Here is a 142985-nt window from a genome sequence, read left to right on the forward strand (position 1 = left end):
GTGCCCACAGTCGTGTCACAGCTACCTAACTTGCGTGATATCTCTGCGCCCAAGTAGCAGTGCTTCGCCTGTGCTTCCCCTCCATATAGTCCTAAGTCAATATCTGCCTAGGAAATCGCCCGCCTTTCTAAATGTAGGGGAGACAGTGAATAACCCCTATTTAAAAAAAACGGGGGCGTGTTGTTTTAAAAATACCAGGGTATGTCACATAACCAACATAGTCCATGAAAACGGGAAAAAAACAAGCAGTCAGTGATATTATGAACGATTATTTGTTTATTTTTATTAAATAATTATATATCTGTTCATATATATACACACACACACACATATATATATATATATATCCTGTTTTGTTCTGTTCTGTTCTGTTCTGTTCTGTTCAGTTCGATTCAGCTGAATAAATTGGAGGCAAATTGGACAAAATGATGAGAAGCAATCCAGATTTACTTTCTGTTTACAGAATATTATTAAACTGAACATGTGCCACCTAGTGTTCTGACAAATCCAACAGGAAAATGGAGCATACAAATGTTTGATGATTGAATGCTATTTTTATCTCCCTCAGCAGGAAAACAGTTAAAATCCGATGCCTTACTGAAAATGAAAGGCGCATTCAGAGCTTGTGCGACAAAACAAAAAATGATTTTGAAACTTTCTGACAATAATACAAAAGGGTAAAATGTATTGATCACATATTTTGTACTGCATTTCAATTACAGAAAGGAAGGGGTCTCAAATGTCACACCTCTTTCTAACTTAAACTAGGTGGCAGGGCTGAATTTTTGTCAAGCTGAAAAATTAAAATGGCTGTTGCTAGGGAACTGAACAACCGGTCCATCCCATAATAACACATGCAATTAGCCATGCCTGAAAAGTGTGTATAGCCCCTGTCAAAAGAATAGTAAGCCATTATCTTCAACCTCATTTCCAGGTTTTTCTTTGAGGAGTGGGCGTTCATTATTTTTAAGTCCTCTACACAGTTAACTGCATACTTTTCTGAAGTGCATACTTTGTTGGAGCTTGTTGGCTTGCTTTTGCTCAACTTGCTCATCTGTCCATCTTTCACAGAATTTTTTTAAGAATCCGTTCAACAGTGCTGAAAATGCTAGGGAAATGCTGGTATCGTCACATTTTTTAAATTTCAGTAACTTGGTACTGAAGGTGGTACTTTTGACAACTGTAGTGTGAATGGGGACCGTTTTTACAATGTATGCGAAAATTGAATTTTACTTATTGTTAGTAATGCTGTAGCCACAATCAACAATAGATATTTTATTAATTAGGCTGATATGACTGTTGTCATCATGTGAGTGTACATGTTTTTTCGTAAATGAGGTAAATGACACCTTTAAGACACATTGATCCTTGTTTTTATCCAAATGTACACAAGATTTATTTTTGTCCAGAAGAGCTTTTTGCAAATTTTGTTGGTGGAATATATATTTATACAAACAACATAATATTATAAGGTAATTAAACACTTTATACAGACATTAAAGTAAGTTCAGCAAGCTAAAACACATCCCAAGGTCTTCAATATACTGACAAAAAAGATCCCCACCGACTCTGACGCTGGTCCAAAATGTCACCACAAGTAATTATAGAGCACAGTGAGTTCAGATTCACATCTTTAAATCGTGGCTCATTAATGGTCGCTCGCACCCACTCATCTGCATGCCCTCAACACCTAGAAAGAGAAACTCACGGAGATTCTCTGTTACAGATATATGAGTTCTTTATATATTTATTCATAGCTAATAAGTCATAGATTCATAACTGAACATGAAACCACAGTTTCAATCAGTCATTCAGTGTTTTCTTGACTATGAGGCAAGACTTGGGGTAAGTTGTAAATTGATCAAATTCAGTAATCATATTTGTTGCCAAAAACAATAGTTATCATAGTAATATTTTGTATGTTGTTGTTTTTTTCCTGAAAATCTTATGATAGGCACTTAAATGCAGGTTTAATTGTAAGAACTCAGCCCATATATTGTGATATCATGCTATTGATGCATGTTGTTCCAATATGTGTTTAATGAACTGCATTTTTTAACAATAAAATAACTTTTTTAAATAACAATAAAAATGTCCAATGTAAAAAAAGTGTGACAACTTGCCCTAGGCTTCACTATATCACTACCTGGCAATGTTATTGAAGAGATAAAAGTGCTTTAAACTGGCAAATCTGTCTCATCTAAAATGGTTTGGTCAGAGGAACAATATCCTTGGAAGAGTTTCAGAAAATTGAAGGACTAATGATTAATGGTGTCTGACTAAAATCGTTTTACTAGAAGGTATTCTCTCTGCGTGCAAAGAACGTGCAAGCCTGTGTATTTGTGGTGCCAAATTACTAAAGTGTCAAAGCCTAAAACAGCATCTGAAAGGTATATTGAATGTGAAATGATGCAAGAATATAAATACGGGGGAAAGAATAACTGATATATATAAATAAAGATAAAAAATTATCATTATTGAGCTTAAACTCTTTAGCTCTGCCTTACTTTTTAATGTCAATTATATATAAGTAATTATCTCCGATTTATTTTTGGTTCTGTTTGATGGCTTAGGAATGGGGATTTAGAGTCCAAAATGATTTATTGTACATTCCTACAAAGATATTTTATGCCAAAGTTGTATTTGTACCAGACCCTGAGGATATAGTCAACAAAAGAAAGCTTTCAGCAAGCTCTTTCTGTTATTGTTGGCAACGCTTTAGTTTAGGGTCCAATTCTCACTATTAACTAGTTGCTTATTGGCATGCATATTACTGGGATATTGGCTGTTTATTGGTATAAAGCACATATTAATGCCTACTTCTGCATGACCATATTCTACATCCCTTAATCCTACCCAATACCTAAACTTAACAACTACCTTACTAACTATTAATAATGGGTAGTTGGGAGTTTATTGAGGCAAAGGTCAGTTAATAGTTAGTTAATAGTGAAAATTGGACCCTAATCTAAAGTTTCCTCCACCCCGTGTCTTTCAAAATTTTTGTTACTTTTTTTGTAAGTAGAACATAAAAGGAAAAGTTTATAACTGAATGTCCATGCTGTTTTACATACAATGAAAGTCAATGGGGATTATGGCTATTAGTGTGGGATATTAAATTAATACTCACTTAAATGTCAGTCTGTTTCTCACAAAAAGCTTTTATATGGTTTCAGAAGACTTTGAAAATAGTGCTTGAATCAATGAGACCTTTTTATGCTTTTTTCTCAATTCTTTTTTAACCCTGGTCTCCATTCGCTTTTATTGTGAAGAAGAGAGCCGCTCAGACATTCAATTCCTTTGGTGTTTTCTGGAAGTGAAAATTTGAAATGAATAAATCTTTGTGTGAACTAACCCTTAAAGTCTCAAATATGGTGTATTTAGAATACAATTTATACTAATTTAGATACTTTAGAAACAACCAGTTATATGTAAAATTGAAATGAAAAAGAAATTGTTAAAATCATTATTTGCACAGTTTGAGTGGTCATTCACAAAATTATGATTTTGCTAGTTAGATAGTTTATTAGTTTAGTTTTTCTTTTGTACAGGATTTAAACACTGAAAGACAAATCAAAAGGTGTGAAACTTCATTATATCTACACAACTGCAAGTAAATGTATAATTGACAATGTATTGAATGATTGATGGATTAAACACTGATCCTCCTCACATATTATTTTTTTATAACTCATAAAACGAGAGAAGGGCTGAACCCCTCCACATCTCAACAGTTTTTTCTTCTTTTTTTCAAAGGCTGAAAAATTTAGCGCTCCCTTGAAGGATGTCTCAGGGGGTAAATCCTAAAGCAAGCATTGCTGCTAATATACAGCAAAAGCAAACAGGTGAATGTGTGCAGAATTCACCAGTGGCTCCGAAGACCAGAGATGCATGTGAAAACAGTTCTGCGTCAAAAGGTATGGGGGAAGTTAGGGGAGAAATGCACAAGAGTTTCTGAACGAGAGGAAGGGAAAGTGGGGCAGCTCCCAAAGGACGTTTCTCACGCCTGCTTCATCCTGTCAATCAAAAACAAAGTTGAACATGAAGGATCCGCTTTTCTCAGAAAAGCATCAAACATCCATCTGCACGAGAACCAGTACCGGAGGCGCCTCGGACACCTTTGCCTTGCGCGGGAACATCCGAGTAAGGCTCCGGAAGGACGGCGTGGCCCTCAGCAGAAGCTCTTTGAGTCCGGCGCGGAATTCCTGGCGGATTAGACAATAGATCACTGGGTTGAGGCAGCTGTTTGTGTGGGCCAAGCACACAGTCAACGGGAAAGCGTACGCCTGAGCGTTGTAGAAGGCCTTGCTGAAGGGCACAAGGTCAAACTTAATGAGGACGCCCCACAGAGTCAGGGCCTGATTGGGCAGCCAACACAAGAAGAATGACAGGACGACGATCACAACAGACTTGGTGACCTTTGAGCGCCGTTTGTGCCGGCCCTGCTCACTTTCGGAGCCAGCAACGCCGCTAACTCTGCGGCTTAGCACGATTCTTAGAAGTAGGAGATAGCATACGGTAATCACCACCAGTGGGATCAGAAAACCAAGCAGGACCTTTTGCAACTGGTACAGTCCTAGCAACAACTGTGGGTCCCAGCTTCCCGTTTCGGGGAAGCGCACCAAGCATAGTTCCTCATCCGTTGCTACTTGGGCTACGGTGGAATAAATGGAATGCGGGAGTGTCGCTATCAGGGATACGATCCAAATGCCCAAGCTGATCCATTTGGCTGCAGTCGCCGCCGCTCTGCGACTGTGCATCTTCATCGAGGACGCGATGGAGTAGTACCTGGCCACACTCATGGCGGTCAGGAAAAATACGCTTGCGTACATGTTCATAGTGGTGACAGAGCTGACGATTTTGCACATAACTTTGCCGAAGGGCCAGCGGAAGTCCAACGCCGTGTCTACGGCCCAGAATGGAAGGGTTAGGACGAACTGAAGGTCGGTTAGAGCCAAACCCATCACAAAGCAGTTGATGGAAGACTGCTTCTGATGGTAGCGTGAGTGTAGCAGGTAGAGCGCTAGAGAGTTGCCTACAAGTCCTAGAGCGCACACCACCGAATAAACGAGAGCAATCATCACACGCACAGCCAAACTAGACCCATCACCTTGTAGTGTTGAACTAGACTCCTTTGTCAACAGTTCCAGCCAGCAGCGTAAAGACAGGTTCCCGCTGACAGAGTCCGTGCAGTTGTCCAGAGCTGCGCTGGGTTCCAGTGTGTGCTCACATTCTCCCAGATTCAGAGTTTGTGTGGTGTTATTCCTCTCCATTGCAGACTCACATTCAGTCTCTTGTCATGGTGAAACGATACAAACGGAGAAAAGAGTCCATTCATCTAATTTATCTCAAGTTCATTGTGACCACTGCACTTTGTTTCCGAGCAAGTATAATTAGTTCACTGGCAGGGAGAGCGCGGTCTCATCGGTGCCTCTCTCTAGCGCGCGCACCTCTGTGCGCTCTGCGGCGCGCACACATTCTTTTATACTCCGATGAGAATGACGCGCCTCTGCGCGCTGCTGAGGCACGCGCCGCTTTATGTCAGATACATACATAAATACGGTAAGCACTGAAACCTAGTTTTCACGTGTTAGGTTTCATCATACGAATTTGCACGTTAAAGTTTTTAAGACATACGGATATAGCTCATTGACTTCAATTTGATTGTGTAGCCTACAGAGATATTATTTTGGACGAATACATAATGCATAGCATGAAATACGTTTAATATATGTGCATACTTTTTGCGTCCAGATATATAATGTGTCTATCAAACACGTGACACATAAGCTTTTTCATTCAAATACTTTAAATTACAACCCACAGTTGAAAATAAAATAGAAATTCTCACATTGAAAGTGATAACTTATTGATTTCAGAATAGAGTCTTTCATCTTAGTTGTTGGGTTATTTTCAAAGATTACTGAGCCAAGAATTGCATATTTTTTGCCTTGAGGAGCGAAGAGAAATTTATTTGTGCATCAAACCAATGACAGATTAATCAAGTAAAATGCAGTTCTTTGACAGTCTTTCTAAAGTGTAATAAACTTAAGGCCATGGGCCCAAGGGAAATGTGAAAGCAAAGAGGCACGACACAGTCCTGTGGATTCATGATTGAAATCTTCTAGAACAATAGTTTGGACTTTATCAAAACCTGCTGAACCCTGCAGTCAATTACATTTTAACCAAAACTATATTGACCAAAATAGAAAGATTATGCATGATGGTCTATCTATCTTTTGTATTTTTTCTTATCTGAAAGTACTTGAAATACCTCCCACATAGTTTTCTCATTCCTGAGCACTGGTTCAGTTCATAAAATAAGTTTAAAAAGTATAGATTTATTTGTATGATCTACACAAACTACTGCTTTCATGTTTATTAATTTTTGCATCTCTCTTAGGGATGTCTAAAAATCCCTATTTGTCAAGGATGATCATTTTTGTTTTTAGTGCGATGGTTTGTACACCTGTTCTTCTCATCTGCACTAGCCTCATTCTGTCTCTCCTGACATCCAAATTGTGCTGAAAGGCATTTATGTGTTGACATCAATCCAGAGTTGAAAACAGAGAGTTGTTTCATAAGACGTATTTTAGACCATTTATTGGAAAAAAAAACCAATGCGAAAGACATTGAAAGAAATTGAAAGACAATTCAACACAATGTGATTTTACTGAAAAAGCACAATTGTTATCAAAAGCAATTTATGCAAACTAACTTTAGTCCATAAAAAATTGACTTCAGCCTTCAGATTAATACCCATAAAGCAAAACTGTCTTCAAAGGGAAGACAAACACATGGCACTCCGTTAGGACAAACTTGCTTAAAGATTCAAATTGTAAAATTTGTGAATTTGAAAGAACTGATTTTGTATTATTATTCACCTGTAATAAATTGGCAGAGAAGATATGGTTCAAATTTGTAGTGATAGCTAGGCTATAATATACAGTATATGCAGTCCAAACGCTTTATGTCACATCTGGGATTTTTATTATTATTAATATTTCAAAACCTTTCATTTCTAAATAATAATAAAAAGTAAAATAAATATGTTAATTTGTTTTGTACAAACGGTCAGTTTTCATTGAAAACTTCTAATTTTGAAATTCATATTTTTTTTATTTCACTTAATCAATTTAATAAATGCAGTCCATTTACCATCCATCCAGTTTGTTATTACACAATTTTTATATACTTTTTTACTGTATTCTCTGGAATACTTGACTATGCTTGGTCGATTGTGTCATCCATGTGCCTGATATCAACACTATATATCATTCCGCTCATTCGCTTTACTTTCATGTATCTCGTAGGCGGGCTCTTGTTTCATACACATGCAACAGTCGCCATCTTGCACCTCAGTTATAGATTACAGTGAGAATTAGCTACTTTATGAGCCTGATATTGCAATAGGCCTATTTCAATACTATTAAAGCAATTGTAATTCGTACGTTGTTAGTGAAACATTTGTTCATAGCGGGGCTTTAAGGTAATAGGTCTTTAGCCTACAGGTAGGCATATAGCTTAAAAATATTCGTTTCAAACTTTAATGTCATAGCCGGGTAACAAGCGTTAATGTAGCCTGCAAACCATTATCGCAAACAGATCCCTCATTTATAGTTAAAAATAGGCCTAGCATTTTCGTTCGCACTAGGCTACATTTTAACAAACAAACAAAAAATTATGCTCTTCTTAAATTAAAAACGAGAAAAAGAAGCACTTATTTTATTCCAAATGAGCTGATAAAAATTAATTTGATATAGTTTGACTCTAAGTTTGATATAAATAAGCTTTTGCATCTCTTAAAGATTACTTCAGTATAGAAAGAAGGGGGAAAATAGCTTCCAGCCATCTGTTGGCTGGCTCCCGTTTTCAAAAGCGCTGTTAAAGGAGTTTTGACAAATCCCCGGGTAAATCCCCTTCTGCCCTTCACATATCATCTGCATGAGGACTCCGCCGTGAGTCACGTCGCGGATTCAAGGTCACTGTCGCTACATGCCCAGTGATGGGGTCTCCATGGTGATGCTCGTCATGCTGTTCAAAACTGTGGTTGTGGAACTCAGAGTCGTAATTGGTGAACTCTGGTCTCCTGTGAAGTCTTCCCAGCAGCGACGCAATCTCCTCCATACCTTTATCCTCAGAGAAGCGCGGGAGAGTTTTGGGGTCCTCTGTCGCTGAGTACGGATGCTCGAGGGTGTGCACGCGGGAAGACTGGAGGTTGCGCAGGGACCGTGACTGAACTGCAAGGGGTTCAAGAAAATGTAAGAAAGATACTTAAGACTTATTTTTGCCAAAATATGTGCTATCGTTCTTTAAAACAAACACAACTTAATTTGATATGTTGAGGTTTCTTCAACTGTGGACACTTTTGGCCCTGTGGACATGTATACAATAAATGTACATCCTGTCTAGTTTATGGAATTATTCTACTAATAATCTCCATTACTGTATAGCCTGCCCTATACTGAGAGATTTCTGTATTTTTTTCCTTATCGTGAAAATTCCCACCACAGTGTCATTTCCACCACATCTCAAATCATTTCATTATTTTCTGTGATAGTATGACATTTTGTCATTAGGAATAAAATTCCAGAATCATTTGTCTGGCTAAGGCTAATTTCATAGCTTACAGTATTTCATGTATTGTTAATAAACGGGAAAATTTGTGTTTTCTCACTTTTTGCATTATTTGGAAATGATGCACCATAAAAAAAAAACATGTGTGTGTTCTTATAGAAAACGCTATTATACAATAAATATTAAAATAGTTTATTATAATTTCGCTATTTGTTTAGATTTTCATAGTTTACATGGAATTCATATTTCTATAATGGATTTTCATATTTTGGATCTTGGACAAGGGTAAAACAATAAAATAAAGGGCATTTTAAAAGAAGCAAAAAACAATTTACAAAAGCAAGATTACATTTTCCAAGTTTTGATGTTTAAATGTTTAAATTTGTTTTTAATAAACCTTTAAGACATAAAAGTGCCTGAAACGAACATATGTAAAGCCATTCATAGGCTACACTTTTGATCAAATACATACTGTATAGTCAATCCCTCAGAATCAAACTCATGACTTTAGAAATTCAGTCTACTTCCTGTAACTGGTCACTGCAAGTTATTTTAAGTCTGTGGATGAAATAAACAAGTGAGTCATGCATTGACACATTTTACCCCGTTGTTTTTCCCTGAACTTCATCCACCCACTTCAAAAGAGCGGCGGAGAGCAGGACGCTAATTGAACAAGACGGTGATCAAGTGCGCCAAACTTCAGACCATGACCTAAGCTTAGCCTGCAAAAGTAGAATTGATTCCCTTAAGAAACACTGACAGCAGGTTTGATGAGGACAAATTACAACTTTTCTTCCACACCGTTGATTCAATGTGTGTGAAACATGACTAAGCTATTTGCCATTCTTCTAGTCTTCGTCACCTCCCTCAGTCCTTCCAATAACTGGCATAAGGCTTCACCAAAAGCCTAATGGCTTGTCAACCACTTGTTCTTCAAGCATAACATTTTCCTCTCAAGGTAGCAGTCGCAGTATATAAGGTTGTAATGGGGTTTTCCCCTGAAGGACCAGATGGAGGAGATATTTGGGCCAGAAAACTCACCTCTCAATGGGCTGAAGTCTCCATGCTGGCTGACCTTGGTATCAGAGAAGGGCTTCAGACTGGGCAGCAGAATCAAGGTAAATGACAGAAGCAGCACCTGAGGGACAGGGGCAGATGGAAAGCTTAAACGTAGCGGCACAAATGGCCATTAGTGAAGCACAACTTTGATGTAACATCTATTTTTGAGGTATGTTTTCAAAAAGCTGTAGATTGGAGTTCCTTGTTCTGTGATTACTGGCTTCCTTCATGTTGGGGGACACTGATGATTGCTTTAAGAGCATTTGTTAGTCTATGTTTTGTGCAGAAAGGCAATGAAATGTACGATATTGTGAAACATCAGTTCATCAGTTTTTTACATGTACAAAATTGAAGTCAACCAGAAATGGCATTTTCAACTAATGTTACTATAGCAAAGCTGAATTTTCTTCAATTCTCCAAAGTCTTCAATTTCACATGATCCTTCAGAAAATTGTTGCGCTGCCTGCATGCTTAATATTTTGTGGAAACATTTTTCAGTATTGTTTGATGAATAAAGTTCAAAAGAAAAGCATTTATTTGAAATAGAACTGAAGAAAATTTAGCGGCCACAAATATTTTTTTACCATCCATGAAGCTGTTTTTGCAAAAACAGGAAGATGTGACACTAAAATTTTAGATACCAATGAAAAATCACAATTTTCAGGTACAGAAATTGAATAAAGTAGGCTAATCAAATGAGAAATAACACTAAATAGTCACTGTATAAATTAAACATAGATTAATCCTTATTAAAATTACAAAAGTTATTCAGTCAAGAGCAGTGAGTGTTTTTTAACTTTAAAAATGCAGAAAGCATAAGAAAACAATGTGGGAAAAGACTTAATTTTATCTTTTTGTATTAATAAAAAAGGGTGATTATGTTATTACCTTGACAGAAATAGTTTGTAATAGTAAGAAATAAAAACATCTTATTTGTCTCCTTGCAGTGTTCAGCTTGTATTTGTATTGCATATTTCTAGGGAATTTTCCTTGTTGCTACTGCTTTTGGATTGCTTAAATAAAGATAGTCAGAATACAATTTACTGATAAATAATTCAAAATAGGACCAAGAATGTGTAGATGTAAAATATTTTGTGGTTAATACACGCTGACATGTGCTGAAAGAAAACGCTGACAAGTGCCCGAGAAAATACCATGCGTTATGTATGTGTCTAGCGTGTGTTTTTAAAAGGTCAAAGCATGATTACTGTATGCCTGTATCTTTCATGTGCTAATATTGCTTTTTTTTTAACCCTCACCAGAATGCAGGTCCCAGTCTGGGCCGGTTTGTTGGATCCGTTCATGATCATCGCCTGGAGCCGACGCAGTTGTTCCATCAGGGAGCTAGAGATGGAGAGAGCGGGGGAAAAAGTTCAATTTCAGGGGCCTGTATGGAGTTGTGAAGATTACTAAATAAATGATTCTCTCACATGTTGCATTTCTCCAGCTGGAAGACTTTCCTCTTCGCAACTCCTGGTTGTGTGCATTGCATGCCACCATCCTACGAAAACAAATTTCTTATAAGAACCATGTAAAAGATACAGGTTGTAATCAAATCCGCTCTCAAGCCAACTGTCAGACACAGCTGTAAACCTCCACCTGGTATAATGCCAGTGGGGTTGTGTTCAGTGGCTGCAAATTCCATCAACTCAGATTATGTATTTTTCCTCTGTGATTCGATGCACGTAGCATCCGCTTTTGCTTCATTTGTTTTGAGCACAACAGTCAATACCTGCTCTCCAGGCCATCTATGTATTCTTTCTTCTTCTTCCTGCTCTCTTGGGCTGACTGCTTGTTGCGGATCTTTCGCCGGATTTTCTTCAGAATCCTTTCCTCGTACTTGATCACGGGAGAGAAGCAGAAACACTGAGCTTCAAAGACAAAAAACTGTGCTCTACTATTATGGTGTATTTTCCAACTGGAGGTACCTTGGTGAGCGGGAACTGATTTGGCAGAGTCACTCCTTCCTTGGCAAGGAGTCGTTTCTCATCCTCTGTGAGAACCAGCTCCTGGTAGGACTGCTGGGACACCTTTGTGTTCTGCAATATCAATCGGACATGAAAGTAACAAATCCAATCAATGTTTATATGTGCCTGGATGGTCAGAAAACTTATGAGTTCAGATTTTATCTTCTCTAAAGATCACCGTTTTCCTATTCTGCCTTGTGTATTTTACCTAGCTTCACGCCTGAGTGCAAACTCACAGGCTCTGGTGTGCCAGATAGCAGCAGGTCCTTGACAGTTAGGGGGAATCCAGTGGTCGGTTGTACCTGTGGAGTTTCAGATGCCCGCTGTATCCCTCCAGATTTGTCTGGGAAGAAGCCAGTCTCCCAGCCATCTGCTGCAACAGATAATACTATTTATCCTTTTATGTTTGCTTATGGAAAGATTCACAAAGCTCAGGAATAGGAATAAGTTTATCAAACCAACGCACAATGCTGTGAATTAATAAGTGGGAGGCTAATCATCTATGTATACAGTGTAAATCTATCGCTAGTCACCAGGAAGGTTTGCTTCACGAATATTTGATACTCACTGAATTCAAATGGGAAGTTTGTGTCGAGATTTTGTTGCGTCTGAGATATGACGATGCAAGGCTCCACGGGGGGGCTTGCGTTTGGCGGCGGACTGTCGATGTGATCCGAATGAGGGTCTTCGCTGATTCCGCTGTCGCTTGGAGAGGGCGACCAAACTGGAGACCCCGAAACGGAATCGCACCCATCTAAAAGTACGTTGAAGAAGTCCTCGTTTCCCTGGGCAGGCATCATCATCTGGCAATCGAAAAAACAGGATGGTGAAGGTGGGATATTAAATTCTTTCTTCGGCAGAACACAAAAGATAATATTCTGAAGAACTATTTTTGTCCATACAATGAAAGTAAATGGGGTCCAATGGGGTCGTGAATTATCCCTTTAATATGCCATGTCAAAGTCCGAAAAACTGAACTCGAAGAAAGCCGGACATTGCTGACTTCGACTTACATGAGGATCTTGAACTGGCCAAAGCTGATGGTTTTGTTGTCCCGTATTCTCATGGCGTAGGATACCATCATTTTTATCGAAGAGCAAATCGAGCAGTTCCAACCCCTCACCGCCCTATGACACAATGAAGATCATAGCTGTTTAATTCATCTGTTGTCAATGGGATTCAATAGAAATGGAAAATGGAAAATGTATGAAAGCACCAAAAACAGTTAAAAGCAACCAAATGGTGAAACGAGAAGACGGAACAGATAACTTTTCCATTTTTTTGAACTTTGCTCTGTATTAGATATTGCAGGTTAGATAACGTTGACTACGTTTAATACTAATTTCTCTTTGCTAGCATGTAAAACTAATAAAACTTCAAAACATAAGGACTTACCTGGTCTGAATAGGGCTCCATTACAGTCCAGGGGTAACGCAGTCTAAATGGGACAAAACCAAAACATCTGCCAATAGGTTTTCCCGACGCTGTCTGTGTCCCTCTGCTCACCCAGGACAAAGTTCGAACTCCAACGCAACAATCAGGTCATCATCCTCAGGGCTGCGTTTGATTGGCTGTTCTTTGTAGGAATGTAAGATAAAAAAAATATGTGGGAACACCCTGGAGGAATAGTGTAGCTTACATTTCAACCAAACATTGCCACTTCTGTGGTAATTTGAATCAAGTAAAAATCTATAGCATTCAAATAATTGACTCTAGTAAAAAAGACTGGACTTAGGTGCATTAAAAGGGCAACCTCACATCTAAAAATTAGAACTTTTTATTTTTTTTATTTTTTACGTACACTGCCAGAAGAAGGTAACATTTTTGCAAACTAAAATTTCCCGACAGTGTACCATACTTAAATTTCTTATCTCTGGAAAAACATTCCTCAATGTTACTTCAATACTTCAATGTGCTTTCAAGTAAAAACTTCAGACATTTGTTATGGTACAACACCTAATCCATATTGTTCAAAGGTCATTTTTCCTTTCTGTCTGAGGTAATGTGACCTTTTACACAGTTGTGATAATCCAGAAAGACAATATACATAATAAACGTTACACACACACACACACACACACACACACACACACACACACACACACACACACACACACACACACACACATATATATATATATATATACAGGTACTTCTCAAAAAATTAGCATATTGTGATACAGTTCATTATTTTCCATAATGTAATGATAAAAATTAAACTTTCATATATTTCAGATTCATTGCACACCAACTGAAATATTTCAGGTCTTTTATTGTTTTAATACTGATGATTTTGGCATACAGCTCATGAAAACCCAAAATTCCTATCTCAAAAAATTAGCATATTTCATCCGACCAATAAAAGAAGTGTTTTTAATACAAAAAAAGTCAACCTTCAAATAATAATGTTCAGTTATGCACTCAATACTTGGTCGGGAATCCTTTTGCAGAAATGACTGCTTCAATGCGGCGTGGCATGGAGGCAATCAGCCTGTGGCACTGCTGAGGTGTTATGGAGGCCCAGGATGCTTCGATAGCGGCCTTAAGCTCATCCAGAGTGTTGGGTCTTACGTCTCTCAACTTTCTCTTCACAATATCCCACAGATTCTCTATGGGTTTCAGGTCAGGAGAGTTCGCAGGCCAATTGAGCACAGTAATACCATGGTCAGTAAACCATTTACCAGTGGTTTTGGCACTGTGAGCAGGTGCCAGGTCGTGCTGAAAAATTAAATCTTCATCTCCATAAAGCTTTTCAGCAGATGGAAGCATGAAGTGCTCCAAAATCTCCTGATAGCTAGCTGCATTGACCCTGCCCTTGATAAAACACAGTAGAAAAAAACATAAAACCAACACCAGCAGCTGACGTGGCACCCCAGACCATCACTGACTGTGGGTACTTGACACTGGACTTCAGGCATTTTGGCATTTCCCTCTCCCCAGTCTTCCTCCAGACTCTGGCACCTTGATTTACGAATGACATGCAAAATTTGCTTTCATCTCAAAAAAGTACTTTGGACCACTGAGCAACAGTCCAGTGCTGCTTCTCTGTAGCCCAGGTCAGGCGCTTCTGCCGCTGTTTCTGGTTCAAAAGTGGCTTGACCTGGGGAATGCGGCACCTGTAGCACATTTCCTGCACACGCCTGTGCACGGTGGCTCTGGATGTTTCTACTCCAGACTCAGTCCACTGCTTCCGCAGGTCCCCCAAGGTCTGGAATCGGCCCTTCTCCACAATCTTCCTCAGGGTCCGGTCACCTCTTCTCGTTGTGCAGCGTTTTTTGCCACACTTTTTCCTTCCCACAGACTTCCCACTGAGGTGCCTTGATACAGCACTCTTGGAACAGCCTATTTGTTCAGAAATTTCTTTCTGTGTCTTACCCTCTTGCTTGAGGGTGTCAATGATGGCCTTCTGGACAGCAGTCAGGTCGGCAGTCTTACCCATGATTGCGGTTTTGAGTAATGAGTAATGAGGAATCTTTTGCAGGTGTTTAGAGTTAATTAGTTGATTCAGATGATTAGGTTAATAGCTCGTTTAGAGACCCTTTTCATGATATGCTAATTTTTTGAGATAGGAATTTTGGGTTTTCATGAGCTGTATGCCAAAATCATCAGTATTAAAACAATAAAAGACCTGAAATATTTCAGTTGGTGTGCAATGAATCTAAAATTTATGAAAGTTTAATTTGTATCATTACATTATGGAAAATAATGAACTTTATCACAATATGCTAATTTTTTGTGAAGGACCTTATATATATTAAGCATATTATTATGATGATTATTAGTTTTAGAATGTAATAATTTGTATTTATTTTATTTATGTATGTATTATTTTTAAATGGTAAAGATCTGTTAATATCATTTTCTTAACATCTGAGCTGTTTAGAGTTATGATACATTATTTTATAAATACTAAAAATTAATTATTATCAATTATAATTGTATTATTAAATATACTGTAATACTTCTCTGACTTCACCAGACTGTTTTATTATTATTGAATAATTTAAAATATTACCAATTACAAATGTATTATTAAATATACTACTTCTCTGACTTCACCAGACTGTTTTATTATCATTAAATAATTTTAATTACCAATTATAATTTTATTGATAATTATACTTCTCTGATTTCACCACTGTTTCTATTGATTGATTGATTGAAATGGAAAAAATCTGTTTATATCCTGTTCTTGAGCTATTTGCATTTATTAATGGTTTTTTATTATTGTTATTATTAGCTCGATTTAACTAATTTTAAAGTTATTATTTAAATATAATTGTATTATTATACTGCTTGTACATCATTATTGAATGGTAAAGACCTGTTCGCATCCTGTTCTTGACGTCGGAGCTGTTCTGAGTCACACAGGAAAAAAAAATCTCATCTCATATGGCACACTGTGTCTTCTTATAAAGGAAGTACACCTCATTCTCCATCTACTCTAATCTGAAGGCCTTTTCATCACTTGCCACATAAAACTTTCAGGCTGAACAGGCCCATCCAACTTTGAAAGCTATCGTGATTTACGAGGAGTCATCCATTTTGTAGGCTGTAGCATCAAAAAATCATTTGTCATTCTCAGAGGAGATCTATCGTGTATCAAACGGACTTTGTTGAAATTTACCCAAACCATTTCTTTGCTTACTGTTCGTAAGCAAGCACAGATGCAGTCATCAATTAAGGCACAATGTCATTTGTATGCAGGAAACTTTAAACAGGAATCAATCGCACCATTGGATTCAAGCATGTGTGCTTACCACCAGCGTCAGGCACATGATTCAAAGCATCAGCTCCCTTTTTAAGAAGCGCTCACGTACCTCTCCACAAGAGACGTAATACGGCGGAACTCTGATATGGAGTTTCAATTTCAGGGAATGTTTGAAGGAAACTCAAGGACAGAAAGTTCTCCTGGATGTGTTCCCCCTCTCCTTCTTCATCAATGTCTTTTACTTCTAAAAGCATTGTTTACTAAGACGAAAGCCCTTTTGAGACATCAGTTAGGCAAAAATCAATGGCAAGCTAAGAGGCTTTGAATATGCTGTGCAGATTTTCCTTACCATTTCAATTAAGCCCTAATGACTCAGACAATGACATTTGCTGCTTTACAAGAATAGCGGGACAACCCGTCACTGACAAAGAGATCACACTCAGATACACGCCACAAAAGGGAAAAAATGCTATCAGGCCATGATTTTGCAGGCAGGGTTTGCGCACACAAAGGTACCGCACAAAACTGATTTATGAGACAGCGTAACGGTTTAATGAACGATAACTAAGTGAGGTTACTACAATACTATTTTCTCACTAGAAATTAAATCAAAAGTGGAAAAAGATGGCCAAAAACATACTTTTACACACAAAATGAACACCAACCCCTAATTTCATATGCCATCCTTATTTTATTTTTTTATAGCTTAAGGAAAAACCTTAGCGTTGAGCCCTGATATATTAAAGGCACAGTTAAATGTGACAAGGGGAACATTATCACAGAATGAAACACAAAGGATTGTGGGATATCAAAGGCAGCGAAGTATTAATTTAGCTGCCTTCAAAATCAATCCGATGAAGGTAGCCTATCTCAAAAGTAAGAAATTTCCGTTTCATGACAACTTTAAAAACACGACTGGCAAAAAGATAGTCACATGAATCATGATTAATCAAAGTTCATCACAAGTACAGTTGTAATCAAAATTATTCAACCCCATTGCAAATCAGGTTTATTGGCTAAATGTACAGACTCTCAGCTGTTTGCAATGAAAAAAATTAAAAAAGTATTTGAAATAGCTCAACACAAATGTTTCAAGTGGTTTCCCCAAATTCAACTGAAAAAGCAACTTTCAATGATTTCTGCAGTCTCCAAATTATTCAACCCCCCTGAATAGAATCCCTCACAACAGCACAAATCTGCAAAACAGGTGTTGTCTCAAGCACACCTGATACCACTAATCAAGGGTTTCATTAGTTGCACCAGGTGTGCGTGAGCTAGAACACATGAAATATCTGAACTGGCTAGGTTTGATATCATCGCCCTTCACAAACACAGTGGGGGTTGAATAATTTTGATTACAGCTGTTACATTTCCACAAATACTATAAATAGAAGGTGCACACTGTCTTACACACAAACACCGTCATGGTAACACACATGATGAAATAAACATTCATTTAACAACAGGATGTAATAAAAATCCCTAATGTACATAAATGTAAGATAAAATTACGTGGACGTCAAAGATCTCAAAAATTAAGTTTATTACAGCAAATCAGTGGCAAAGTACACAAAGCACCTTGGGTTCACCGGCATCAGAATGAACCCAGAACATACAAATGTTAAACCTTTTATTCTATTACAGTTTACCACTCTTAATGTAAATGAAGTTGCTCTTGTTGTAACAGCTGTGGTCTGTTTGTTAATGAAGTTGAGACACCCCTTTGTCTAAGATGGTTCTCTGTGTCCCATGCCCATTCCTATTCTATGACCATTTGCTCAGGATGTGATAAACCCAAAACAATATAACTTGACTTCCTTCATCTCTATGATAATTAAGCCATTTTGGGGATGAGCTCATTCTGGAATGGAGTGGAATCTGGGTCGAGCCAGACTACAATTTCTTTCACCTTTTAAGAAAAATCTTATTTCAATGAAAAACCACCAAATGTGGGGCTGTCACATACGGAATTCTGGGAATGTCCATTTATGGTTTTTCACAGTAAATTATAAGATGACTTGTTCTTTTTTACTTCTAAAAACTACAGTTAATAGTATTTTACTGTAAAATTACATGGCATATCCCTGTGGCAATCCAATTAGATCTATTACAGTTTTTCACTGTATAAAGGAACTTACCATGCAGTTAACAGTTTTTTTACCTGTAGCTTTTGTAGTCTTTTTTTTGTTTCAATTATGAAAAAAATTCTAAAATTTTCAGGCTCATGCACCTGACCAAGTTGCTCTTTTCTGTCACTTTGATTTCATCTCAAGACAGACTGATGGTGTCCTATATTATGTCACTGTCAAAAAAACAACAAAATTTTCTCGGTTCAGTTAAAAATGGTTGTATACAGTAACCCTGTGACCTTGACTTGTTTCAAACCTCAGATGTCTTTTTAACAAGTTTTTGTCACATAGACGGTAAGAGCTCAAATTCATTTGTGTACCAATTTACTCTCATTTAAATTCAATCGGCGTGGGCGCTGTAGCCATCTGGATGTGCCAGCCACTTGAACCTACAGAGTAGCCCGCAGACAAACAAAAATAGAGCACAAAGTCTTTAGAAATGAAACGTTCTTGCTCTGAAATGCAAAATCTGTCATGGTTATATGCATGTCAAGCTGCTTTGACGCTCTTGGCTCCAAAGGAAACGCACAACCCGAGCCAATCTGCAATCTGCTGAATCATATATTCAGTCCAGCTGTAACATTGTTTATCTAGCAGCTTAAGCGGGTTACAGGACTGACACTGAATGTGAATCTTTCAGACAGGCCCGGTTCTATTGTGGGGTTTGAGGGCGCTAAACATCCTGAGTTTAAAATGTTAAAGGGGGAAATGATGAATAAGATGTCTGAGATGACAAAACATTAAAAAGTCTCAAGTTCTTAGAATTTTTTTCTTACGATGGTTCTATGTTTACATCCTTTCCAAAAAAGTCAACTTTAAAAACGAAAACGTAATCATTTATTTGAATGTTTTCAAACATAGCCTGTTTTTAAAGGTAAAATAAATACCATGACTTTTTAATACATCATAATGTCATGAAGGGTTAATCTGTTTGACAGTACAGTAACCTTTTCATAAATAGGTCAAAATATCTTGGAGAAAAAAAATGTTATAATAGCACATATTGGCAAAGTAGATTTCACTGTTTAATCCCATTCAAAACACATAAACACAATAATGCTAATCGAATATGATCTTTCAAAATATTTGATTAACATCCCATTTAGAATCACTCACCTCTACCGAGAATTCCATGCTCTCCCAATTACAACTGCTTGTGAAATTTACAACGCTATCACAGATAGATGGAACCTGAGGCTGTATGCCCTACAAGAGCAGGAAGGAGAAGATGTTAAACAACATTGACATCTGTAAGGCATTCATTCAAGACCCCGAAGAGGATCTTCGCTCCCTAATGAACATAAACTATACGATCGGATGGAGAGAAGATGGCATGTAAATGTGCAAAGAATTCGTAATTCCTCAAAACAAAGAAGTTTGGTGAAGACTTAAAATACAAAGAGATGACAAATCAAACTGGCCACAGATCTTCGTCTGAGCCAAAGCCATCATTGAGGGTAAATAAATTAGAATGTAATGATACAGGTAGTTACATCCATAAATGAAAATTCTGTCAGTATTTACTCACCCTCATGTTGTTCCAACTCCGTAAGATCAGAGCTGGATCACTCCTCCATACTAGTCCATAGGCTTCTTCAGGGATTGAAACTTGCCGGCCTCGAAAAGTTATTAAAGACATTTTTAAAATAGTCCAAGTGACTACAGTGGCTCAATCTTAAGTTTATCAAGTGACGAGAATACTTTTTGTGCACAAAAACAAACAAAAATAACGACTTTATTTCAACTATTCATTTCCTTCTCTTATGGGCCTCTAGTCAGTTAACGTAGTGTGATTGCGTAGAGCTACGTCACACGTAGGCTCACTATTGGCTGACGCTGGTCATGTGTGTGATGCGTGTGACGTACAACAACAGATCATACGCTGTTAAACTCGTGAACTGACTCGAGGCCCACTGAGAAGGAAATGAATAGTTGAAATAAAGTCGTTATTTTAGTTTTTTTTGCGCACAAAAAGTATTCTCGTCGCTTGATAAACTTAAGATTGAGCCACTGTAGTCACTTGGACTATTTTAACGATGTCTTTAATAACTTTTCGGGGCCGGCAAGTTTCAATCCCTGAAGAAGCCTATGGAGGAGTGATCCAGCTCTCAGATTTCATCAAAAATACTGACAGAATTTTAATTTTTGGGTGAACTGTCCCTTTAAAGGGAAGTAAGTGCAGTTGTATTCTGAAATTACATCTAGTGTAATTCTAGTCCTTTCTTTTCTTTTAAAAAAATCAAGTTTATTTAACTTCATATGGAAAAACCAAGCCTCACTATTTAAATATAAGTTCCTTTAAAATCCAATCTTTTTTCCTTTTCCAAAATTTTTTCCTTTTCCAATCTTTTTTCTTTCTTCCTCTTCATTCACATGCAATAGGCCTATCTGATGTTAAAAAATGTATTAATGTTTTATGGTGCCATGGAATGCTTAGAGCATTGTAGGCCTATGTGAAACATTTGTTTTTTTCTATATGTTGCATGTGTGTTTTGTTGGAAATAAAAAGTGTAAAACAGAATGCAAGACTTTAAGGGGAAATTACAACAGTGAATGTAGTGATGAGGCGCCACCTTCTGTTCGAATGCCCATTTTATACTGAATAGGCCTAAATATGAAGGAAACAGTTTAAGCAAAACATTTAAATGATCAATTTCCATACATATAGTGAATTCTGAGTGTTTAAAATAAGCAACCATTTTTTGTAGCCATTTGATGAGTAGGCCTTGCTAGCCTATGTCATTTGAGAAATAAATTGTATTTTATCGGCATTGTAGCCTATGCCCTGCCGCTGGATTTAATTATCAACACGGGCCATTAAAACTCCATCTCGATCGACCATTAAAAAGAAAATAATTTTTCTGTCATCTTTGTCAGGGAGCGATCAACTGATTTTACAGCTTTAAATGAGAAATGCCCCGACCGGCCCGACGTCATTACGTACACTACGTTCGGCGCGCTCTTGATATATATTTATGAACATTGACGTCATCGGTCTCTTTCTGCCTGTATCCCAACGTGGCTGGCGGTGAAAAAAAACTGGGTTCGCCGTTAAACGAATCCAAAAACATCAGGCAAAATGGTAAGTTGATATATGATAATACTTAATTTATGCGTTAATAACCTTCTAAAGTTTAACATTTTGTTGCGATTTAAGTGTTTGGATTCACTGAGTTTGACTTAACAGTAAGGATGCTGTACACATGCTGATAAGTGTTTCAGGAGTGGCTCATTTCATTCAACTCCTGCTTAGTAAAGAAAAGTTTATGGACAGTTACTGATGAAAAGAATTGTTAGATGAATTGATAATTTCTAATTCATTATTAGCTTGTAGAGAAATTGTGAACCTATATCATAGATCACTTCACTTTTTACCCGCTGTGCTGCTTGGCTTTGTTACCCTGGTTTTGTCAGCTTTATTGATTCTTAGGTCTGTTTATATGTCAGCAAAACAGTGAAAACAGACATTGTAGTTTTTGAAATGCTTGCCCAAAGTGACACGGTCTGCAGTAATGCCTTGAAGATTCAGTGTTTTTTTTTTTAATTTGCAAGTAAAAGTTGATGATTAGATTTAAAAGGAATATCAATATGTAAATGTACACTTGCACAAGGTGAGCAACTCTGATATATTGGTCTATTGGAATTTCATTCTAAATATCCCCTCATTGATGCCACACTTTTGAGATCACATGGGCTATTAGCCAGTCAGGTTAAATCTTAATAAAGCTGCATTTAAACTCAAACATTTTTCCTGATACAACAGCCAGTACTTAATTAGAAATTTGTTCCGATTAAGGACAGCAGAGACCATTATATGAATGTGTGTATTTCACATGCTGTGATGCAACTAAGGAATGAAATATCACAAGGCTTTACTGTTAATACCTTCATTTATTTAGGCTGGTAGGTAGGTGTATCATCCAAAACCATTAATACTTTTGAGACTGAGTGCCCATTTAGGAGAATATCCTTATTTAAAACTAAAAATGTTCCTTATTTAGAATTTTACCCGTTTTCACATCCTTAGGTGAACTTCACAGTAGACCAGATCCGTGGCATCATGGACAAGAAGTCTAACATCCGTAACATGTCTGTGATTGCGCACGTCGATCACGGGAAGTCCACTTTGACTGACTCGCTGGTGTCAAAAGCTGGTATCATCGCCTCAGCTCGTGCTGGTGAGACCCGATTCACGGATACAAGGAAGGATGAGCAGGAGCGTTGCATCACCATTAAATCCACGTGAGTATTAAACATTTTCATTCTAGTCCATGTGAGTTTTAACATTTCCATTCTATCGTTACACATAAATGTCTAAATGCCGATGTACCAACATTGAGAATTAAATGCATGTGCGCATGAACACTATGAGAGATTTATTACATCCCTGTTTGCCCCCACAGTGCCATCTCCTTGTACTATGAGCTCAATGACAATGATTTGGCCTTCATTAAGCAATGCAAAGATGGCTTAGGCTTCCTCATTAATCTGATCGACTCTCCTGGGCATGTTGACTTCTCTTCAGAGGTTACAGCTGCACTGCGTGTCACTGATGGAGCATTGGTGGTGGTAGATTGTGTGTCTGGTAAGTGCATAAATTGTTATTGTGATGTTAAAATGGTGGTGTTTTGGAAATACTGGACAGCAGGGTAGAAGATATTAGGACTAATCACTGGCATTCTGAAATGTTGCTTGAATCTGTGTAATATTTATTGAAATGTCAAAAATCGCTGTCCTTGCAGGTGTGTGCGTGCAGACAGAGACTGTGCTTCGACAAGCCATTGGTGAGAGGATAAAGCCAGTATTGATGATGAACAAGATGGACCGTGCACTGCTGGAGCTGCAGCTGGGCCCTGAAGAGCTTTACCAGACCTTCCAGCGCATTGTTGAGAATGTCAACGTGATTATTTCCACCTATGGTGAGGATGAGCATGGACCCATGGGCAGCATTATGGTGAGTGCCTCATGGCTCGTTCATGGGGCCTTTAAAAATTTAAAAGAACTTATTGTTCTGTGATATCTCAGGGTTGAATTTACGATTGACTGTCCTAAATATTTGTAAATCCTCTAATTTTTACATCATGCTCTTAGATTGATCCAGTCATTGGTACTGTTGGCTTTGGATCTGGACTGCATGGATGGGCCTTCACGTTGAAACAGTTTGCTGAGATGTACGTGATGAAGTTTGCTGCCAAGGGTGAAGCCCAGCTGGGACCAGCTGAGCGTTGCAAGAAGGTGGAGGACATGATGAAGAAGCTTTGGGGAGACAGGTGTGAAAGGATGACCTAACAGAACACCACTGAATGTAATGTAGACTTTCTTTATGTAACACTTGTGGCCATTGCTTGTAGGTACTTTGACCCTGCTTCTGGCAAGTTCAGCAAGTCTGCCACCTCACCAGATGGCAAGAAGCTTCCCAGGACTTTTGCTCAACTAATCCTGGATCCTATCTTCAAAGTGAGTAATCTGCACTGAGTGGCAGTGTTATATTTGTTATTGAAGCCATTAATGATGATTTTAAAAATTCTTCACTTTGACCTGATTGTATTGATGAAAAATCTCAGTCTGATATGGCTGTTAACTCTACATTGATTTGTCTGCCATGTGCATATAGAAATTATATGGAGCTCTAAATTTCCCCACTGTAGGTATTTGATGCTGTCATGAACTTCAAGAAGGAGGAAATTGCTAAGCTAATTGAGAAGCTGGACATTAAGCTAGATGTTGAAGACAAGGAGAAGGAGGGCAAGCCCCTGTTAAAGGCTGTGATGCGTCGCTGGCTGCCGGCAGGAGAGGCTTTACTTCAGATGATCACAATCCACCTGCCCTCACCAGTTACTGCACAGAAGTACCGCTGTGAGCTGCTATATGAAGGACCTGGAGATGATGAGGCTGCCATGGGTATGTTGTGCTAGGAACTACTCGCATTTCTCCTAGAATAAACAATTTGCAAGGTTGGTTATAGTCTAAATCTTCGGTTCTCTCAGGCATCAAGAACTGCGACCCCAAAGCACCTCTCATGATGTACATCTCGAAGATGGTTCCGACCACTGACAAAGGTCGTTTCTATGCCTTTGGTCGTGTCTTTTCTGGCTCTGTGTCCACTGGCCTGAAGGTTCGCATAATGGGGCCAAACTTCACTCCTGGAAAAAAGGAGGATCTTTACATCAAACCCATTCAACGGTTGGTGTTTTTTTTTTTTTTTTTTTTTTTTTGCAACTGTTTTGTCACCGAAAACAACTACTAGTTCAGATTGGAAATTACTTGGCTATTTTTGTCTTTCAGGACCATTCTGATGATGGGCCGCTATGTCGAGCCTATTGAGGATGTACCCTGTGGTAACATTGTGGGTCTGGTAGGTGTGGATCAGTTTTTGGTAAAGACCGGAACAATCACAACTTTCGAGCAAGCCCACAATATGCGTGTGATGAAGTTCAGTGTCAGTCCTGTTGTGAGAGTCGCAGTAGAGGCCAAGAACCCTGCTGACCTCCCTAAACTGGTGGAAGGGTTGAAGCGTCTGGCCAAATCAGATCCCATGGTGCAGTGCATCATTGAGGAGTCTGGTGAGCATATCATTGCAGGAGCCGGTGAGCTTCATTTGGAGATTTGTCTGAAGGACCTCGAAGAGGACCATGCCTGCATTCCCCTCAAGGTACTGTTGACTTATTTCGAGTTGCGCAATTGGAGCAATATAATATTCATACAGTCTTTAATAAGCTGCTGTTTCTGCTTTGCAGAAATCAGATCCAGTTGTCTCATACAGAGAGACTGTCAGTGATGAGTCCAAACAAATGTGCCTTTCTAAGTCCCCAAACAAGCACAATCGTCTCTTCATGAAAGCCCGTCCTCTGTCCGAGGGTCTTCCTGAAGATATTGATAAGGGTGAAGTCACTGCCAGGCAGGAGATGAAGGCCCGTGCCCGTTACCTTGCCGATAAGTATGAGTGGGAAGTCACAGAAGCTCGTAAGATCTGGTGCTTTGGCCCTGATGGAACTGGGCCCAACCTCTTGGTGGATGTGACCAAGGGAGTCCAATACTTGAATGAGATCAAGGATAGTGTGGTGGCGGGATTTCAATGGGCCACTAAAGAGGTAAGAAAGCTAATTTAAAAGCCACACATTTTTATGCAAGCATATCCTATACTGTTTCTTGAAGGCCAAGGTCACCTTATTGAAGAGTTTTGCTCCTGTACACTGAGTCCTGAAGACCTTGATTAGCTGGTGTTTAATTGGGGTTCAACTCTGCATGAAGATGGCACTTCAGGAGCAAGACACCCTTGGTTTAGTATGAGTCATAATGCGCCTCATAAAAGTGTTTTTGCTTTTTAGGGGGTCTTGTGTGAGGAGAACATGCGTGGGGTTCGTTTTGATGTCCATGACGTGACCCTGCACACTGATGCAATCCACCGCGGTGGTGGCCAGATCATTCCCACAGCTCGCAGAGTGCTTTATGCCTGTCAGCTCACAGCTGAGCCCAGACTGCTTGAGCCTGTGTACCTGGTGGAGATTCAGGTATGCAAGGGGTTCACACACTAAAGCCTTGTTTTCCTTTTGGTTTTTACCATACTTGTCATAATTGTACAACCTTACTTCCATCCATCTACAGTGCCCAGAGTCAGTTGTTGGTGGTATCTATGGTGTACTGAACAGGAAGCGTGGGCTTGTATTTGAGGAGTCCCAGGTTATGGGAACACCTATGTTTGTGGTCAAAGCCTACCTGCCTGTCAACGAGTCATTTGGTGAGTGAAGCATAAAGACCTTTTTGTTGTCTTCTCTCTTAAATGCATTTTAAGTTACAAAGCCTAAACTGTCATCTTTACACAGGTTTCACAGCTGACCTTCGCTCCAACACATCCGGCCAGGCTTTCCCACAGTGTGTGTTTGACCATTGGCAGATCCTGCCTGGAGACCCCATGGAAGCTAACACTAAGCCTGCCCAGGTTGTGGCTGACACACGAAAACGCAAGGGGCTCAAAGAAGGCATTCCAGCTTTAGACAATTACTTAGACAAATTGTAGATTTGCATTCCTCTTTCTCCCTCATATAGGGACCAGACAAGAACACTAGGAGATTGTTTACATGAACTAAAACAAAATGACCATTGTTTTTAAGATGCATTTGCATGCATCTTTATGATAGACCAGCAGGCTAATGGTGGCTTTTCTCAGTTCCTAGTGGAATTTCAAGTTGACGTTTTGTGCTAAAACTCAAATGTAATGAATTGGAAAATGTATATTTAAACTATATATTTTACAATTTATGTACTGTGTACATAACCTGTATACTAACATGGACATTCTGTAGCTGTAATATTAAAGATATTAGCAATCTATCTCCAAGTTAGTGTATTTCTGGAAATTTGGAAGCCTTTGACTGCAAGACTGAAATATAAAGCATATTTGATCAGCAATTCAATGTCTCTTTCTTTAAGTCAGTGGTTCTCAAAGTGTGGGGCGCGCCCCACTGGTGAGGAATAGAGACGTGGCAGGTGGGGTGTGCCAAACGGGAGGAAATTTTCCTTTTTAATACCTTTATAGATTTATTCGTTGATGGCGAGTCCGCATCGTCAACTTCGTCTTTGCAGCGCCGCAGAAAACACCATTTTATTAATAAACAATTAAATGTATCCTTGCTATTTTTTACACATTCATAATCATTACTTTTGCCAGTTCTTTGTGGCAAGCTTTATGCGTGCGCTTGAGTGTGCCAATATAACGCTCATTATTATGTATAGCCTATTTAAGTAATTAAATCAATACAAAGGGGCGATACAAATTTTGACACAACTGCACTTTGATTTTCTTTATTTTTGAACTTGCTGTTAATTGATGTAGATAGTTAGTTTGTATTTAGATACAACTTTTTACTATACTGATACTACTTGTTACTTCAATAAATTGGAACATTTTAAGCTTGTGTATTTCATTAGCATTTTTGTTGTGGCGATGTTGGCAGGTGGGGCTTGAAAATTTCCCCTTGTCCAAAGTTGGGAATGACCGAAAAAGTTTTAGAACCACTGCTTTAAGTGGTTAGGTTTTTATAAACTAAAGTCAGAAAGTATGTGCGCATAATGTGTCATCACTTATTTGTGTGCATTTCTATATTCAGGGTTATTATAAGCTGTCTTTGGTTTACATTTTAAATTAATCCAGGTCTTCTAGGATTTCAGTCATTTGATGCATGAAATAATGTATACGGTCTCATCTTTTAAGTTGTTTTAACTTAAAGGCAGTTCTATCCCTCCCAGTTTTTTTGTGCCATGTAAAACATGTGGTCTACTTTAAGGTCTATTAGTTAAAGTTGATCGATTGCATGTCAATTTTAACTCCATGTCCTGCCAAGGCAATCACATTTAGTACATATTGCATGTTTAGTATATCATTGGAACAAGAATAGGCAAACATGACAGGTGCTCTAGTTTCAAAGCAGTCTGACTTGATGGGTAAAAAGACCTAAAGACTTTCAAGAAGAAACCCAAGATTCAACTTTTTACTTTAAATTGTTAGTATTCGCTATAGTGTATTCTGCATAAATTGATCCATTTTGACCCAAACTAGGGGTGCAGACTTTAATTAAACATACAGAAACAAGACGAGGACATTATATTTACAGCGCTTACAAGGTAAGCATTGGTACATTCAAGAAGCTGTTTCCTGTTCATCTTCCTTATATCAACATCTCAAGAAAATATGCAAATTCTGTAGCAGAAATGTGTTCAGTATTTCACTGCAGTCAATACTTTAAAGATTTTATACATAGTGGCATTGTGAATGCAAGTGCTCTTGTGTTTTTCACTATTAACAAGATGGGCAACTATGGTAAAAACATAAACATCTACTGTTCACACTGCCATCAAAGAAATCAAATTTCACCTCTATCAAGGGGTGCAGGCCACTCAAAACAGTTACATAACAGTCAATTTTACACTGATTTTAAGTCTTAATCAAGATGTAGTGTACTTTCCCCAAACTTGCTGTTGCGCCTGGAGCTGAAGTGCATCAGTGCGATTTGAAGGACTGATAATTATTGAACAATCAAGGGTCAAACATGGGACCAAAAGAAACACCTGTTGTCAACATTCAAATAAACGGACAAATGGAAGAAAGTTGCCTTCTATAGAGTTACTGAACTGTACCTGTAGTAGATCATTGCAATGACTGAGTTCAGCTATTTGTTCATTAATTAGCAATGACATTGGCTGGTCATAACATCGAAGTGGTACTATGAGGTGCTACTTGGGATGAAACAGAAACTGTACCCTAAGTACACTTTGAAGGACTGAATTCTCATGCTTCAAATCTTAAAAACAAAAAGCCTTTAGAAATGAGAGATCAGTATTTGGTCGCCGGTCTACATAGAGACCGGTGAATTGGCCACAAAATGCAATGCAAAAGTCCTCAATCATGAGATGATTCTGCTTGGTCATTATGTGTAGAAGATGACCTCTGGGATTTGTCCATCCTCTACAGAAGTGCCGTTGTTGTTGCCTGCAGCGTAGCAGAATGTAAAGCAGGTCTTGGTACCAGTAGCGGGGGCTTCGTGTGTGACTTTACGCATCCCCTTGGTCCCATAATGAGAGTCTGGTCCCTGCAAAAGCATGAACCCATCAAAAGTTCATTTAAAATTCATGAAATATGAATGATTAAATTAAGTATATTGTGAATTATTCTTTGTAATTACGCTTATTCTTAAGTAACAGAGGGGTTTAAGGGATCTAAGGGTGCAGTCAAGAACTTAAGCCATAAATAAAACACAACTCAGCAGAAATCAAACCAAACACAGCAAATTCAGCAAAAAATTGAACCAAATGCAAAATATGCTTCGGGACATCATTCATCCACATGAGAACAACCCTTCATGCAGATTCCTATTGAAATTACTGATTTTCGACACAATGAACCACGATTTGATGTCAGTGGCATGTGGCATTTACAATAGCATAATTGCACATAAATTACCTAAAAGCTAAAAGACAAGCAAACTCTAATTCCGAGACTGTTTTACCTTGAGGGTGGCGCAGGCAATGTAGTTGACGCTAGGCAGAATTTCCACAGGCTCCTTGAACATGACTCGGAAGGTACTGGCTGTTCCATCGCAGCTGAAGCCTGTGTCATTCTGACCGAGAACTGTGTTGCTGTCTGTATGTATGATCTATATTAGAGGAAAACATGCACCGTTACCACTTGCCTACCGTCACATTTTCATACTTCTGAGTAAAAAGCTTTAAGCACAAAACAAAACAAAATTCATTGCACAGCAAGACTTGCAGCATAAAATCTGCTTTTTTTATTGTAGCCTTTTCTAGCCAAAAACCAAGATTCATGGACTTGGAATCAAAATTAATGAAATTGCTTCTCACCTGGATGTTGACCTGATAGTCAGTTGGACCATGTATGGACCCATAGAGCCCAAATCCCACCACAAATATTCTGCGGTTCACCGAAAACCTGCGCACAACAGTTATTAGCATTTCCCCTATATCAGATAAATAAAATGGGTAGAATCAACTTCACATGTTCCCTTTCAACATCACTTTTTCTGCCGATGGTTTTAAAAACACACGCTTACCGGATGCGGTCACTGGTTCCACTGTAGCCCCAGCGGCTCTCCACCTGACTGAAACGTGTAATGCTGCACTCTTTCCCACGGAGGCAACAGCGAGGCCGGTCAATAAACTCCACATGTGGTTTCGGATTGACCGTAAAATGCAGGAACAAACTCACCACCTCCCGGTCTGTGAGTATACCAGACTGAGCTGGACCTATCGCACACATTGACAAGGTTTAGTGCTATGGCTGTTGCAACTCAGGAATTCTGTTAGCTTAGACCGGCAGTCGGCAACCTTTAGCAAGCAGAGGAGTAATCGCTGGCACGTGAGCAAAAGAGAGAGGTATATGCATTTAATTCATACATTTTGAGGTAACCATTCCTCAAAGTAACAGCTTGTTTTATGAAGTTAGGAGTTATAAATAATATTAAAGTGTTAGAATTAAACTGCGCAAGTCAATGAAAGCACGCAGCTCTGATAGAACTATTAGCCCGACCACTGCGCATCGCGTGCACACAAGTTACTGACTGACAGCATGTTCCGCTGTACATAGTCAATGCTATAAATTTCAGATATTCAACAAAGTATATTGAATTCTATTAAACATTCCACACAAATCAAATTGGCTGATGCATGTGGAAACTCAGTTCATGTGTACCTGGTCACTTCATATGTTTTCTTTGATCATATACCTATCTAATCACGAAAAGACAAAGAGAGGGGATTTTTTCATATTACAGATGAAACTGGACAAAATGCATTTGATTGTCCTCCTTACATGGTAAAAACTAAACAGGCGAGAGCTTGTTATGACGGAGCTAGTACCCTGATATGACAGCGCTACTGCAGCACGCATTGGTGCAAATCCGATCCGATCCCTTATACTGTTACACATGCGTTTTTTTCCCTCAACTTTACATTCACTTAAAACATAACTGACTGTTTACGTGAATACTCACCAAGACAGGCATTTTGACATTATTTTGTGTGTACTAGACTGTTTAAGTGAAATAAGGCAGCGAAAACGAACTTAACATGGCTTTATGCGGGGGACAAAATCTGCGGGAATCAGTAAGATTATGCGCAATACGCGCAATCCCACGGCAAATTCAAGCCCGGCAACATCAACAATATTCATCCAGAGGGAATGAAACGAGTAAGAGAGGGAAGGCGGGTTTGTTTCAACTCGCTGACGGAGAGATGAGAGCGAGAAAGCGCAGCTGGTATCGTGTATCTATTCTGTTGAAAATTACCCACTGGAAGCGTTTCAGATACAGAAGATTTCACTCATTTCAGTATCGATATATATCGAAAAAATCTATATTTTTGACAACGCTACACTTAGTTTATTGTTTAAGATGCCTTTTTAAAATACTACAATTGAAAAATTTATATATTATAAAGTTTAACCCGCCAAAGTGGCTAGTAAGAGTGACTGCGTTACACGGGTTGGCAGGTGTTAATGTCAACCCCTGGGGTAGTGACACTAAATTATCTTACCAGTGCTGATGATGCTCTCTCTCCAATTGGGGTCTTTGATCTTGAAATTAGCTAATGATCAATACAATGAAGCTCATATCTTGCTTTCTCTGACGTTAAATTTGCATATAGCGTGGGAATTGAAGATTAGATTTATATTCTTTTTGCGGAAACACATTTATGTTGCCAAGTGTAAATGGAACAGTTTTAACAAAACGAATAGCTATCTGATCCGTTAAAACGCATGAATGACCAGGAATAGGCCCATTGGAAATCTGTTCTTCAAAGTTTAATTTAAACCTGAAAACAAACAAAGGATTTTGACAAATGTAAAGCAAATTTTAAGAAAATTTAAGGTTCCGTGATATTCCTATGTTAGCCATTATGAATATTTAAAATATGTTTCTGTCTATTCATACATGGGAGGGGGTGGGGGTGGGGTTGATTGACTAAGAAACTTAAAAATGGCACTTCATGACTAAAAGGTTGCCGACCCCTGGCTTAGACTGTCAAGTGAAATACTGCAGATCCACTTTTTTTTTAGAAAAACATTCTGGAAATTTTGTTTCATAATTTAATAACTGGCACAATACAAATACTTTTATTAGTTGGTACACCGACATCAAGGTAAAACCAATGGAAATTACCTGCCGCAAACTCTTCAATAGTCATGAGCGGGAAGCGGATAAGGGAAAGTGATTTTCCCAACACTCTACGCTTGTTCTCCGGCGTGGGCTGTAACTGTTGCCTTTGGGCCTCTGCGTCCGCCCAGCGAACCGCAGCCACGAAGAGACGCACTTCCCGTACACCCAGCGTGTCTCTCTCCAGGACTGCCATGAGCGTGTCTGCACAGGAGGGAACATAAAACGCTCTATTTCTAACACACTTTTGATTGTATTTTGTTGTGATATTTTAGCAGATGATACTTAAGAGCAATACCAAGGTCAATATCTGTGAAGCCCTCGGCGGCTAGTGCATCAGCCGTGTTCTTGTCGATATTTTCTAAGCAGAGACTAGCCAGCTGGGGCTCGTCAAAAAGCCGTGCCTGAAAGCAAAAAGAACCATGTTTTCATGTAATCTATAATAGATTGTGCACAAAAAGCAGACAACAAGCACACCCAGTAAGCTCCAGGCTCTGTTTACTAGAATTTGAAAGGGAGCTGTCAAACATGGGAACTCAAGACTGCCGGGAGAACAAACTCGAAACAAAGGTGGCGTTCTATATGTCAGTTCCAGTGTGAACATGAAATCGGACAAAAGCCCCTGCGATTACCTGGGTAAGCAACATAAACGCATTGTCAGCACGTAGATTTTTCTTCAAGAATTCGACGCAGTGGGCCTCGAGTGCAGGTACTGCGTACTTTTTGGCTGTGTACAGTGTGGTCATAACGGTCTCTGGTCCAATTTGCACTTCATCTGAGTATAAAAATCTGTATTTGCAAAAGGGAAAAAAACAATTATAGACTGACAGATTCACAGAAAAACATATAACCAAGCTATCAGACAGATAGATAGACAGACAGTCAAAACGATAAACAGACTATACCGAACAGAACATTGGGCAGACAGATATAAATAGACTGATAGTGATAGACATATATTGATCCGTGTTTTAATAGTGGTATGAGACTACTTCAGTCCACAGTGTCTATTTTAAAATTCTGTTTCATTTTCCCTTGACAAACATTTACCATGGTAATGATTTCCACCAAATTATCATAGTTATAGCCACCACAATTGTTTAAAACTTAAAAACTAACAAAGAACCCAAAAGCTTCTTGCACTGTTGTAGGAGATAAGTAGCAACAGTAACTGTGTGATATATCGGTGGAAACCACTGGTGTATTATATAATGCCATGATAAACGTTTGTAAGTGTCTGCCGACTGCAGTTCAATGGCAGAGGGCACCTGAAGGACGTTACGACAATAGGGGTCAACACACAGAAGAGCAGGACAGAGCATTAAGCGTGCAGCGAAGCATTACGCGGCCCATTCTTACTTGAGAAGGGCTAGAAATGCAGCCGGTTCCACATCTGGCAGTTCAATTTCGGTCGACGTTGTTGCCATGCCACCGTTGAACATGGCATCAAAGACGGCACTTCCCACAGCGAGAGCAAATCTGCGAAGAGCAACGGGATCGGGCTGTAAACACGGCCAGTTGAGGATTAAATATGGATTTATCCTCGCCGTATTAAATGCTTTAATTTATTAAACGAGCGGGAGAGTTTGGCATAAGCTTTTTATAGCAATATACAAAATAAGACTCTAATAAAACATAAAACATACCGCTATTCATCCCTACCTGTGCGCTGGAATGCGCTGCACTCCCATTCCCTTCCCAACCAAAAAATGGACGTCACTTAGCACTTCGTTGTTAAACAAAAATGCAAACCTTTCTTTCACTGTACTTTTTGTCGCTTGCCAGTTGTAGACCGGCTCTCGATAAACCAAAACCGAAGCCGGGCTGCTGGGAAGCGAGGGCACGGCGGCGGACGCGTCTGCGGATGCGGTAGACGCGGATGAGGATGATGAGGAGGATGATGATGATGTCGCCGTCATGTTTGACGCAGCGCCTGAAGTCGCTCCGCTCTGAACGACCGGCTGCCGGGCAGGGTTCTGTGCGCTCGGCGTGCTTCTCACCGCAGACTCGGCGCCTCCGCCGTTTTCAGGCCCTGACTGGGGGTTCGAGTTCCCCGCGCTCCGGTTGATCACCCCGGCTGCACCCATGGATCCCCCGTTGCTCGCGGGTGAAGAATGGGCGCTGTTGCTCGGCGGTGCATTACCAAGAGGCCCCGAATTAGACAAGTTTAAACACGAGGATCGGCTATTGCTTTCACCCGCAGCCATCTTGGATGGTGAACACTGCAGGCTTTGCTGGAATAAACATACACAACAGCGCATAACCAGAAATTCTGGCCAAATGACTGCCTTCCCACGAGAGCCTTGAACATCATCGAGCCCCTTTTAATTAGCTTGGCCTTCCTGACTATAATTAATTTTAGTCTCTCTTCATGCTTAGGATGTGACAGTTTTATTCTCTAGATGACGCTTTATCGGAGAGGAGAGGAGGCAGGTGTTCGTGGAAATTTTACATTCTAGGAAGTGTATAAATGTGGAAAGAGGCATGGAAGCATTTCCCACATGTCAACAATTGAGTGTTTTAAACCTATTCTGTTAAACCATATGAGAAGAGTAACTGATTAAAAAACTATATGAATAGTTTTTGCTTAATTTTTTATTTTATTTTTATATTCAATATGATTTATTTATTTTATAGAATTTGTTATGAGAATGATAACTTATATGGTCCCCACAGTAATGGAAACCCTGGAAATATATATGAATTTTAAATAGTGATTTAGGTAAAATTAAATAAAGTTTTTTTTATAATAAAATATATTCTGACTTTGCTTTTCATTTTGTTTTTTGTTTAGTATAAAATCTTACTGCAAACCAGTGTAATAATAGCCTGTCACATAACAGGAATTGACAAGAGCACTTTTTGTAATGGCAATTACAATATAATTATATTTGTTTATAATTTGCTTTTTTCTGTTTTTGTTTTTTGTTTTTTTTGCTTTCAATTACTTTTCATATTTATTTAAATATAAAATCTTCTATAATAACAATATATTTCATGTTTCTTCCAAACAATTTTTACTAAGACATCAAGTACTACAACAAGTACTAAGACATTAAATGTCAAAGAACATTTATGAATTGTGTGTGGCACAAACTCTTCATTTTACAGAATCTCTGCTTAGAGATATTACCTGTGTAATTTTGGCCAAATTTTAAGATAAATTGTGTAAGCCTCTGTATATGTGGTGCATCCAGAATTTAAAAGGTCACACAAACATTTTAATTACATTTGTCTTAAGGTTAAAGTAGAAAAACTGTAGAATGTTTTGGATGGCTACCTTTCAGTTTAGTGCTTTGAAAATCAACAACTAACATTTAAAGGTGAATAATCCACTTCTAAGGGAAAGGAAAGCTAATTTGCATTCTAAAACTCAAAATAATTTGGATAATAATCTGCGATTGTAGCATAGCTACATAATAATTTTGACATGCCCCTTTACTTTAATGGGTTGAGATGTGATGTTTATCATCTTATAATGATATTTTTGTTTTGAGGATGGTCCCATACAGACATTGGAGCTTTTTTAAAACATGTTGCTAACTAAACATGTAGTTGTATTCTATTCTAATATAAGAATTCTGATAAATAATTTAAACTGCTGATTCTAATTTATTTTGGAAGAATTTAATTAATTCAATGACTCGTTCACTCATAAAGACTTCACTTGTTTAATGAATCAGTAGTTTTGAACGAACCTCTTGAATGAACCTGCAGATATTATGGGCAATCATGGAAGTTGATAGCACAACCAACTGTAGATTCCTCTACTGCATTTTTTATATTTTTAATTGTGTTTTTGTGCTGAATTCGGATCGCTTTCATTGATTGAATAAAATAAATCCTTTTCATTCCCTTAAAATCTAACCCATTCAATTCCAAGGATTGGACACTACCTCATAACAAAGTAGATGAAAGATGTTAGTCAAGGAAAATAACTTATGTGAGACATCTAAGTTTGGTTGGTGATAATAAAGGGTGCCTGTGCGAAAATACGACTTAATGTACCGATTCATAGCCTACTTCATTATAGCCAAACAATACAATTCTGTAATCATGGCAGAAAATGGACAAATGCTCTTGTCTGAACTGGAATGCAGCTTTGCTTTAGCAGTCCATAATAACAACTTTATTTCCAGTCATGCGCAATGCAAACGAAGCACGTTGCCGTTCACCCCGCCTACCAAAACCCACAAACCAATCAAAACCACCGAGGAACTGCCAATCAAACCAACGTTTGTGGCGGAGCTAGCGTATGAGTTTAGAAAACGGGGAATAATTTAGGTAAGTGGGAATTTTGTGTATTAACCACACGAACATTACTGGTAAACACACCCAGATAGATATAAATATATATAAATAAACTTTCGAAATGAAGACACCATTTATTTAATTAATCTGAGCTTCAGCAGAGGCTAGTTAGCCAACTATGCTACTTTAGCTAATAATAATAATAACCGGTGATGCAGAGAGAAGTAATTTTTAAACATTAATGCACCAAAAAAAGCTACAACTCACACGCATGTTAACATATTTTATGTAAACAAAACACGTATCGAATAACGTTAAGCCGACAAACGATTTATATAATGGCTGTGTTTTGTTTTCAAATATAAACGAAGGATGCCTATCTAGACAACATTTTGCGGATGTTCTGCCCTAAAGTGTTATTTGAGTATCATTGAGGTACTATAATAGTTTTTGTTAATTTATACATATATATTTTTATATATATATTAGCATTTTAGTTAAAGTTGTAATAATTTTGTCATTTTTATTAGTTTTTGTGTTTTATGTCTCTACGGTTTTTATTCATTTTTATAGATTGTATTTGTTAACAAAGTTAAACTAAATTAAAAGCTAGCTGATATAAAAGTTTAAAAACATCCATTTAATGTTTATTTTATTTCAAGTAATTAGAAATGTTTTTAAACCAGTTTTAGTTAACTATAATAACCTTGGCCGTGATCTTAAAGTACGCAAACATCACTGTTGCTTAAATGCAACCAATGTGTATAATATATTGATTAGGTAAGAAAGTATTTAATCCAATCTAAATAGATGCTCTTTAATTCTGTATCCCAGAATTCCTTGACTTTCATATCATGGGTGGTGTAAAGCAAGAGCAAACTGATGCTCCTCCATCTAAAGACTCTCACCACACTGATTCGGCACAGGAGGAGGTAAGATCATCATATATCACAGAATACAAGTACTTCAAATATGTAATTGAGTTTTCGTAAAAGGTTTTGTGGTCAAGCACGCTCGTATTTGTCTAATACATTCGTCCAAAATTTGATTCATATCTATTTGAATTGATTTATTACAGAACCAATCGACTTCACAGCCGGTAAAGAAGCGAGGTTGGCCAAAAGGGAAAAAGAGAAAGAAGGTTTTACCAAATGGCCCCAAGGCTCCAGTTACCGGTTACGTACGTTTCCTGAATGAGAGACGCGAACACATCCGAGCCATTCACCCTGATCTTCCCTTCCCGGAAATCACCAAGAGACTCGGAGCAGAATGGAGCCGTCTGGCTCCTCATGATAAGCAGGTATTGTTGTTATATATTTATGTGAATTGACTGACAAATTGTTTCCATTTACGCTGAAATATCATCCTTCTGATGAAACGGAACAATTCTGTTTACAGCGCTACCTAGATGAAGCCGAAAGGGACAAAATGCAGTATGCACGAGAACTCAGGGAGTATCAGAAAAGTGAAGCTTATCAGATCACATGTGCAAAAGTTCAGGACAAGAGAATAAAGAGAGGTAAAAATGCTTCTTCTTTTTTTTTGTTATTTGATTACTTTTTTTGTCCGTCCCCGCCCCTCCCCCATGCCTGTTTGTATATACCTTCAAATATTAGATATAGAGCGATGCATTTTCCTATTTTTATTTTTACAGAAGAGGTGGCTTCTGTCATTATCAATGCCAACAGTTCAGGATCAACTGGTTTTAAGGTAAGTGTACAAACAAAGCCTGAATTCTTAAATGTTTCCTCCACATTCCTGAAATAGATACTTGGAAGACATCGACATTGTTCTTGCAACCTGGCTAATGAAACAGTTTCCTTCAGAACTCGGACTTTACAACCAGATTTGACGTCCCTATTTTCACAGAAGAATTTCTGGACCAAAACAAAGGTAAGTCAGGGTTTTTATGTTCAAACCATAAACATCCATGTGGAAAGCTGTTTTCTTAAAATGACGCAATTCCCAGCGCGAGAAGCGGAGCTGCGACGACTGCGCAAGGCTAACGTGGAGTTCGAAGAGCAGAATGCGGTTCTCCAGAAGCACATTGCCGACATGTTCAGCGCTAAAGAGCGACTGGAAGCTGAGCTGGGCCAGGATGAGCTTCGCACACAGGCTCTACAGCGCCACCTACAGGCGATCAAACAGACACTGGTCAGCAGCCTGTCCACTGTGCCCTTGCCAGGTTAGTACAATACAGTATAGTGCCCATAATACTACTACCATGATAGATGATTGCAATGGGAAACAAGTTTGTTTTTCGCTTAGGCACGGGTGAGACACCATCGATTGGAACGCTGGACTCGTACCTGAGTCGCTTGAGTAGTGCATTAGAGAGCAGGCCTCATGAGCATCGCGGCTTAGTCCTCAAGCTACAAGAGCTCTTAGCTCACCTAGACAGGTAACTGTTGTGCAATATTATGTACTATAAGACCATTGGTGGACAAAGTACATAAATTAAGTACTTTAGTAAAAGTACAGATACCCGAATAAAATATTACTTCAGTAAAAGTACTTTTTTTTTCTCTTTTACTCCAGTAAAAGTAAAAAGTACTAATCAATGAACCATGTTTATTATTTATTCTATTCTAGCTCTAGTCAATAATTAAAATTAGTGCATACAGCTTTTGTTAAACTGTAAACAATCAGTGAAAGGTTTGCTCCATGAACTCTATAATAAGCATTTTTCTTAAAAATTGGGTACAATGAGATGATATTATTCTACTCACCCTTCAACCATTCAACATTGAAAGGAAATTAAAAAGTGTTAAAGCATTAACAAATTACAAAAAATCAGACAATGATTAACGCCAAAACCTCTATATTTCTGCAGCATCATTACTGACTTGTATAATATCACTGTAGTAATATGTCTGTATTGGTGCCAATTATTGTGGCCAACATGCATTGGAGAAAAACATTTATTTAATAATATGAGTTACCTCAACTTTCAATTGTTTTACTTCAATGGATGGTTAAAATTTTGAATTTAAGATCAAAAGGATAAACAATGCAAATTTATTTTCACAGCCGCCTTTGCTCATATTATCCACGGGTACCAATAGTAGTCGAGGACACTGTATCACATTAAAATACCAAGTGTTACATTATTCTCTTGAAATCTGAACATGAGAACATGAAGGAAAATGTAGAGCTCATTCAGTCAAACTGACGGATAAGGATTAATTTTTGTGCAACCTTATGATTTAAAATTATTTGTTCAGTCTTTTTGAGTGGAACTTCCCTAAACCGGAAGTGCCAATCATCATCTAAAACGTAGTAGACTCGTTAGGAAAAAGGTGGATACTAAAAAATAGTAAAGTTATTGATAATTCAAGTGTAAATATCAAAGTATAACACAAAGTATTTAAAAAAATCAGGAAAAACAAAATATGTGGTGACAAATGGATAATACAAAAATCAATATTAAAATTGAATATTAGGAAATTACTTTTCCTCATGTTCAAGTATATTATGTAAATTATGCTTTGGAATGTTGTGAAGTACAAGTTTCCAAAAATAAAAATATTCTGATAAAGTACAGATTCTTGAAAAATGTACTTAAGTACATGTAACAAAGTAAAATTACTTTCCTACTGTCCACCACTGCATTAGATCATACTATCTGGTAGTCATATTTTTTCTTCTTCATTTTCTTCCAGTGAGAAGCTTTGAATGGTGGGATTTAGAGGTTCCACATCAGGCTGACCAAAGCATTCGGAAGGCCTGGAACCCCCACGATCTGCCTCGAACGTCTCTGCCTCACAAGGTGTTACAAGGGCCATGCGGTTTACGGTTTAATTGGATATTTTGACAAGGCTAGCTTAACTGATAAGCTAATTTGTAACACTGGTGCCAGTGGATTTTAAACTTATTGACATCAATCACCTAATACATCATATTATTGCTGTTTTGACAATTACAGCAGCTCATGGGAAGACTAAGTCCAGAAACCATGGATTAAAGGCATGCTACTATTGTCTTTACTAAGATATTGTAATGAAATGTGAAGTGTAGCGTTTTTTTTTTTACATCGGTTGACCTCTGAAGCCTTACTGCACAGCGCTGTGGATTGCAAGAAGCTCTTGAGAATTTCTGCGCCATATTTCTTACTCTAAACATTGAGTAACATGCTTAGTCTTGATTAAAATTCCTAAGTAATGTTGATTTTTGGTTATATTCCCTTTTGAACAGAACATAGATCAGTTGGCATTGCAAAGGGTGATGAATTCTTGCATTAAAATATTTCATGTGTAAGAGTTTACACTGCTTTAGTGGTGTACTTTTTAAATTTTTTTGACTGTATGAATTATTTTAATATTGGGTGGGGAAACTTGTGGTGAAAAAAAGATAATAAAATCTGTTAAGAATGACTTTACTTTCTTTTAAATTATTCCATTATTCTTCTGTGGTTGAACCCATATCCAGTAGAGGGTGACATTGACCATGATATAAAGAAACCTATAGTCTAAAGAAAAAAGGTGTGTGTTCCCTTGAGGAAAAGAAATACATCTCATATCCTTTGGAAGTACATTTTCGGTACATCACATTCAACCATTTGTTCTCTATGCCTAATAATTGAATTTGATTCTTACTAAATGCTGCTAAAATATATGCAAGTCAAAAAAAGTATGGTTATTTTCAACAAAAAAAAGGTAAAAAGTCAAAGAATGTTTTAATTTTATAATCATTAGACGTTGTTCCGGAAGATAATTGTGGTACAATTGCGAAATGCTTTATATATTGTTGTAAATTAAATTAGAAAAACTCATAAAGGAGATAATGCTGTGGACGGACCGCCTCAGTCAACATTCACTTTCGCATTATTTTTTCAAAAATAAAGGTTAATGGAGCCTGGGACCGTCATTCACCGTTCACAGAATAAAGTCAGTCACACGAGTTTGGAACAACATGGCGGTGAGTAAACGATGACAAAAAATAAATAAATTATTTTTGGGTGCACTTTCCCTTTAAGTTAGTTTTTCGACCTACTAAAAACGGGCATTGGAGTCTCTTGGACCCCAAAGCCTTTTTTTCTGACTTATTTCCATTAAAACAGTATTTCATGAATCTGCTAATTAAAAAGGCACTTTTTGATGTGCAGTTTTAAGTACTGCTCCATCCACGCTTCGGCTGTCTAGAAAGGAGAGGCGTCCGCGTGCGCTGCCGCTGTCACTGCTCTCGTGCACAGCTCGGGCCGTGACGTCACGGTAGTAGCTATCCTCGCGGCGGCGGTGCTGAACTGAACAAGATGGCTGTGCAGCGCGTTACGAGCGGCTGAAAAAACAGCGCTAACATTCACTCACAGCCCGGTTAACAGCGGTCTACATCGAGAGGGTGGTTGAAAACGCCCTCGGATTGGATTTTCTGAAGGATTCGGAGTAGTAGCTGTTGCTATTTTAATATATTGTGGGGTAGAGTTTGATAAGAAGGGGAGGTTTCTCTACATTATTTTTTTTCTTCAAATAAATCGTTTTTAAGAACAGTTTAATTATCCAGGCTAACTCAAAAGGGCGCAGATAATAATAAATAAAGAGATGTCACTGCTTTGTGTTGGAGGTAAGTGCATTCTTTCATATATAGATGCGTTAAATGTTGGTTATGCGATATATACATTGATTGTATATCTTTAGACATATTAAGGGTTAAAAAAATGATATTGTATTTGAAAAATACTGTCTTTAACAAATCACCTAATACTGCTTTTAATTAAATGCATAGTTTTTAAGCACCTTGCGTGCTTTCAAGAATGAATATTCTGATCAAGGATCGATAATCGGTTAAATATTCTTCTTCAGTGGAGTTTAATATTATTTTTGGTTTGTATTCATGCAACAGAAGCTAAACTATAGACAGTGTGAAATGTCAGGTAGAAGGAGTGTATACTCTGTGTAATGCCTCTTTTTAGTATTTTAGCTTAATAACTTACTCCTCTACATTTCGGCTACAGGTATTTATTTATTTATTGTATAAAATGTGCAGTTTGTTTCTAGAAATGCACAGGGATATCAGTATATTGAATCCGCCCTTGTTTTAAATGCAGCCAGTATTCAGGCGGGGGTTTCTTCCCTGCTCAGTTGGGATCTACTTTGATGTATGATACATCTATTTTTAACTGTGTTTACTGTACGGGCGTAAAATGGCTTTACAGATCAAAGCGTTCATGGCAGATGACAGCCAACAGGTGTAATTTTCTTTGTTGTAATTGCTACATTTATTCTAAAGTACGCTTACTGATAAGTTATCATTATATGGTCTAAATTGATAAATGGACATATATATATATATATATATATATATATATATATATATATATATATATATATATATATATATAAATCAGAGGCTTGTTTATGCATAGAGGGACAGACCAGGGACCCCCTGTAATATATTGTGTAAAACTAAGTGATGCATTTTTGGTCTGGCCTATAATAATGTAATAAAATGTTAAAACAATATTTTATTAGCAAAAGCATTAAAATAATCACTATTGATGTACAGAATTATTTTTTAAAATATTTTTATAAATTTTTAATTTAATTAATATTGTATTTGTGCTGTCAAATCGATTAATTCTATCGATTATGTTTTTGTTTATATATTATGTGTGTGTGTATATACACTTACCTAAAGGATTATTAGGAACACCATACGAATACTGTGTTTGACACCCTTTCGCCTTCAGAACTGCTTTAACTCTACGTGGCATTGATTCAACAAGGTGCTGAAAGCATTCTTTAGAAATGTTGGCCCATATTGATAGGATAGCATCTTGCAGTTGATGGAGATTTGTGGGATGCACATCCAGGGCACGAAGCTCCCGTTCCATCACATCCCAAAGATGCTCTATTGGGTTGAGATCTGGTGACTGTGGGGGCCATTTTAGTACAGTGAACTCATTGTCATGTTCAAGAAACCAATTTGAAATGATTCGAGCTTTGTGACATGGTGCATTATCCTGCTGGAAGTAGCCATCAGAGGATGGGTATATGGTGGCCATAAAGGGATGGACATGGTCAGAAACAATGCTCAGGTTGGCCGTGGCATTTAAACGATGTCCAATTGGCACTTAGGGGGCTAAAGTTTGCCAAGAAAACATCCCCCACACCATTACACCACCACCACCTGCCTGCACAGTGGTAACAAGGCATGATGGATCCATGTTCTAATTCTGTTTACGCCAAATTCTGACTCTACCATCTGAATGTCTCAACAGAAATCGAGACTCATCAGACCAGGCAACATTTTTCCAGTCTTCAACTGTCCAATTTTGGTGAGCTCTCGCAAATTGTTCCAAATTGAATCAGTAACTGAGCAGATTGTGAAATACTCAGACCGGCCCGTCTGGCACCAACAACAATGCCATGCTCATAATTGCTTAAATTACCTTTCTTTCCCATTCTGACTTTCAGTTTGGAGTTCAGGAGATTGTCTTGACCAGGACCACACCCCTAAATGCATTGAAGCAACTGCCATGTGATTGGTTGATTTGATAATTGCATTAATGTGAAATTTAACAGGTGTTCCTAATATTCCTTTAGGTGAGTGTATATATATATATATATGTGTATGTATGTTTATATATATACACACATCAAATAAACAAAAACTTTTATTTTAGATGCGATTAATCGTGATTAATAAATTTGACATTTAAGTAATATTGTTTTCCTTTTTAAATATATTTTTAAAAAATATTAATATTTTTATTATATTAAAGTAACCAAGATTAAAAAATGCTGCAAAATTCTAGTTTATTCTTAGCTCATGTGCTGACCAGTGTTATGCATCCTAGATTTGAGATTTTTTTTATATTAGGGGTCCCTGCGTTTTTTCTGAGAGTATGAATGGAGAGTCACAAAATCTTTTGGCCGAATGTCTTTCACATGCACTTACTGTTGGCCTTTTTAGTCTGCCATGTGCAATGGGCCACTTGCCCATGTTCGCGTGCCTTACTCAGTTCTTGATTGCCATTTAACGCAAGATGACATGCAAATCAGATTGGCCTGTTGTAGAAGATCTGTTGTAGGAGACTCAGAATTCTGAACGATACTGTAAGCCATGTTTCTTTGAACACATCCCACACAGACATTCTGATCCATGGCACGTCTGCCACCACTCTGTAATTAAACAGGCAGCAGATTCACAACCAGCGTCCGAAAGTGACAGTAGGTGTGTGGGTGTGTGTCACACAGACTGGCATCATGCTTGGCGCCTGCCGCAGTAACCTGAGCAGATGTACTGTAAGGCTTGCCTAATTCCCCCTGGATGTGTTTAGAAGTTAAAAGTCTTGAATTCCTCTTGCCTAACACTCTTTTCGCCAGTTTTCAGGGAATTTAAATGTTCAATTTCTAAGCTGGGTTTAAAATGTCTGGTTTGTATAAAATAAAAATATTCTAGGCTGTTATTTAAAATCTGGAAATCATGACACAGTATGGAATGAGTAGAATGAGTAAAGGAATCACCAAAAAAAAAAAATACAATTTACTCCATTCCATGAATTTTCCATACAATCAAACCATTGACTTTCATTGTATGTAAAAGAGCAGCCTAGGTGTTCTACTAAACATCTTCATATGTGTTCCTCAAGGAAAGAAAGATTTTTGTTTAGGTTTTTGAAAGGACTCAAGAGTAGGGCGGGGGCCACAGATCGTTTCATATTAATAATTTAATAGAACTGCCTATTTAACTTCCTAGATATATGACTGAATTGTAGTTAACACTAACAACAGTTCCAATGCATAATTTAGCACTGTTTCTCTGTAGTGATAGCCTATTGGAAAATATTCATTTGCAACTGCTGAATCACAGACCTTCACCTAATTTATACAATATTTCTTTGATATTTACATTCATAAGAAAAATTACATTGAATCTAGTGGTCTGAGGGTACGTTTACACTACAACGATGTACTTAAAACGGAAACGTCTTTACTTTGTGTTTTTCGCGTACAGATGACAATGTTATCAAAATGACCCCGTTCACACAGATCCCCAAAAAACGAATAAAAACGTTGTATTATTCATGCCAGGCAAGTAGCTGGCGATGTTTTCTTTTTTTGAAATAGGGCTGCAGTAAAATTAAAATATAAATATCATTCAACTTAAAATATATAAATTAAAATCAGAAATCAGAAATGTTGTCTTGTCAATTACCTAAAATTAAATTTTTTTTTTAATTTTTTAGTGTCAGTGTTCATTTTTAGTGTCAGGATATAGCTCACTCTGCCCATGGTCGGCTACACAGAGAGATTAATGGAGCGCGAGAGGTAGAGGGGAAGAGATAAAGAGGCAGCACACGTGCATGCCAGCCACATGGCAGGAAATGGTGCGTGGGAGCATGAGAGAGGAAACCCTGGCAGAGATAGGGTGAATCGTGAGCGGGAACTTTGAACGGAGGTGCAGCGGTTGATAATTTCGAGCGGGGGTGGCCCGATTCGAGGCTTCTCGCAACCAACTTTTTGTTCAAATCTTCAATTGTTTGGTGTCATTATGATTATTTTACTGCTCCCAAATCGCGTCGGAGTCGCACGATCCCAAATCGTTTGATATTTATGACTCTTGATCTGGCTGCCTTTGACATGAATCCCACGATAGCCAATGAGAGCGAGCAAGCTTAACCAACCGAGAAACTTGGCAGGAGTTTTGAGAAAGAAGATCACCCGTATTCCTTTTTGAATTGCTATGCAGAGTTTTAGACAGATGTCAGTCACTGAGTACCGCAACCGAAACAGTAGCCGCCTTTTACAGTTCCTCCTGAACCAAAACAACAAGCTTATGCTGAGTTCACTCCATGTCATAGCCGTAATTATGAGATGACGTTCTACCTATAGCTGTTCACATCCTCAGACTTGGATTTATGTTTTTTTATGTCAACACTATCAATGCTGAAATGAATCTACGGTCCGCTTTGCTCTGATGTAATGCTGGCGTATGAAAAGAAACTCTCGCGATGGCGAGGTGAACTTGTCGGATTATGTAGTCGAGCTCAGCTGCTCTCCACCGACTGCGCTGATCAAGAGCACGATGGGAAACGACTTGCTGACGACACAGCTTAATGCTCATTGGTTTAAACAACCGTGATGTATTGCTCTCTTATAAAATGTTTGACTTTAAAACTCTGATATCATGTTTTATGTGTATAAATTATTTGTGAATATTCCCAAACTTTCTGACAGTGTGATCTCTTTCTGGGTTATGTGATGTCCTTTTTATTAAAAAAAAATGTAAAGAAAAAATTCTGTATTTAAGAAAAATTATTTATAAACACGTATTTGGAATGGATTTAAATAACAAGTACTTTGGGTGTCTTGTTCATTATAATTATTTTCATAAAAAAGCAACAGAACTTAAATTACATGCAGTTTATTAGCAACACTGTGCACGAGTGTGAATCCCGCGATATCCGCCTTTGATCTCGCAGGTGTCTGATCCACTGCGAGAACAGAGAACTGTCTGTCTTGCCTGCACCTTTTTCACTCCTCCCCTCACTGCAGCCGCCTACTCTCGCCTACATTTCAGGCGAGGCAAGGCGCATATCAAACAAGCCCAATGTTACAGTCGATATGTGTGTGGTCTCGCGCTCTTGACGAATCTTCTAGTGTGTGCAGATGGAGGATTATAATGCTAAAAATCAGTTGAAACTGCCCTTGTGTCTGTGGTCTCCCACAGTTTTAAAATCGGTTAAGGTCCTTAACTCAATTTGTTTGCAATCATATCATTATCTATTGGGCACAGCTGTGTTCCTGCTGTATCTGTAGCCAATGAGCTTGCTGCTGAACCTTCAAATACTTGGTCAGCATTTTCTGTAGCAGTTGCCGTGCGAAACCCTCCTCCTTCCCCAGCTCCACCTTTATAGATCTGCTATGGGTAATAAATGCATACTATATTGTACAGCAGCAGCAGCATGTCTTACTTGCTCACAGCAGCATGTCTATGTATGTATTGGTAGTAGCAAGTCCTGAACTTGCTCTGGAGCAGCAGCAATAACCAACAGCAGCAGCGTAGCAGATCTATTCCGCCAAGACCAAACATGTCAACATTGTCATGTCGATTACCATGCCAAACAATCCGAGAGCTGTCATGACAGAAATACCATTAAGCCCATACTTCCGTTTTGACTCGAATGCTTAGCATATGCGTAGAACCTAACGCATTGCCTTTCAAATTAGATAGCGTGTGCGAACACAGGTGCACGGGTTTCATAGAAAGTTTCATCCTTTTTTGGTGTCTGTGCTATTTCTCTCTAGACGTTATAAATAATGTCTAGAGTCTCAGGTATTTCTTAATGGTCTCACACAAACGCTCGCCAATGCAGGCATCTAATGTTACTGTCTAAAGTAGTTGTTTGTTGTTGTTTCGGTTTTACAAGGCATAGACTGTACTCATACCTTAGAGTTCATGTAAAAACCCTTCTATTTTTTTGTAGATGAATTGGATTTTATTCATTATACTTAATATCAACACGAAACCCCACTTAGAGTCATCATAGAACGTCTGGAGCTATTAGCACTCTTGGAACATTATTCAACCCATCAGATTTCATTGTTTTGGATGCTAGTGTCCCCACTAGGCTTCCTAACTTCTGTAGCTTAACCAGACAGACTTCCTTGGTCAGTCTGGTTAATCAGAAAGATCATGCTTGTTAACTAGCTTTAACCAAATTTGACTAAGCTGATCTGCCAGTTTAACTAGCACCAAATTCACACTAACATACCTTCTTCTCTGCAGGGAACTGATGCTCATTGTTCAACGTTCAAGTGATAATTTGCAGTGTGTTGGCAAACACATAAATGCAACGTGACTATTTCCATTTGGTTTGCTTGTGATATCATCAGTTTTTCAAAATCCCCTGACTCATATGCTTCAGATTTGTTATAACTTAAAGCTACTCTCAGCGGTTAAAAGTGTCATCCAGTAGGCGTTTTTGAGGAAGTGAGAAATTCTCCATTGAATTTAGAGTGGACTGCTGACTGTGAAGGATTACAGTGGAAGGCTCTGAATTATTTTAAGGTCCCCTTAACCCGAGGATGCTTCACACTGAATTGGGGAATATGAATTATGAATGGGGCCGTTGACGTCACTCGGCTTTGAAAAGGAGCTCAGTTGGGGGACAGTTTTTTTTTTTACAGATTTCCCCTAAGCATAATTGACAGTGACTGCCTCTCTAGCCCTCTCTGCAGTTTCATAACCTCTCAAATTTTCTGTAAGAAATAATATAATCTGTAATAATCTGTAAGAAACTGTGTATTGGAGAATTTGTTTCTTTGCTGAGCTGTATGATTTTTCTGTTGCTTGACAAGCTGGTTTTAAAGCCTTTATAAGGTTTTCATGTTTATTTCTCTTTAACAACACTTACAATAAAGTACTGTTGTTGTACCATGGTACAGTGATAGTATTGGATGGTAATTCCTTGGTCCTTTGATATCAGGTAAACATAAATTTACCATATATTGTGGAAATTGAATTATTATCATATTTATTTACCATGGTACCACTATGCAATATATCCACAAATCTATTATTGATGCCAGAAAACATTGCAGTTCCATTGGACCATGTCCAAAAATGGTACGTTTTGGAACTCTTGTTTTGTTTTGCCTGTTTGAACATTACAGTACTATTGGACCGTCCCATCCCCCCCCCCCCCCCCACACTCTCTCGCTGAAAGAAAATAAATTGCTGCAAACTGGAGTCTAGGGCCTTGAGGAATTCCACTTGCACAAATGCAAATGTGCTGACATTGAATCTCAAATGCGCTGCCTGATATGTAAAGTGTGATTATTTTTAATACCTATGTTTATCACTTATTTACATACATGTCTCTCTCTATTACAGTGAAGAAAGCCAAGCTCGATGGACCACAAGGTATGCCTGAAGTCTCACTGTAACTAGCTTTCCACACATGTAACCTATCTGTTGTGTTTTTGCAATAAAATTTTATTTTCATGCAGAAAAATTCAACACCTACGTGTCACTGAAGGTACAGAACGTGAAAAGCACCACTATAGCCGTGCGAGGCAGTCAGCCATGTTGGGAACAGGACTTCATGTTGTGAGTTCCACTTCTCTTTCTCTTAGCAGTAAAAGAAAAAAAGTTGGGCAAGAAACTTAATGCAAGTTAGCAAACATGCTGATGCAAATATTTGGCCAATGCATTGAAAGCATAGTGTCCCATTGTACATACATAGGGCCCCTATTTTAGGGGATTCTAAGCGCATGGTCTAAAGTGCACGGCGCAAGTGCACTTAGTGCGTGACGTGTCCAAATTCACTTTTGCTTGTTTAACGACGGGAAAAATGGTTGGCGCACCCAGCGCATGGTCTAAAAGGGTTGTCTCTATTTTCTTAATGAGTAATGGGTGTGTTTTGGGCGTAACGTGCAAAAAACCAATCAGAGTGTAATTAGCAAACGGAAAGACTGAACGCATCTCCAGAGCGTTTTCAGGCCATGGGTGCACAAATGGACTCAAATGCATTTGCTGTTTAAACAACATTGCGCAGGACCTGAAAATGAAAACTGCGCCGGGGCGAAACTAGCAAAAAACACTTGTGTCGCGCTTGGCGCTGCATTGTGCCGGGTGTATGATAGGGCCCTTAATGTGCTTGCCCTAGTGCCAGCGCTGAGAAATGCCATACAAATGTAAACATTTGTGTTCACGAACTTGCGTAGAGTGTGTTTTGAGTCTTATAAGAACCTTGATGTAGGGGCTATTTCTGGTTTCTTATGTAGTAGTTGGCATCCCCTTGGTTATGGCAGTCAGGTAGTACCCCTAATGGTTTCACCCTCAAGGGCCCAGATGTTGCCTACCACTGAATGCAATAAATCTTGTCTTATAACCTTAAGATAAAATGTGTTGTGACTGTCCCTGATGTGTAGTGAACTAGTAGACATAAAGCATTTAAGTAGTGGAGCTCACTAAGCAAAACAAAGCAATTGTTAGTGCTCCTGCTTAGCTTTATGGGTTTGTTCTAAATTAATGATACCTGCAAAATTATTGCCAACCTCATCTTGAGTCATCTATAAGCCAGATATGCTTCAGTTAATCTTTATCTCGCTACTCAATGTCTAACGCGGTGCCTCCACTGTCTCCAAGATTAGCCCACGTGGTCTTTGAGAGGGATTGGTTTTAAAGTAAAATTTGAGGCTATTATTAGGATTTGATTCTGCTTTAGAGAGTGTAGTCTTGCGGAGTGTGACTGGAGATGCCCAAGGCACAGATGGCGTTATTGTCTGCACCCTGTTTGGTTTTTCTTGCTATTTTCTGTTTCTTTTTCCATTAATATTTTGCCTCTGTTAAAATGTATCTTTTTTTTGTCCTCTTCTATTCTCTGGCGTCTATATTTCCAGCATGTCTAATCTAAATGAAATTACTGAGTCATGCAGTTTCTCCACAGTATTTCAAAAATGTGCTTTTTGTGAATTTCATATAAACAACTAAGCAACTTTTGCCTTTGGGCTCTTTATTTTATATCTGAGTTTGTTATTAACTGAAGATATATGAAACCTTTCTAACAGAGTGTAGTATCCATATTGTCATACTATATATTAATTTCTCTGTCCATCTCTCTTTTTTCTCAATTTTACCCATCACTCCATCTTCCAGTGAGATTAACAGGCTAGATCTGGGCCTGACAGTGGAGGTATGGAACAAAGGACTGATCTGGGACACCATGGTTGGCACATTGTGGATCCCTTTGCACAGCATTCGACAGTCGAATGAGGTACAGCCCAGATGGCCGGCCTGGCCCCCAACAGCTTGCAGCTTTTCTCACTCTCTGTAGAGCTATATGTAGAGATCTGTAGCTGATGCCTGGCATTGGCTCTCATTGCAATCATGTTGCAGAAACCATTCCCTGTATGACTCTGTGTTAATATATGTTAAAATATATGTTAAATTTTCTTACCAGTTATTAGATGAACCGGCACAAGTGGAATTTGTTTCTACAATGTTGGCATAAAATGTTCACTTCCAAGGACAGTGTCCCTGGAGCAATCTGGGATTAAGTGGCTTGTTTAAGGTGGTAGCGGTGATAAAGTTGCAAGGGTCAGACTTGCAACTTTAGCTAAATTACCCAAGTAGAGTTATGTACCTCTCTAGTTGATCCAACCAAATGTACAGACAGCTTGGGGTCTGATAGCAGATGTACCACTGTTTCTTTTTCTATTGTGTTGTAGGAAGGTCCAGGACAATGGTTGACTTTAGACTCCCAGGTCATTATGGCTGAAAATGAGATCTGCGGCACCAAAGATCCCACCTTTCATCGAGTGCTTTTGGATACACGATTCGAGCTCCCATTAGGTATCCTTGCTGTTTATTACTTTCTCCAATATTGTATTTGGTCACTGCTAGGGGTGGGCGATATAGCCTCAAAATTCTATCACGATATTTCTTGAATATTTGCGATAATGATATATATGACGATATAGACATTTTTGTTGTTGTTGTTGAAAATTTTCTTATTATGTTTATCTCACCTAAATGTTTGCTCACTCATTGCGTTTTTACAATGCGGTAATTTTGTTGTTAAGAGTTTACACAAACACAAGGAAGCTTGATTTCAATCTTTGACTTAAATGTTAAATGTGTGTAGGTCTAACACCAGTATTCAGAAATACTACAGAAACATAAAAGTAATCAAATGTAAAATAACACACAGTCTTTTAGTTCTGTTTCCTGATTAAATTAAATACATAGGCTAATAATTCTCATTCATTACAATTAAAGCTATCTTTTGTTGTTTTGACGACAACATTAATGACAGACGCATAGCCTATGGCTGCTGTCACTTTTACAGCTAGTGCACTGATCCATTGCTGTTTTCATTATACTGTCTGTCACACTGTCACATGCGTTTTATACATAACCGACTGTGTTTATGAGTATACTTACCAAGACCGGAAGTTTTACACAATTTTGCGTTTTTCCCCCCATTAAAGCCATATAATCCGCGAAAAATAACTTTAGTTTCTCGCGAGCTGTAGCCTACTCTATGTATGCACGCAGTGCAACTCTCTCAGAGAGTGCGCGAGTAGCTTACTGGATAGTTTAAAACCGCTTGAATGTTTAAACTGATAAGAATTAAGAAGACTTGAAAATTATAAACTTTAGTTACGATGCAGTGATGGCCCGATTGTGCAAGAGACCATTCAGTCATGTCCCGACTCATAAACGCGCGCGAGAGAAGACGCGCGTCGGCAGCCCCGCTGAACACTCAAGCTGTTTGTGAAATTGCTAAATCATCATCGGAGGCTGACAGGCTGCTCTTGCGCTCAGACAGGTGTTGTTGTTGTGCGTGCTAGGGAACGTAAATGTGCCATACGTCATCGCATCGCTATATCATTGATATCGCGATATGACACTTTTTTATCATGTAAAAATGTATACCGGTATTATCGTGGACGGTATGATATGGCACACCCCTACTGCTTGTCCTAAGTTTTGATGCTAACTTATTGTTTTCATACTTCCAGATATACCGGAGGAGGAAGCTCGATACTGGGCCAAGAAATTGGAGCAGCTCAATGCCATGAGGGACCAAGATGTGAGTCTTCTTATTCAACTCCAGTCTTGTTGTGTTTACAGTCCTCCCCAGAGCCCAAGGGCAGAACATGCATTAATTTGAGTCTGTCAGAGAAATGCCTTCGACCTGAACAGCATTTTTTGAACTACTGACCTAATTAAACAAAGACTTTTATCTGTTCAAACTGGCTTGCCAATAATTTCTGTTTGCTCATTTTGCAGTACACATACCAGGAGGAGCACGAGAGACCACTTCCAATGCCATCAACTCAGTGCTGTGAGCTTTCAAACGCAACTCACACTCACACTATAAATTACATGGCCCCTTGGTAGGTTAATGTGTACAGAACCTCATTAGAAGACCAATCACCCCATCAGCAGGTCCAATGTGAGTTTACTTTATCTCTGAGCACTTGATGGATGGCTTATCATCCGTGGTGCAGATTTCCTGGACCATATTCAGCGATATCTGAAGCCTGGGTGGGATAAGGAGGAGTGGCTTGTTAGAATGGATTTGGCTTGTGAACAGGCCATTTTTTATTACTTCACATCAGAGCTATTAACCATTAGCACTTAGCGTGCACAGGCAAGGTCGCTCTCATGCACTGTGCACTGCCATTTCACACCTAGTAATTTCACAACATTATAATAAGCTGCTTGTTCATGGTCAAACAGACGCATGTGTTCCATAAAGATATATTTTCATCACCGATTTTTTTGGCCTACTTCTAATATTTGTCTTGACTTATTGTTTTCATAGGTAACTGGAGTCTATGGGGGGACCAACAAAGTAAGTAAGCTTTGAAAAAAAAAATGCAGAAAACTTTTATTGATGCTTGCTGGTGGACTTACTTTGTTTACTCTAGTATGATGGGTTTGTGGATCAACATAATTTTGGTCCTGGAACATTCCTATTAAACAATCAGATTTTAGGGTTAATCCACACAATTTACTTTTAAAATCTGCACTTGCTTCTCAGATGATGATCCAGACAGTGCTGTGGATGATCGAGACAGTGATTACCGCAGCGAAACCAGCAACAGCATCCCACCTCCGTTCTACACCACTTCTCAGCCCAACGCATCCATGCACCAATACCCCATCCGAAACATGCACCATGGTTCCCATTACAACGACACTAACGACTTTGACTATGATAACCAGAGAGCTATTAGGTACATTTTCCCAATTCTTGGGTGCGGTATTATTGCTAATGCTAGTTGGTCATAGCATTCACTGTCTCTGTACAACTTTCCTCTGTTCTTATTCCTATGCATTGATGACTGTATACAAGGATTGAAAGAGTAGTCATTGTATACACTTCATGGGTTTGGAGCCACACTGGTGCCACTTTGTGATTTGAATGCAACATTTCCCCTCAATTGCTCGTTTTTTTGCCCGGTTCACTACAAAACGAGCTTTTATTTTCTGAACATTTTGTCTTACAAAAGTGCAATTCCCAACATTCTTGCATTGCATGCTGGAGACTTTGTGCTCTAAGACTCTGGCCCTGTCCCAAATGGCACCTTAAGGGGTCCTTCTCCAAGTCAAGTTACCATTCAGACTGTTGGGTAATAGTCCCCTAAGTAGTCTTCACCAAAAGGGATGCATAACAGACCCAGAAAACTTAGAGCAACCATTCGGAAAACTATAACAACAAATGGGCCACCCAGCTGTGGGAGAGAAGGCCTTGAGACCTCAAATCAACATCAAGTGCGCCTCTTGGGACAGGGCCTCTTTCAAAGCCTCTTAAATCGTTTATAAAGTCTTATTAATAGACAGATCCTGATCCCAAAGTGATGCTTTTGATATGAGTCTCTTAGCAGCTTGGTTAAACATTGCCTTAAGTTGGGTCATTTTCCTTCCAATGTGTCCGATGAGGTGAGATGAAAAATGAATAAAAAAGACATTTCTCATGCTCCTCCTCTTCCTGCCTCCCCCATCCCCTTCCCTCCCACCAGACGCTATGATAGTTTAGACTCCGCCACCAACGGCCGCAGCGATCTCGATTCGGCTTCTGGCTCGAGCAGGCGGACCAGCCGCCAGTACTCCTTAGACAGTAGGCACTCGCTCTCTGATAGGTGGGTCTCCGTAGCTCCTACACCTCCACCCTCTTCCACCTCCTCCTGCTCTTCTTCCTGCTCCAGCCTGTGATTCCGTCCCGCTGTGATGATGTCGTGGAATTGGACTTGTCTGGTCCTGTGGTCCTCGCTATGCTTGCCATGCATGCGCAACAATCCTTTTTTTACATACATGATCTATTGATATATATTTTATCTATACCTCTTTGTATTCTTTGTCCTCTATCATGATTGCTGTGTACCTGTTAATGGCCTGTTTCGTGTTATTAGGTAACCAACCCATACACTTCACAAGCTTTTTCTTGTGTCTTTTGTACCGTGTAATCGGAATTTGGGTGCAATTTTGTGAAGTCTGTTATTTGGCTGCTTTATGCTTGACAGAGTTAGAGAATAACGCTGTAATTCCGAAAGTCTAGTGTGTGTTAATTACATAGCCTTTAGACACACTATGCTGTATGTGGGCATCAGGCGGGACCATGTCGATTGTTTTGACAGAGTTCATGGAATGTACATATCACTGATTTATACCCTCTCAGTTTCTCATGAACCAAACCTTACTGAAAGACAAAATGTGTTGTGTGAAAATTGTTGTGTGAAATAAAGCTGTGTCTTGGGAATTTATGGGTTTGTGTGCTAGGGAGTTAGAAAAGGTGACAAGGATATATGACTAATTGGCAGAAAGACTTGACAGAAGCCTTGTATGTGCAATTGTGTTTGTGTCCCATGGCTCTTGTATTTCCTCCAGTCTGAAGCCCAGATGCTTTTTGGCTCACAGCCTATTACACACCTCATCTCTTTCATTTCTGATTCTCCATGCATTTCTAAACCTTACCCACCATAATCGATAATGTGTGTGTGTGTGTGTGTGTGTGTGTGTGTGTGTGTGTGTGTGTGTGTGTGTGTGTGGCAGTGCGTCTTTTCTTACTCGTTCCATTCTCTCTATACATAATTGGCTTATTCATCAGTGAGGATAAAAAGCCTTTCTTAACAGGAAAATGCTGCTTTTTTTGTGAGCTCAGTGTCTCTTTTCTTTTATGTGTTGTTCTTTCTTATGTCCACCTGGACGAATTTGTCCATTGACAACTCTTTCCACTGCCGTCTTATCTTAACTTTTTTTATGTTTGGTCTGAGATTGTGAAATAACTCTTTCTGAGTCCATATGTTTATGTGAGTACTTTCCTTCGACTCCCTCAAATGAGCCTTAGAACTTGTTTCTGAGTCTTGTTTTCTCTCACCACCGTACCTGCACTCATCCAGCATAAGTTATTTTCTTGCTGAAGAAAACACCTTAAACCAACCTTAATTTGTTTGCTTGTCTTAGCTTGTTTGAGCTGGTCTACCGATCTTACTTCTGGAAGACCAAGTAAGAGCAGAAAATCATCTTTGGCAGATTTAAGCTGTTGTTTTCAGTAGGGAGAGATTCTATTAGCTGACAAATGTCATTTTCCTCTGTTGTTGGTTGTTCCTGCCTCAAACTCTCTTTTTACTGCCCTTAAATCTGTATATAAGCAATCGCCCACCTTCTTTCTTCCATGACTTAATATAACTGACAGTTCTTTCCTCCCGCAGCCCCACCGGCAGTAGTCGCTATGCGTCCTCGGGTGAGCTGAGCCGCGGCAGCTCCCAACTCAGTGAAGAGTTCGGCCCAGAGGATGGTGAGAGCTTCCGTGGTTCCGTAGAGTTCTACGATGAGAACGACTCCTACCATTCCTGCCATTCCTCCGTTAGCTATGGTAAAGACTCACCCGTCTGGGACCCGGATGAGCCGCAGGGCGTCTACAGTGATGATGGGGAGTACAACAAAGATGGTGGTGAAGAAGGTGCACTCTACGATGAAGAGGATGGCGAGATCTACCAGCAGGAGGAAGGGGAGTACCCCTATGAGGAAGAAGAGGAAGGAATGGTGTATGAAGTGGATGAAGACCTTTATCCATTGGATGGTACTCTCAGTGAAGAGCAGGAGCCACCCTACACCCCTACCCCAACCAGCACTGCCCCAACGTTGGCTCCTGAGGCGACCAGCCGTCCACCCCTGGAGAAACAGGCTTCCATGCACCAGCAACAGCCCCCGCAATCCCAACCACCGTTTCAGACTATAGAACCTAAACGAGAGTCACCACCCCTACAGCAGCCACTTGATGTCTTTGCCAAGGTACCTCGTAACTCAACCCCACCACGGGTCTCAGAGTTGGAGCCAGAGGAGGTCCCAATGCCTGTAGGCAAGCTGGCAGCTCATACAGAGGAGCCCTTGCCCACCTCTGCCACTGAGATCCCACCTGAACCAGAACAAGAGAGGGAGGTTTATCCTGAGAGGTAAGCTCCATGTGCTGATTTCTTGAAAGCTTGGATAAGGTGTAGCCTTTCATGACATTTTGCTGGATACAAGTTAAACCTAATAATTTCATCATCTTTTCCCAGCACACCAAAGCTGGAGCCACCTGTGGACCCTGCAGTAAGGGCCAAAGCCAACTGGCTACGACTCTTCAATAGGGTTCGCCTTCAGCTGCAGGAGGTATGTGAAGTCTGAAGTTGTGAAGCCTGAAATAGATTAGTTTGAACAGCTTCTTCAAGTACATAGAAATTTTATAAACTTTTAAATCAAAGTTTGCCAGCTTATGTCTATTCACTTGGTTCTATTGGCCAACATTGGGTCTTTGGCTAGTTCTGCCCTTTGTTGTTGTCCTTTTTCTTGCCTGTCTTCTCCATTTCATGTTACTTTTTTGTCACTTACTTTTCAGTTTTACATTTTACTGTTACGTATGTTTATAAAACCTGTTTTTGTTTTGAGATTTTATACCTTGCCCCTTTTCGTGTTCCACCCCATTTGTTTTTGTTTTTGTGTGTTTTTTCTTTCAGTTTTTTGTCATTGCAATAGCGATTATCATACTCTTCCCTGCTTTGCCGAAGTTGGACAAGCAGTCTGAAAGGTGGGTGTTGCAATGTGAGGGTCCGAGGTAAACGCATTTTTTGACTGATGGCTATGGTGCGCTTTCTCTGAGATACACATGGAGTTATGATAGAATAATGATGATTGAGATAAAGATGTTCGGCAAATCCGGTCTAATCATGAGAGAGGCCTGCAGCTGACGTCAATGAGATCGGCTGACTGTAGGCTCTTTCTCGGTCCAATCAAAACAGACAATGGCCTTTTTTCTGTAATACGAATTATATCTTTGAAATTACATTGTGAGGGCTGCATGGATATTGAAAAGAAAATGTATATGGTTTACTGGATGAATTAAAAGGAGACATATGGAGCTATGTATGGAGCTCTGTCACTGATCCCTCTGTCACTCTCTGTTGTCCGCAGGCTCGAGGTGAGACTCCAGGACTTGCATCACTCTTTTTGCAAGCAGGGTGAGTGTCACCAGAAGACTGCAGCTCTTTTTCAGAGAAGCTAAACGTCTGAGCTATTCAAACATCATGCTTTAGATGATATATAACGTATATAAACATTTAAATATTGGAAAGTACCTGAAGCATTAGGAATCTCTATGGAAAATACTTTTTTTTTTAAATTATCACTATTTTTTTAAAGACCCTTATCACCTTATCAAAGATGATCACTTTTATTTTTAAAATAATTGTAATAATATACATATATAATAATAAAATACATTTACCCGTTTGATCTGCAGGCCTGGAGGTGCTCTCTACAGCATAGACAGCATGCCTGACCTACGCAAGAGGAAGGCCATCCCTCTCGTCCGAGACCTGGTGAGTCACACACCCCCGCTTTAGTACGTCAAAGTTTCAACCAAAGCATGGCTGGACCCAACATCACCTTCCTAACTCTTTAAAAGCTCCATCTATGTTTGTCAGCGTGGTTATTTTGGGCAGCAGTCTGTCAAGGGTCTGTAGTTCACAGAAGTCTCTATGGCACATCTGTTTGAATCACAACTACAGGGTTAGACATTATTAGAGCATTACTCAGCACCATTCACCCTGTAGCCTGATGAATCTCCACCGGCCCATACAGCCTCACGACTGCCTCTATGTCTCCTTTACAGTCTCATTAGTTTTGGTCTCTGCATTTCTTCCAAGGCTGACTTCATTCCATGCTAACCTTGTTTCATGCCTGTAACCTACTTCAAGGGCTTGTTGAACTTTTCCACTTATACTTGAAAAAAGGTTGGGTGGCAATAACATCAAACATCATTGGTTCTTGCATGGATAGAGGCAACATAAAAACTAAACTGAACATACTTTATTAATTCATCATGCTTCTGGTCTAATTTCTTCAGTGCATGTTATTCCAAAGAAAGAGAAAACAAAACTTTTTTCACCAAAAGTGAAACTTGCTCTGCCTCGGTAATGACTTGGCTTAATAATTCAATCTGGTTACAGCCAACAAAATATATTCATGTAGGGCCATTTAAAAAAAGTTTTGTGACTGTATGCGATGAAATTAAGTTTCAACAAAATGCTCAAGAGTTATGTTGCATTAGCACATGTTAATTAACTACACTTTTGACTTTCACTTTCTGAAAACGTCTCATTAGACTGACAGGAGAGTTTGTTATGTATTGATTAAACAAAGTAACAAGAGCCAAAAAAAAAAAAAAATCGTTCAGTAGCTGACAGCTGTTGTGTAGGTCTGGCCGTACTTATTCAGCCAAGAACACTCCTGGCAGCCTTCACTGCAGGGCTGTCAGAACATCGACGGCACCAGGCTCTCTTTGACGCCACGAACTGGAAGATGAGGGAGAAATTACCATGCTGCACGAAACAGCTCCGCAGTTTGTCGGTTTTAATACAGCTTACCGTCACCGTCACCGACTCTAAAAGTCAGAAGCCAAAGTGCTGACTTGATAAGAATCAAAATGAGTGTCAAAAACAATTCATCTAGAAGACAAAGTACCTATCTCTCTTCCTCATGCATAATTGTTGTACAAGCACTTTTCGAGACTTCTTTACATAAATACTTTATTTTTGTGTTTGAGTCAGTAGTTTTTTAAAAAGTATAACTTGAATTTAGCACTAATTGGCATCTTTTTTATCTTAATCAACCCTGTGCATTTTGCGATACATGTAATCAAATGAGATTGAATCAATCTTCTAAAATATATATATATTTATTTATTTTCCAATGCCTCACCTCCTGCAGGCAATGGTGAGTAATTCCCTTTTCAGCACTCCTGGGTAAAATACTTTTATACTATTTATTATATAGTATACTATTATAGTATTTATGACTGCATACTTCAGAAAGAATTTTAATCAAATATATTCACTCAAAAACAAATACACACATTTGCTCCTAATTTTATTTTGAGCCCTACGTGTTTGTTTTCTCTTGTAGTCCCTTGTCCAGAACTCCCGAAAAGCAGGCATCACTTCTGCTATGGCCTCCAGCACACTTAACAATGAAGAATTGGTATGTCAACCAGCCCTGTTTTCTTCCTGGATACTCACATTTTGCCGTTCAAAACCATTTTCCATTTACCTGTTAATGATAAATGGAAATGATAAATGATTTTGCAGAAGAGTCACGTCTACAAGAAGACCCTGCAGGCTTTGATCTACCCCATTTCCTGTACCACACCACATAACTTTGAGGTGTGGACGGCCACCACACCCACCTACTGCTACGAGTGCGAGGGGCTTCTGTGGGGCATCGCTCGACAGGGCATGCGCTGCACAGAGTGTGGGGTCAAGTGCCACGAGAAGTGTCAAGATTTACTCAATGCCGACTGTCTGCAGAGTAAGATTACTTATTGAGTTTCTTTCATTACTCTCAAACATTGTATTTATTTCAATGTAAATATACTTAACATACACTTTATACGCCGTCAAAAGTTTGGAATAATTACAGTTTTAAAAATAAATGTTATGCTCACCAAGGCTGCATTTATTTGATCAAAATACAGTAAAACACTAATTTGTTAAATATTTTCACATTTTAAAAGAACTGTTTTCTATAATAATATATTTTTAAATGTAATTTATCCCTGTGATGCAAAGCTGAATTTTCAACGCCATTACTCCAGTCTTCTGTAGCTACGCTTTTCCATTACCCTTTAAATTGCGAAAATTGAAATTGCGAATTAAAAATATGCTTCATGGAAACACGTCAATTTCGCAAAAACTCAATTATTAATAATGGTTCTTATCAATGTTGAAAGCTTTATTTTTAACATTGCTTATATGCTCATTTTGTTTATTTAGAAATATTCTTTGATAAATGTAAAGTTCAAAAGAACAGCATTTATTTGAAATAGAAATCTTTTGTTACATTAATAATGTCTTTACTGTCAATTTAATGCGATCTTGCTGAACAAAAGTGTTTATTTATTACTTTTTAGTTTTTTACTTACTTTAAATGGTATTGGAGCATGGTTTCCAACAAAAAAAAAGCACAATTTTTTTAATATTGATAATAATGAGAAATGTTTCTTGAGGAGCAAATCAGCATATTAGAATTATTTCTGAAGGATCATGTGACACCGAAGACAGGAGGAATGATGCTGAAAATTCAGCTTTGTCATCACAGGAATTATAATAGATTCAAACAGAAAACTCTAAATTGTAATAATATTTCACATTATATTTTTTTTCTGTATTTTTGATCAAGTAAGCATAGCCTTGGTAAGCAAAAGAGACCTCTTTCAAAAATCATGATTATTCCAGATTTATTAACTGGTAGTGTAAATAAAAAAATCTATTTACATAAACCTTATCCGTCTTCTGCAGGGGCGGCGGAGAAAAGCTCAAAGCATGGAGCTGAGGATCGCACGCAGAACATCATCATGGTGTTGAAAGACCGCATGAAGATCCGTGAACGGAACAAGCCTGAGATATTCGAGCTGATTCAGGATGTGTTTGCCGTCATCAAGGCCACGCATGTGGCGCATATGAAGCAGGTGAAGCAAAGTGTCCTGGACGGAACATCCAAGTGGTCGGCCAAGATCAGCATCACCGGTAATGACCCACTTCAACCAGCACGAGTTTATTATACGTCATATTGGTTATCTTAGTATTAACCCCGTTTCTCCGCTCAGTGTTATGCGCCCAGGGCCTGCAGGCAAAGGACAAGACCGGCTCCAGCGACCCTTATGTTACGGTGCAAGTTGGCAAGACCAAAAAACGAACCAAGACTATCTACGGCAACCTCAACCCTGTATGGGATGAGAGCTTCAATTTGTAAGTGGATTATTTTTGTATCTCGGTTAATACAGGCTGTATCAAATACATTTTATCGAGAATCAGTGCTCATGGTGATCCAAAAACATCTCAACAGTGAGTGTCACAACTCTTCCGATCGGATCAAAGTCCGCGTGTGGGACGAGGACGACGATATTAAGTCCAGAGTAAAGCAGAAGTTCAAACGTGAGTCTGACGACTTCCTCGGTCAGACCATCATCGAGGTACGAACTCTGAGCGGTGAAATGGACGTCTGGTACAACCTGGGTGAGTAACAAAGCAATATTTTTCCTAGAAAATATGGCAATACATTGATAAGATAAATGTAATGTTGTATTTGTGTTCTATTTACATTGCACTCAGGTCAAGCTGTAACGCAATGCTTAAAAAGATCAAACGGTTTTAAGTTTGACTCCCGTTTGACCTTTAGAAACGAGTCAAAAATGATAGAACTATTAGCGTGACATATCATTACATGGAAAGGTCGCATAGCATGACATATTTTTTATTTACTTTTTTGCAATGTTTCAAAGCAATAGACACTACTTTTTACTTTCATAACTAATATAGCAATGTCATAAAATTGCCCCTTCGTAACACTACTATTGAAAGAGACTTAAAGGATAGTTCACCCAAAAATGAAAATTCTCTCATCATTTACTCACCCTCAAATTGTTTCAAACCTGTATGAATTTCTTTCTTCTGTTGAACACAAAAGAAGATATTTTGAATAATGCCAGTAACCAAACAGTTGAATCAGTATTTTTTAGGTACAACTTTATTTTACAGTGTCCCTGTTACACATTTTACATGTTGTTACTATAGTAACAACAGTCTATTATGCAGTGTCACATGCAACTGACCCTAAACCAAACCTTAACAATAACCCTAATTATATAGTAAGTAAATGAAGTTAATTACTATTACTTGATACTTAATTGTATAATTACACTGTAACAAGGACACCTTAAAATAAAGTGTAACCTTTTTTCCATACTATATAAGTCAATGGGAGTAATCAACTGTCATCAACTGTTTGGTTACGAACATAATTTTTCATAATATCTTTTTTTGTGTTCAGCAGAAGAAAGAAATGCATACAGGTTTGGAACAACTTGAGAGTGAGACTAGCTCATTTGGCTTCAAAATGTTATTTTTTCATATGATTTAGATTTTTTTTATGATTTTCGTACGTTTTCTTCTTTCATATGATATTTGAGCAATTTTCTTTTTCATGTTTTCTTTGTGATTTTCTGTCTTTTGCATGATTTTAAAGTTTACCAACTTCATTTTGCTCCCTTTCAGACAAGCGTACAGACAAGTCTGCTGTGTCGGGAGCCATTCGTATGCACATCAGTGTGGAGATCAAAGGAGAAGAAACCGTAGCTCCGTACCACGTCCAGTACACTTGCTTGCATGAGGTCAGTCTGATTCCACCATGTTCATGTTTGTCTATCTCATTTTCCAACTACGGTCATTTATTAACAAGCTACATAGTCCCTGCTAGAGTGTATCAAATTAGTCCTCAGCATTAACACCCTCTTTCCATCTTTCCATAGAACCTTTTCCACTATTTAACGGACATCCAGAACAACGGGGTGGTGAAGATACCAGATGCCAAGGGCGATGATGCATGGAAGGTTTACTTCGAAGAGACGCCCCAAGAAATTGTCGATGAGTTTGCCATGCGTTATGGAGTGGAGTCCATTTATCAAGCCATGACGTATGGTTGTCCCCACAATTTTGGCATTGATGTTTTACTTGTTTGCTTAGGTACTTAAGTACTTTTTGTACCTTCTGGTTTCTAGACACTTTGCCTGCTTGTCATCAAAGTACATGTGTCCTGGAGTGCCTGCGGTCATGAGCACCCTACTGGCCAACATCAATGCTTACTACGCTCACACAACCCAGGCCACCAACAATGTATCTGCCTCGGACCGTTTCGCTGCCTCTAACTTTGGGGTGAGTGCTTTAGCCAACCATGTCACCACATAGCGAAAAATTCTGCATTAAAGTATTTGCGCCAATGATTCGTGGTGGTTTCTTGTGTGTTTTCTGTAGAAAGAGCGATTTGTCAAGCTTCTGGACCAGCTCCACAACTCTCTGAGGATTGACCTCTCTATGTACAGGGTATTGTGACTTTTTTTTTCCAGCAAGTGAGATCGTCCAGTCGGACAAATGAGAATGATTAGTCTGAAGCGACTACATAAAATAGTATTAAACGCATAAAGTGGTATTTAAAATGTATAAAGTCTAGTATTGATGACACCCCTTCTTATGTCTCTTAGAATAATTTCCCAGCTAGCAGTCCTGAGAGGCTACAGGACCTCAAGTCTACTGTGGACCTACTGACCAGTATCACATTTTTCAGGATGAAGGTTAGTTGTGAATCCCTGACGCTGTTGACTGTAAATTTGGTCATATATTGAAGCTCTATTTGGTGCTTTGTGTCAATATATCATCCTAAAAAATGTTGTGTGTGTGTGTAAGATTTTTTTTTTGACAGAATATTTGTGTATGCTTTCTTTTTTCATATAATTTAAATCTTATTTTCGTATTTCCATATGAATTTTATATATCATTTTTATTTTTTTGAGTTTATTGTCATGTACAGGAAATACTCTGTTACAGAAATTCTTGATATTCTTCTTTTCCGTAAGGTGTTTTTTAATGATTTTCATCAAATTTTCTTTTACTTTGCCATGTTTTTTCTTTTTATATGTTTTTCATATGATTTATTTTTGCTTACAATTTTTGTATGATTTTCTTTTCTGTATGTTTCTCTTTATTTACGTTTTTTGGACAATTTTTCATGTTCCGTAAGGTGTTCTTTTATGATTTTCATACAATTTTGTTTGTCTTTGCCTTATGTTTTTCTTTTTCTTTGTACAATTTTTGTAAATTTTTCTTTTTTTTATACAATTTTTATATGATTTTCTTTCGTATGTTTTAGTGCTGTCAAATAGATTAATCGCGATTAGTCGATTTGACAGCACTTGCATGTTTCTTTTTTCTGGACAATTTTCAAGTTTTATACAATTTATGTGCAGTTCTTTTTTTCCGTATGCGAGTTCTTTTAAGATTTTCATACGATTTTCTTTTTCGTGGGATTTCTATATGATTTTCGTACTACTCTCTTTTCATTTTTTTGTGTGATTTTCTTTCTTTTGAATGATTTTAAAGTTTACCTTCAATATTAAAAGTTTTGTTCATACAGTAGCTGAATTATCCATCTTAATGGACCATGAACCCTTCTTCTCTAGGTCCAAGAGCTTCAGAGTCCTCCTCGTGCCAGCCAAGTAGTGAAGGACTGTGTGAAGGCTTGCCTCAACTCTACCTACGAATACATTTTCAACAACTGCCATGAACTGTATAGTCGAGAATACCAAACAGACCCGGTGAGTCGACACTCCATGGCCCAACAACCTTGAAAAGCCACAAAGCTTTTTGCCTCAGGAGAATCCAAGTCATTTTATCAGTGCAATTCATCTTGCAGCTTTGAAGCTGTTACAGACTCCCTTCATAAATATCAAACACTCTTCCTGTTGAATTAAACATCTAACCCTGGGCTACTTACTATATTTTGCTGCAAAGCTTTGCAGGATTGTTCCATATCTTGTAACCCTGGAGTAGTTGACATATTTTTGCTTGTTTGCTTGCTGCCTGAAATAAGACATTCCTGTTGTGCTCTTAGTAGGGTAATTTCTTCCAGAGTTTGGCAGATTATGAAAAGACATAATGTGCTTTGAGCTTCCATTAGATTTCTAAATGAATTCTTTCTGTGCAGAGCAAAAAAGGAGAGGTTCCTCCAGAGGAACAAGGTCCAAGTATCAAGAATCTGGACTTCTGGTCCAAGCTAATCACTCTCATTGTCTCAATTATTGAAGAGGACAAGAACTCCTACACCCCCTGCCTTAACCAGTGAGTCCGGCACCTTGTTATTTCACAAAATCTCCCAATGTACCTTCATATTCCTGTTTAGGATCTTAATATCTCTTGCTCTGGTCCACACAGGTTTCCCCAGGAGCTCAATGTCGGAAAGATCAGTGCAGAGGTTATGTGGAACCTGTTTGCCCAGGATATGAAGTACGCAATGGAAGGTGAGTCTAAGCTAAGGGACTTTTCTTTACCTCTAATTTATTTATATGGTCTGTATACAATACACATTGTTTCAATGCAGCTTTAGTCATAAACAGGAAAATATCAATCAATGATGCAAACTTTATCAAATATGTGACAAATTCGAATTTACTTTGAGTCAGTTTAATGTTGATTCAGTTTAGTTCAATAACTGAATCTAGTTTGAAACTAATTCGATTCAGCCATAAAGCAGCTATACGGAAGACAATAGTGTCATCATCCAGCTTGCTTCAGTTCAAGTTTTGTTCTCATCTAATAGTGTCAGTGCAGTCAAATTGATAATATTACTAAATATTAAGTGTCTTTTAAAACCCAACGTTTTCTGGATTATATCTTGTTTTTTTATGGATTGATCATTCATTTTGTAGAGCTATACATCACTATCGAGACTCCAAAACCTCATGATATTTAATTAAAAAGTGTCAGCTCAGGTCTTGAATGATCATAACTTGACTAACAGATGAGATGCAATAAAAAAAGTTTTTTTAGTTCTAATTTTAGTTAGAAACTCAAGCATTGCGGGGTTTCTTACTGATAGCCACTTAAATTTCACACTTGTTGAAAAGTTGACATGTGGTGGAGTTCTTCTCATCTGCCGATTCAGTAGGGGTCCTCCGCTCTGCATAGATGTATTATGTGCCATTAAATCTGCTGATTCAGTAGGGGTCCTCCACTCTGCATAGATGTATTATGTGCCATTAAATCTTCTGTTTCATGAAGAGCTTTTGTCTTCACCTCACGGTTTTCAGAGCATGAAAAGAACCGCCTGTGCAAGAGTGCCGATTACATGAACCTGCACTTCAAAGTGAAGTGGCTTTACAATGAATACTGCAAAGACCTGCCTTTCTTCAAGAGCCGTGTGCCTGAATATCCTGCGTGAGTGGCATCTCGGACACAAAAATTATGTCAGGGACGCTCAAAAATGTCACTGTGACCATGGTATGATGGGTAATAAAGCTTTAGGTGGTGATGTTACTCTGCAGGTGGTTTGAGCCATTTGTCATCCAGTGGTTGGATGAGAATGAAGAGGTGTCTCGAGACTTCTTGCACGGAGCCCTAGAGCGTGACAAAAAAGATGGGGTGAGATTTATTTATCTTGCCTTTTGCTTCCTAGCTTCAAGGCCATTCGATGCAGGTTCAAGAAACATCATAGTTTATAAATCAATAAGAAAATATGTATGCTTAACACAAAAAATAAAAATAACTATAATAGTTTTTTCATTATTGTTGTTGTTATGAATAAAATTGATATCCCATATTTTGAATGTGGTGTCAGACTATTGTACAGTTTAGAAATATGTAAAAGCATTTTATGTATTTGAGTATGCATCTATGTATGTTTTTTTTATACTAGACTAAAATACTAGTTATGTATTTTATGCATCTAACATAAAAATGTGTAAATATATATATATATATGTATATATATATATATATATATATATATATATATATATATATATGTGTGTGCACACACACAAACATGTACACATATATAAACTTTTATGTTAGATGTGAATAAAATTGTGATTAATCGATTTGGTAATGGAAAAAAGTACGAATTTCTGAGAATTCTTTTTATTTATTTTATAATTTACTGTAAACTTTTTCTTATCATTGAGCTTACCAGCTGTAATAAGTTACAGTTACAACAGACCTCTAGCCTGCAGCCAGACATGTCAAAAATTGATAAATGAGTGCCCTCGGAGCACCTCAGCCTGTTCCTGAACCAATAAGCACGCTCTTTAGTTCATTAGTTCCACCGAGTCCCCTTTGGGAACCTGTCACAGTCTTACCTCAACCCAATTATTTCCAGACAAAAGAGCTCACACCTGATGTCTGGTCGCAAATTGCTTGTGCGGTCTCTTGCGCCTTCTATTCTAGTTTTTTTCTGACCGCACATCCGACTATTTCTTCCCACAGTATCAGCAAACTTCAGAGCACGCTCTCTTCTCCTGTTCGGTAGTGGACGTCTTCTCGCAGCTTAACCAGAGCTTCGAGATCATTAAGAAGCTGGAGTGCCCAGACCCACAGATTGTTGGACACTACATGAAGAGATTTGCAAAGGTCCTAAGCAGACACTCCTCTTTTTATTTTAGTAGTTTCATTATCATTCCATTTACTTTCAAACTGACATAACGTCAGTGAGTAAAAGTCAAGTGCTTAGCTGAGATTTTGGTCACAAACTTTGGTTGCAAACTTTTGTAACCTACTGCAAACCAAAACCAAGTTTTGCCCTTAAACGGAAGAATGGATCATTTGCATATTTGAGCTGTTTTAACTTAAAAGCAACTTGCACTGACATAGCTTAAAATATGTGTCATTGTTTTGTCTCAACTTAAGATTCACACCAGTTTTTAAGCACATTTATAAAAGCAACTTAAATGCCCTAATTGAACTAAGGCCTAATCCTGGCTTAATCTAAACCTTGTCTGTGAAACCGGGCCTAGGCATCATATGACTGCCGACTTTGTAAAGGTTTACAGAGAAAAACTGGGCATCATACATTTAATGACTGAGGAACACATTCTGCCAGACTTTTCAAGTCATTTTGAAATTGACAAACTCACGCATGAACATGTGCCTTATTGCTTAGAGATGCATTACAAATGAAAACAAGGTGTTCTAATATCAGCTCAAAATATCAAACATGTTTGAAGCTAAAAACTTCAGACTCTGTGCCCATCATACCCTACGTGATTTTCTTTGGAACTCGACTGACCAAAACCTGCAGACAGACTTTTACTTTCGGCAACTAGCATCAATTCCTCCAGACTACAAATTGGGGCAAATAATCTGTGCAAAAGTCATGTACTGTAGTGTATTCCAGTCTTTGGTGAATGAGATTTCACCAGGTACAACGTTTGTTGATCCTGGAACACATTCCGATCAACCAATCAGATTTGAGGGTCAGGTTTACAGTTTATGTCAAGTTTAGGCTTGCAACCAGGGTTAGGTGCATCTACATCAGTGTTATTCACCTATCATTTCCCTCTGATTTTAAGGATAATTTATGGATAGGGTTAGGTTTAGGGGTTGGGATAGGATTCGGACTATGTTTATGGACAGGAATGTTGTTCCAGGATCAACACAATTGGTTGATCCAGGAACATTTCTTACTTGGCAAAATCAAATGACCCCAGTCTTTAGCAACATTAATATCTGTGAAATAGTTCTTCATTGTGATGAGATTTGTTTTAACGTGATCTCTTTATCCCACAGACCATTAGCAACGTTCTGCTCTCCTATGCGGACATTATCTCCAGGGATTACCCCAACCACTGCACCAAGGAGAAAGTGGTAATAGTCTAAAAAGCCCCGTGGAATCAGGTTTATATTGTTGAAATAGTAGTTTCAATCACAATTCAGAATTTAACCCATTTGGTTTTTGTTTGTGTTTCTCTTTCTTTGATTCTAGAATGCAAAGGATGGTGCTGTCAAGGTCTGTAAATCTGAAATGGGTAGAATATGCCATGCAGCTTACAATAAAGAGTTTATGTACTCTTTTTGTAGTGGTTTGAGTTAGTCTTGTTGATTTCGGGCATTTTAATTAACGTTTTTGCTCCACACAGCCATGCATCCTCATCAACAACATCCAGCAGCTAAGGGTACAGCTTGAGAAGATGTTTGAGGCCATGGGAGGTAAAGATGTAAGTGAACCACAATTCTGCCGACATTAATTTAGCAAAGCATGGATTCGCAGAGACTTACAACCTTCTGAAAGCATGGTCAAGTTCTGGTGGTTTTGACCATTGCACCCAAAAATGAAAAATTATCCCATAATTTACTCACCCTCAAGCCATCCTAGGTGTATATGGCTTTCTTCTTCTTTCTTCCACATACAATCAGAGTTATATAAAAAAAATATCCTGGCTCTTCCCAGCTTTATAATGGGAATGAATAGTAACTGAGATTTTGAAGCCCAAAAAAGCGCATCCATCCATCATAAAAGTAATCCATACGACTCCAGGGGGTTAATAAAGTCCTTCTGAAGCAAAGCGATGCGTTTTTGTAAGAAAAACTCTATAAAACTTCAATCACTGCCTTCCGGTAATGGCAGTACCCGAGTCTAGTTCCAGCGGAAGAGAGACCTCTGACCCGACGCATGACGTATTGATGAACGTGGACGTGCAGAGGATTGAGCAAAACAAAACACCGGTCATGAATTAAAAGTCTAAAACGAGAAGATTTAAAGAGAAATGCTGGAGGAGCTTGAGTTTGTTTCCCAGCCCTATTTGTTTGAACCGCGAGAGGCATCAAAGCTTGCACTACTCCTACATACTAGGTCATGCGTTGGGTCAAAGGTCCCTCTTCCGCGGGAACTAGACTTGTGTACGGCCGTTACCGGAAGCCAGTTATTATAGTATATAAAGACATATATTTTTCTTACAAAAACACATCCCTTCACTTCAGAAGGCCTTTATTAACCCCTTTATTAAGTATGGATTACTTTTATGATGGATGGATGTGCTTTTTATGGGCTTATAAATCTCAGTTACCATTCACTCCCATTATAAAGCTTGGAAGAGTCAGGATATTTTTAATATAACTCTGACTGTGTTCGGCTGAAAGAATAAAGTCATATACACCTAGGATGTCCTGAGGGTGATTTTTGGGGGAACTAACCCTTTAATGTTCCTTTCAGTTGAATGTCGAAGCTAGTGACATTTTGAAAGAACTCCAGGTGAAGCTCAACAATGTTTTGGATGACCTTGCAAGAATCTTTGCCACCAGGTGAGGTACCTAGGGATCAGGAAGAAATAGCGTTTTTGCTCTATTTTTGGAGTAACATCTGTTCCCCACCTTGTTCTCCCACTAGTTTCCAACCAAACATCGAAGAAAATGTCAAGCAGATGGGTGACATACTTAGCCAGGTGAAGGGGACAGGGAACGTGCCAGCAAGTGCTTGCAGCAGCGTTGCACAGGACGCAGACAACGTCCTCCAGCCCATCATGGACTTCCTTGACAGCAAGTAAGATGCCAATTTAGATTTAATTTCACACTTCCACTTCCAATCTTAACTTTTTTTCCTGTCAGCCTCACGCTGTTTGCCAAGATCTGCGAGAAGACAGTCTTGAAGCGAGTACTGAAGGAGCTTTGGAAGCTGGTCATGAACACAATGGAGAAGACAATTGTTCTGCCGCCTTTGACTGACCAAACGGTAATGAGCTGTTTAGAACTTCATTAAAAGCAGATTTATGAGACATTCTACATGTAGAAATCATTTTATATAAATTTGAAGATTGTTTACAGCATTGTATTTTCTGGTATGGATTATGAAGACTCAGAAGGACTAGAAATTGATCTCCTCTTGCCCAACAAAACATGTCCCTTTCCCAAATCAAATCACCTTGGACGAAAGACACATCTTTCCACTCTAAAAACGTTGGGAGTGCACCATATCATTCAAGCACCTCTTGAGACTGCTCTCTGGTCCTGTAGTCATACAGTTGTACATTTCATGTATATTAATCTTGACTAAAAAGTTTTATTAAGTCTATTTCTACAGTTTTTAATCCTAGTTAATTGTTGAGAGTATTTCTACAGGAACAGAGACAACTTACTGCTTTTAATTTGTCTTGATATAACTGTTATTCTTTTTGGATTTTTGTTTGTATTTGTTTATTTACACAAAAGAGACCCATATCAGTTCTTGAACATTGAACATTTGAACGGGAAACATCTCCCTATTGGCCTAGTTAACCAGTTGCCAATTGCTGTTATGCTAATTGTAAAAGGCCAAAAATTTAAGTAATAATTCACTCAAAAATGTCAGGTCTGTCATCATTTACTCATTCCAAACTGGTATGACTTTTATTTTCATCTATAGAAACAAAAGGAGATGTTTTGAAGTATGTTCACGCTGTTCTTTTTTCTACAATCACGGCGCTTTCAAAAAGGAAATTAAAAAAGTGGCCCATATGACTTAAGCACTTTATTCCAAGTCATACAATGGTTTTGTGTAATTAAAGAAAATTTAAGTTTATTAAACCCCAATTTTGAATATGCAGAAATTTTAATGAGGTTTGAGAGCTACTGCAAATGACAAATTAGAACATTTTCAGTAAATAACTCGCACAGACTTATCGATTTGCTTCAGAACACTTGAAATACAGCACATAAGTCGTATGGGCTTACATTTATTTATGTGGCTTTTATGTCCATTTTGTTGCTTAACTTGGCCCTCATCCACTTCCAATGAATGGAAAAGAACAGCTTGAACATTCGTCAAAAATTCTCCTTTTTTGTTTAATGGATGAAAGAACATACCGGTTTAGAACATGCTGAGAGTGAGATTTTTTTCATTTTCAGCTCAATTATTCTTCCAGACTAAGCTGGATTTAGTCCCTCGGGCAAGCACAGACCTTGGGACTTACCGTAATATTGAATCAGGCCTGAAGTCGGTCCTGTAGACTGAATGTTAATGCTTCTTTTGATTTGATGTGGGGCTCTTTGTAGCTTCACTGACCCTTCTCTCTGGTTATTACATTCTCGCTCTCCCCCCGCTCCACCTCCACAGATGATAGTAAGTACCAGAGCACTTTTGTCTGTGCGTCTGTATGTCCCGCAGTCCGTCCACGGTGGGTGACCCCTTCCCACCACCTCCTTCTGCTCTGTGTGGCTGCCATGTCCTTCCTTCATCTCGTCCAATGCATCCTCATTCACCTGTCACGTCTTTCTCTCTTTCTCTCGCTGTCTCTCTTCTCTTCTTTGTCCATCTCCTCTCCTTTCCCTGGCCACCTCAGTGGTCTGTATACCTGAGGTGGCTGCAGCATGGTGCATTTCCTAATTGACTTGAACAAGGCCCTCTTCCGATTCCCACCCCAACAAAACTTCCAATCTGATGTCCGCCTCACATATGACTGCCAACCTCTTCCTCTATTCATTCTCCTGGAAGCGACACTCTTTTGCTCCCAGTCCGGTGTCCATGGTGGGTCTATTATCTTGGTGACGTTAACCGGTTTCAGGTGGTCCACCCTTCCCGTCTCTGTCACCTGTTTGAAACCTCTCCTCTGTGGGTTGTTGCTTGCGTCTGATCTTCACCTCAACTCCCGAGCCTCTCTTTTTAGTCTCTGCAAGACATTATTCTGTCAATCTGTCCTGGTATTTGGTTTTTTCATGTTGTTGTACCAAAATTGGCCTGATCGAACGCTGAGGTCTCATACTGATGTCTGTTCTGGCTTATTGTCAGGCTTGAGAATTTTTAATTAAGTCCATAAAATGTATTTTAACAATATAGTCTAGTTGTCAGTTGTTTGTTAAAAAAAAAGTAAAAAAAAAAATATATATATATATAAACAATATATATATTGTCATTTTACAGTGCAAATATTGTTTGTTTGTTTTTTGCTCTGCCTGTTTCAATCCATTAGCTTTCATATTAAGATGTTTCATCATTTTCTTTTCAGAATTGCTTTGAAAGAATTTCATAGTTTTTACCTTTGCTCAGTTTTGGTCACTTAGATTATAAAGAATACTGTACAGAAATCTAATTTAAATATTAAATAAATGAGTGTTAACTACTTTGCTTTAAAGGGACAGTTCACTCAAAAATGAAAAGTCTGTCATAATTTACTCACCCTCACGTCGATACAGAAATTCTTCTCGTCTGCCATAGCAATCAAATGTCATTCACATTTGCGTATATTGAAAATTGCACGTCAAAATTGTGTCACATCAGTCACGTCAAAATAAGAACATCCAGGTATACCCCCATCCTAAAATTTAAAACTAATAAAGACAATTTATAATGTGAAAATTTAATTTTAAAATATTATTTTGTATAATATTTAGTTTATATATCATTACATCATTACATTTTTTTTACTCACTATAGTACTCTAATGTTGAGGTTTGGAACTGAATTATTTAAGTTTTTTTTTTTTTAATTAATCAATTTTATTTTATTATATTTATTTTTACAAAATAATTTATTTATTTGCACATTTTTTTCTATACTGTTTAAACTTCTGACATTTTTTTAGACTTGGCAGCTCCAGTCCCCATTCACTTTCATTGAATGGAAAATTGTGGCGTGAACATTCTATAAAACATCTCCTTTTGCGTTTCACGGACTGAAAACAAATTAAACAAGTTCGAAATTACACGAGGGTGCACAAATAATGACAAATAATTTAAATTTCTGTCTCTGTAACAACAAACTGTAACGAGCAGCATGTTTTCCTTTTTTTTCTCTCATTTTTCATAATTTGTTTCTTCCTGAAACAGTGATTGGCCTGTTAGTCAGTAACTGGATATTGGACACTGTCAGCCTATTAAAGAGTGCCAGGACCAATTCTCAAGTTAATTACACTATCCTCTCTTCACAGGGCAGGGTGAAGCTTGCTTGTCACAGTGATGTAAGAACTGAATCCCCTTTAGCTCAATGTGTCCTGTCTCTCTCTCTCTCTCTCTCTCTCTCTCTCTCTCTTTCTCTCTCTCTCTCTCATTCTCAGTGTCTTCTTTGTGTGACTTGGGTCCCCCTGTTGAAACAAACCGGTGGAAGCAGTGTTTTTTTACCCCTTGTTTTCAATGCGGTTGTGGGTTTCCCTATAGACACCATTTATAGTTAACTTTGTGCCCTTTCGAATCCTCACATAGTTCATTACAGGTGCTCGGACACTCTGGGTTAAATAATGCATGACAGTCGCTCTAGACTCCGATGTCTATGCTGGTCTAAGCGACTATTTCTGATTTTGATTTCAGAAATACAGACTAGTTCTGTATACTAACTATTTCATTTTCCTAGAAGGACTACATTGTACATATTTGTATAATGGTATAATAAGGTGCACAAGCCTCATTCACTTAGTGATATATCCAAAGATTAAGGTATCGGCCAGTCGTAGATACTAGATATATCACCAGAGTGTTGTTGTCCGGGCTGTGGACCTATTGGTTTTGTAAACCTTTCAACTCTTGTCTCTGTCTTATGTATGTAGCTAGTGTACCGTTTAATGTTGCACAAAGTTGTGTGTCGATGCGTGGCTGTGTGCGAGTGTGTTTGGGGGTGGGGCACGCTGGGATTGTGCGAATGTGTGTCTGATGTTTAAGAATGTTTCTGACCTCTGTGATGTGGCATTTCTGTCTACAACCTTGTCGATCTCTGTGACCTGACTAATGTCCCCTCTTCTCTTCTATACCTTCTTTCTTTCTCTTTCTTACTTCCTCCTTTATTTCTCTTCTTCCTCCAGGGCACTCAACTCATATTCAACGCAGCCAAGGAACTCGGTCAGCTCTCCAAGCTTAAGGTATGTTAGTTTCCTACAGAAAAAAGGTGTAAACTAGTTTTATTTTATTTTTTACAGAATTATTAACATGTCATTTGTCTCTTCATTGTCACTGGTAAAATAAAATAAAAATGAATTTTTTTTTTATTGATTTTGTATATGCAGTATAACACCTAAATTCATTATTAATAAACAAATGATTTTTTTATCAAAAAATTATCTTTATTTTTGTGCACTAAAATAAAAATGTGTGTGACATAAAATCACCCACGATTACGTTTACTTGAGTGTAAATGAACCTGGAATAACAATTTTAATTATGAAAAGATCATTGTATTTTGTTCTTATGAAATTTTGTTCTTTTTGCAGGAACACATGGTTCGTGAGGAAGCCAAGGCACTGTCTCCTAAACAATGTGCAGTGATTGAGTTAGCACTGGATACTATAAAGGTGTGTGTAAAGAGCTGAATGTCAGTGTAAAAATGGTCTTCCACTGGTTTGTGATGACGACACCATCAGCAATATTGTGCTTCAAATAGTGGGTTGTTGAATATAATAGAAAAATAACTAACTAGTTAACTTCTTACTTCTACACTGCATATATGTAGAGTATTAATTCTTTTTTTTAAATAATTAAAAAAAACATAAGTTTGATACACAAGGATATATGTTTTATTTGCACTTCGTACATCACTATCCTTCATTGTATTATTCACTTTACACTCTGCCAAGTTTTTTTCCCTTTGCCACATTCTGTGGATTGTTTTTTGCACCTTGTGATGTAGAGCAGAATATAATATCGATTTTTTAAATGTTAAAAACCAATTTAATAAGCAGAGAAGCCCAGGTATTTTGCAGGGAATCAACATTATTACAGGGAATATACACAATTAATCAACTGTGTCTTTGTAGCTATCAAAATATTGCTAGTTTATTTGAGCATCCTGATGTGCCGGACACAGCAGCATTGTCTCAAGCATTCTCTGTTGTTTTGGGGTTTCTTAGCAATATTTCCATGCTGGAGGTGTGGGACTGAAGAAGACATTCCTTGAAAAGAGTCCAGACCTGCTGTCTCTGCACTACGCCCTATCCCTCTACACTCAGGCCACCGACAAACTCATCAAGACCTTCGTTCAGTCCCAGAATACACAAGGTAAGGCTCTTCCAGACATCTCTCTGTGCCTTTAAATATTATTTACCTTTTCTCTACCTCTACACAACATCATTCTTTAATAAAATTAGTATATATATAAAATTATAGTATTAAATATATGTGATGCGATCTGGGAAAACCCATCACATGGTGAAATTTTACCTATTACAGGTTTTGATACCATATTAAAGCTGGTTTCAAGCCCTTTCAAAGTCTGTATTTTTTTTCCTTCATCGTTTGTTGGTAACAAAAGTAATGGTTATCTGAAGTCGGCTGATCGCTATGATTTTCAGGAAAGGAATTTTGAGAAAACAGGTTTAATTAACTGTCACGTCCTGGTAGCGGACCTCTTTTTTATTGCCTTTTTTTTCATATCACATATTTTAGTAATTATCATAGATTAGGTATCATTCGAAAGCTTACAAACGCAAAATTAATCCTGTGAAAACCATTCTGAAATTGGACGATTGAGAGGCGAGCAAGATCTTTTAAGCGAGCAGCTACTTCAGACTCCATTATTCTCGTGTCTCTCCGCATCTCACGATAATGTTGGATAAAAAAAAAAATTCTGTTGTAATTTACACAGGACTGGAGGTAAATGCGCATTGATATACCTTCATTCTAGATGTTTTGTGGTTAATTTTGATAGGTGAACTGTCTTTGTAGTGTTAAGAGAACATCTCGGTTACGTATGTAACCCTCGTTCCCTACTTGGAGACAAGTTACGTTGTGATGACGAATGGGGTTTTGCTTAGAAAGCCTATCAACTTATAGAATATAAAACAAGCCAATAGCAAGAAAATGCCATGGGTCTGCGTAATTTGCACATGCCCACATTGGAACTCGATCGCGAAGCCAGAGCTGAAGCGATCTCATATGAAGCGGTCCGAGCAGCGTAGCTGCGGATGCCATATGCCCCAGAAGCCTCTGGAAGGATTTCAGTGGAACCGCACTCTTGACCTCGAATTGTCTCAGGCAAGTCAGCAGTGACTGTGCGCGCTCGCTCGTAAGCTGGGCGCACATGGCGACCGAGTCAATTTCCATTCCGAGAAAAGAGATCCTCTGCACGGGGCAAATTTTGCTCTTCTCCCAGTTGACCCAAAGGCCCAGACGGGCTAGGTGCCGGAGCACAAGATCCCTGTGTTCACAACCCTGGTCTTGTGAGTGTGCTAGGATCAGCCAGTCGTTGAGATAGTTCAGGATGCGAACCCCGTGTTGCTGTAGCGGAAGCTGCCTCGACGACCTTTGTGAAGACGTGAGGAGACAGGGCTAGCCTGAATGGGAGGACCGCATACTGGTATGCCCGCCCCTCGAAAGCAAACCGTAGAAATTGTCTGTGTCGAGGAAGAATGGAGACATGAAAGTAGGTGTCCTTCAGGCCGATCGCTGCAAACCAATCCTGTTACCGCACGCACTGGAAAATACGATTGGCCGTGAGCATCCTGAACAGAAGCCTGTGGAGGGAACAGTTCAAGATGCGCAGGTCCAGGATTGGCCGTAACCCACCGGTTTTCTTGGGTACTATGAAGTAGGGGTTGTAGAAGCCGGACCTCATTTCGGCTGAAGGGACAATCTCGATCGCACCTTTCGCCAGTGAGGTAGCAACCTCCGCACGCATGACAGGGGCATTGCCACCGACCATAGTGTAACGGACTCCACGGAAGCGGGGAGGAGATTGCAGGAACTGAATCGCGTAGCCGAGCCTGATGGTTCTCGCGACCCAGCGGGACAGGTTGGGAAGCTCTAGCCAGGCTCCCAAGGACTGTGCCAGTGGGGTCATACGAACCACAGACGAACCGCCAGGCAGGCAGCAAGGCGGAATGACCGGCCCGGACAGGGGAGGCATAGTGTCCCGGAGTGGGGACACGGTCATTAGCGGCGTCCTGACAGAGGAGGCCAGGGAAGGACCAACGTTCCACAGGGGCCTGCTCTGCCAGGAGTCTGGCGACAGAGGGGGACGAGAGTGGCGAGGCTTGTGAGCGGCACTCACTGTCATCCGAGATCTCTGATGGCTCAGAGATAGGTGTGTCAGTTCTTTCCTTAACCACATTAGGGTGCTGCCCGCAAGAGGTCAAGCACCGGTAAGTGGAGAACAAAAGATTTTCCCCCGGCCCTCCACCGGGGGAAGGAGAGGACCTGCTACCCTCTCCTGGAAAGAACTGAGTGCCATCTCTGAGCAGCCTGTCTCAGGAGCGCCGCTTGCCCATGGCGTTTAGCGGAGCGCGGGGCTGGAGCACGCTGTGATGCCTTCCTGCGACCACCTCCACAGCGCATCCCGGGTGAAGGCCTGCTGCTGGGGAGGGGCTTTGAGAGAGTTATCCACACTTTTATTTTTTCAAGGCTCGACTTTTGTAATTCGCTGTATTGCGGCATCACCGCCGCATCTCTGTCCCGACTGCAATCGGTACAAAATGCTGCGGGGAGGCTCTTAATGAAAATAAAGAAACATGAGTCGATCATACTCGTACTGAAGTCTTTATCTCTTAAAGAATCTCTTAACTTTGTATACCCCCTCCAGAAAACTACGCTCAGAGAATCAGGATCTACTGATAGTACTGAGAACAAAACGCCTTCATAAGGGTGATCGGGCATTTGCGGTAACAGGGCCGAGACAATGGAATGAGCTGCCGTTGCCTATCAGGTCTGCAAAATCGTGATATACTTGCAGGATGGCCATGGCATGCAAAGAGGCGGCAGCCTGCCCCGCAGCTCTATAGGACTTCGCAACAAGGGTCGACGAAAACCTAAAGGCTTTGGAGAAGTGCTTTGGGTCACCACAAGAGGAAGCACTCTGAAGACACAGGTGCATCGCAACAGAACACTCCACCAGGGGATCCCCAGTGCACCCATTGGCCGTGACCTCATCGAGGGGAGGAAAGCGGAGAAGGTCGCCGAACGATCACGGGAAGACAATGGTGTCTTCCAGGACCTTGTGACCTCTTCATGCACCTCGCTTACGCTGATGGGAAGCAGCGCCCGCAACACCCAAAAACCAATCGTCCAACCGCGAGCGCTGGGGACAGGGCGGAGGGTTCCACTCTATCCCGATGCATGCGGCTGACTCGCCCGAAGCCGGCAGCACAGCCGAATCATCATCTCCCGATGACTCAAGCCCACCTTGTGATGCTGCGACGGACATGGCATCATCATCTAGAGCGCCTAAAGACACACGCAGAAGATTGTGTCATCGGAACGCTCACGGTGGTAACACTGGAGAGGCGGGGGTGGGCAGAGGAGAAATCGTCGGCGCTTGATTCCACACATCATCACATACCCTTCTCCATACCTAGATGGGCATGGTTTTGTTTCAGTTAGCCTAATGGCTGGTTTGATTTGCCAGCTGAGAGATGGAGATGATCTTATGGAAAGTACCCCATGCCAATCTCTAGGTATGGTGAAGGGTATGTGATGATGTGGGGCTATTTTAATTCCAAAGGCCAAGGGAACATTATCAGAATACATAGTATCCTGGATCCATGAAACAACTGTCCTTTATAAAATAAAAATCTCCATGCCTCTATGGGAATTCAACATAGAGGTGTCCTGACTTATGCAACCTGTATTTTAAGGAAGAACATTTATTTATTTACTATATTACTACGGTTTACGATTATATTACGGTTTAATCTGAGTTCCGTCTTTCTTTTTCTCCCTCACACTTTGGGAATCCTGACACACTTTAGGTCGAGACGCCCCTGGCAGAGCCATTTTAATAGATTATCATTTAAAATGTAATTAGTCACTACTTCATTTAAGTATTTAAACACATAAAAAAGCAAGTGTGTGTGCAAATGTGTGTATGTGTGTGTAAAAATCCACAGCAGGTTTAAGATGGATTGTTAAAGACTGTTAACATTTGCTGAGCTTGTTAGACTGTCTCTTTTTTTTCTGTATCTCTTTCTTTCCATCTCTCAAATCCCCATCACTATGTGGTCTCAATTTCTCTCTGTATTTTTCTGCGTCCTCTCCTTCTCTTTCACCAGTTCATGGAGGGAAGGGGGTAAGGTTCAGCCATAGTGAAGACGTGTACCCAGAGAAGGGTATGTTCACGTGGGGACCGGTGCCCTTCACGACGAAGAACTAATCAGTTATCCACCTGAATCAGATCATGCACCTCCCATTCCAATGGGCCAATCGCATGCCCCACGACCACCCATATCTTCCCACAGAAAGGGCCTTGCATGTATGAGTACCTGGGAAGAACATGCTGTATGTTCACATACATTGGTCTGAAATGTATCTTGACCCTACAGCAGCAAGAAAGCCCAGGATGAAGTGTGTTTTGAATGGCAGTGAATGAGAAATGCACGCACTTCTGCAGTGTGAGGTGCATGTGTGCACTGCGGATGACAAGCCATGAGTGACAGTGAGTAAGCGAGTGAGAGACCAGGACGAAACGTTTTTTTTCCAAGCGCTGAATCACCTTGTCGAATGTAGATGTGACATTAATTGCGACTGACTCTTGACTATTGTCCGCAGGCGGGGTCTGTTCTGTTGCTCTGCGTGATTTTCCCTCACGACCACGCAACGTGATTTCCCCTCCATTTAGTCTCATCCCTTAGGCTCAAGACAACCCTCCCTCAGCCAATCAGAGTTCGCTCCTGGGGTCAGGTGATGTGCTTTCTGTCAGTGTACATCAGTTCAAAAAAGGCCCTAAATTGGCATTTAAGGGCCCCGCAAAAAAATCGCATGGCTATATGTGATTATAACTTGAGATATGTTTACTTATTCTCAAAAACAGCAGCAGTTAAATATGGGTTAGAGTGGATATTTTCATGAAAATATTGCATAATTCAAAAAATCTTAATGAACCTAAAATAATATTTTTTAAAAACTATATTAAATTAAAAATTAAAAAAATATTGGATAATATATATCAAAAGTTAAATAATATATATATATATATATATATATATATATATATATTGTTATATATTATATATTTTTTTTTAATTTTAATTTCTTTCATTTTAATTTAGATTTTTCATTATATTAAAAAAATCTTAGGGGTAAAGTATATCTGGACATGTTTTTTGTTTTTTTTCATTGCTAAATAATGCTAAATGATTTTTTTTAAAATATATAATATATCACAAATGTTTTTAATATTATATTTGAATTTTTAGCTAAATTATTCTAAATAAAAATAAATTATTGTAAATTAAATTTATATTTAAGACAATTAAAAAATATATATTGCAAATATTTTATTAACGTTAAATATGACCCGGACATTTCTTGACAGGTTTTCTGACATTTACCCAGATGCTATTTGGTTAGAAATAGTCATAAAGTGCTGCATCAACAGCCGTCAATGTCAACGTTAACATGTCGCTGTTCAAGCTGTTTCAAATCCCTTCTTGCTTAGACAGTTCCGCTCTAAAGAGAAACTGCATTATCAGCCTGTTTCTCTGACAGGCACACACATATAACAGATGCTGAAAGCAACCCATTTTTTATTTTTTATTATTTAATTGCAGCAGACCTAGATTCTGTGGAGAGATGCACAAGTTTTAGATGTTTAAGGCCCATTTAGTTGAACGTGAAAATTCATTAGAGTCAAAAGTGTTTAAAAAAGTGAATCAAAAGGATGTGTTAGTGATTATTATTGTAGCATACTGTATGCCAAAGACCGTGGCAGCTTTCCATGAGTGTGAATGCAGATGTGTGGGAATGGAAGTGGTTTTCCTCTGCATGTACCTGCCTGCATTGAAACCAAGTGAAGGACAATATGACATGTTTTCCTTGTCTTCTCCTGCCTATGAATGACTGGACCAATAGGACTGCTCTTCCCCCTCCCCATCATGGTTATAAACCCTTCATAAAACACCAGAAATCAAGTGTGACCAAACAGCATGTGTGCAGATGGTACACTCATGATAATCCGAGGAAACACACTTCTCTTTGTATTGTAAACACTTTGTTGCAAAAGAATCCTGTGAGGCATTACTTTATTTTGGTTGTCTGTGTATTGTCAGCTATTATCATTGATTATTTCAAGTCTTGTCAGATTTTTATGTTGACATTAGCTTGCTGGCTTGCTATTTTTGTTAGCTAGCTAGCTGTAATAAGCTGTTAGCGCTGTACACAGACACTGGAATAAAGTGTACCAACTTTTTTGCCTGAATTAGCCTCACAAATTCAGATTTAGAGATGTGTTGCAGGGATCACTTGTTAAATCATTTTCAGAGCTTATTTGCATCTTTCGACGCAGTACTATACCATTATTAAAAGTTCACAAATGGATCACCCTTTAAATAAATTAATAAATTAAATAAAGTCAAATCCGTACAGCTCAGTCTTTTTAAAGTGTATATTAGCTCTTATCTAAATTATTATACATTTAATTTAAGATTCTGTGGGAATAAAAAAAAATCTACATTTGAACTCGGATCAATACAGTAAGCTCTGAATTTGTATTTATTAAGTGCTTCAACATGGAAGAACTACCTGAATTCCTTTTCATATTATAAATGATCTCTCAAGCCAGGTTCAACACCATTACGCTGTTTAATCCTCTTTATAATCCAATAGCTCAAAGCATACATTGCCTCTGTATGACTCTCTGATTACTGAATTCATAAAGGAACTGATTAGAAGTTCCATTGAGCCATACCGATGCAAAGTATCTTGACAGACCAGAAATGGAGTCTTGACTTGTCTCTTCTTGTTTGCAGGTACTGGTGTTGATGATGCAGTTGGAGAGGTGTCTATCCATGTGGAGATCTTTACTCATCCAAATACTGGAGAGCACAAAGTCACAGTGAAGGGTACGTAGTGCTTCTTTATTTTTAACTAAAGCCTGTATTCCTACTTGAGTTTAAACTTTGAAAGAAGTTGCTTCTATTAAGGTGAAACTTAAAGCTTAGGAACCCTTTGAAGAACCTCTAGGCACCCATTTGAAGGTGCCTCTATCTTGTGTACTCGGGGAAGTTCTCAAATCTTTTCTTTACTGTAGGGTTCCTGGAGGAACCAGTGATGACAGTTTTTAGAGTTATTGCATTAAATTCTGGGTTCCATTTTGTAAGTTCCTCAGATAATTGCCCCTTTTTAAAGGGTGACCAGAGGTTCTCTAAAATGTCTTCCTTATGTGCTAATCCGGAACCTTAAATGCTCAAGTAGATTCATTTTCGGTGTAATGGGAAGAATGTCTAGAATAAAAATTAAAAGGTATACGTGGTGGAATCCTCTGGAAAACCTCTATGAACCCTTGTTAAGAGGCTCAAAACCTTTTCTATATAACGGCGTTGCTAGAAGTATCACTGACAGTCTACAATTCTTGCACGAACTTCGGGGGTCCGTTTTTTTGTAAGATCCCTCCCACCCTGGTTACTCCCTGGTCCATTTACTCCCCTCTGGCAGAAGGCTACAGGCCGTCAGGGCCAGCACCTCACGTCATAAGAACAGTTTCTTCCCTTCTACTACTGGCCTCCTTAACAAGGCCTGGAGCTCTCACTGACACTGACTTTAATCCTGGAACTATAAACTCTTAACCATGCCATATTTACACTGATTATAAACTATAAACTATAAACTCTTAAACATTGCCATAGTTGCACTAACTTAAACTATAAACTCTTAGCTCATTGCTATATTTGCACTTCACATATTTGCACCATTGTCTTAATAGGTATCTCATGTGTATTTTTGTGCTCTTATATCCTGTACCCTATTTTGTATGTTATATGTATGAACCTTCCTGCCAAAGTAAATTCCTTGTCTGTACAAACATTCAGGAAAAATATACCCCCTTTCTGATTCTGATTCTGATTCTAAAGGTGTCCCTTTGAGGCTATGTTTACACTAGAGGATGACACGGGAGTGGATTTTCACTCCTGTCCCGTCCCACTCCCATAGAAAGAAATCTTGTCCCGTCCCACTCCCAGACCAAAGTTTAAAAAATAATCCCATCCCATCCCGCTCCTGGTAAATTGACTCCCAATCCCATCCCGCTCCTGTTTAAACTGACTCCCGCTCCTGTACCGCTCCCATATACGTCAATTTTCGCTTGATGAACGAAGCGATGCTTGCCTGATTCTTTCCCGAATTTGCCTTGCAAGTGTGCTTCTTCAGACCGCTCGTCCCTGAATCACTTGCGTACTTGACTAAGACTAAGCATGTCTTACAAGCAGCGTACATTGTGCTATCACCGTCACATTCTACTCTCATAAACTTAATTAATATTTCAGACTTTCCGACCAGTTCTGTGAACTTAATAGACATGTCATTACTTCTGACTTTGCGCTGTAAATCATTTTTTGCCACATCGACTTCTCCGCGGCTGTTAGCTCCCTCCATCACTGCTCTTTGAATTTCGGCGGTAAGCCGTGACAAAAAGCACTGATGGCTTCTGGGACGGCTGGGTCGTGTAGTTATTTTTTAATTGCGTTACATTGTAGGCGTATTAAAAGGAAACTACAAAATGATGCATTTACTTTTTTCTTTTTTTGTCGTCTTTGCTATTGGTTGATTCCCGCTCCCGTCTGCTCCCGTTAACCATTTATCCTGTACCGTCCAAATCCCGTGATTGATAGCAAAGATGACTCCCATCCTGCAGGAATCCCACGGGAATCCCGTGACCCGTGGGATTCCCGAAAAAATGTCAGCCTCTAGTTTACACGTGGCCGGCTATTTCCATAAACGGACATTTCACCCTCTCCGTTTTCAAAAGTAACAGTGCACACCTGTCAGTTTTCAGAAAAGTGTTGGCTTACACGGACCCGTGTAAATATGCCATCAAGAGCATGCCAAACCTGTAGGTGGCAGTGTAATGAGAAGCTCAAGCCCACGTTAGCCAATCAGAATCCCGAAAATAGCAACAACAGCAACGAATCACTTCCTCTTTCGAACAAGGAGGTTGCACTTTTGACGCAGGTGCAAATTCTGTTGCACACTGTGACGTCGGCTGCCTAAAACTAAAACTAAAAGTTTTCCAAAATCTCCACTTTTTTCTCTGATAAAAACTGAGTTTTCGTGTAAATGATAGCCCAAACCGCAGGGAAATATTTGCGTCTTCCCTTCGTGTAAACGGGACATGAGGCAAGGGTGTACTAACCTGCTTCTGGGGTATCCCCGTCCTGCAGAGTTTAGCTCCAACCGTAATTAAACACACCTGAACCAGCTAATCAAGCTCTTATTAGGCATACTACAAACTTCCAGGCAGGTATGTTGAGGCAACTTGGAGCCAAACTCAGCAGAACAGTGGCCCGCTAGGAGCAGGTTTGGACACCCCTGCTTTAAGGGTACTGCCCCAATGACAAGCTGTTTTACCCCTATAGGTAAAAGTTTTTGTGCATTTTTCCTGAGAAAAAGACCAAGTGTTCCCTCAAGTTCCTTAATTATTGCAGTATAATAGGTCAATGTATTTTTTTTATTTTAGTGGTTGCTGCGAATGACCTACGTTGGCAGACTTCTGGAATTTTCCGCCCCTTCGTGGAGGTCTATATCATTGGCCCTCATCTCAGCGATAAGAAGAGAAAGTATGCCACCAAATCCAAGAACAACAGCTGGGCTCCAAAATACAACGAGACCTTTACATTGTGAGTGGCATGCACTTGTTTCTTTAGCTTGCGTTTCAGTTTCTTTGTACCACCGTCTATGTTACAGTTCCTGATTTAAATTTAATCCTGGTGTCGTTGCTTCTTTCCCAAAGCACGTTGAGTAACGAAGTGGGTCCGGAGTGCTACGAGCTGCAGGTGTGCGTGAAAGATTACTGCTTTGCACGAGAGGATCGCACCGTTGGAATGGCGGTACTGCAGCTAAAGGACGTTGCACCGCGGGGTAGCGTAGCATGCTGGCTACCGCTAGGTAAACGCATTCACATGGACGAAACCGGCCTGACCGTACTGCGAATCCTGTCCCAGCGTAACAACGACGACGTCGCGAAAGAATTTGTCAAACTCAAATCCGACCAGCGTTCTGCTGAGGAGGGGCGGAGCTAAGACCAGGAAGTATCTAGCGAGGCACAGTTACTATGCCGAAAGCACTGCCCCCTAATGCTCAGATGTTGCACTAGCACACAGAAAAAATACACAAGACATATTTATCTTGGTTCTTCACTTTAATGACCAACAGTTTACGTGACAAAGAAGTTATATATTTGTACTCAGTGCACTGCCATTAGACCTGCCAGGAAGGGCTTGTTTAACAAGCACAATTTGGCACATGAAACAGACACAGGATATTGTATCTTTCAAATACTTGATGTTTGTGATGTCCTTGATTTTTATAATGCATATTCCATTGAAAAAAGGTACTTCTATCCAACACATTTATCTATTTATTCTGCAAAACATTAAATATCACTATCAGTTCACACGTATCAAAATATAAATCCAGAAAAAAATATTTATTATATTTATAATAATAATAAAATGTTATATTATAGTAATTACATAAAAACATATATTTATATTATTAAGATTTTTTTTTTTAAATGAATCTGTGAAATATAACCAGATTAAGGCATGTAAACATGATGTACACTTTTTTTTTTTTCCATATCAAGCAATCTGTAATGATGTCGAAAACCTCTTTAGTGAGGCCTTTTGTCAATCATTCCTGCACCCTTCTAAAGGTGTCTTAATGTCAGGGTATCGTTTCTCCACTATGTACCACCATTTCACCCCTAAACTACTTATTAGGGACCAAAACCCACTATGGGTCAGACTTTAATGTTATGCAATCGTTTAGAAGCACAAGAAAATTGCGAAGAAAAAATAGACCTACAACCAAATACACCTCTGAATGCAGAGTGGTTGCTTTTTCCTGTAGTATGAAAATCTCTTAGGTGTGGGATGAAATTTATTTTTCAGAGACACCACCTGCAGGAAATCCAACGAATTATACTTATTGTAAAGACTATGAGATACTGACACTTGGTAAAGATGCTTCACACATTAAGATTCAATCACAAGGCCAACTCTGTCCTGTTTTTGTGTATCTAATATGTTTTCCGATCTGTTCAAGTACGAGTGCCTGTGCAGTTTATCAAGTGTTTGTCGGCATGATAAGGCACGATGTATATGTGCAAGTTTGGATTGACAAACACTGCTTAATATTAGACACCAGAGCTGCCTGTTTCAGTGAGATTTCACTTTATTACATCACACTTAAATGTCATACCACTCCAGATCATTCCATGAATGGGGCTTTTCCCCCCCTCTACAGCAATCTCTGGTTTCACACCTCAAAAGAATCACAGCTGTTGAGAATCACTCCTATAGAGTTGCCATAGTAACCGCTGATGAATCCTGCCATTTTACTGCCAAACCATCCACCATATTAGAAAAGCACAAGAGAGACGCTTTATAATGTGGGTTAAACACTATATTCCTTCCTTCCTGCTGTATTGCGCTAAACCATAAGTGTCAAAAATTAACTGCGCTATTGATCTACTTAGGTGAAAATATCTTGTTGCATAGTGAATTTAGCCATTAAGCACCTTGCGCTACAGCTGTTTTTTATGTTTTTTTATATTATTTCTCTAAAAAGAGTCTATGCATCAGTCAGAATCATCAGTGTACGACAGCCTTGGATTGTTTACATCGGGAATGGTCGGCACAACCTGCAGCTGCAAACTTCGCTGGTTTTGTTTTACATACTGAATCCTTCGGTGTTCATCGTTGTAGGGTTCAATCACAGGAAATGCCATTAATGAATGTTGAAATGACTGCCGACTGGAAAATTGCATCTGTAGCAAGAAAATGATCTGATTTGGATGATAGGATTTCTAATGTTAAAGCTGTGTGTTGCAGACTGTGAATAATAATATTACAGGATATAGTGAGCATGTAGTACGAGACAAAGCACACACAGACACAAGTGCACACTGCGCCCAATAACTCCACACGCACCCAAACAGCCACTCCTTGCCTGTATATAAGAAGCAGTGCATGTTGGGAAAGATTCTTCTTGTGCCAGCATGTATCTTTGATGTGATATTCAATTGTTGTATTTATTTCTCTTGATTTTTTTTTTTTCATTTATTTTGATATTTGGGTATTATTTTCTATTTTTGAAAGGCTTGTGAATATATAAATATGTATTACTGATGTGTAGTGGTACAAAGTACTAGCATGAGAGGTTTTTTTATACAAAGATGTTTCTAATTTTTGTTTTTCTAAATATGATCGTTCTTATCGGGGATGGAGGTAAAACACTTGCCAGCCTTGGTTTGTTTCTACTTCCAATAAATGGTTAAAAAACACATTGTGCAATAGTCTGTTTGTTTGTTTTTTTGTTAAACATGTTTTTAAAATCTTGCATATGACTAGACATTCTTACATTATGTTGTATTTATTTATTGAATGGGAAAAAGTTAAGTTAAAAAAAATATTTAGAAAGAAAGATAACAATAATACATTTAGAATGCACCAAAATTAGGTCTACGGTAACAAGATAGAGTAAATCACCCTTTGAAAGTAACTTCAAAAAATGATTGTATCGATTACATTGTTACATATACGTGCCGACAAGGGACTGTTAAAAATGTATGTGTCATTGAATCATTCATTCAAGAGATTTGTTCAAAAACACTAATTCATCTAGTAATGAAAAAAGTGAATTATTTATGAGTGAGTCATTGAATCCTTCATTCAACCAGACTTTTTAAAAATTAATTCATTCAAAGTAAATGACGTTACGAAATTTCATCAAAACAAAAGTTGATTTTATTTTGCCTGACATGTAAGTTTTAAAATTATTTTAATTTCATTGGTGAATTTAGGTTGGGGGTTTTTTAACGTAAGGAGGGAGGAATGGATAGTTTGCCGGCTTTGTCAAGCTAACATAATTAAACATTTACAATGGGCTCAAAATTTGCATGATAACAATGTATACAAAATGCTCGTATAGCATTTTAAGGTGACCTTGATAAGGTAACAAAAGCAACAAACAAAAAAAGCTTTTCAGGAGGTAAAGGAACACCCACATTCAAACTCTGCGTAGGAAGGAGATCTTGAGGGACTCTGGGATTTCGAGTTGGGCGGCAGTGACTTGCGGAGGCGGCTGATAAGGGAACGTGACGGGGAACACCCGCCTGACATCCATCAGAAGCTGTGGAGGTTGCCCCTCAGAGCGCCCCTTCAGCAGCCCCTGGGAAACCCCACAGAAAAGCAGCATTATCACTCCTGGACAAAACCCTGCTATGATCTTCTGTTACAGCGCTCACATTCACATGATTTCACTCTTACCTGTACTATACGGATGAAATTGAGCGTTACTCTCTCTTCGAGGTCACTCTGAGGTGTGTAGAGGCTTAAAATCTTCACAAGCTGTGAGAAGATTTTTCATATTATGTTAATGTAAAATTATATATATATATAATTATATATATAATTATATAAACTGTATAATTGATCATATATGTGTGTGTGTGTGTGTGTGTGTGTGTGTGTCAATGTGAGTGTTTATTGATGTATATATTGAAATTACATTTATATTGTAATATGTATATATATATAATTTTATGAAAGCCATGTATACATCATTTATATGTATATAATTCTAATTTAAATTATTTGTAATATAAATACAGTACACACACACACACAAACATATATATATATACATACACATTATTTTTAAAATGTTTATTAATGTATAAATTCTTATATATGTATGTATCTACCTCAAACACATACACATATCAGAATGAATATATTAATAAACATTCATATTAATATGTAATATAATTATAATATTGACTATATGTGTTATTTTTATAAATCATGTGTATATATATATATATATATATATATATATATATATATATATATACACAATATAGTAAATATTATAATTATATATATAATAATATATTGTTTAATATACACACATACATACAGTTTATATGAATAAACATTTTTTAAATCTTTTTTAATTTGTTATATATATATTTATATATATAATACAAATTAATATCATATTTTTATATAAATATAAATTACACATAATGTTATATAAATCATGTATAAATAATTGATATATATATAAATTACATTTTATGTAAAAAAAAATATATTTTATATGCACAATTTACATTCAGATATTTGTATGTAAATATAAATTAGAATTCAGTATATATATATATATATATATATATATAGATAGATAGATAGATAGATAGATAGATAGATAGATAGATAGATAGATAGATAGATAGATAGATAGATAGATAGATAGATAGATAGATAGATAGATAGATATACTACAAAATTACTACAAGGTCACTGACTGCTCTTTATGAAATCTGAAACACAATTCACTTAAATCACAAAACTAACATGCAAGTGTCTCAACATGTCAATGTAATAGGCACGCCACCTGCTGGTTGGACATTGCATTGCAGGTTTGGACCATGGCTTGTCCATCCGCTTCAGTCTTCTTGCTCATTTGAAGAAGCTGTGCTGCCTGTATCAGAGGCTCCAGAGCGCTCACAGCGCCCCCTGCCTGCAGCGAACGACTCCGCAGCCACTCCTCCAGTAAACTCACATTATACCTATGATAGAAGGATAGAAATAAATCTGATGCAAGAACTCCCTCAAGCAGATGTTGAAGTAACAGACCTGATCTGGAGGCCGCGGTTCCAGCAGCACATGTCTTTGCGCAGTAGCAAGCTGTTGAGGGTGGTTGCGGCCAGCAGGTACATGAGCTGACGGAAGGCTTGTTCCAGCAGGGCCGAGGGCAGATCCTGACGGGACAGGGCTGTGTGTAATGCTGACAGTTCCCTCAAGACTGCTGACATAGTGGTCCCCTCTGTGCTGGCGGGAGGCCGGGGGTCCGAACCCGCTCGCTTCCGGGCCACACTCTTTACAGATGAACCAGCCAGACCAGGGATGGTCTCACTTTCAAGCATTGCTGGGACTGAAGTAAAGAGATGAGTACACAATCAAGGTCATTGACAGATCTGTATGAAAGGTCTTTCTGTCAATATGAGTGTACCGATCATAGGTTGTAGATGGCTCTCAGAGATGGACAGCAGCTGCTGATAGGCCTGAATACACAGATCACTGAGCGCTCGGACACACTCCTGCACGTCCGTCACCAGAGGCACCAACTCCTCGCAGCCCCTCACATCCTTCACCAGGTTCAAATATTTAATGGATCAAATCATATTATTATATTTCAATTTGAAGCCTGTAATTTCTGCCAACGGTTAAAATAATGCTGAATAAAAATTGTAATTTGGAGTACAGATCTGTTACCTGTTGGGGAGAGTGCTGGTGGAGCAGGTCTTTGAGCAGGTAAGCGTTCTTTAGCCACACCGCCGTCATATCCAGATCATTGCCGTGTTTCTACAATAATCACATGGCTATTGTTCACAAATATGACCAATTAATATCTTAAAATCTACTCTACACAGATTTCCTAGATACAGACTACAGTCATACATTTTATCTTGAATTTAATTAAGCGTACTTGATTATGAACTTAATGAGGCTATGTGACAATATTGTAAACTGTAAAATGACTGTAAAAAATATTTAAATAGCTTTACCGCTCAATTAACAGAGTGGTGCAGGTATGATGTAAATTTGTAGGCCAAAACGCGGAAGCGAGTTAGCATTTTAGCACTTCTGGTTCCATTGTCGCGAAGCCAATGGGTTTTTTTAATGGGGTTTTGGTTAAATGGCTGAAATAAGGTCTGTGGTGAACACAAGCTGAAGATACTTTCACGTTTTATTCTACGACTTAAAATACATCAATATTACCCCACTCATGATTTTTTAAGCTGTTATGTGTCTTGAAAAAGATGGTTGTTAACAAGTGGCTAAATGGGTTCTACTGAGGCTGTCGAAGAGATTAAACATCATCACGCTGAACAGCCTCTTATGCTTATAGTTGTGCTCTTATAAACTATTCTAACTCAAACGTTGGGAAAATGTTTTTAGATCAAATCTGAAAGAGTGGTTGGAAGCTTAGTGATGGTGACGTTGAAGTCGAGCAACCGTGGTGTAGTTCGTTTATAGCCTACCTTTAAACTTTTTACTTCTGGCTTCAAAAAATCATAAAAGTTCATCTTTGAGAATGATCTTGATGGACAAAACGTGTGAAACGTGATGACAGAGCTTGTTTTTTGCGATAATCCAAAGACCTATGGGAAAATCCTTTGGGGTTTTTGTCGAGGGAACCAGGTTGGCCTACAAAGTGATGTCATAGTCATACCTGCACCACTCTATACACACGTTTTCATGTAAGTTCTAAATTTATATGCCTCACATTTCTGCTTTTAAATCCTCTAAAAATTGGCTCCATATAAAACAGTAAACAGGTAATTGCTTTTTATCACAATTCTGACTGAGATGTAAACTCGCAATTGTGAGAATAAAAGTCAGAATTGTGGGATGAAAAGTCAGAATTATTGAAATTTTTTTATTCCGCGGACGAAACAAGTTTCCTTTTTTAAATAATTAAAAAGATAATTGCGACTTTTTTCTCGCAATTCTGACTTATTTTCTCCCAATTGCGAATTTACATCCGGCAATTGTTTTTTTTCCTCTTGGAATTCTGACTTTTTTCTCTCAATTATGAGTTTATAGCCCACAACTCTATTTTTTCTCGCAATTCTGACTTTTTTTCGTGCAATTCTGACTTTTCTCGCAATTGAAAGTTTATATCCCACAATTCTGACTTTTTTTCTCACAATTATGATTTTTTTCTTGCACTTTTGAGTTTATATGCCACAACTCAATTTTTTCTAGCAAATCTGACTTTTTTTCCAGCAAATCTGATTTTTTTCTCTCGCAATTGCGTGTTTATATCCCGCAATTCTGAGATGTAAACTCACAATTCAGACATAAAAAGTCCGAATTATGAGTTTATATCTCGTAATCCTGACCTTTTTATTCTCAGAATTAAGAAAGATATAAACTCAGAATTGTGAGAAAAAGAGTCTGAATTGTGAGGTATAAACTCGCAATTCTGACATTTTTTCTCTCAAATGCGATTATATATATAGCAAAATTCGGACTTTTGTCTCCGAATTTGAGTTTAACTCGCAATTCTGAGGAAAAAATCAGAATTGTGAGATAAAAAGTCACAATTACCTTTTTAATGTTTTTTATTCCATGGTGGAAACAAGCTTCCATAAGTGCCTCACCATCACCTCGATTTTTGGTTCTTCTTTTTTTAAGAAAACAAATGTTTTTTGTTGTAGTTAACCTATATGTCACAAATACGGTTTGAGTTTAATTTCTATTGAACCCGGAAATAAACAAATAAGGGATAAGAAGCATAAATTGATGGCATGTAAATATATAAATGCTTGTTTGACCAAAGTTTGTTATTCACCTTCATGGCAGTTTTAATAGCGCTGACAGCAGCACCGCAGAGTCCCTTCACTCGCGTCTGATCGCCACTACAGTCCGCTTGCCGTACACACAGAAACAGAACCCGGGCCGCCAGTCCAGGGGACAAGGACAAAACTCCCTCCGCCCTCACATCTGTTACAAAGAAATGATGAATCCTGTCAGTCAGCTTGAATAACCATCTCAAAAGTAAACCAACTGCTGTGTGTTGTTGACCTGTTATAAGGTGTTTGATCAGCTTGCTCTCATCTCTTTTCCTGCACTCCAGTAGTCCGCTGAGTGTCTGGCTCTTCTGAGGGCCAGGAGATGTTGGGTCCTGAGACGCAGCTATCGCTAGACCTGAGCAGGACATTTTTAAGTGTGACACACTGTCTTTCAAACGTTTGGGGTCAATTTTTTAACTCCTTTCCGCCAGTGTTTTTGTTGCCTTTTAAGTTGCCAGCCAATGTAAGCGTTTTTGATAATTATCACAAAAATGCAATGGCCCCCAGAATATTTTGTTGTATGTATATCTGAACATGCTATACATCAAAAGAAAGAACAAAGCCTCTTCTTTTAAAAAAAGACATTTTGAACCAAAAGTTTAGAAAATCATGTTTTTTCAGAATATGCGTAATGGCCCAGACAGTAACATAGTGTCGGCCCAGATCCGGCCCACATCCAGATCGGGCAATGTGAAAGCCACAATGTACCAGATGTGTGCCGGATCTGGGCCTACACTATGTTGCTGTCGGGGAGGGCCTCGACCATATAATAGTGAAAACACGGAAAGCCGTAAAATTCAGTTAATGGCGGCGAAAGAGTTAAAAAAAAAAAAATGCTCTTATTTAGCAAGTACATAATAAATTTATCAAAAGTGCCAGTAAAGACATTTATAATGTTACAAAATATTTATATTTCAAATAAATGCTGTTTTTTACCAGTTTCCACAAATATATTAAGCAGCACAACTGTTTTCAACATTGATGATAATCAGAAATGTTTCTTGAGCAACAAAATCAGCATATTAGAATGATTTCTGAAATATCATGTGACACTGAAGACTGGAGTAGTGATGCTGAACATTCAGCTTTTCATCATAGGAATAAATTCAAATAGAAAATAGTTATTTTAAATTGTAATGATTCACAATATTATTGTTTTACTGTATTTTCGATCAAAAATGCAGCTTTGGTAAACTTAAGAGACTTCTTTCAAAAATTGTCTTCAAACTTCAAACCCTTTTTCATTCATTGCACAAAGGGTTCTTTATAGTAGAAAAAGGCTTTACATTTTTAAAAATGTCCTTCACACTAAAAAGAAAATGTTTTCTTTTAAGAACTGCCTACTGAAAGGATCTTTGAGGAACCAAAATGATTCTTCCAGGTGGGAAAAAGCTTTTTGGAACCGTTATTTTTAAGTGTAGAGTAGTTGTTTATTTTTGTTGTTGTTGTTGTTGTTGTTGTTGTTGTTGTTGTTGTTGTTGTTGTTGTTGTTGTTGTTGTTGTTTTTTAAATGGACCCACACAGACCTGCATAAGACAGGATTCTCCTGAGGCTCACAGTGTGTTTCAGTTCCTTGAGCTCTCGACGTAATCGGACACATTCCTGCTCTCGAACCGCCACCTGCTCCGTTAGTTCCTTCATTCAAACACATTAAAGAGCAAAAAATTACAACTGAACAAAGTACATAGTACAAAGAACAATAAATGGTAGGTTCAGATGGAAAAGGTACATTTAGCTCAGGATCTCCAGGTGTATCTCTCTCATGGGCCTGCTGGAGTTTCATCCTGAGAGCTGAAATCTCCTGCTCCCACTGCCCTCTCTGAGACAACAGCTGCGTCTCTAGAAACCTGGAACCATACAATTTAGTGCCGATAATAGCCTATAAGTCATCAATGACTTTATAAGGTCTCAATGTATTAGTCTGATGAACATGGGATGAGTGAAAGGAAACTGACTTGTTGGCCACCCGTACAGCATCATACGCATATCTGAGATCTTCTCCCTTCATCCTCTCGGCTGTGTCCTTCGCAACGCTCATATCCTCCATTAGGATGTTCTGTGGGTAAATATTGTTTACTTTATTGTTGCAATATTAGCTTTTTTAATTTTTATTTTAGACTTTTAATGTCTGACCAGAGGTTGCTCATGGCTCCAGGGTCTCCTGTCGGTGGGTGACGTGACGCTGATCCTCCTGATCTCCTCGGGTGAAGGGCTCGAGAACGGCGTGGTGACGGGCGAAAGAGGTTCCAAAGACACAGTCGAATCTGTTCGCCTATGTCCACGTGAATGCTGCGCGGGAGCACACATATATATTCTTGCTTTCGTTTAAGATTAAATACAATGTTAACACAAGAATGAATAAAACTAGAAAACAAAAAATATTATTATTAGCTACTAGCCTACATAAATTATTTTTATTAATATACAGTATTGTCATATTTTCATTCAGGGGCATCGTGTACCTGTTTTTTATTTTATTCTTACATATATTTTATTATGATTTGTACTATGGGGTTGTTGATCTGATTCCAACAGAACTATAATATAGTAAACAATAGGAAAAAAACAACAACATTTTTCCATGTTTTTTGGCCACAAAATTACTTTTAATTTTGTATGAAAAACGCATACTGACTTTCTCCCACTCTCTCTCGCACTCAAACGCGCACACATATGGGCACACTCGCACAAAAACGAGTTGTCAGCGTTGATCTGACGATTTTATCAGTAAAATAGTTTAGCAGCTTACAAGATACATTACATTTTTCACTAGTGCGGTAATAACGGCGCTGTTCTTGGAGCAGATAAACGTACAGTTTCGCTATTTGTAGAGACACTGCTGTCGTCGAACACTGTTGAGAGACGCACAGAGACTCAGGTAATTCACACACGCTAATAAGCTAGCGTGTGTGAATTACCTGAGATTCTATGGTCTCTCTCTCTCTCTCTCTCTCTCTCTCTCTCTCTCTCTCTCTCATAAAGCCATTAGTCAGCTATCAATGGCTCAAGCCTCCGTTACTAGCTGTGAAATAGTGTTTTGGAACTATAGAACTAGCAACAGAGGTGTAAGATGAGATGCGTAAGAAATTAGTCCTACACTCAAGAGTTTTTTAAAGACAAAAACCTGATAAATGTCTTGAAATACAACATCTGAACAATGTCTTGAGGTGAGGAGTGCATTTTTTCCTAATAATTCAACCCGCCTTTATCAATTATTCCTTAAATATTTATATACATTACAAATTCTCTAAAGATGTACCTCATTGGTGGTGAATAGGCTCATATCTCTTAGGTTGTCATATCTTTGCTCTAGCCTCGTGAACTCTCTAAGTAAACTCTGGTATCTCCTCCTCTCCTCTTCCAGCTCTGCTTGCACTGATGCACCTGCCTGATCCACAGACTGCTGCCGGCTCTCTGAAACATCCAGTTTATTCAAATTTTTACTTTTACATATATGGGTCAATATCACTGTAGGGTGCCTTTTGGTGTCCTGAACATAAATAACTAATTTTCCATTATAACTTAACATACAAATTTCTATGAAAGGGTGTGTTATATAAGGCTAAGTTGTTTTATTCATAGCAGTAGCATTATTTGGCTCTTTAGATACATTTTCAAGATTTTCTATAACTTTGTATAAGAGGATTTATGTTATTTTGAAATGTCCCAGGCACTGCTCATCAAATTTGAATGAGAGTAAAATAGTCAAATCCTATTTATTTTGTATTTATTTTTTCCTATTAATATTTTGTTTAATAAGATATTACTCAAATTGAGTGTATTGATCAGTTTATAATAAAAACAATATTTTTATTTAATAAAAAAGAAGAGTTTTTCCATGTCCCTTAAATGGTTGTCCACCCTGTCGTATTGTGGAATCTGCCCCTTTAAGAATAGGCCACCCCCATTAGTAACATCAGGACAACAGATTTTTGTATCTCTATAGTGGTGGGAAATTCTTCAACTGCTGAGGCGAGTAGCTGCTGATTTTAGAAACTAACAAATTTTCAAACTAACATATGAGTTTGCTTACTTGTTTTGCCAAAGCATGTCCACCCTGTCGGCATAAAATATACTGGAAGTGATTCAAATACAATAATTTCCAAATATGTACGTTTTAATATACCAAATTCTCTTCAACAACCAGGCTAACTATTTACCTAGTCACAGTTTGTTGTAACCTAATATGCTAATTGAAGCTCAAAATGTCCACCCTGTCGTTGTTCCAAAATGTCCACCCTGTCGGCCACTTAGACTCGACGGGGTGGACATACACATGACAGGGTGGACATAGCATTCATTTGTAGTTAATATTGCAATTTATAGCAATGTTATATTACATTTTATGGAAACGTATAATATAATATAATATAACAAGATAATATTTTGTTATATAAAAAAACATAAAATCATCGCTGTTCTCAGGACATGCCTCTGAGTGCGGCAGAAATTGCGGCAGAAAGTGCCCGGCAATACCAGTTTGGGGCAAGTTGTTCCACGTGTTGTAAATGTTATAAATTGACAGAATTCATTTACTACAATATTTCTTGGCCACAAATAAAAAAACTAATTGTTACATTTAATGTACTTGCCTTGTCATGTTTTGTTATTATAATTTTCCTTATGTTATGTTTACATTTTGCTGAAAAGACGGGCAGGTTTTTGAAGTCCCTGTCTTTTTCATCTCAACCAGAGAGGCCATTCTAAATTCTCAGTTATGTCAATGTGATTGAGAATGTAAATATATATTTATTTCTTTAAGTTGAATAAATGTTTAATTGTCATATTTTGTCATGCTTTTTGTGTTCTGCTTTATGTGTCCACTCAATCGTGTGCTTGTCCAACCTGTCGTGGGCTCGTCCACCCTGTCATCTTGGTTTTTTTCAAATAATATTTAAAATAATAATTTAATCATACCTATATAATCCATTCTGCTAGGTGTGGGGGCAATAACATGCAAACAAAACTGCATCCAAATAATCAAATATTTTTCCAAATAAGAAAAAATACTTGTGTGAATTGTATGAGTTTCTTTAAAAACACATGATTTACATAAAATCTTTTATGCATTTATAATTTTAAAGCAAACAAATAACCCTGTTTAGGAAAGGGACATCATACCTTTCAGAAAGTATCATTTGTATCTTAATAATGCAATGAAACCATATTTAACAGTAATTTATATGTCCACGATAGGGTGGACATATCTATGCTTTATGCTCTAAAAAATGGCCCATAATTTAAAAAAAAAAAAAATTGTGGGAGCTCAGATAATATATTTATTATAGTATTTAAGTGTCTACTATTATGACATGACATAAAGCGAATGGTAAATTAAAATCAAAATGTGTGAGTATTGTGAGGGTTGAAAGGCACTCTATGGTGATATTGACCCATATGATTTATAGCATTTTTATATTTATTGTGTATATCTAAATACATTCAAATGAACCTTAGACTGCTATTTTATTTACTAATTAAATGCAATACATTAATTGAGATGAAACCGTGGTGGTTCATTTCACAATAAAATATGACACAAATTGAATCCATTTACCCTCCTGAGCCTTTTCCTGATCCTGTAAACGAATAGCCAAATCATCCATCTCTTTCTCCAAAGAATCTCTCTCGAATCGGAGAGTTTGGATTTCCTAGAGTAAACAGGAAGTAAACAAACAAAACTGGTGAGTATTAACAGAACCAACTGCCTTGCAAGAAAAGAAAGTTTAAAATAAATAAATAGATAAAAATAAGTGGCTGATGTTAACTGTATGTGAAACATGGCTCACCTGTGTAAGCTGGAGAATCTCTTGGGCGGCCTTCTCCTCAGCTTTCCTCATGTCCTCCTCCTGTTTGTCTGCGAGTAAAGGAGCAGTGTTTGCATTCTCCTGCAGTTGGATCTGGAGTTTGAGGAGGCTTGACCGCAGCTGTTCCAGCTCAGAGCTGTGAGCTCCTCGCTCGGCCTGAAGAATCTCCCTCAGAGACGCACTCTCTCTCGCCTGAGAAAAGAAAAGCACACATGATTCACATTGTGCGGCCATCTGTCCGGATTTTAAATACTATATTCGCCTACCAATGCATCCTTGAGCTGGATGCTCGTATTTCCTCATGTTCAAATCACCGTGAAATCAAAGTGGACAATTCTTATTTTTTATAGAATATTACAGTATTTATTATAAATGATTTATCTGTGTGCATTATACAGTTCTTCCTGAACCAAAACAATGAGCTTATGCCGCATTCATGGCACGCTATGTCGTAACCGTAATTGGATGGATGGCAACCCGTGACGTTCTGTTCATGTCCTCAGACTCAGATTTATGGATTTCTGTGTCAACCCTATCAACGCTGAATTGAATCTGCAGCAGTCAGGTTGTACAAGTCAGAGAATTTAAATATTGTCATTACATAATTGCTCAAAGCTTTCTTGCACCCTCTCACCTGTTGGTCAGCTCTCAGCTGCAGCTGCATGAGTTTGACTTCCATGCCTTTATTGAGTTCTCTGAATTTCTCTACTGATCGAGCCTCAGCACGCAGGCACAACAGCTCTTTACGTGCGGCTCGTCTGCGCACGCAACTCTGCAGGAGCACCACTGCAGTTCTGACGCGCCTGAAACTACACCGGGCCAGCCAGCCTCGCACCTGTGCCTGCAAAAACACCACCGCTCGCTCAGTCAGCATCTAAAGAGAGAAGAGATTTATAAAAAAAATCATAAAATAATAATGTTTACATTAGGCAACAACATTAAAACAAATACACCTTACTCGTTTTTAAGCATAGACCTTACAGAAATAAAAATATGCATTAGTCCAGCTGCTTTACTTGAGTATATCATAGAGATGCTGCATTGAGATTTGCATTACTTGAGTTAGAACTTCAGAAGAGCACTAGAACTAGAATAATCAAGTTAATATTTGGCCATTTTTTCTGCATGTAGCATCTGCAGGTGTAGGGTCAAATGAGCCTGTAACTTTCAATTATACCCAGAAACACATTTGAAAGCACTTTACCTGTCTATAAATGCGACGAGCCTGGGTGCCTCTGATGAACGCCTGGATTTTAATGGTGGCCTCTCTGATGGTCATATAAAGTTGTCGCACAGCCAGCATGCGGTATGTTTTCTGGATGATTAAAGCAACGCGTGTATAACGGAGGGTCCACGCCAACCTAATGGTTAGGTAACAATGAAGTATATACTGTACTTAAAAATTCGGATCACAAACATACAGAAACACCTATTAGGAAACCTACACAACTAGAGTGGGACCTAAAAACCTGCAGTATGTTCTTTAGGTAACACTCTAACCCACCTTCGGGCTAGGGTTCCTCTGGTGTAGCGCTGCAGGATGAAGGTGGCCCACCGGAGCCGCTGATAACGCCTACGCTGCAGCCAGCCTCTCACCCAGCTTTGGATTAAAACCCCTGCTGCAGATAGCCGATCCCCTCTCAGCTTCTCCAGTACTGCAACTTGTCCAGCCCGGAAGAAGACCTTGGTCTTGCCAAAGCAGTACTGCTCTGGATCAGGGATGAGGTTGGGCAGGGCACTCTGGCAGGAACGCCGTACATCATCCTGAGAAACAGAATCATGTAGCAACACCCGGTAGCGGGTGAAGAACTCCTCGTACGTCCACCTGGAGTATGAACAAAAGAGTCGGGGATGTAAGAAGGAACTTATGCTTTTCTTATTTGATAGACTTGTAGAAGAGTTCTTGCCTGGAGGGGTAGCCTGCGGCACTGATTCGGATGGTCTCCAAGACTCCACACGCTCGCAATTGCTGCACTGCTCGCTTTGGATCAAATCTGATATAAAGAGATGAGAAAAGGTTACTTCAAAATCTGATAGACATAAACACATATGATATCTTATTTTTCTTACAGAAAGGGCTGTTTGACGTCATTGGACTTTATGCAGCGGACATAATGCGGAGTGGTGCTGTTCAGGGTGTCCATTAAAAGGTGCAGGGATTGACGAAACTAGACACACAAAGAAAGAACATGTAAGAAAAGGTTGAAAGCTCAGACCTAAAGAGTCAGAGAACACCTTAAGGGATTTAGATGGATTTAACCATGACTGGTTAACCATTTGAAAAGAGTTTTCTTCAGACAGGAACCAGGAGAAGCAGCTCACCTGAAAGCCCACAGTTAATTTGTGCTCTCTATGAGCCCGCTTTCCTGAACGTACGCTCCCGTTTGCAAGAGAGGAATTGGGGAGGGATCCCCCTGCTGACTCCTTCTGGAACAACTCTGCAACTAGTTCTGACTGGGAAGGATACAGACAGTTTTGAGGAGGCAGAGTGAGTACAAAACTAAATCTTTTAAAAGACAATAATTGAACTATTCACACAATACCTGGCTAGCTCTCAGTATATTGATGGGCTCCTCAAACACAGTGTCTCGGCTCTTGTCTAAAAAGCCATCACACTCGTACTGAACCTAATGCCAAAAAAAACAACAGCAATATTATCACAAACCTTGAAAGGTTTTGTGCCACCATTTGCTAAATTATTCTCAGTAGATGTTTTCTGACCAAATCAGCAAAATGCACAATGATGAAGGCAGAGTTGGACATGCGCGGTTTACGAAAGTAGGGGCTGTGGTTCAGGTGCTGGTCGTAAACCTTCCGAGCCCAGTTCTCATCCGAGCCTTTCGGCATCTAGAACAGAGAGAGAATGTGTTTTACACTTTGGTGACATGATAAGAGGGATTACAACTTGAGTTACAACATGTAGTTTGCTCACTCTGCATTCCTCATCCAGAAGATCAAGTAGGCCGAGCTGGCCTTCGATGAGCGTAATGCATGGCTGGTTATCGCTGAACTCAATACGGTTCCAGGGAAGTTCCTCTCGCAGGTACTCCTCTTGCTCCAACTGAAACACATGCTGACAAGGACATACCACATACTTAAAACTTAACTTAATGAACAAAGTTGAGTCAACCAGTCAACTAATGGCTAGAGAAGTTCTGAAAAACTCAAAAAATGGGCACTTGTACAGTTTCACTAGTGTGGAGAAATTCCTCAAGTCACGATTCGCTAGACAAAAATATAAAAAGACTCAAGTCAGGCACCAATGTAATCCAAGTCCCGATATCTGTAAACTTACCCTGTTGAACTGCTGTTGGAGTTTCTCGTTGGCGTAGTTAATACAGAATTGCTCAAAGCTATTCCTGTCAAAAGTCTCAAACCTTTAACAATAATAATAAAAAAAGATTGACAAAACAATCCAACATGTACATTTTTGTTATATTATTGATTATTATGTATAAAATAACTCTTACCCATAGATATCAAGAACTCCTATGAAAGATTTGGGCTGTTCCCGGTGTGCTCGTAAGGATGAGTTGAGTCTCTGCACCGTCCATGTGAATAGTTGCTCGTACACATGCTTAGCCAGAGCATCCCGTGCTTCATTAGCCTGTTGGCCTGTCATGGGCTTCACAAGCATCTCCCCACCCACCGCCAGTCGCCTGTGACATAGCCATTGGGCCATCTGAGCACCTTCCACCCCCAAAAGCTTGGCAAAGACAGATAAGGAGCGGTCATCGGCCTGCCAGTATGGTGAATAAGGAAGTATGTCCATATTATCACAAACTACTTGTTAGAAAATTAGCAAGGACAGCACTGCTCCTTTTTTTTTTATCTATACAGACATCAAACAGTTAATCAAATTTTGATTCTGACTCGTACACAAAAAATGTACACAATAATTGGAAATGGTGCTTGTACGTTAATGTAGCTGCGGTCCCCACCACGACCACTCGCTTGTATGTTGACATTCCCCAGATGAAGAATAGCTGCCAGTATACGAAATATCTCCATCTGCTGGTCCGGTTGCACTCCTGCAGGGGTGAACCACAAGTTTCAAGTTCATCACATTGTATTTAAGGAATATATGGATGTATATATACTTACCAAGTATAGTAAAGGCATTTCTTGTCCGCTCCAGTTCAACAACATCATCTGTGCCTGGAATGTGCACATCTTGTCCTTGGTTGGTGTAATGGAAGTTCTCCGCAGAATCTAGTGAGATGCAGTAACGCTTGGTGATTGAACAAAAACAACACAAATAAACACATTCACACATATATGTTTGAGTTACATGTTTTCGGGACATTAATTTAGGCTTTACCAAATTTGAGTGTCCTCAACTCTGGCAAATCCCTGGAAGCACAAAGCTGGTAGAAGATGTGGTAGTTTCTCTCTTCAGCTGCCTGTTCATGTGTCACAATACAAAATGCATCTCAATAACCAAACTTGATAACTGAATCGTGAGATATTCACTATATGATCAAGCGATCACCTGAAAAACAACTCTTGATTTCTCCAACAAGTAGGTCTTCATGTTTGCCCCAATTATATCCCCTTTACGTCCAAATCCTATCTCAATATACTTTCCAAACCGGCTGCTGTTGTCGTTTCTGGTTGTTTTTGCATTACCAATTGCCTGTAATGGTTAAAATGGTATGGTCATTTAAGTAAATTAAATGACTAATAAACAGCCTCCTCCTACTTTACCAGAAAGGCCAGAAATCAAGTTTCAGTACCTCCATGATGGGATTGGACGCCAAAACTTTCTCCTCCACACTGGTCTGCTGGGCCGCACCACCCACAACAGCAAAGTAACGCATAGTGTACTTGGCAGATACAGTTTTACCTGAACCTGATTCTCCACTGATTATGATGGACTGGTTTTTCTCCTCTCTGTACACATAATTATGATTGAAACCATATTTAAACCATATGTGTCGGTTAAGGTAATATGATGCAAATTCAGAATGAAACTCCCTACTGTATACTGTGTAGTAACAAGGTAAAAAGTAAAAGGTACTTTGATATCAACATAATAATTTGCAGGGTACTTTCATGGTATACTTCTATACCATGGTATTCTTTTGTCCAAAAAATTGTAATACTTTTTTGTAAGTGAACTATTCTTGTTATTTGCTTGCTCTTGACCTAGTCATAGTGCAGTACGCCTCTTCAGCCACCGAAAAAATATGCGGCTCCATATCAGCCGTGTCCTGGCCACTGTAAGCGTCAATCACCTCCTCTCCGTAGATGGGCAACTGTTCATATGGATTTAATGCCACCAACACAATCCCTGTTGAAGTATAAGAAAGTTATCTAAATGAGATTACGTATCTATGATAGGAAAAATGTAATTCATGTAGTTTAACATGCAAGGCCATCAATTTCTTTGAATAATTCGCACACCAATAAACTCAATGCTTGGTAAATGTTCTTTACAGTAGCCAATATAACAATGAGTAAGGTTATTTGAATCTCTGTGCCTTGAACTTTACACCCAGTAAAATGGAGGTTAATGGGTGATGGCTGTAAAAACTTGCCACTGTTTTCTGTAGAATTTAACTCACCGCAGTATGTGTAAATGCTATTGTAGTCAAGAAAGCGCACTCGTAAATTGTGAAGTACAGCTGGCTCATGGAGGAAGGTTAGAGCTGTGAGGTCATTCTCCCCCTCCAAAATTTCAGGGTTACCAAGAGGGGGAAGACCTGCCGGAGGCAACACCGGATACTCCATCTCCTTATTTTAAAAACAAATAAATACAGTATATATACAGTTTGTTACTATAGGCCTATAAATAAAATAAAATAAAACATGTTCATCCTGCAGGCCTCATGGTTTCATTTCAGTATCATATGTGTGTTTTTGTCTTACTCTGCCATCACTGAGTTGGATTAAGATATGCTGGTCTCCAGAATGATAGTCTTGAAGCAGCTGTACAGACACCCACACAGCTTCTGGGTCTGGCACCCACACACATGCACCCTGAGAGGCGATAGAAACATAATAAATACATATTCATACAAAGGATAATCAACAAAAAATAGTCAAAGTCATTTGAAACTTTGATTTTTTTTTTAGTTTATGTAGAATCACACACATTAGTGTGTGGCAGATTTTGAAATATCAAACATTTATTTTTTGGTGTTTTGACGGGAAGTGAAGTGGGAACGGGATATAGAAAGGTCCCCGAGCCAGGTCTCGAAGTCGGAACTCGGTTCGGAGCATTGCCCATTGACTCCGACAAATTCTCTAAATAAAGGTTAATTTTTTTGTTTCTTTTTGTATTTATTATTTTACTTGTTGGATATGCGTTTTTGGAAGAAAAAGAAATACAAAGCCCATTCTGCAAGTAATGTTCCTTATATCCCTCGTTACTTCAGTAATTAATATTACCCAAACTTTAATATACCCGTTTTCACAGACAAGGCTTAAGCCTAGTCTCTGAGTAAAATGCATATTTGAGCTGTTTTTACTGAAAACAACTTGCACTTACATATCTTAAAATATGTCAGCGGTTTTGTCTCATGATGCACACCAAGACATGTTTGTTTATAAAAGCTAAGCTACTTAAATGTCCTAATTGAACTACGGTCTAATCCTGGTTAAACTTTGTGGAACCACAAACAATTAAGTTCTTATATTTCAAGTGTTTTGATGAAAGTGAAGCAGACTGGTTGACATTCCACTGCTTTTCAAACAAAAAACTGCTACATTGCGCTTCCAGCAGAGTTTCGTGCTGACCCTAAACACACCTGAACCAGCTAATCAAGGTCTTCAGGATTATTAGAAACTTCAAGCCAGGTGTGCAGGAAGGTGGCCTTCTACGAGCAAAAAAGGACATTGCAGTCTACAGACTTAATTATTATAATGTCTAAAGATATGGATACCAAGGAAATTGATTCAATATTTGAATGTTACACAACCGGCTCATGTGCACCCAGTGACACTGTTTTTCTCCTCAATCAGCATAAAAACACTCGGAGCACCATTAAACATTAACACCAGCTGATCTCCTCTGACACTGACATTCAACACTAAACATCTCTATCTATCTATCTATATATCTATCTATCTATCTACCAAACTATCTATCTATCTATCTACCTACCTACCAATCTATCTATCTATCTACCAATCAATCAATCTATCTATCTATCTACCTACCAATCTATCTATCTATCTATCTATCTATCTATCTATCTATCTATCTATCTATCTATCTATCTATCTATCTATCTATCTATCTATCTATCTGTGTCTGTCTATCTATAATGACATCCAATGAAACTCCAAAAAATTATTATACATAAAAAGTAATTAAACGGACTTACCTTTGTGTAGAGCTCTGTGGTTGCCATCTGGCCAGAAAGTTAATTTCTGCTTTGACAGCTCAAATGAAACCTCTCTACAACTTCAGACCAGTCGCAGAGCGAGTGACTGGCCCGGTGCCCTTTGGTCTGTTACAGATTCAGCCATCATATCCGTAATAGTAAGTTAACAGTTAATCCTTGATGTTCGAGAGGGACATTCAAAACGGCTCTGCATCTGAACAATTTTAAAGCAGCATAAAGTAGTGCAAAAAAGTGGATAGCACATTAGCGATAACAACAACAAATAGGTTGAACATAAAGAAAGTGTATCAACAACACCTGTCGCATCATTGCAGAAATAAGCAATAAAGATATTCAACACAGGAACATTTTATTTTAGGAAATGTAGAAGAGAACATGGACATCATTGTGATGATGTGAGCAATGAACAAAAGATTTTTTATAAAAACATACTTTTCACCCAGCAAAATGTTTAGTTAAGTTGCTTTTCACAGGATGTTTACACATCACTAAGTATAAATCACATATCACATTTTATGAATCACCATTCACATTACAATTCCAGGTTCAGACTGTGGCAATGTTATTCAGTGTCAAGTATGAACAGCTTATAAAGAAAAAAATCAGGCAGTTTTAACAAGCACCAGATGAGTTGAAAACAGAAAATCTGAAAGAAAACCAAACCATACCTTCACACTTTGTAACTTATTAATGTTTATCAAAGCCTTGTCCCTGATAAAACATTTGGTATTGAGAAAAACACAAAAACTGAATTTGAACTGCATAATACTGATTTTCAACTTGAAATTATGAAATTAGGAATATTTTTCAAACGATATTAACAGGGAGTAAAGTCAGTATTTTCTCTTTTTGACAGAGATTTTAAAAAAATGTAGTCACAGAGAATAATCAACAGATCAGTTTAGGTCAGCTGTGATAAAGTTTAGCACCCACTAGAACGAGAGGATTGTATTTTTAACTTGATTGTTCTATCTCCAAATCAAATCCAAATACCCCCTAAAAAAAACAAAAAAAAACTTAAACCTTTTAACGCAGAAGGCAGTTCAACTGTTAAACTTTTCCAACATTTTGTTCTTTCAGAAAACGTTCAGAATATAAAAAAATTATAATAATAAAACCGAGCCAACAGTCTCTGTGAGATCCCAACTGGTGGGCGAACATGGATATTCAGCGAAGCTGGGAGATGATAACGTGGTGTGTTGATAAATGTTGGGAAACTCATGTTCAGGTATTTCAGACACATTTGAATACCCTGTGAAAAAAACAATGCCTGCTTATAGAGGGATATTTCAGTTTATGTGACTATTTCCATCAGGAAACGAGAGAAAATACGCAACTGTCGTTTTTCCTCAACTACCTTTGCTATACTTCCTGTTTGTCTTCATTACAATTTCCCTCCTGTTTGAGTGAGTCTCCCTCACTAGATGTTTCCTCCACTTGGGCCAACATGTCGGCCATCAAAGCATCTTCCAGTCGCTTCCGAACGCTGTACACCAGCTCCTCTTGCTTTCTGTGACCAAAACATTACATACATCAATATCCCACACATACATTTATGATATGAAATATGATACTGTGCATCATTCAAAAGGCTGAAATACCTGATATCCTCATCTGTGACGATGAAGGCCTTACAGAGAGGCTGAGCCGTGTTGAGCCAGACTCCCGGGTTCTTCTCCACAGCGGCGGACAGCTGGCCCGTGATGGGAGCCGCACTGGTGTGAAGAGCACTGGCAATCGCTGACAACAGGGTCTTATCTGTGCATCCAGGGCCTACACCTTCAGTGACGTATGAAATATTATAGAATTAGTTCATTTTAGTAGCATCTATTGATTAAAACATCTATTTGACTACTTTATTCTGAGAAAAACAGGTTTTAATTATTTGACCAAAGACCTCCACACATAATAACCTAGAGCACTGTCTAACACTTGATGGCTGCTCTGTCAAGTCTTCGTCATCAGTTAGGATCTGGGTGTGCTCTTTCATTACATTCTTTCATTTGAAAGCCACATTTCTAGCATCAGTAAAACCGCATTCTTCCATCTTAAAAATATATCTCAGGGACAAATGCAGAAATGTTAGTTAATGCGTTCATGACCTCAAGGCTAGATTATTGTAATGCTCTACTGGGTGGTTGCCCTGCACGCTTAATAAACAAACTCCAGCCGGTCCAAAACGCAGCAGCTAGAGTTCTTACTAGAATCAGGAAGTATGACCATATTAGCCCGGTTCTGTCAATACTGCATTGGCTCCCGATTAAACATATCATACATTTAAAAACCTTGCTAATTACTTGCAAAGCACTAAATGGTTTAGCTCCTCAATACTTGAGCTAGCTCTTAACACATTTTCATAGATAATCCTTCACGTCTATTGCGATCTCAAAATTCTGGCCAGTTGATAATACCAAGAATATCAAAATTAACTGCAGGCAGTAAATCCTTTTCCTATTTAGCACCCAAACTCTGGAACAGCCTACCTAGCCTTGTTTGGGAAGCAGACACACTCTGTCAGTTTAAATCTAGACTAAAAACACGTCTCTCTAACCTGGCAGACACATAACACATTATCAATTTCTATCATTTAATTCTATAATCTGTTAAAGTATTGTTAGGCTGCATAAAATAGGTCAACCAGAACCGGGAACACTTCCCTTAACACCCGATGTACTTTTAACATCGTAAGAAGAATGGCATCCATGCTAATATTAGTCTCTCTGTTTATCCAGAGGTTACCGTAGTCAGCCGTATCCGGTCCGTATCCACATCAGACGGTGAACCTGCACCCTAAGACGACCACAACGGCCCTGAATGTCAGCGGAGACCCCGTCTACTAGACAATCCCCTGTGAAGACCTTGTCGACACGACAGCCATCAACACAGATCCTCAGCAGAGACCACAAGAACCAGACAAGTCCACTGCACAGACCCTATGACCAGTTTCGGCTCCATACCGGCGTGATGAATCCCATCTTCAAGCAAAAGGAACTGAATGAAATATTTGAATTCTACCGATCCACTATATGATTTCTGACTTGTGATGCAGCCTAAATCATAATCACACCATGTTCATACGTTGGCCAGAGGAGAACTGGCCCTCCGACTTTGCCTGGTTTCTCCATTCTGTCTCCTGATGGAATTTAGGTTCCTTGCCGTTGTCGCCTCTGGCTTGCTTAGTTGGGGACACTTAATATTTAACAATATTATTGATTTGACTGCACTGACGCTGTTGTATGAGAACTGAACTGAGCTGGACGATGACATCACTGTTTTCTGTAAAACTGCTTTATAGATTAAATGAACTAATTTAATAGTTGATTATCTTTATAAACGGAACTGAATCAACACTGAACTGACTTCAGCTGATCAATGACACTATTTTCTTTTCAGAGCTGTTTTACGAAATTAACTCTGTTTGCATCATTGAATCATTTCAAGTCAAGTCACCTTTATTTATATAGCACTTTATACAATACAGATTGTTTCAAAGCAGCTTAACAGTAATAACAGGAAAATAATGCATTTCGGCTGTTGTTCAACTGAAGTAGGTTCAGTGTTGATTCAGTTCTGTTGTAAACATCATCAATTATTAAACTAGTTCATTTAATTTATAAAGCAGTTCTGCAAAAATGATGTCATCGTCCAGCTCAGTTCAGTTCTCATACAACAGAGTCAGTGATAATGTCCCTGTTATCACTGTAAAGCTGTTTTGAAACTATATGTATTGTATAAAGCGCTAAATAAATCAAGGTAACGTCCCTAGTATTATGATGCAACTAGAAATTAATGAAAGAAATGAATACTTATATTCAGCAAGGATGCATTCAATTGATCAAAAGTGACAGTTAAGACATTTATTATGTTACAAAATATTTTTAGTATGCTTAACATTCTATTCATCCTAAAAAAAAATTAAACTGCACAACTGTTTTGTGTGTCAACACTGATAATATTCAAAATGTTTCTTAAGCAGGAAACCAGCATATTGGAATTCTGATGGATCATGTAACACTGAAGACTGGAGTAATGATGCTGAAAATTCAGTTTCGATCACAGGAATAAATTACATTTTAAAATATTTGCAAATAGAAAATAGTTGTTGTCTTTTATTTTGAAAACTTAATTGTCTCTAGTTGCTTCTTACCCTGGCCTTGATTGTGCTCATCTGTTTCATGTTAGTGCACTAATTCTTGAGTGTAAATATCCCTGGCTGCATCCGAAATCGCATACTTCCCAACTATATAGTAGGCGAAAAACAATATGTGACAAAAGAAGCATGTCCGAATTCACAGTACTCATTAAAGAGTAGGCAAATAGTACCCGGATGACCTACTATTTCCGGCGAGATTCTGAAGTGTGCATTCAATGAGGCCACGGGAGAGCATTTGTGAATGGAAGTGAAGCGACCCAACTGACGCTGGTAGGTCACATGATAAGGGCAACATGGCGAATGTAGTGCGTCCAGATTACATTCATTCTATATAGAACATACTTTTTCAGCGGTCGTGAAGTAATTAATTATTCAAAATAAGTACCTGCTCAAGAGAGTATGTGATTGTTTGATGTTATTTGTGTTCTCTGTCTTGCTTTTGATTCGTTTTTATTTGTTCCTCTCATTTTCTTCAGATTTTACAAACTTATGTCATTCTGACTTTTATTTATTCTTGCTTAAAATAAACAAACTTGGATTATGTTCTTCATCTCGTCCAGACGTACCTTGTAAGCCTTTGGGGAGATCCATTGTTTTCACCAGCTCCTCTGCTATATCAAAGGCATTGAGGCCACCCAACTTCTTCTCCCAAAAAAGCTGTCAATGAAAAGTATATTAGCATTGTGCAACTATGACAAACTACTAATAGTGGTGAATAAAACCTGAGAATTTAGGGCACGTTTACATGACAATGATGTACTAAAAACAGTTTTCCTTTGCGTTTTTCGCGTAAAGCCAACAACGTTATCAAAATGATCCCCGTTCACATGGAGCCGCGAAAACGATTATTCATGCCAGGCCAGTAGTTGGCGAAACACTACGTGTTTATAGACTGAACATCATACAACTGCGCATGATGTCACCGTTTTCACAAATTTCAAAGACAATACATTTCAAACAATTAAGTTTTCCAAAGTTTGCGTTTTCAGGCCGCCAAAAAGTCGTTGTTGTCTTAATGAACGGCTAAATGAACAGTTTTTAGTTGAGAACGTTGACGTGTAAACGGCCCTCTAGATTCGTATTACCTGTCTGGGCTGGTCAATGGCCTTCTGTGGGTCTGTCTTAACCTTATTGCTGGGGTGGTTGGTAACTTTTGTGACGGGCTGTTTGAAGATGGATGCTGTCTGTCGTACTGGGAGGGATGTATTCAGGTCGGGTTTGCCCTATCAAAGACGGAACATTCTTGATTACCCTGATGAAAAACTGGGAATTGCTGATCTCTTTCTGGTTATTGCTGCAGGTAGACCGTCTTAGAACTGGCTTGAAATTGGTTTTAAAGAGTCACCAGCCATGCAGAGATCCTTTCTCAGCCTATCACTGAGCAGCTATAAATCTAGACTAATGAATTTGTTTTTATGAATATGAAAATGTGTGCTCATTTATGAATTTATTGAGCCCCTAGTTTAGTCCTCTCACCTTAGTCTGGCTATTGTTGTCATACCGGGGTCTCTGTCTGTTCTTGTTCAGTTTGCTCATGAGCATCTTGCCCGTGCGGAAATCAAAGGAGTTGAGATCCATGGAGTTGCCAAGGTAACGAGCCAATTGAGGCTTGCTCCGGAACTTCTTCCCAGTGGGGCTGGGGAGGGGGAGCAAAATAGGACACATCTCAGAGATTTGATAAACCCATATGGATGCAAATTTGGAAAGAGAGTGAGTTATGGTGACGGTAGTTGCAAACGGATATTAACACACAATATACACAAACAATGACATGCAATGCCTAACTTGGAACAAAGTCTGAAATATCCCAAGCCTGTGATGACAAAATGACAATGTTATTAGATCATGAATACTGTAAAGAACTCTTTCTGTTTCTTAACATTGACTATCATGATGGCATTTAAAATCACATTCAAAATACGATTTTAATGCTTAAAACACATTTGAACTGATAGGAGGAAATTCAAAATTGTAAAGCAAACACCCTAATTTATAAATATAATACAAATCTAAAATAATTCAAAAGAATTGTATTTAAAAATATATAGTGTAATACAGTAAAATAATATTTAATTTAATAAATTATGTATATTTGCTCTAAGAGCAGTTTGTGTACAGAAATTAAAAAAAATATTGATCTATTCGTGCTTATAGATGTTAGACGCCATATTGCATTTAACGCAGATGAAACCAAGGCTGTGAGGGATAAACGTACACACTGCGAAAAAATGTACGCCAAAAGAGTATGTCCCCATACATAGTATTCGAATAACAGCAGGTGAAAAGTCTCCGGATGACCTACTACTTCCGGCGAGATTCTGAAGTGTGCATTCGATGGACACTTTATTATCCCATAAGGCCACGGGAGAAGATTTATGAATGGAAGTGAAGCAATGCAACTGACTCTGGTAGGTCACGTGACAGTAAGAACATGGTGGATGTAATGTGCCTGAATTTCATTCATGCTACCCATATTCATACTAAATAGAGCGTACTTTTTTAACAGTCGGGAAGAATATTCAAATTTAGTACCTACTCAGACGTTACGCGATTTTGGACACAGTGTGTGTTACAAAGGTAGGCACTGTATAAAGGGTCCTAGATCACATCATTTTCAACTTTAAAAACGTTTTTTTTTTTTTTTACTGAAACTTTTTTCAGAAAGTTAAAAATCCATTGAATGCATCCCTCACAGCCTTGTTTTCATTCCTGTCGAATGTTAAATATGGCCCTGATTACGGTCTATAGAACATTTAATCTCAATTAACTTTCTTACAAATGAAGTGTGAATACAGTATGTACTGTGTCTAGAGTTTTCTTGACCTAAATGACTTCCTTCTAAGCTCTGTAAGCTGTCCTTGTCAATCTACTCTGCCAAATGTTCACATTTGTTTTGCATAGTTTGAGATAATAGTAATACTGTTTGTCTAGATACTGTGCATTTAAAATTCTTCTCTTGAACAGTTGCACTTCTGCATCTGAAACAAACCTTTACACAACCATTTAAATCAAGATTCGGTAGTAGAAGTTAGTTGACACATGTGTGATGCAAAAATGAGTTCACTGAATATTCCGTATGATGATACCATGAAGATTTCGTGCTTGTTTCAGGTTCATGCACAAATATGGACAAACTTTTTGGGGGGGTTTGAGTCCATGGCTCTTTAAGCTTGTCAAGGTCGTGCAAACATGTAACAACATAGATGTTTTTTTAGTTGATTAAATAATACAATACCACAAACTATACAAACGACCTGCCTCCCCCCTCTCTCGCCTCTGTTCTTCCTCCTCTTCCTCACCTCTGCTAAAAAAAGAACAGTCATGTCTATTTGTGACATGTCGTTGATTAGGAATCCTTGGAAAATTTGTTTATTCAGACTATCAAACACAATTTCACAGTTAAAACCAATGGAATGGAGATCCAAATTAATCATTCTTTATTAACTGGTTCTTCTGAATGGTTCTATCAGAACCAACTTTGTTAGCTGGGTGAATCATACACAATGCAAATTTCACACATTTCTTCAATCCAGTTAGTAAATGTGGCCAAAAAAAAAACAAAAAACAAAAAAACAATTAAAGTGTTATTTAGAGTGACAGCATCAAACTGGAATGCAGAAAAACACGTAAAACTTCTCGGTAGCACTTTATTTTTGCAGTCCTGTTCCCCATGTACATACTATGTACTTATTATAGTTATATATAATTATTACAATAACTAGGTAATAACTAGGCTAGGTACTAACCCCGAACCTATCCCTAAACCTAATCCCTAAACCCATATTACCCAGTACTTTCTGTACACTCTAAGTACACACACTGTAAAATAAAGTGCAACCAATTTCTCAAATGAAGGTGAATCAATGAAACTTCTTTCAAATGTCAGTGAAACAACTTTATCAAAATGAATCTTGCCAACACTAGTTATAGGATGTCTGACTCAAAGGGTGAATCGTTTCTTTCACTTGTTTCAAAGAAAACAAGAATATGTATATGCTGTTTTGTTGTATAAATAGTGTGAGTAGTGTGTTCACACACTGAAAATTACAGTGTGCACTTCAAATGCCTGGATGATGCACTTAATTAACCGAAAAAAACTAATTAGAATTAGTTTAATAGAATGTTGGACACTTCACACACTCAACTGTCGCAGCTTTCTTGCATAGTGGATTGGGAAGGGCTATTGGACTGGGCCTATCAAAACTGAATGACAACCTTATAAAATTCATACACTACACGGTTGAGTGCATAGTATACAGTGCGTCATTTGGAACACAACTTCTGTAATGTGTATTCATTCACAAACACATTTAGTGCACTGGCTAACCAACCTGTAATATAACTTTTTGTAGTTGTGAACAGGGCTAACTGAATTGTGGGGGGAAAAAAGTGATTTCAATTTGGAATTGAAAATTGAATTGTAGTGCAACCCCCCCTGAAATAAAGCACACAAAATCCTCTCCACAGCTGGGCCTACTTTTACATGACAATAACCCCTCTGTACTCAGTCCCTAACATAACACACATGGCTTTCCCTCCTCAATCCGAGCACTCCCACTTTTTACATTCTCTGGTGGAGTCTGCTTCCCCTGACATGTTGATTATCTAACATGTTTTTTAAATAAAAAGATACCTACAAACGACGACCTATCTACAGCAAAACAGTGTCTACATTCAATAATGCTGCTTTGTCACTTAGCAAAACGTTGCGCCGTATCGTAGCCTCATCACTTTGGGATCTACTGTTCAATGAAGGATTCCTCCGCTTGGAAATTAGGCTATACTTATGAAGTATGCATCATACAGATTACATATTTGTTGTACTGGCCTTCGCAGAATAATATGCGTATTTTCGTTGTAGACAATGCTACAATTCAGGCATCCTTCGTTATATTACAGTATCATATATGAGAATTTTCCGTAAAGTCGATCAATTGTGAATGTAAACAATGCATTGCCAGTAAACCAGAGACATTTTGGCAAACATTTTTTGTCAAGTGACTGAATGATATACTAACGGGTTGGTAAAAAACAACGCGTCTTACGAACATCGTTCGCTAAAATGACAATCGCGGGACGAAAAAAAGATGCTGCACCTGGTCCGTTAAAACAACGTCAATAAACACTTTATTAGCTAGACCTGCCATTTCCAATTTAAGACAAATACTTAATTTTATATGTGCACACATCCATACACGTCGCTTTGTTCCCCTATTACATAGTTGTATCATATGCTAAACGCGTTTTCTTTCTTTAAAATCGTCGCCGCTTGAAAGGACTGCGCAAACTAGTAGCCCAGACTGATCTATTCAAATGAACAAAAGCGATCGCTTTGCTCGTAAAACAGCAAGACGATAAATGCAGACATGGGTCGCAATTTTATACGGTTTCGATATTAAATCGGTTATACTTACTCATTTTTCTCCATCGCGCATTCTCTGTTGGTGTCGCCTTTTTTGTGAATGTTAAATCCCCCCAGTCTCTTCCTCTATACTTTCACTCCCCTCCCCCTTCAATGAGACAAATGAAAGACATTATGCCCGATTAGGGTTGACTTAACGAGACAAAGCCCTGCGGTAGTCGGGTAGCAAACCATAAACCACATATGACAATACAATGCACTGTTTTGTTTTCAAGGTAATATTAGTTGTGTTTGATGTAATATGCACATAAGTTACTCATTCTACTTATGCAGGTATCTCACTTTACATTGTGTATCTGCTGTGAATCAGCGTTTTGTTTGTCGAGTACAAATATACCACAGCAGTTTACCACTTGGCCATACTGTAAAGCATACTTTAAAAATTAGGTTGTTCTTTAATCCATGTAAGATTTTATATTCGAATTATTTGCAGTCGTTCACTACTTGTTCACTACAGTAGGTTTACTGCGAGAAACGAGTCCTGGATTTTAAAAGTCCTACAGGAAATCCCAAACAAAAATGATCACGAGAATCCTGTGGGATTGTGCTGGAAATGAATACGTGTGCAGGTTCTGCGGGGCTTTTCTTTTGGGGATTTCAGAAGTCTTAAGGGGCTTTTTTGGCGGAAACTATGGTTACCATAGTAACATTTTGTATGGACAAGAAAGAAAAGAAAAAAACCTAGAAAGAAATAGGCCTACTCCAAAGTCTTAAACAAATGGGTCGTTTTCCTTTAACATGGAATCTGGTTTAGAATGTATTGATAAGTAAAAGGAATGTCAGACAAAACGATCATTTGGAAGCCACCATGGAATCAAATATAAACTTGCAATTGCCAGAAAAAAAGTCAGAATTGCGAGTTTCTATAGGCTACCACAATTCTTCAGAATTGCTGAGAAAAAAATATGAATTGCGAGAAAAAATGTCACACACACACGTTCACTTCACTCCTGTTCATAGTATGCTTATTGTTTATTTGTTGGTGTTATTTACTTTTCTAAACTGTATTTCTTATTCTAAAGTTGATTATTTTTATACATTGGATTATTGTGATAAATAATATGTGATTACAATCAAGTCTTGATTGTAAATCAGTCTTTTTAGTGGCAACTTATGTGGCATTATTGGAAAAAAATTAGGCCTACACTTCAAAAGACCTCAAACAACGACAAAATAAAAAAATTGACAGTAATACTGATTTTTAAAAATATATATATATATACACACACACACACAAATATGCATCGTACAGCTGTTATAAGAGCAGTTAGCCACATCCAGAATATATAATAAAATGAAAAGAATAAAATTAATAGATCTCTATGGGCCTTGGTTGGATGTATTTGGTAATTACACTTTTGTTTCTAAAACTGTAGGCTATTCCAACAGATTTTCTCCAACTAGCAGATGGCAGAATTCTGCCCCTAACATCCAAATACAGAAACAACTCATATTTAATTCCAATCATCGTTGAAGTGTTTTCATAAAAATTTAGTTTTCTATGCATGCTAATGGTACATCTGAGGAATTTTGCGGGAAATAATGCGCTAACTTCAAATCCCCCAAAACACAGCATAAACACAGATGAGAAGTAACCTTTAAAAAAATGGTGTATAATTTGTATTATTAAAAATTTATATTTTTTACTCAATCACTCTCTAAATATTTGGGGTCATACTGAAAATGAAGGAGCAACACATGAGTGTTAAAATGTTTATGATTTAGAATGCATGTAAAATATATTTTTCTAAGACGTTTATCAGATGTTTGGACACAACAAATGTTTTACAGACTAGATGCCCTTTAGCAGACTTTTAGCATCTTAGAGATGTACCTGTGCCATCTGGGTACTAGTCAAAAAAAGTATGATGCTAATTGAAAGAATTTATTCACAAAAGTGACAAAATAACACCAAGTAAATACAACATATTTTATGTGCAAACTCAAACTGAGTTAAGTATCAGCCCTGTAGAGACAGAAAGCAAGCAAGACATGCTAGTTCTTTGCAGTCACGTCAACATCCCATTTAACCCATCAAGACACGGTAAAACATTATTCAAACGTATCAATGTATAAAATTAAATCTTAAAGTGACAATCTTCTGAAGTCTTTCTGGTTGTACGTCGCATCACCAGCGCTGCCTACCGGCGGATAAACGCATAAGCTATTTGTTCCCGGTGGGAATACACAGCCGTTTTCTGCAGATCAATGATAAGGAGTTGGACAACTAGTCATCGTCCCTCTTGAATTTCCCTCTAATGTAGGGAACATAATCCAGAATCAGCCGCCAGTCTGTGAAATAGACAACGGCCACTCCACCAACTGTACCCCACCCGACCAGCGTGGGAACCCTGGATTGCAAGGACAGAAACAAAGTATTTCAAAAAGAAATAATTACTAATAAATCAATAGTTAGCCAACTATGCTATTCCAGAATTATAAGAGTTGATGCTAAATGGCAGAGGAGCTGCTCGAATCTTAAGTTAATATTTTCTCGACTCTTCAATAAATCAAGGATGAACATACCACGCTCTGGCAATTGAGACATATTTAGGTCCGATCAACTTTATAATCTTTAGCATATTCAGTTCACTGACCTCCGCAAAGTCAGTAAACAAGTTCAAATGGCTGTTTCAGGACCCCAGGCTGCCCGTTATCAGCCTGATAGAAAATTCTGGAACTTTGCAGACTGCTCATTTGCATAAAACAGCTACATTTGTGGAGTCTTAATGGTGTTAAGCAACATTTTAAAATAAGGCTTTGTAATGAAAATGGCATAAAATACTGCTGATGACCAATTTATTGACTTGAATAAAGCACCATGCATTTATCACAAGTAAAAATAAAATAAAATAAAATTTAATAAAGAAATAACCGTGAGCACAGATTCACAAGCATGTACCGGACTTCACCAGTCCATATGTTTACAAGTTAACTTACCTAGCAACAACTCTTCTAAGAAATAACTAAGTTGTCACAAATATGACTTCAAATATTTAAAAGCTATTCATATGAGTTTTGTTTGAGGTGGTAGCAGATAAACGTAAACTACTGTTATAACTATTTTAAAGTTATAAAAAATAGTATATATTTAATATTACCCCTCCCCTCCCCCTCCCCTCCTCACTCTAAGCATTTCTCGCAAAAGACACGCAATGGTAAGACTTTTATTACAATGTTTTCTTTTATTTAACTCATTTGAAGGTATACAAGATCCAAAGCAAGACATTGAAAAAAATGTATAATTCTGTTATTAAAAATGGCACATTTATTGCTACATTACTGTTATATACAGGACAGTTCTCAATACCTACTTTATATATATATTTATAAAAACAAAGACGAAAATAATAAAGACAAAAACCGGAGGCACTCTGAAGACAACAGCAGTATTGTTCATGTCCCTACTGCAACTGCAAGACACCAGGTTCTGTAAAATTCACACACTTCCTAATTCTGATGGAAATCATGGCAGCAATCTTACTTCGGCGCACGACCATTCATTCAAAATGTTCACTCAGTTGGACATTCAAGATGCTTCAGGGATAAAAAAGAAAGTAATTTCAGACAGGAAAACCCATGATGACATGACAACACTCCTCCAGCATCTAAAACATTGAGCAGGGGGCAAAAACAAGTCCAGCACTCATATTTTATAGATACTTTCTAAATGAACATGCATTTGAGATGGTATCAGATGGATAATACAAAAATTACTTGAGAATAACAGTCTAGCGTTCCCGGCCCTCATCTGATGAATCTACCAAGATCCTTCAATTTTCTGGTGTGCTTCACAGATCACAGGACACTAGCGCCTCAAAAGCAAAAAAACAAAATCCAACCTAGTTGAGCCAAAGATGACAGGAAGAGAATCCTAAAATTGCCAAAAAGGTACACACACACAGCATAATAATGAGGATGAAAGACTACCATGTTTCTAAATTGCAGATTAAATACTACAACACATACTTCCAGAAAAAAAAAGAGCCATTTTTGCATTTTAAAATGATAAAACAAATGGTCAAGTTTACAATGAAAGTAAGTTTAGGCACTGACAAGGCATCACTCTCAAAAAATGACAGTCTTGAGAATAAGAAGGCCACAATATATAAATGTTCAAGAACTTTTTATATTTATCAAGAATTAATATTATGTTTCCATTATACTTTAGGACAACCTAAGTTCAGTATCCCCCTTACGGTGAAATGTTATTACTCAGAAATCATATCCATTGTGGACATTTTGACAATTACACAGGTTATAACACCATTTTGTTTTACCTACATACATTATTCAAACCATCAGGGAACATCATCTCACGCACATGACAAAAATCGGGTTGAGACGTACACCTTGAAATGACAATATGATCAACTAAACTCACAGTAAGCCAGTCTGATGGAGACGTGAGATCGTGTACATTTGAATATTACATTCAAACAGGTTGCATTATGTGCATTGGCGACACTGAAATGACGGCGAATGTTGCTTACACACTACACCATTGCCTAAGAACACTTCTAGTGACATACAGTTCCCTGAAATCAGGAAACCATCACGAGGTCTTAAACCTCAAAACGCCTTCAATCATCATCAAATCCCTTTATCATGAGCATAGAGCAATCGGGGGGCATCTGGGATAAAATTAAGGGTGGGTCGCCTCACCCAAACCTTGCGTTTCTGAAAATATACGCAGGGTCTTTTGAAATCGTACGGCGCACCTGAGCGTTCACTTGCGCTATAGACTCTACACTTCAAACTAATATGTTTTTGTTTTTTATTTAGAAATCTACACTGTATAGACTAACAAAAATATATATATTTATATATATTCTTACTTCTTTTTTTTTCTCAAATCGAAATAACATCCATTATATGCATGAGGTGGACTTGTGTACACTTTCAGACTTTTGGCAACGATGCGAGCGAGTGATGACTGAACGTATCCTGATGAAAAAAATAAAAGGGCTTACGAAAGGAAAGAGGTGAAAGGTCAACTTGGCAATTTTGTGCTTGGAAATACAATGGAATCCAAGCATTGTTGTCATTGTAACAAAAGCTCATGTTCCTTTTATGAAGCAGTTTCTTCCGATTGGCTGAACTTGTCAATAGCATCGTGAGAGCTGATGATGCGTGATATTTCCAAAGAGATGAAACAGTCTGGAGAGCTGCGAATGCCCATGTGCTTTTCTCCCTTTCTGGAAGAGCCGTGGCCCACAGAGCAGAGGCCTTCTAGGAAATGCCGTCCTCAAAAGCACCACAGGTTCGCCCCACTTCTTATGGGGTTTGGTTACACAATGCATGTAAGACTGTACCTTTCAGTAGGGAATGACAAACCACATTTAAAAAAAACAAACAAAAAAAGACTTGCTCATATACAAGCAACTCCCAAACTTTTGTTCCACACGAGTAAGCAGTTTGCGTCTTATATAAAACGTAACAATTAGGCACAAATCCATGATTAAATCGACGTTTGTCTCGTCTTTCGATCAAAACTCTCTGCAGTGGAAAAAATGTCAGTTGTGGTCAGAATGTGTCTATTCCTATTATCCATCGTTGTTGGGAAGCAGAAAAATACAAAACGACTTGAGAAAGAGTTCTTCACATTTGTGCTGGTAATTGCGGTCTGGAGTGATCACGGACAAAATCTGCTGTGTCAGTTTTGGCGGGTCGGTTCATGTGTCCAAAATGGTTTGAAGGGTGCATCTCTTTATTTCGTGGATGATATGCTTTCCGAGTCACGATATGCACAGAGAGGAAGAGAACGGTGGAAGAAATTCAAGGTCACTTCTTCCAGGAGCCCCAAGAAATTTCACTGGATCTAAGGAAAGAAAATAGCCATGTTGAGGGATTTATATTCATGTTATCGTTCAATAAAACTTATTTAATGATTCATTGAAATAAAGTGGTTATAAAATAAAATATTAGATGAAAAACTTGAAAAATTGCATTGGCAGCTGAAGTAAGTTGAAGTTTAAGTACAGTAGGTCTACTAAAAGGACTACTATATTGAAATGTATTTAATTTTAATTTATATTAATTTAAATTACTTATAAATTACAAAACAATTATGAAAACAGAAACAATAAAAAATAATAAACTGATTTCTATACCAATAAGTGTATAATTACAAGGGCTGGACAATGAAACTGAAACACCTGGATTTAGGCCACAATAATGTATTAGTATGGTGTAGGGTCTCCTTTTGAAGCCAGTACAGCATCAGTTCGTCCTGGGAATGACAGGTAGAAGTCCTTCAAAGTGGCCAGAGGGATTTTGAGCCATTCTTCTTCCAGAACACTGGGGCCAGGTCACTGTGTGTTTGGTTGAGGAAAAACGCTCCTCCAAAACATCCTAAAAGTGCCTCAAAAATATTCAGATCTGGTGACTGTACAGACCATTGGAGATGTTCAACTTCACTTTCATGTTCATCAAACCATTCTGTCACTAGTCTTGCTGTGTGTATTAGTGTATTATTATGCTGATACACGGCACTTCCTTCAGGGTACGATGTTTGAACCATTGGGTTCTTCAGAATGGTTTGGTAGTCCTTGGCAGTGACGCGCCGATCAAGCACAGTAGGGAATACCATGATATTGCAGCCCAAACCATCACTGATCCATCCCATGCTTCACTCTAGGCACGTAATAGTCTGGATTTTAAGCCTCTTTGGGGCTTCTCCACACAATACTGTAACTCCCATGGATGTGGGAAATACAGTGAAGGTGGAGTCAGAGAACAATACATGTTTCACACTGTCCACAGCCCTAGATTTGCACTGTTGGCACCAATGAAACTAACATTTGGCATTGGCACGAGTGACCGAAGTTTTGGCTATAGCAGCCTGACCATGAATATTGACACTGTGGAGGTCCCGACGAACAGTTTTGGTGGAAACAGGAGAGTCAAGGTGCGCATTTAATTCTGCATTGAGTTGGGCAGCTGTGGTTACAATTAAAATAGGTTAATATCTATAATAATAGATTAACATATAATAATAATAGAATAATGACATGACATGTAAACCATTAGCTGTCATGCATCAACAGAGAATTATCAACATTTATTGCATTTATTCATCTTGGTTTGGTTACTGTTTGGGTTCATATTAGTTTAATGCATTGCATAAATTAATGTTAACATGCTAAACATGTATTAGTATATTTAATTTGCAAGGTCATTTAATTACTGATTGATATAGATTAATAAATGCTATAATACTGTTAGGTCAGGTTACCTAATGAATGTTGACAAATGTAGCTTAATTGTAATATTAGTAATATTCATATTACTACTATTACTCTCTCTCTCGGCTTATTCCTCTAGGGGTCGCCACAGCGGCACTAATATGCCATTCATTTTACTATAGCGTGCCATGCAAGCAGATTTGAGCTTTCGTGTTTACCGTATCATATATAATATATCATAATGTATCATATATATATATAATTGATAAGCTCTAACGTATGTGCGCTGTTCAGTGTTCAATAAAAGTCTAAATTAAATCAGTTGAATGATGGACTAACCTGTCGATCTCTGAACTCTTTGAACAAGTCAAGATGAGCAACGGATAAGTCAAGTGCTATAGGCAGATTTGATGTGTTGCCTCCCCGTTTGCAGAGTGGTGCATTGAGATCTGTTTCTTTACTTTTCTCATTACTTTTGTTGGCAAAGTAATGCCTTATTTCACTCATACTGCTCTCTCTATTTATTAATTTCGGGCGTGTAGAAATTCGTTTGATCCATCGTGTTCCTCTGTTGTCACCGTTTGCCGGTTTCGCGTGACCTGCATCAGTTTAGGTAGCGCACTGCCGCCGAGCGGTGAACTTCGAAACAACAGCGCATCAAATACCGAATTGAACAAAATTATGATATTGTACCGTTTGAAATATAATATATACCGGTATTTTTGCAGTACCGGTATACCGGGCATCCCTACTACAGTTACTTCTGTGTGATGTGCTTCGTCCTTCGTAGTGGTGCTGACATTACACTGTATAACATAGCTCTTGATACACCCCTAAGACTTGCTGTCTTGGTCACAGATGAGCACCCACAATTGGTCCTCTTTGAAATCTGATATTTCTCCCATTATGTTGTGTGGATTGCAATATTTCATGTACAACTGTGCTATTGCTCTGCTAATTCAACCTTCACACTGTTCTTACTGATGGAATGTAAAATCAGTAAAGATTGGCCACGTATATATAGGCATCAAACCTCCAACAAAATATTGCCCAGTGTTTTAGTTTCATTGTCCAACCCCTGTATTTTAAATGTCATGCCTGATAAATAACAGATATTCAAATTCTATACCATTGTCTGAATAAATGAAAAAACATACCATTAAATTGAAATTAATAGTTTTAAATACTACAAGTAAATTTTAGGCATCACATTATAATGCACAGTATGAAAAATGGATACTGGTTTTGATATTGGCTAAAGATGACATTTATCAAATTATTAGTGTTTTTAAAGATGACGGCAAAGGTAATGAACACATTAAAGGTGCTCTAATCGATGTCGGTTGACATCACTTCTTGTTGACGTTTAAAGTATTGTCAAACAAAATGGAGGCTAACTAGACCCTCCCTCCTCCTCATCCGCGCACTAACCCCCCAAATTGTTCTTGCCGGTTATTGGCTGGAACATGTTTCGTGGTGCCTTCCCTGTGCCTGGTGTTTTGGCCTAAAAAACACGTGACATCGCTTAGAGCACCAAATGTCTAATATTGGCAGACAATCGATCTAAATGCTTTTCAAATTAAAACTATCTTATTAGCGTACGTATTCTTTTTTATTATTCTATCTTTGTATTTGCTTGTTCGCGTGACAATTCGCGTCAGCATATCAATATCATCACTGACACATCACGCAGTGAAAGCAAGCATAAGAGACAAGTGCAATGTCAGCTCGCAGTGCCTCGTACATAGTTAAAACAAATATTCCAATATCATCATAGACGATACATATCGCACATTCCTAAGCACATAAAGAATAAACTTCCAATTGAACAGACATTTACCAACTTTCTTCTCCTTTTCTCCTCGTTTCGCGTGCAGGAGACAGACGTAATATGCTGACGCGAATTGTCACACAAACAAGCAAATACAAAGATAGAATAAAAAAGAATACGTACACTAATTAGATAGATTATCTAAATGCTTTTCAAATTAAAACTAAGTCAAAGTGTCATCTAAAATTTAAGACCTTCCATAAGTAAAAATACTTTTTAAGGCCTTAAATTTGAAAAATCTGATTTAAGACTTTAAGGATCCGTGGGAACCCTGCTTAATGGTGGAAACATCTACTAGTGAACAGAAAGTGTTTGCATAACCTGTTATACAAAGTGAGGCCATGAATAAATGGACATTAACATACCACATGATCACATGTGACTGACAGAGTTGCGTCCATCTCCTCCAAGGCCTTGATGTGGTCCGGACAGCTGCATTTGAGTGTCTCCAACCACCCCGGACACTTTCTCCTCTTCACGTCGCTTCAGACAAGCTGCTTTGGGGTTCAGGTTGCGTTCTGGATGAAAATGAATGTAAAAATGCAAAATCAACAGCAGTTGATTCACTTAAAAGGAAGTATTCAATTTAAGAAAAGTATAGCTGTCCATGTAACAAAGCATTTCATTGATAAAATGAGTCTTCTTTTAAATGTAATACCTTTTAAAATAAATTTTCTGTTTACGTATATAAGGCCAAGTTGACAAATCAGTTTTATCAAAGCCAACCATATTTCACAATCTAGTCCCAGCCTATAATATCCCCATGAATATTCAGAATCACATTATACAAGTAAATGCTGTTGTTTAGATACAGAAAAATCAATAATAAGGATGAAAACACATACCACGGACTTGTTGCTCTAAGTTTAGTATCACGTTGACGGCCTGGTGCAGGATGAGCAGTTTGGTCTGGGGTTTATCGTTGGTCAGGTGCAGCTGGCACATGCGGCCCAGCTCTTTGAAGGCCTCGTTAATGTCACGCACGCGCAGTCGCTCTCGTGCATTGTTGGCCACTCGGCGCTCCTTCTCCCTCTCGACCTTCAACTCTGGCGGCAAATCCTCATCATCTTCTTCATTGTCTAGACTGTGGAGAAACAATGACATAACATTTATATTTCACGTTTTTTTTATTAAGAAAAAAATTGCTTTAAATAAAAACAAACGGCGCTTTTCCACTGAATGGTACGGCTCACTTTGTGGCGCTTTTCAACTGCATGGTACGGTACGGCTCGCTTTAAATGGTACCACCTCTGTTGAGGTTCCAAGCGTACAGTACCGATACTAAAATGTGACGTGTAAACACTGCAGGTCACTGATTGGTCAGACAGAATCGTCACTACCAGCGTCATTGTATTTGCGAGACATCAAACCCGCTAGATTTAAATAGCCAGTAACAGCCACCGCTGTAGCACCTGTTTTAAAACTACTTGCTTGACTTGTTTGAAGAAAAGAAAGAAGAAAAAAAACTTCCAGAAAAGAAATGGCTGAATCGTGGTCAGTGGATGAAGTGCAGAAGTTCCTCTTGTTGGTTGCCGAGGAGCGGATAAACTATAACGATCAGTCTATAATCCCACCCACTTTGAAGCGGTACGGTACTAACTGCAGTGGAAAAGCAAACTGAGCCGTGCCGAACCGTGCCGCACCACGCCAAACCGCACTGAGCCGTACCATGTAGTGGAAAAGCACCAAAATAAACAACAATCATAAAAAAATAAAATAATGCATTCTTTTAAAAAACGGGTGCCTGCTCAAGCATATTAGATGTAAAGTTGTAAACCATTATGCTGTACCAGTAAAATGTTAGGTCACACCTAACATAAATGTTTTCTTGTGATAAATACCTTTTGATCTAAAGGCTTATGCATACATGAAATTAGTTTAGTAGAAACATATTTTGTCCATATACACTATACCACTGTTCAAATGTTTGGGGTCGGTAACATTTTTTTTTATGTATTTGAGAGAAGTTTCTTATGCTCACCAAGCCACATATGATAAAAACTACAGAAAAAAAACCCATTAATATTGTAAAATATTGTTACAATTTTAAAAACCCTGTTTATTTCATTTAATTTCATTTGATGGCAAAGCGGAATTTTCAGCAGCATAACTCCAGTCATCAGTGTCACATGATCATTCTAATATGCTGATTTGGTGCTCAAGAAACATTTATTATTATTATTATTATTATTATCAATGTTGAAAACAGGTGTACTGCTATTGTTTTTGTGTGAAAACTGATATTTTTACAGAAAGTTCAAAAGAAAAGTATTTATTTGGAATAAATTTATTTTTTTAAAAGATCTCAAAGAAAGAAAAAAAATTACTGACCCCAAACCATTTGACAACGGAATACATTTCTTTACAAAATTACCTGTAATTTTTGCATGAGTTGGACCAGATAGTGAAGAAAAGCAGTACACATGCAAACTCCCAGCATGCACCTCACATCATAATTTTTATACTTCAATTTGTGTTATTTCATAGTTTTGCTGACTTTATCATTTTCACTATTTCATGATGATGATAATGTTCTTATTTCCATATATGTGGCATATTGTAAGGACTTTTATTCTGAAACATATATCAAGTATGCCGCTGGTTGTGGTCTACTTTCACTTTCACTTGCTCCGCCATTTTCTTCAGGTGTTAAAAAAGACCACATTTAATACCTCGTGTCCTACCACAGCCGTAGAATATTCAGTGCAAACTGAATAATGCCAGTGGATATGAACATTCAAACCACTTATAAAGAGTTGAACAGTTCCCTCTCTCCTGTCATGCTTCTTATCGTCATAGGATGAGCATTCACCTACCTTTATTCAATATACAGTCAGTTACAGATGAAGAATAAAAATGTCTAAACTTTTTACTGGTAGTATATAAACATCACTAACCCCTTTTTGATAAAGAGATGACTGTTGAATTAAAAGATTTATATAAAAAAAGTGCTTTTTTTGCTGATTTTGCAGTGCTTTGCACATTCAAAGACCTACGATTCTAGTTCATACTTCTGAAAACATCATATAGGAGAATCCCACCTGTGTCAAAATCATCTTATAGTGTTTCAATGGCTTTAAAACCCAATGGAAGCATACTGTATATTCATTTTGTACACAATATCATTCAGACATTTAATGTTTTAAAGCGATCAAGTGACACCCGGAGTCTTTCACAAACATGCACTCTATGGTGGGAGATAGACTTACTCGTCTCCCTGGTCTGATAAACTTGAAAGGACTTGATGGGCAAACACCTCCTTTCTGAAAACAATGTGAGAGTTTGGGAATGGGGGAGGGGAGAACACTATAAAACATGGTACTTTGTGTGTTGGGGATGCCCAAACACTTTGAAATCAGGCCTGGCCCAATGTGAAGACAGACAGAAATTTAGATATTTGTTGTAGTAGATCATATTAAGACAATGCAGACTTGCTTCAAACCATCATGTGCCAGAGCGTTTTTGGTTCTGGAAACATTCAGCCGTTTTTATATATTATGGGGCGAACATGTACCTTGGTCTGGTGCGAGACGGTTTGCTTTCCTTCTTCTCTTCTTCAGATTTATCGGCCACAGAGGAGTTCTCGTCATCCTCCTTGTCTTCATTCTTAACGTCGGATTTGTTTGACGAATGCGTGGAGTGGGCCAAGCCTCCGGGCAAACTTGAATCTAGAGACAGAAAACCGTCAAATGCATCACGCTGAAACTAACTCGCAACTTTCAGCATTTGCATCTGTTGTTTACATGTTGGCTTGGTTCAGAAAGAGAAATTGAAACTGCTGCTCACTGTTAAAACCCTCCGGTGCTCCTCCAGGCTGTGGGGTGCCTGAAGCATGAGCTGGCTGCAACAGGGTGCTGCTGGGAGGAAGGCAGGCATGGTCGTCATGATGGCTTCCAGCCTGCAGGCAAGTGCAACAGGGAGAGTAATTACCACATATCAATACCCACAGGTGCATTATTATTGTTTTGTGTTACATGATCTAAACTACGGTCCTGTTATTACTGTTTGGGATGCTAATTTGAAACTGTAGCTACTGACAGTTGTTAAACTAAAGTGAAGGTTTTGAAAAAGTAACAAAAAGTAGACAATTACATTAAAGTAATGCACACACTTAAACACTAAAAACTTCTAAAATGTACTATCAGATTGCATAATCTCCCCAGAGTAGCTGCGTAAAACTTTTAATAAATTTAGTATATCATTTGAAACAAGTAGTAACACAACGTTAGCCACTTTACATGGCCGCTCGCTCTGACGTTAATGTTAACCTAGATAAATATTATTAGGCGCATATCCAAGTGTTCGTGTGGAGTGTGAAAGCTAAATTAGTACCGCGCTTACTGCATTCTTAAGTTGACATGCATTTCTCTCTAAGGCGCATCATGTGGAGATGACGAATCAGCATCATTGCAGCCGACACGGACTCAGAAATAATAATGAATAAATTGTTAATTTTCAGATAGTCTCCTTGCGTTTTTTTCTCCCAACACGATCATAACCATTACTTTTGCACTGGAGCAAGCTTTATGCGTGCACTTGAGAGCATAATTTATTTCTTAAATGCTCATTATTATGGTTTAGAATTTCTCTGTAATGTAGATTACATTGTTACATTTAATATTCTTTCTCAGCCCTGAAACTGAAACCATTTTCCAATGCCACTCCCAATGTATATATTTAACTACTTAAATTACTATCATAAACATCCCAGTAGAATGGCTTAAATGAGTGACTACTCGACAGAAAAATCTTTAGTTAACAGCCCTAATATTTATATTATAAAGTTTTTAATTGCGTTTAATATCGCACACTTATTGTGAAACTAAGCATACACTATTTATCCTGTTTATCCAGCAAAGTATACCATTTGATTGAAAATTTAGATTTTCACATTGTTATTAATGTAAATGTAGGTGTCTTTCCAAAAAAAGGACACTTTGAGACTCCAAAAGAACACCAAATAACCGAATGCTATAAGGAGTCCATAAATATGAAAAATGTATGCACAATAAAGTACCCATGAAAAAAAAAATTTCACTGTACAGTGCTACAGTTTACATTTACATTTTAAACGAGTCCAGTTGCGATACCGAACAGTACCACGTTAGCGAATCAATTTGACTGATTCACCCATGCTTACTGTACGACTCTTGTACGTCACCGCAATAGTCTTTACCTTAATTGCAATCCTCATCCATCAAAACTTTACTAGCGAGATGCTGGTTTGCTTTATCCAGCCAAGAAACATAGTTTGCGTATCATCCGGCCATACAGCGTTGGGATGTTTTGACGTTCCGCTCAGTCTGTATTTCACACAGCGCGATGCGTAAGGCTCACGCTCTTCAGAAACAATCACAGAATATGACACACACTAGAATGAATAATTCACTGAAAACACAACGTGAGTCTCTATTTTCTCTGCCATCTCTGATCCAATCAGCCTGGTTTACTTTAGCGCTGGTTTGGACTGATTGTTTGAATGAATTCGCTTACTGGACCATTGGACTGAAAACTTTCCCAGAGTTTAGGGGCTTAAAATGATCTGATCGCAAACAGAGAAACGAAATCGGGTTAAGGGGTTAAAATAAAAATTCCCGCCTAACAGGGTTACAGGTGCTTGCGCTTTTGTAGATGCTCCGTGTGATAAACTCACGACTCCCAAAATCATCTAACTGCGTGACGTAAATTTAGTTAATGACTCAATTTTGCATGCTTCATTAATTTATTTGCGTTAAATTATTGTAATGCGTTAAGGATTTTGAATTAATCACGTGCGTTTAACATTGACAGTACACACACACTTTATATATTTTACATTAATATGAATTATTAACATATATTGTGTATTAAATAATATTAAGATAACACTTTATTTTAGTGTCCTTATTACATGTTATATGTACTTACTATAGTAACAACAGTAAATTATGCACAATATTACTTTTTTTATTACTAATATTATTAATATTACTAATTGCTTTTATGTAATTACACTGTGACAAGGTCACCTTAAAATAAATTGTTAGCAATACTAATAATGAATACTGCATCCAAATAAACCAATTCCCTAAAAAGATGATTCCACAGATGCCATTTTGTGTTATTCATTGGATCATACTACTATGTCTCCACACTAACCATGGCAGGGTGTCTGTTACTTAGGGGCAGTCCTGGGTTGGAATAGGTCTGAGGGAGACCCCCCATGGATCCACTGGATGTGGAGACGGCACCCAGTAGGCCATGCATGTCGGCATGGGCTCCAGGAATTCCCGGGGCCTGACCCACCGCATGACTTCGGAGCACGTGAATGGCCTCCTCCAGTCGGTCTTCCATTTTGTTCTGCTGTGGAGAAATATTATTGACCTAAAATACATGAAATTGTACATCATAAGGTATTTTAAAAATGGAGAAATTGAAAAAAAATTATATATATAAATAATAGCATTTAATAATAATGCCCGATCAAAAAGTGACACTTGAGGCATTGAAAAGGGATATTTTTAAACTTACCAGTGCATGTAGTCCACCCTCATAGTTAGGAGACAGAGCAGTCTGGCCAGAAGCTCTCGACCACTGTGCAGCACCTGCTGAGAAGAACATGATACAAAGCCTTAGTGTGGAACATGTGGAATGCTACTGTGACACAAGATGGCGCTCTAGAGCTTCATATTCACATTTACACCTCGGCCCACACAGAGCCCATCAATCTAAAGGGAATGATTTACGATTCTTCTGGCTTCTTCTGCATTCACATATTTGTCTTGGTACCTATCAACACACATAAAGATCTAATGAACCGGATCTACCTTTGATAGAATAAGACAGCACATCTTACTTGCAATGCCCTGAGGGGAGCCCACAGGAGTGGAAGGAGTGGAGGAGAAGTTGTTGCTGTTGTGGTCCGAAGGGTAGATCTGTCAATCAAAAACACATGGAACATGACTAAATTTGAAGCTCTGCACACCTCCAACTATATGGCTAATGAAAGGATCATTGAAAGTCTGAATAATCCTTTGACTTCACATGGCCAAATGCTCTTTCATGGTGATTAATGGAAGCTCGCTCACTCACCGAAGCAAGAGCTTTTCCGATCTCATCACCTGAGCTGCTTGCGACTGGGCCTCTATTGGCTGTGGGGGAGAATGAGAGAACTTATTAACTTCATTTATTACATCATTGTCATGTCTCCTCAGCTGATCCATAATTTGCTAATCCGCAAAAAATTACAATTCAAAAACTGAAAGAAAGATTGAAGGCCATTTCCTCAATTATAGTTCAAGTTCAGACTAGTCTAAGACCAAAATTGATTTCACAAGAAGAATCAACTTTAAGATCCAATCTGAAGCCAATTACAAGCTCATTTCACAACCTAGAGGAAATTAAATTAAAACGATGAAGGTAATTTACCCAAAATGCTGTCTGATCCATTCATGGAGGATGAGTGGCTATAGGCTGCGGAGCCCGAATGGAAACCATTGACGTCCGCTCCATGCAAAGGGTAGTTCTGTAGAGGCAAACACAGTAATTGAAGATTCGGAAATTTAAGCCCTTCTCCAAAACCTTCAAAACTTGCAGAAGCCATACCATCCTGTCTTGTGCGTTTATTGCGGAGAAGGAGCCAGGCTGATTGATGTGTGGCGAATTCCCCAGCATCGCCGTGTATCCTGACTGACCTAAGGGTCCAGAGGGGGCCCAGGGGTCCGAAGAGGAGTGTAGGCCCTCTGCGAACACAAAGGCAGATGGGAAGGATCAATACCAGTCAGCTAAAGAACATGTGCAGACATGCTATCATAATCCACAGAAACATTTGTCTTTGTGCATGTTCCTAATTTCAAACAAATCAAACAAACAAAACTACAAGATAATTGCTTAATCATTTATAATCTGTTTGCAACATGTCTGCGTGAACATAATATGTACCAATTAATATTATCATCACATTAGGGCTTGGGGAGATTGGGTTTTTAGATGTGGCAAAGACTTCTGCATAATTGTATTTCCCCATGTACACACCTTGCATGTAAAAAGATCCTGGGTACACAGTGCCAGGTTTGGAGCCCGGGTAGGCAGCACCATCACGGATATAGTCATCACCAGAGGTGGCAGCATAAACCTGCATTCATAAACAAGGTACATGAAGGACACGAAGAAGCATGACATTCATATAGTAACAGGGTTCATATGGACAAAAAAAACAAGGCAAATCGCTTTCACATGAATGCGCAACTTGGTATGGAGCCTATGAAGCTGGCAAGCACTTTGTGGTTTTCGGTACAAATGACGTGTACGCGTGTTTCCATAGTGCCCCCTCAGATAAAGTGGCAGGGACAGAGAACAGAGCATGCTGGGAAATGCGCCACGGCCATCTCATGGCACAGTCGGTGCTTCCTTTCGCACTCCCATGAGCCAAAAAAGGAGAGGGAGGGCAGCTACAGGGAGCACAATCACTAAGAGTGAGTCCAAATCAAGCTAAGCACACAGGGTAATGACATCTCCCATAACACTGAAATGGAAAAACCAGGTACTTGTTTTGTTTTTAATAATAATAATTATAGAACTAAATTATACTAATATATAATATATATCTTTCATAGGAAGCCTTAAATGGAACTGAATGATGATCGTAAACTCGTCTGAATACAGGACCCTCAAGCCATATGTTCATACAGCGTATTCACCAACAAGCACGTTTTAACATGTATGATTTGTATGTTTGTCTGTATGTGCGCATACATGAGCGAGTGTTTGGGAGGGAGGGGGCGCCGGCGGGCGGGTGGGTCTAGGGCCAGTGGAGAATACAAATCCAGCAAAGCGATATTTCTCTTTTGCCTGTAATTTGATTTAACAGGGAGAAGTGGGATGGGAATGGAGAGATGCACTTCTAATTACAGAGCCATCTGCCTACTCCTGGAGCCCATCCAACTCCACAGGCAGCTGGGCTGAAGAGGGGAGGGGTGAGAACAGTGGGGGGAGAGGTCTTGCTGAAGAAGTGGTAGGAGTGGAGCAAAATAGACTGGTCGATAATGTAGAAACCACATAAGGAACAAATGAGGGAGGGGGAAAAACCTGCGAATGGCCCTCTTCTCTGAAGTTCACCAGGAAACACATCCTCACAATGATTTGTTGATGCACTCGACAAGATCAAGGCAAGCCCAGACAAGTTAAGGATCAATATCCTTTCGTGCTGAGCCAAATTTGGATTTAAACTTAAAATATCTAATGCATGCTAAAAGCAGCAGGTGAGCATAGGCGCAATCATTGCTGTGTTATAATGCTGTGGTGGCACAAGAGGAAGTTATACTGAGCCATAGAGTGGGATTCAGCAGGAGCTAGAACCCTAGCTCATCAGAAGCCATTAATCTGAGCTAAGACAAGCGAGCGAGCGAGAGAGAGAGAGAGAGAGAGAGAGAGAGAGAGAGAGAGAGAGAGAGAGAGAGAGAGAGAGAGAGAGAGAGAGAGAGAGAGAGAGAGAGAGAGAGAGAGAAACGGGACTCACAACTGGGTCACTTTGGAAGAGGGGGAGGATAAGGTCTAGCATGGGCAAATCTGTAGGATCGTGTTTGGGGAGAGGGTTTAGAGGGCAAAGTGTTGAGGTAATGTGGATTTAGACTATGAAACAACAGTTACGCATCCCATTACTCAAAAAAAGTGGCTTGGAAAGGGGTATGGGTACTTGCATGTTTCCTCAAGTTAATGTAGCCTTGCAATGGCCAAAGGTTCAGAAATATCATGAACCTTAGTCATGGAAGAGGTCTTCTTATTTTGACGCAAATTAAAACACAAACTGTCCGTTCAATCAAAAGTCTGTCCACTGGAATGTTTTTGGAAGGATGTTTTGTTGGCTAAAGGATTGACACCTCAATAGAATCTTTTAGGAGGACTCTAACGTCTAACACTCACTGCCTTTGTCTTGTTTGTTCACGCCATATTAAATATGCTTCTGCTCCAAATAAAATCTATTGCAGGGGTGTCCAATCCTACTACTGTAGGGCGACCTGTTTCAGGCATGCAACTCTATTGTAGAGCTGAACTCTGTAGGAAGGTGCTTCTCCAGTGACACCCCTTGTCTATAGGCTTTGGGACTAATGTCAAACCATTTCAGATGCAACACCATTTTAGATGCCACAAATACTGAACTCAACTCTGAAAGTTCCTGTAATGGACACTATATAATTCTTATGTAATTAAGCTCTTATGTTAAGCTTATCAGCCATTGCTAAAGAGCAGAACTTTGCTGACTTAACATTTGTGTATTTCCTGAGAATTAAAAACATGATATCTTAAAATTGAGGTCTTAATGAAAAACTTTCTAATGGGAAACATTGGTGAGATAGAATATTTCGGAAAGGTCACTCACTGAAGATGGCAGTCCTGGCGGCTTCCTGATCTTTTTTGGTTGGGGATCTGTGAAAAGATTAAAACAGACATGGTACTCTTTTTCTTTCAATATTGACTGATCCAACACAAGTCTAGTAAGTATGTATGTTCTTTACCCATCGCTCCATCAGAGGGGCGTCTTCGGGGGTTGTTGGGGTATGAAGGGTAGAACTGTGAGCCTGACTTCAGACCGGATGGGGACATTGCATCTGCAGAAGGCATGGCAATGTCTGAGGGCAAGAACCCCGGCTATAGGGAACAACAGATTGGTTGTTTTGGATCAAAAGAGAGAGGATGATATCAAGGAGGTGAAGCACTTTCAAGAGTTGCTCTTTACATGATTCAACTTACCTGGCCACCAAAGGAAGAGTATGGACCCCTTTCATTCTTACCTACGAGTAAAAAAAATAGTGGGTGTTGTTAACAAACACATATGTCCAAAAGTCACAATGATTGGAGGAATCACGAGTCAATTAACAGTGAATTGACTTTTGAGAGTGAATCCATTTGGTGAGGCCAAAAATGAGCTAATTTACCTTGGGCAACCTCGAGGCAACCCATGGGGCAGTTTCTACATCAGTGGCTTTGAGATCAACCAACCAAACATTGGTAAAACTCACCACTAATCCCTGTGCCAAGAAATGGGGAAGATAGTCCATCATGTTCATTGTAGTGCGAACCCTCTCCATAGCTCTGGAAAAGCAAAGACAAAAGCAGGTCAAATCTATAAAACGTGCCCCAACAACACCTTTAGACGGCCAACAAGGCATTGGGTTTGCCCGTACCTGGTTAAAAGATGGACTGTTTTGATCTCCGGCAGCCCAAGTACTACTGCGCTCTTCCATACCTACAAAGCAATTGATCACAAGCTGTCAGACCAATTCTCCAATTCTGGCATGCACTAAACCTTTCCATCAAAATCCTTCTTAATTTTCCGTTCATGCAATAAGGCCATTGGACATTTGGCGGCTGGTTCTCAGTACTTGTCAGACAGTCTCTGGATCTCATCCAAAACCATCACACCACACTAATATCCATGTCATTCACCAAGCCTCAACATCATTGACCATAAAGGGAGCATTCATTCAGTCACTGGATCTCATTAAGACAAGTTGGGGGGAGGAATATCACGGCAAGCAGAACAAAAACAGGCTGATCAAAGAATTGCGAAATTAGCATCATTGTACAATTGGGAGTGGAGACCCATAGGGACAACGCAGGTCTCAGAACAAGGCATACAGGATATGTAGTGTGTGTACAAGGTTCTCCTCATTGCCATCAAAATGCTTTATATGTAGAAATATGGATATTTAAAAACATTGCGGAAACGTTTTAAAGTGTACTGGAGCAGAAATTCCTCATAAAGCATTCCCCTCTGCCTCCTGTCTTATGCCTTAATGCAAAGCTCTCCAAAGACACATGGCTTAATTGCATGCTGATTTGCATAATTGTGCATATTAATGCAGTTGGTTTATGAATATTCATATTCTCCTTTTGATTTTTTTTTAGGTCTAATTAAAAATGTGTGAGAGAAGAGGGGGTCTCAGCCAGAGCGGCCACTGAAGGCTGAGCATGAGTGATGAAGCTAACAAAGCAGAGCAAATAGCGACATCCACGCTGACAGCCGTGATCTATGGAGCCCACGCAGGCAGCATGGGAAATGAAGTGGGCACTGACTGAGTGAGTGAAAGAATCTCCCTGGCAGAATCATCTTATGTGGGGAAAAAATGAAGTGGCAGAGATACGGATTCAGATGCAGAAGGACCATATAAGAGGTTTAACATGGCGAATGGCTTTGGATGGCATTTGTCAGTAGGACTGACAATTTGAACGACCATATTAGCAAACTAAACCGGTGCTTTTTCTGTCAGATTTGGTTTTGCATATACAACGTGGCTTTGTGTGAGGATACAATGCAATTTATCTTTTGAGTTATTGGCCACTTATTTGCTGCAAGCATCAAAATGCAATTTTACAAAGACAAATCTGACATTCAGTCAAGCAGGAACTGATTCCATTTCCTGCATTGAGGAAAGATCATTTCCTTTATACACTCCTTCAAATGCATCAGCTCCACAGCGTGCCATTATTCATGTTCAGATCGCAGCAGATATAAAATGTGAAGTCATAAAGACTTGAGGTGTGTGTATGTGTGTGCGTAAATGTGCTTGCATGTTAGGGGTGTAACTGGGGGGAAATGTGCTCTGTCCTGTCCTAACGCTGTCCTCAGTGGGTGACGTGTTGGGCAGCTGTGGAGGTGAGCGAGAGGACACCTGGTGAAGTCCTCCCATGCAAGAACTCCCACAAACAGCAAGGCTATGCCCAAGGAGGGGGGAGGAGATAGCCTAATGCAATTAGCACCCTTCCGAGCACTTTTGTCTTGAGGAACAGATGCACTTCTGAAGGCCACTGCTTCCTCTTAACATGTCCTTACTTTGTGAATTTTCAGATTGAATCATAGGGGACAGTCAGAAGTTTAAGTACTGGCCAATTTGTAAATCTCGGTTTAAACCTGAAAAGTTATCCAGCCCATGCAAGGAAAAAGGTTTAATTCAAGATCACAGCTTAGGTTATAACACTTTTTTGGGATTTTTAAGGAATGTTTTGCGTTGAATAAAAGTCAACCTCAACGTCAAAAGTCACGTTACCACAGACAATAAAATAAGACTTGTCCCATAGTTCCTTAATTTTTTTTTTTTTTTTTAAAGGACAGGGAAACACAAATTTTAAAATACACGGTTTTGAAGACATACGTTTTAACATAAGATTAGTTTGATAAATTGCAAATAATAACCTTGCCTGTGCAAAAATGTATACAAAACTTGCAATTCCTGTCATGACCATGTAATGTCAATAAATCCTGGAACTTTTGGACAATTTGTGCAAAAGAAAACCTATTTACAAAAAGAAGACTCCAAACACACAAATTATATTGGTAATGAATAACTAAAAGTTTATCTGGCTGGAACAGTGGTCTCAACACAAAACTGACAACTTTACAGTTCAAATAATACACTTTAAGGACAAACGGTAGGGATCTAAAAACCTTTAAATTGCTTCTTAATAAAAAGCTGAGGATAAAATCATCATTATTTTCTGTGGTAAACGAGAACATGCCTACAAATGATGACAACAGAGCTTAAGATTTACTGAAACCTTCCTTTAAGAGTTGAATACTTCTGTAGAACTGTCCCTTTGACCTTTTTTCTCAATAGTGAATCTGAGAACATGTCATATCCTGTTATACAGAGTTTACAGGGTGAGGTTTATGTTGACTGATGTGGAGAACTTCTAGAAGCATCTCCCAAGTGACAGATTTAAGAGTCGGGGTCACCTCGGTGTCAGGTAGCTCTCGCAATAAAAATCTCAAACTGAGACATTAGCTTGGCCCTGCTATGTAATTGGCACTTTAGGGCACCACGGACCGAGAGTGAAGCTGGTGATCTTTCACGGTGTTTCTTTTGCTGTTTTCATGCGGCCTCCTGCGGGGTGGTGGGAGGTATGAGAGAGCTTTGTTGCAGAGTAGGTCCATTTCCTGTCAGTTGGCAAGGGGAGAAAGTGTTTTCTTGTGTGGGGGGAGGAGTGTTTTACGCGTTGGGGTGGGGGAATCATTTGGAGACCGTAAGGCCTTTATTTAAGTCTTTGTTCTCAGATTGTTCTTATTCAAGGCTAATGTTTGGAGTGTCGATTGGGAGACAGACAGACAGGCTGGAAAGACTTGAAGAGAAAGGCATGGGACGTTCATGCCTTTGACAGCTTGTGAAACAATCTTAACTGGAGCAAAACCAGCCAACAATGGGAGCAAAAATAACATGTAAGAGTGGGGTGTGCAACTGGTTATAAAGAAAAAGGATGACAAACATAAAAACAAAGCAAAATTCAAACTTTTTAACTTACAATGAGATTTGGGCTGTTAAAATGTTCAGGACTCAACCATTTTTACAAACAGCAATGCAACTAATCAGTCCCTCCTCTTGACCTAACAAAGTTGATGTACAAGTTTGTGCAATAGGTGCTTCAACAGAACAACCAGTTCAAAGGGATGCAAAAATGCCCCAAGCTTTGACTCTGGATATATTACAGTGTATTCATAAAAGAGGGGATTTAGGAAAACAAGAAGAAGCATGTTCTCTTGCTCTGTTGAGAGGAGTGAGCACTTAGCAACTAGCCCAAACACCTCAACTGCTATAAAAAAACACCACTTTACACTCATAAAATGTACAAATATGGCAAAAGTAATGTGTGACATTTCTTTCTAAACAAGCAAAAAAAGGCATGCGTTTAGTAGTGAATATTTACCTGAACCACTAAATTGACTGCTAGCAAGTGTGGTTGGTCTGTTCTTCCCATTAGCCACAGGTGGCGCAAACATCTACAACAGATAAATAAGAAACAGAGATCGAGTTTAAGCCTAGTAGCATATCACAGCAAACTCACTTCAATAGGTTTCACGCAATGTGACATCAAGTTTAGCTAGTTCAGACGTGTAACACTTAAGGTCACATCACCTTTGCCAGATATAACCCACTAAACTGGAGAGAAAAAAATCTGAGAAAAAAAAAACCTCTCATAAAGTAGTACAGCTCTTTAAAGATGCATCCTTATCTTAAACTACAAATAATTTGTAGGTTTGAAAGTTTCACAGAAAGGGGTGAAAAACACCCGTTTACTTGGATAGATGATGTCTGTTTTTGAAGTGCAAAGATAAACCTGTAAGCAGCAACAGCGCCAGCCTTGCATGGTGCATGTGAGGGACATTCTGGTACGGAAGACATTTTTCATGATGTGAAACATCTTTTACACCACAAGAAAGAAGAATCTGAATGCATAATCCACAAATCCTTCGGTTTTTGCATAGGTTCAAGGCTGGAAAATGAATGCGATATGAGGGAGTGACTAAACCATCAACAATTTGTAATTAGATGTGAGATCATAATGCATTTGGTCTGGCACGTCTGATTATCAATGTATTGTCTTAATTGATTCACTGCTTCAGTAGATGGCAATTTTCCAATGTAATAAATTAAGCATGGCCGAGCCATCCAGTGAATCAAACGATTAACATTTTTATATTCGCTATTTTTTAATGCTATTTAGGATGGCATGACCGCCAGGAATAATCAATTTTTAACATCAGGTGAATGGAGAATAATAAATGGAAGGATAATTTGAAAAAAAATGGTGAGATGTTAAAATTAGAGAGGATTGAGTGATGGTTATTATGCCGAAGACGTTTCAAATGGCAGACCACACTTCTCAGGAGCCAGTCGGAGGATTACACATGATTTAATGATCCATTATCATGTTTATAGCCACCAACAACACTTCCATACATTCAGCGTTGCGACGTGAGATGCGATCAGTCCGAAGAGGAATGAAGAAAATCTGATAACCCTTGACTACAAGGTCAGATTTTGTAAAAGAAAATAAGGATAGATGCGAATCTATAAAGCAGTTTTTGTCCAGATCAATGACAGACTCCAGTTTCTTCCTTACCGCACTGAAATCCAACAGGTCACTGAGTTCCTTATCTGTTCCCACTGTAGCCATTCTCTGGTGCGCCTCGTTCATACCACTCGGTCTTTAAAGCACCCTGCAGATGAAAAGCAGAGTAAGAGACAGCTGTGGCGAGCCTTCTAAAGACCAGATGAATGAGAAAGGCAGTGATGAAGTGCAAGTCAAGTGTCGTCATATGGAATAGTAGATAGAAGTGGAAGTGCATTGTACTTATAATACACATATCTCATAAGAGTATCTTACCAGCGTTTGCATGTCCCACATTTCTTGTCATGGATTGAAAAATTAGACTAAATTTAATTAATTAACTACGCATTGCTTGAGGAGGTTTCACGAAACACCAGTGCCAAGTTATTATCTTTGTCCAAGAATTCAATCTTAAATCTAAAACTTGCCTGATAATAAATTTGGCCGAGGACATCCAGAAGGTTTTACACTTAATATTGCGTTACAACGATATGGCTGGAAAAGCATTCCAAGAAAAAGTAAAACCATTTTTTGCCAGTCCTTCTATATGGGTCCTCAACCAGTTTTGTAATATCAATCACTCTTATTAATATTGTTGTATTATGCAACATCAGGAGAGCAATGAAACTAAATGAAATCAGCAATAAATCAGTTTCCATGAAACAGTGATATCTATCAGCACACGGAACATGCAAATCAGTGTTCTTAACTTATTGTACATCTCTATCCTGTGTATGATTTATAGTTATCTGGCCAGTAGTTTTACATAAAAGGAGACCATCAAACAAGGAGGAAAACATTTTAACAACCTCCAACTGGAGTAAAACATTTTAAAAGTTGCTCATTTGATAATAAAATGAAATTGTAAAATATTGCTAAAAGAGAAACTTTTCTCAGTGGCATCTTAAAGGTTTAGTTCACCCAAAAATGAAAATTACCCCATGACTTACGTCAAGCCATCCTAGGTGTATATGAATTTCTTCTTTCTACTTTTTTCTAGGCCATATGACGGAAGCTAGTTATTTTAGTTGATAAAGTTATACATATGGATATTTTTCTTCCTCAAACGCATTGCTTCACTTCAGAAGGCCTTTATTAACTCCCTGGAGAAGTATGGATTATTTTTATCATGGATGGATGCGCTTTTTTGGGCTTCAAAAAAATCATCCTCCATTCACTGCCATTTTAAAGCTTGGAAGAGACAGGACATTTTTGAATGTAACTCCGATTGTTATTGTCTGAAAGAAGAAAGTCATATACACATAGGAAGGCTTCAGGGTGAGAAAATCATGGGGTAATTTACATTTTTGGGTAAACTATCCCTTTAATGAGTCCTGTACGCTATTGCATGCCAACAGGTGGTGTGCTTTAGCAGTTCTTATTAGCCTTTTCCATCAACAGTCTGATTATAACACTATTGCAAGCCAATGGCTAAAATAAAAGTGTTTTT

The 142985-nt window shown here is 38.6% G+C and overlaps 9 protein-coding genes, 1 long non-coding RNA gene and 1 other non-coding gene across 30 annotated transcripts in view; 5 read left to right on the top strand and 6 right to left on the bottom strand.

The window, feature by feature from the left end:
- Positions 1-4065: 4065 nt before the first annotated feature.
- rxfp3.2b (relaxin family peptide receptor 3.2b) lies at positions 4066-5346 on the bottom strand. Its single transcript, XM_077225755.1, has one exon. The coding sequence runs from the start codon at positions 5271-5273 to the stop codon at positions 4071-4073; it is 1203 nt and encodes a 400-aa protein (XP_077081870.1). The 5' UTR covers positions 5274-5346; the 3' UTR covers positions 4066-4070.
- A 2368-nt stretch (positions 5347-7714) lies between these two features.
- On the bottom strand, positions 7715-13095 carry creb3l3a (cAMP responsive element binding protein 3-like 3a). The gene is given in 11 exon segments (XM_077225756.1): positions 7715-8240; positions 9619-9715; positions 10896-10980; positions 11067-11101; positions 11104-11137; positions 11369-11475; positions 11565-11675; positions 11840-11973; positions 12172-12406; positions 12617-12730; positions 12999-13095. Coding segments are annotated over 11 exon segments (1284 nt in total). The 5' UTR covers positions 13020-13095; the 3' UTR covers positions 7715-7929.
- LOC143735601 (uncharacterized) lies at positions 7765-11140 on the top strand. The gene is made up of 3 exons (XR_013203248.1): positions 7765-8261; positions 9222-9695; positions 10899-11140. It is a non-coding gene; the product is annotated as an uncharacterized LOC143735601 (long non-coding RNA).
- An 8306-nt stretch (positions 13096-21401) lies between the features above and the next one.
- On the top strand, positions 21402-26852 carry LOC143735996 (elongation factor 2b-like). Its single transcript, XM_077226448.1, has 13 exons — positions 21402-21525; positions 22471-22685; positions 22847-23028; positions 23186-23397; positions 23535-23713; positions 23795-23900; positions 24092-24344; positions 24431-24626; positions 24729-25095; positions 25181-25534; positions 25772-25954; positions 26049-26181; positions 26267-26852. Exons 1-13 carry the CDS (start codon positions 21523-21525, stop codon positions 26458-26460), a joined length of 2577 nt encoding a protein of 858 aa, XP_077082563.1. The 5' UTR covers positions 21402-21522; the 3' UTR covers positions 26461-26852.
- On the top strand, positions 23948-24014 carry LOC143736393 (small nucleolar RNA SNORD37). The gene has a single exon (XR_013203424.1). It is a non-coding gene; the product is annotated as a small nucleolar RNA SNORD37 (small nucleolar RNA).
- A 1144-nt stretch (positions 26853-27996) lies between the features above and the next one.
- On the bottom strand, positions 27997-34574 carry btbd2a (BTB (POZ) domain containing 2a). 4 transcript variants are annotated; one of them, XM_077226449.1, is made up of 9 exons: positions 33773-34494; positions 33470-33589; positions 32743-32899; positions 32409-32514; positions 32117-32314; positions 30011-30203; positions 29802-29889; positions 29447-29593; positions 27997-29029 (listed from the first exon to the last, which is right to left on the bottom strand). In XM_077226449.1, the coding sequence occupies exons 1-9, from the start codon at positions 34369-34371 to the stop codon at positions 28868-28870; spliced, it is 1770 nt and encodes a 589-aa protein (XP_077082564.1). In that variant the 5' UTR covers positions 34372-34494; the 3' UTR covers positions 27997-28867. The 4 variants fall into 4 exon arrangements, with proteins under 4 accessions (XP_077082564.1, XP_077082565.1, XP_077082568.1 ...); XM_077226450.1 differs by having other exon boundaries at positions 33863-34487; XM_077226453.1 differs by lacking the exon at positions 33470-33589 and having other exon boundaries at positions 33863-34574.
- A 1735-nt stretch (positions 34575-36309) lies between these two features.
- Positions 36310-40734, top strand: hmg20b (high mobility group 20B). Its single transcript, XM_077226454.1, has 9 exons — positions 36310-36394; positions 37196-37293; positions 37440-37661; positions 37760-37880; positions 38016-38071; positions 38188-38254; positions 38331-38546; positions 38630-38762; positions 40024-40734. Exons 2-9 carry the CDS (start codon positions 37216-37218, stop codon positions 40034-40036), a joined length of 906 nt encoding a protein of 301 aa, XP_077082569.1. The 5' UTR covers positions 36310-36394; positions 37196-37215; the 3' UTR covers positions 40037-40734.
- An 801-nt stretch (positions 40735-41535) lies between these two features.
- unc13a (unc-13 homolog A (C. elegans)) lies at positions 41536-88831 on the top strand. 4 transcript variants are annotated; one of them, XM_077226455.1, is made up of 44 exons: positions 41601-41920; positions 49199-49228; positions 49315-49414; positions 50966-51083; positions 51538-51661; positions 52834-52904; positions 53105-53159; positions 53643-53672; positions 53862-54057; positions 54844-54963; positions 56533-57276; positions 57382-57475; positions 58274-58320; positions 58602-58680; positions 60266-60340; positions 60448-60667; positions 61657-61884; positions 61965-62106; positions 62204-62373; positions 63412-63527; positions 63666-63829; positions 63915-64068; positions 64168-64236; positions 64395-64484; positions 65370-65504; positions 65894-66027; positions 66121-66206; positions 66996-67122; positions 67230-67326; positions 68170-68313; positions 69469-69546; positions 69665-69688; positions 69819-69896; positions 70892-70980; positions 71066-71218; positions 71284-71407; positions 74577-74606; positions 75441-75497; positions 75846-75926; positions 76482-76629; positions 80613-80669; positions 83307-83399; positions 86009-86168; positions 86282-88831. In XM_077226455.1, exons 1-44 carry the CDS (start codon positions 41899-41901, stop codon positions 86568-86570), a joined length of 5442 nt encoding a protein of 1813 aa, XP_077082570.1. In that variant the 5' UTR covers positions 41601-41898; the 3' UTR covers positions 86571-88831. The 4 variants fall into 4 exon arrangements, with proteins under 4 accessions (XP_077082573.1, XP_077082572.1, XP_077082570.1 ...); XM_077226456.1 differs by lacking the exon at positions 80613-80669; XM_077226457.1 differs by lacking the exons at positions 54844-54963; positions 80613-80669 and having other exon boundaries at positions 41581-41920.
- Positions 88832-89313: 482 nt separating this feature from the next.
- On the bottom strand, positions 89314-107148 carry LOC143736000 (unconventional myosin-Va). Its single transcript, XM_077226459.1, has 35 exons — positions 107061-107148; positions 105601-105711; positions 105297-105465; positions 104878-105022; positions 104466-104622; positions 104222-104365; positions 104051-104132; positions 103834-103941; positions 103648-103760; positions 103200-103468; positions 103025-103106; positions 102662-102802; positions 102451-102576; positions 102273-102356; positions 102052-102183; positions 101800-101897; positions 101637-101723; positions 101234-101554; positions 100934-101090; positions 100364-100603; positions 99712-99921; positions 99480-99573; positions 97182-97336; positions 96056-96211; positions 95878-95978; positions 95652-95769; positions 95449-95557; positions 94155-94277; positions 93922-94073; positions 91836-91925; positions 91573-91708; positions 91197-91494; positions 90955-91129; positions 89823-89903; positions 89314-89724 (listed from the first exon to the last, which is right to left on the bottom strand). The coding sequence occupies exons 1-35, from the start codon at positions 107085-107087 to the stop codon at positions 89563-89565; spliced, it is 4953 nt and encodes a 1650-aa protein (XP_077082574.1). The 5' UTR covers positions 107088-107148; the 3' UTR covers positions 89314-89562.
- A 265-nt stretch (positions 107149-107413) lies between these two features.
- mbd3b (methyl-CpG binding domain protein 3b) lies at positions 107414-116766 on the bottom strand. Of its 3 annotated transcripts, XM_077226460.1 has the most exons (8): positions 116649-116766; positions 114470-114538; positions 112711-112870; positions 112320-112457; positions 111801-111891; positions 108683-108860; positions 108439-108591; positions 107414-108333 (listed from the first exon to the last, which is right to left on the bottom strand). In XM_077226460.1, exons 1-7 carry the CDS (start codon positions 116660-116662, stop codon positions 108444-108446), a joined length of 798 nt encoding a protein of 265 aa, XP_077082575.1. In that variant the 5' UTR covers positions 116663-116766; the 3' UTR covers positions 107414-108333; positions 108439-108443. The 3 variants fall into 3 exon arrangements, with proteins under 3 accessions (XP_077082575.1, XP_077082577.1, XP_077082576.1); XM_077226462.1 differs by lacking the exon at positions 114470-114538 and having other exon boundaries at positions 116649-116764; XM_077226461.1 differs by lacking the exons at positions 114470-114538; positions 116649-116766 and adding an exon at positions 113537-113580.
- A 3055-nt stretch (positions 116767-119821) lies between these two features.
- tcf3b (transcription factor 3b) overlaps positions 119822-142985 on the bottom strand; it is a 25908-nt gene continuing 2744 nt past the window's right edge. The window contains exons 2-21 of one of the 12 annotated variants that reach the window (XM_077226465.1): positions 141548-141644; positions 140351-140423; positions 136837-136898; positions 136672-136744; positions 136403-136443; positions 136168-136300; positions 136032-136078; positions 133688-133787; positions 133259-133395; positions 133082-133178; positions 132746-132804; positions 132510-132588; positions 132185-132261; positions 131813-132016; positions 129461-129572; positions 129189-129342; positions 128884-128937; positions 126520-126758; positions 126040-126192; positions 119822-122477 (exon numbers count right to left, since the gene is read on the bottom strand). In XM_077226465.1, coding sequence (XP_077082580.1) covers positions 126047-126192; positions 126520-126758; positions 128884-128937; positions 129189-129342; positions 129461-129572; positions 131813-132016; positions 132185-132261; positions 132510-132588; positions 132746-132804; positions 133082-133178; positions 133259-133395; positions 133688-133787; positions 136032-136078; positions 136168-136300; positions 136403-136443; positions 136672-136744; positions 136837-136898; positions 140351-140423; positions 141548-141622 — 1962 coding nt within the window. In that variant the 5' untranslated portion in view covers positions 141623-141644 and the 3' untranslated portion in view covers positions 119822-122477; positions 126040-126046. Of the gene's footprint in view, positions 122478-126039; positions 126193-126519; positions 126759-128883; positions 128938-129188; positions 129343-129460; positions 129573-131812; positions 132038-132184; positions 132262-132509; positions 132589-132745; positions 132805-133081; positions 133179-133258; positions 133396-133687; positions 133788-136031; positions 136079-136167; positions 136301-136402; positions 136444-136671; positions 136745-136836; positions 136899-140350; positions 140424-141547; positions 141645-142985 lie in introns of all 12 variants that reach the window. The other 11 variants (XM_077226467.1, XM_077226469.1, XM_077226468.1 and 8 more) reach the window with 11 other exon arrangements.

The sequence above is a fragment of the Siphateles boraxobius genome, unplaced genomic scaffold (genome assembly GCF_051911475.1).
Source record: "Siphateles boraxobius isolate OS27281-9 unplaced genomic scaffold, OSU_SipBor_1 13, whole genome shotgun sequence".
In the NCBI taxonomy this organism is placed as follows: domain Eukaryota; kingdom Metazoa; phylum Chordata; class Actinopteri; order Cypriniformes; family Leuciscidae; genus Siphateles; species Siphateles boraxobius.

What these genes read in the sequence shown, in the direction of transcription:
- btbd2a (XM_077226449.1), bottom strand. Translation starts at nt 34,371, where the DNA reads ATGCGCTGTTGTGTATGTTTATTCCAGCAAAGCCTGCAGTGTTCACCA. An exon ending in CAGCGCATTCCAGCGCACAG is followed by an intron (nt 33,590 to 33,772) that starts GTAGGGATGAAT and finishes TGCTCTTCGCAG; the next exon opens with ATTTGCTCTCGCTGTGGGAA. An exon ending in ACTATCAGGTCAACATCCAG is followed by an intron (nt 29,594 to 29,801) that starts GTGAGAAGCAAT and finishes CCTCTAATATAG; the next exon opens with ATCATACATACAGACAGCAA.
- mbd3b (XM_077226460.1), bottom strand. An exon ending in GGTCGTTTGTATAGTTTGTG is followed by an intron (nt 112,871 to 114,469) that starts GTATTGTATTAT and finishes CCCCCTCCCCAG; the next exon opens with CCCCACTGGGAAGAAGTTCC. An exon ending in GTCACAGATGAGGATATCAG is followed by an intron (nt 108,592 to 108,682) that starts GTATTTCAGCCT and finishes TTTTGGTCACAG; the next exon opens with AAAGCAAGAGGAGCTGGTGT.
- unc13a (XM_077226455.1), top strand. Translation starts at nt 41,899, where the DNA reads ATGTCACTGCTTTGTGTTGGAG. An exon ending in TCCCTCTCGTCCGAGACCTG is followed by an intron (nt 58,681 to 60,265) that starts GTGAGTCACACA and finishes TTTCTCTTGTAG; the next exon opens with TCCCTTGTCCAGAACTCCCG. An exon ending in TCAGTCCCAGAATACACAAG is followed by an intron (nt 76,630 to 80,612) that starts GTAAGGCTCTTC and finishes CTCTTTCACCAG; the next exon opens with TTCATGGAGGGAAGGGGGTA.
- hmg20b (XM_077226454.1), top strand. Translation starts at nt 37,216, where the DNA reads ATGGGTGGTGTAAAGCAAGAGCAAACTGATGCTCCTCCATCTAAAGAC. An exon ending in TGGCTCCTCATGATAAGCAG is followed by an intron (nt 37,662 to 37,759) that starts GTATTGTTGTTA and finishes TTCTGTTTACAG; the next exon opens with CGCTACCTAGATGAAGCCGA. An exon ending in CAGGATCAACTGGTTTTAAG is followed by an intron (nt 38,072 to 38,187) that starts GTAAGTGTACAA and finishes AGTTTCCTTCAG; the next exon opens with AACTCGGACTTTACAACCAG.
- LOC143736000 (XM_077226459.1), bottom strand. Translation starts at nt 107,087, where the DNA reads ATGGCAACCACAGAGCTCTACACAAAG. An exon ending in ATATACTGAGAGCTAGCCAG is followed by an intron (nt 102,184 to 102,272) that starts GTATTGTGTGAA and finishes TATCCTTCCCAG; the next exon opens with TCAGAACTAGTTGCAGAGTT. An exon ending in ATGCAATGTCCAACCAGCAG is followed by an intron (nt 89,904 to 90,954) that starts GTGGCGTGCCTA and finishes ATCTTCTCACAG; the next exon opens with CTTGTGAAGATTTTAAGCCT.
- rxfp3.2b (XM_077225755.1), bottom strand. Translation starts at nt 5,273, where the DNA reads ATGGAGAGGAATAACACCACACAAACTCTGAATCTGGGAGAATGTGAG.
- LOC143735996 (XM_077226448.1), top strand. An exon ending in TGCATCACCATTAAATCCAC is followed by an intron (nt 22,686 to 22,846) that starts GTGAGTATTAAA and finishes TTGCCCCCACAG; the next exon opens with TGCCATCTCCTTGTACTATG. An exon ending in AAGAAGCTTTGGGGAGACAG is followed by an intron (nt 23,714 to 23,794) that starts GTGTGAAAGGAT and finishes CATTGCTTGTAG; the next exon opens with GTACTTTGACCCTGCTTCTG.